The sequence below is a fragment of the Athene noctua genome, chromosome 16 (assembly GCF_965140245.1).
Source record: "Athene noctua chromosome 16, bAthNoc1.hap1.1, whole genome shotgun sequence".
NCBI classification, from domain to species: Eukaryota; Metazoa; Chordata; class Aves; order Strigiformes; family Strigidae; genus Athene; species Athene noctua.
The window spans coordinates 5678280-5818009 of record NC_134052.1 but is presented as its reverse complement, the minus strand read 5'-3'; the positions used below and the strand labels follow the sequence as shown (position 1 = coordinate 5818009).

The 139730-nt window shown below is 52.3% G+C and overlaps 4 protein-coding genes across 12 annotated transcripts; 2 read left to right on the top strand and 2 right to left on the bottom strand.

Annotated features, from left to right (window-relative positions):
• Positions 1 to 5694: 5694 nt before the first annotated feature.
• On the top strand, positions 5695 to 15984 carry EMILIN3 (elastin microfibril interfacer 3). The gene is made up of 4 exons (XM_074920279.1): positions 5695 to 5911; positions 9793 to 9915; positions 12889 to 13136; positions 13986 to 15984. Exons 1-4 carry the CDS (start codon positions 5715 to 5717, stop codon positions 15878 to 15880), a joined length of 2463 nt encoding a protein of 820 aa, XP_074776380.1. The 5' UTR covers positions 5695 to 5714; the 3' UTR covers positions 15881 to 15984.
• A 3351-nt stretch (positions 15985 to 19335) lies between these two features.
• LPIN3 (lipin 3) lies at positions 19336 to 28646 on the bottom strand. The gene is given in 19 exon segments (XM_074920050.1): positions 19336 to 19792; positions 19919 to 20022; positions 20122 to 20233; positions 20526 to 20678; positions 21756 to 21842; positions 22001 to 22149; positions 22396 to 22518; positions 22762 to 22816; positions 23198 to 23310; positions 23855 to 23924; positions 24114 to 24207; positions 24294 to 24463; positions 24584 to 24683; positions 25524 to 25950; positions 26120 to 26240; positions 26686 to 26793; positions 27003 to 27238; positions 28000 to 28095; positions 28437 to 28646. Coding segments are annotated over 19 exon segments (2655 nt in total). The 5' UTR covers positions 28629 to 28646; the 3' UTR covers positions 19336 to 19647.
• Positions 28647 to 38014: 9368 nt separating this feature from the next.
• ZHX3 (zinc fingers and homeoboxes 3) lies at positions 38015 to 85286 on the top strand. Of its 4 annotated transcripts, XR_012634653.1 has the most exons (5): positions 38015 to 38092; positions 56291 to 56397; positions 78133 to 81068; positions 82628 to 83286; positions 83511 to 85286. XR_012634653.1 is itself a non-coding variant. In XM_074920504.1 (4 exons), exons 3-4 carry the CDS (start codon positions 78293 to 78295, stop codon positions 83564 to 83566), a joined length of 2832 nt encoding a protein of 943 aa, XP_074776605.1. In that variant the 5' UTR covers positions 38015 to 38092; positions 56291 to 56397; positions 78133 to 78292; the 3' UTR covers positions 83567 to 85286. The 4 variants fall into 4 exon arrangements, 3 of the variants coding, with proteins under 3 accessions (XP_074776605.1, XP_074776607.1, XP_074776606.1); XM_074920504.1 differs by lacking the exon at positions 82628 to 83286; XM_074920506.1 differs by having other exon boundaries at positions 82628 to 85286.
• Positions 85287 to 87344: 2058 nt separating this feature from the next.
• On the bottom strand, positions 87345 to 138689 carry PLCG1 (phospholipase C gamma 1). 6 transcript variants are annotated; one of them, XM_074920502.1, is made up of 33 exons: positions 138424 to 138689; positions 115059 to 115211; positions 113839 to 113932; positions 113238 to 113285; positions 108261 to 108345; positions 107345 to 107428; positions 106970 to 106992; positions 106089 to 106109; positions 105775 to 105847; positions 104650 to 104751; positions 103768 to 103886; positions 102854 to 102939; positions 102403 to 102523; positions 101795 to 101963; positions 101246 to 101368; positions 100220 to 100321; positions 99799 to 99986; positions 99310 to 99510; positions 98740 to 98859; positions 98261 to 98441; positions 97837 to 97914; positions 97274 to 97377; positions 96930 to 97026; positions 96732 to 96801; positions 95616 to 95773; positions 94963 to 95059; positions 94291 to 94515; positions 93279 to 93427; positions 91301 to 91415; positions 90967 to 91128; positions 90564 to 90652; positions 89921 to 90108; positions 87345 to 89533 (listed from the first exon to the last, which is right to left on the bottom strand). In XM_074920502.1, the coding sequence occupies exons 1-33, from the start codon at positions 138623 to 138625 to the stop codon at positions 89491 to 89493; spliced, it is 3870 nt and encodes a 1289-aa protein (XP_074776603.1). In that variant the 5' UTR covers positions 138626 to 138689; the 3' UTR covers positions 87345 to 89490. The 6 variants fall into 6 exon arrangements, with proteins under 6 accessions (XP_074776603.1, XP_074776604.1, XP_074776599.1 ...); XM_074920503.1 differs by having other exon boundaries at positions 89921 to 90105; XM_074920498.1 differs by lacking the exon at positions 106089 to 106109 and having other exon boundaries at positions 96732 to 96804.
• Between the last annotated feature and the right edge of the window lie 1041 nt (positions 138690 to 139730).

The window sequence follows — 139730 nt, the reverse complement described above, 5'->3', positions numbered from 1 at the left end:
CCCCGGTTAGGGAAACACACATCCCCCTTCCCTAGACATCACCTGCTCCTCACCCCCAGCCTCTCTAGCCCCAGACTTTTATAGCCTTCCCAGGCTCCTGCTCAGCTGAGCCCGAGCTGACAGGGACCAACTGAGATCAGGGCTGCTCCTCCCTGGGTTTTACAGGGCCAGCCCAGCCCAGTTGCAAAGCCTGGGTCCAGCAAGATTCCCAGTGCCCCACCATCAACATGCTGGGGTTTACTGGGCTGGTGTCACCTCCTCCCTTGCTCGGTCTTCATGCTCTTCACCCTGCATCCATGTGCTGCTGAATCCAGCTGGGGCTGCCCCTGGAGACTGCTCCTGCTCCATCTCCATGCCTGTTGCCTGGTAAAGCTCTCTAGTTCCTGGGGTCCTGACATGTCTGGGAAAGGGTTTTTCTAAGCACATCACGTCCTGCCTGCTCCTTGCCCTTGCTAAATCTCCTCTGCCAGCCTCTCTGTGCATTTTCCTGGAGGAAGGACGCTAACGGATATATAAATAAAGCAACCTGTGTATTCTTCTTCCCCCTCAGAGCTTGTGTAACCTGCAGTTGACCCCTTCTAGTCCTTCCCAAACCACAGCCCCAGTATGTGCTGCCTGCCGCCGCCGTCACTGCTGCTCTGGCATTTTTATGAATGGCCTTGAGCCCAGGGAAGAGATGTGAGTGTGGATTTGGAACAGCTCCATCCCTTCTACCGCACGCGCTAATCTTGACAAATGATCAGCGTGTGGCTTTCGAAACCAGAGATAAGGCTGTCTGACCACTTCAAGTCACTACACTTTCCCACGAAGAAAGGGATTTTGTTCTCAGCCCCTGGTCACAGCTTCCTCCGGAGCCTGGGCAAACCCAGGTGCCCCCCACCCCATAGCTTGAGGGGGAGACACACTGCAATCACACCCCTTGGGAGTGGGGCCAGGGTCTGATTCAGGACAAAACCGTGGCAACCTCCAAACAAGGCAGATGTCGTGACATTACCTGAGTTTCTGATGCTACTGGCTGGACCAGGGCTGCCTCCTGCCTGCACGCCTGCATCTCTTTCCTGTTGAAGCCAAAGGCAGAAGTGGTCCATGCCCAGCACGGAGCTGGGATGGGGCAGAAGCATGTGCTGGGAGCCAGCAAGAGCTTCCAGTCCTGCAGCTGAGCTATGACCATTCTGGTCTTCCTTGAGCTCAGTTTTAGCCGAGAACTGGAGTACCTGAAGGACTCCTGGCTCTACTGGGGTCACTGATGTCCTTGGACTGGTTTCCCACTGCACTGCTATGGCATTTGGGACATGCATCTTGCCTGTCAGTTTGGACAGCATCCCCGTTCCTCCCTGGGGCTGGGGAAGCAGCCATGGGGTAGCTGCAGTGTCTTCACAGCGACTCTAAAACGGCTGAGTGAGCCCTGGGTGGATCCTGCTGGATGTGCACCTGGGAAAGCTGGGCTTTCCAGAAGGCTCCCTCTCTCTCAGACACAGACCTGCTGCCAAGGGAAAAGGCCTCTGTGAGTGCCAATTCAAGGAATGCCTTTGATCCAGTGGGAATCGTTAGGGAGAAACTCTGCCTCTAAATTGAGCTGCTCTCTTGTCTTGCCACTTTGGGAAATGAATTTGTACTCGGAAAAACTTGGGCTGGGAGAGATCTTGGGAAGACATCCAATCCATTTCCCTACCCCAAATTTGTCCTGACAGATTTTTTTTTATCTAACCTTTCCTTTAAAATCTCCAGATGGCTCAATACAGTCTCCTCCAGGGCTATATTCATTTTACTACCAGGTATTTTTTTATTATTAATATCCAACTTAAATTTCCCTTGGTGCAATCTGCTCCTATCCCATGGCAACACAGAGGGCAACTGTCCTCTTACCACTGTACGCCGTGCACCCCACCCTGCCCAGCATGGTGGGTGCCTTTCCAGCAGTGGTACCTATTTAAAGCTCAGGATTAGGGTGGACAAGGCTGGTCCTGGCCATGAGCAGGCAGAGCTGAATAGCCCCTGGACTTTTCTGTCCTATCACTTTTCCTATTGCTACGCTGGCCCGCAGGAGGGTTTGGTGTACGAGAGTGCACACCCACTGTGCCCTGTGCAGGCACCAAACATCTCACCCAGGTGGGAATGGGAGGTCAGAGGCTGCTGGCTTGTTGACCCATGAAGGGAGGCCATTATTCAGCTGATGAGGCCATGCAGATGTTAATTAAAAAGCATGCGAAGCAGAACAGGTCACTGTTTGGTGTCATCCGCTCATGAAATTAGCCCTGTGGTAGTTCACTGAGCCCTCCCCGGGAGACAGAGCAGGGGAAGAGCTGCCTGTAGTACCTCTGTTCTTACTCTCATCTCCTCCAGCTGAGCTCCTATTTCTGGGTGCATCCTGGGTCCTGTACAATGTCTCTGCTTTTCATCCAACTCTCTGCTGGATCCTTAGTAGAGAAAACCTTCTGCTTGTTCATTCCTGGACTGGCCTGGAACATAGCTGTGCAGAGGTGAGAGGTGTAACCTAAATAATCAACTCCTGGCAGTGCAGGTGGAGAAACATGCTGAGCTGCTGCAGGAGGTGCTCACACGAGGACACTGATGGACACAGCCTCCTAGGCCAGGCACACCTGTGGGTGTCCCTTGGTAGGGTCCCAGGTTTCCCCAGCATCCAGATTTGATCATCATCAGCAGCTTTGATCTGATCCCCTTCACTCTCCAGCCAAGGCCAGGAGGGAAGGCAGAGCTTTCCTCTGGGAAGCACCAAGGGCCGGTGCTCCCTCACCCAAAGGCCACCAGGGAGCAGGTCTGCAGAGCCCTTCGGCAGCAGTTCAGGGTGGTGAAGCCCTTCCATTCCACTGGAGAGCTTGGCGCTCACCACGCACTTCACATCTCCGGGAGACGGGGCTTGGCATCACCTGTTAACCCCTGGGACATGCCCAGGTCAGGAGAATGCTCTGGTAGGAAGGAGTCTCCTGTTTCTTCTCCACATGAGCACTTCTCCAAAGCCAGGATGCTGTGCTAGGCTCCACATGGGCACCCTCCTGTGCCCGGCCAGAGCTCGCGCTGCGGTGGGGACCAGCAGCAGCACAGCTGAGCATCAAAGAATCAAACCCGAGCTGCTCCCTGAGAAGTGCAACTTAACAAATCCCAGTTTCCTGCCGCTCTGTCTCATGGTTGGATTAGCTCATGGCTAATAAGGCACATGAGAGTTTTTCCCATGGTTTGGGGCACTCATATTGGCTCTCTCCCGTGTGGATTCTTTGATGTCTTATAATAGAGTTGATGATGAATCCATTTCCTCAGTGGGGACCCAAGTTTGGCGCTCTCTTGTCTACCCAGATGCCTTTTTTCATAAAACAGTTAGACAATAGAACAACAAAATGGAATTCAGTCTCTCTGAGGATCCTGTCTTGCTATGAAATCTGGCAGAAAGTGACCCAGAGCTTCAAAAGTGAGGTTGGACAGCGGGGACAGGCAAGCACATAGACACACGCACCCACACAAGCACGATGGCTCCCACCTCCTTCCCTTCCACAGCCAGGCTAGCGAGAACAAATGAGCATGCTCTTAACTCTGCCCTGCCATGCCCGTTCACCACAGCGCAGGCTTGAAGGCCAGGACCAAGAGCTTTTTCTAAAACCATGCAACACCAGATGTTTTTTTCCTGAGGCCTCAGACACACACGTGCAGCACACTGTTATTAAAACTGGCTCATATTCCCTGCGCACGGGGAAAAAAAATTAAGGCTGCGCACAAGGTTAGTTCTCAACTTTGGCATCCAGCATTAAACCATGCAGGCTCGGTCGACTTTTGTTTGTTTTTATAGAGTTGCTTATAGACCATCCCTCCTGCAGCATCCCAGCAGAGTGGAACAATTTGATGCACCAGCTGGACAAGAAGTGCTTCATGTGCTGCCAAATATACCATGTAAAAACCATAATGCAGCCACCTCTGGGGTGCAGCCTGACAAGCGCATGGCAATTGCAGCAACACCCTGCAGCAGATTGAACCGAGAGGAGGGAGCCGCTTGAGAGGATGCACTGGTTCATTACACAGACTTCCTCCTCTTGGTTTTCCGCCTGGTCTTTCCAGCCTGCCTCCCCCAGCACGGCTCTCCTGTGGATTTTTCTTCTCCTGCTAATGTTTCTGTATTCACCTCAGACCGAGCCAAAGGCTCATTTTAGCTGAAAAAGGCCGTTTGTCTCAGTATCTTACCATCTCTATCTCAGTGTCAGCCCAAGCCTTGATGCCTCCTTCCCCCAGCAGCAGGTTTCACTCCCACATTTGGGATTCCACCCAGCCACCCTTTCTCAGCCACTTCGTATTTTCCTCCAAGAGTTTTGGAAAAGGATTGCACACCTCACTGTGGTGCTTCCCTGCCTGGGCTGGTTGGGGCTGGCCTCTGCCAGCCAAGGTGGGAGCCTCATCAGATCCCCAGTGTGTTCTCAGTGGGATGCCCAAGGGTCCAAGTGTCCTGGGGACAGCAGGATGCTCAGCCCAGGCTCTGCTTATATGATAAAATCTCCCGCTCCCTGGCTTGGCCTCGCCTCTGCAGGGCTGTGAGCTGACTTCCACTGGGTAGCACCAGGGATGTCACCTCCCTCCCAAACTGCCCAGCGCCCCAGTGGGGGTCCTCTCCCACTCACCCAACAGCAAAGGTTTCCTTGGCTCACACAAAGGTTCTTACACCGCTGTGGTGAATGATGCAGTGCCTGGGGCTGCTGTCGGGACAGGGTAGGGTGCTCAGCACCCAGCCGTGTGTGGGGACAGTGGGGTGCAGGTTAACAGGGATCTCTGCAGCGCAGGAGGCGTAGGAGACCCGAACCTGCCTTCCAAAACCGCCCGGGAGGAAATGTCCCTGGCTGTGGGAGATCCACGGGTCTGCGGGGAAAGGCAAGGGGTTCTCCCTCTTGCCCTGGAGCCAGGAGCCGAAGCCCAGATCTACCACGGAGGGCTGCGGTCAGCTCCAAAACGGCCCTTCCCGCACAACCCCGGCCCTGGGTTCGCCGGGCCCTCGTGGTGCTGGATACATCAGGCTGGTGCCAGCCAAATGACTGACAGCTGCCAACCTCCAGCAGCAAAGATCGCCTCGAGCCGATGCCCAAGGGAGGGAGCGAAGGTCCCTGCAGCCCTTCCCTTGGCCGGCGCTCCGGGGTGAGGCCGAGCCGGCGGGCTGGGGGGCGCCCCCGGGGCCGTGCGGGTACCCCGCGGCTCCAGACCCCGCTGCACCTGCTACCCCCGCCCGGTGCCCGGGGAGGGGATGGCGGAGACGGGGCGGCTGTGGGCCCGAGGCCGGGGAGGGCGTCCCCGACCCTGCCCCCCCCCCCCCCGCCAGCGCTCCCCTCCCGGGCTCCGCTGGGGGCTGCGCGGGATGAGCTTCAGCACCGCGGGGGCTGCGCGGGGTGGGGGGGGCGTTGGATGGGGGGGAGGAGGGGGAGGTCGGGGGGAGGGGGGGGCGCTTTGTCTCCCCGCCCGCGGGGCCGGGGGTCGGCGGCTGTGGGAGGGCGGGAGGAGGAGCGCGGCCCGCCCCGCCGCCGCCGTACAAAAGGGGTCGGGCGGGCGGCGGAGCAGCGTGTGCCGCCGGGCAGGGCAGGGCAGGGCAGGGCAGGGCAGGGCAGGGCAGGGCGCAGCGGGCGGCGCTCCGGTCCCCTCCGCAGCGCCGTCCCGGCGGGGCCCGCGGCCGCCCCGTCCCGCCCCGTCCCGTCCCGTCCCGCTCCGCCGCCGCCGCCGGGCCCGGGACCATGCGGCGGGCGCGGGCGCTGCGCCGCCGCGGAGCTCTGCTCGCCTGCCTCTCCCTGGGGACGCTGCTGGCCCTCGCCGACGCCAAGGGTGCCTTCTACCCCCCCGCCGCCCCCCTGCCCTACGGCGGCAGGTACAGCCTCTACACGGCCGGCTCCAGCCCGCAGCTCGGCCCCGGCAAGCCCGTGGGCAAGCACAAGTAAGCGACCCTCTGCGCGCCCCCCGTCCGCGGCCGCGCAACCCATCCGGCGGGCACCGGGAGACGGCGCCGCCCCCGGGCGTCCACCCCTGGGTACCGGCAGCGCGCCGGGGCTTTCCGGGCACAGCCTCCCGTCGGACATCCCTTACCGGGCGCAGACCGCGGGCACCGGCTACCGGCCGCGCGTCTGGGTTCTGCAGGCAGCAGCCCCGGGAGACCGGCCGCCGCGGGCTCCCCTTGGGGGGTACCCAACCCTCGGTACCGGTCATGGGTGCCGTCCCCCAGGGCTCGGCCGCGGGCATCCCTTGGTGGAGAGTGGTCCCTGGGTACCAGCCACGGGCATCCCTTGATGGCCAGCGGTCCCTGGGTACTGGCCGTGGGCACTGACTGCGGGCTGGCGTGCAGGGCTGGGGGGCCCTGTGCAGGGCAGGGGTGTCCCTCTATTTCGGTGCACCCCCCCCGTGTCGAGCGAGGCTGGGGGGCCCCTCTGCGCAGGGGTTTTGTTTCCAGGAGGGAGCGGGCTGGGTGAGGGGGGACACGTGTGTGCTGCAGTCCCGTGTGGGACGGGGCTGCGTGGCGGGGACGGAGTGCACGCGTGTGTTTGTGAGGTAGGTGCGTGTACCTGTCCTGCAGGACACGGGCGCGGGGCTGTGGTGTGCGGGAGGGGAGGATGGCAGTGCACAGACCTACGCATGGAAATGCAGACTGGTTTGGAGGGAATTTGCTCGTGTGCTTGTAAAGCACAGACTTACTAGAGTTTAAATATGTTTTCAAGTAACCTGGAAAGCTCAAGCAGAGGAGGAATGTAGGCTTTACACATACTATAGACTTTTTCCGCTCAATTGCAAAAAGGCTGTTACATTGGTGGGGGGCTCCCTTCCCTCCCTGCTTGTTTGCTAAGAACCGTTTCAGTCGGGCTTCTTTGAAAAGAGGAGGATGTGGTGTTATGAACAAGCTGAAATGAATAAAGTAACATTCGAGACGAACAATACTGGCAGTGCCAGTGAGCGCTTTCCAAAACCCGTAACATTTTCCAGCTGCTCACTCTTAAAACATCAGGCTGGAGCTATAAAACTGCTAGCCACAGGTGGGTGTGAGGGAAAGGGGTTTCTGCGAGGGAGAGTGAGCCAAAACCACCCTAACCCAAGTAGTCACAGGTAGGTAGTGTTTATTAGTAGTGGCTAGTAGGTCTGCTCGCGTTGGCTACTACAATAGCTTACTTACAGAGGGGGTTTGCAGTGTGTTTGTAAGTGAATCCTGGATTTATGGATAGACAGTGATTCTAAATTTCCACATGCACACGCACACATGATCTCCCTTCCCTCCAGCTAAGAAAAGTGGCTGGCCTTCGCTCTCGCGTGGCCCTGTGCACAGATAAATGACTCACTTCTGGAGCACGGATCCCTGCACACTCTGCGCCTGGCAGCTTCTCGCCAGGGCAGAGCTGCTTGGGTCTGGGCAGGCTGGAAATGCTGGTCGCTGCTGGGGGTTGTGGTGCCCATCCCAGGGGAGCAAAGATTGCCCTCAGGGAGGGGCTGGGGTAGAGGTGCCGGTGCTGCCCCTGGGGAGAGCGAGGGGGATGCACATGGTCAGGGGGTCCCTGCTGGAGGGAGCAGGGAGAGCCAGGGAGCAAGGGGAGGATGAGCCTGCTTGCACCTTGCTGCTTGACTGAGGGAGCTCCTGCCCCACATGGGCTGTTGGAGGTGGCGGAGCCTGCTCGGGGCCTCTGAACAGGGGCACTGGGGGGTTTATGGTGGTCCCTGGCATGGGCAGGGGATGTATTTTGTCTTCATGTGTTTGCCATCAGTGCTTGTTCCTTCTTCATCTATCTTTCCCCACTCAGGGTGAGCCAGAGCCCCTCTGCTCTGTCCCCAGAGGGTGACAGTGGGGGGCCTGGGGTGGGCTGCGCACACCCACCCCCCTGTGCGTGCACACTCACGCTTGTGCATGGTCACTCCCTCAGACAGAAGACACCACAGTCCTTCTCCCCAAACCCTTCTGCTCCATTGTGATTGTCCCTTCCCTTGCCTCCACCTGCCAGAGATGTCTCAATGGCATCCAGCCCATCCTCATGCCAAGCCCGTGGAGCTGGGCTGAGGCCCTGCAGCTCAATTCTCTGGTCAGCCCTGAGGCTGCTCTCTGCAGGCCATGCAATGGTGACCAGGGAGCTGCGGCTGCTTCCCAGCCTGTGGCCAGGCAGCCAAGCCGCAGCAACGGCAGCTCATGGGGAGAGCCACGTTCTCCCGCCTCACTGAACACCTCCCTGCACCTGCAGCTCGCGCCGGCCCATCTGCTCCATCCTGCTGACCCTCCATCTCCACTTCAGCTCTGCACTGTCTGCCTGTGCCCTCCTCTGCTCCCGCTCTGCCGTCTGCTGCATCCCTGTGCTCTTAATCCCTGCCTCGCCGCACATCCCTGCTGTCTCTGCCCCTGTGGACCTAGTCCATCTGCTCCTGCCAGCAGCCCTGCCTTCAGCTGGAACAGCCTTGGCCTCCATCTGTCCCACCAGTGCTCCCACATCCTTCCCATGCAGCCTTCCTCCTGGCCACCTCATCCTTTGTGCCTGGGTTTGCTGCTCAGCTCAGGAGAGGTCCTGTGCCTGGAGCTGGCTGGTATCCTGTGGCATCAAGCCGCAGCACGATGGCAGGAGGGAAGAGGCTCTGCTCCTTGCACCACCCATCCAAGGGATCTGAAGAGGTTTCCAGCCTCCATCTGGCTTGGGACCTGGGATGTGTCCCGGCCTCCATGGTAGAGGGAGCTGTGATGCTGCAGCCCTGTAGAGCGGCCAGCCTGCATCTCTGTAGCATCACACTTGGTCCGAGTGTGACAGTACCCACAGCAAGGTCTGAAGGCTTTTGGGCTGGCTCTGGCACTGGCAGCACTCCAGGAATTGCAGGACAGACCACCCCTGTCAGACACTGCTGGGGCTATTTCTGGGATGCTCCTCCCAGCCTGTCTCGCCACCCAGACCATGCTGTGCCAAGCACGGCCCAGCTCTGGGGCTGAGGCTCCAAGTGACCACAGCCCTGGTGACGATGTGGCCGTGACAGCATCAGCTGCGCTCAGCACCCAGCCTCCTGCAGCACGGTGGCACTGCAGACCTGCCTGTGGGGGCTTTGGGTTTCTTGCAGACAATGAAATTGCCAGTGAAAAATCGGCAGGCGAAGGTGCTCAGCCTGTTCCCAGCACCAAGACTGATTTCTCAGGCAGGGCTCAACTGTGGAGTGACCACAGCTGGGGGAGGACGGGGCAGCCACCAACTCGGAGGGCCATTGTGGGCCAGGCAGTGCCCGAGGCTGAGCGGAGAGCCCAGCACAGCTGAGGTGAGCAGAGCTGTGTTGAGGGTGCAGGGGTTCAGCTGCACCCCCTTAATGCAGAGGATAGATGCCAGCACCCACCCGGACTGAGGAAAAGCCTCCTTGTTGCTGGGTGCACCCTGGCACCCAGAGGGCAGGTAGCTGGGCTGGGCAGCGCTGGCTCCCGTGGAGGCTCTCGGAGCCAGTTGGGCGAAGGCAGGTGAAAGCCAAGGTGCCCACCAAGAGCAGGAGCCAACTCGCCCAGCACAGACGGACCGGGAGCGCCTGCCTGCCCCTTGCCTGTGCACCTGGCAGCAGGCTGGGCACTGGGGGACTTTGCTCCCTCCCCACTCCCTGCACTCCCCTGGGCCCCATGGCTGTCTCTGTCCCCAGTGGGTGGGGTGGGCGATGCCCCCTCCCTAGCAGCTGCACAAGTTGGGGGGTCCCTCCAGCTCCTGCCCCTCCCCGAGACCTTGCTGGCAGTGCCAGGCAGGGCAGGCTGACCTGCCTGGGGACTGGTTGTATAGCTGGGCGCTGGTGTCTGCGGAGCAGGGGGTGATGGTGTCTCACTGTGCTTCCCCCTAGGAGCTACTGTGCCTACGTGGTGCAGCGCAATGTGACGTGCACACTGCAGGATGGGGCCGAGAGCTACGTCAAGGCCGAGTACCACAAGTGCAGCTGGGGACCCAAGTGCCCAGGGAAAGTGCTGTGAGTACGGGGCACGTCGGGGCATGGCTCCCTTCCCCTCCCAGCTTCAGGTCGCAGCTCGGGCTCCCAAGCCCCCGTGCTACCCTTCTGACCATGAACCCCTGCTTTCCAGAGGGCAGTGAAGGGGGCTGAAGGGCTTTTGCTGGACAAGGCAGTCAATGGCAAGGGATCTGTCAGGAGGGAGCAGGAGCTCTATCCCTCATCAGAAATAAAGTAATGAGAAGCTGGGCGGGTGCATGTGTGCAGGGAAGCATTTTGTTGCAAACCTGCAGTTTGGCAGAAAGATGCCAGTTAGGTGAGAGCCTGACTGAGAGGAGGAGAAAATAGTTCATGGCCGGGGATGGCTTAGGGTTTCCTTCCCCAGGAAAATATTTGCAAAACTCTCTGCCACCTTGTCAGTGGTGGAGGGAAAGCCCCCACCATGCTGCAGCCCGAGATGCAGCCGGGGCAGGGCGGCCAACTGGGGCTTTGTGCTTCACCACCCTCAACAGCCCGCAGCCAGGGATGCTGCTCTGTGCAGAAACGCTGCTCTCCTCCATCCTCCCCGGGCCCACTGAGAGCAACAGAGCTGAGCACCGAGGAGAACCGGGCTGAGAGGGGCTTTTGTCAGAGCCTGGCACCCCTCCTGCGGCACCGGCACACGGCGCTGCAGCCGGCTGGGACTCACCACGTGCTGGCGGTGCCACGGGCTCCACACGCAGCCTCTCCCAGCAGAGACGGGCCATCGGACCCACTTGCTGACTTGTTCTTTCCTTTCTCCCATCACAAGTGCTTTAGCAGCATTTGGGGACTTCAGGATATCCTGCAGCTGCTGGTACCCGTGGAGGAGATCCCCAAAGCCTCTCCCATCTCCGTGGTGTCCTCTGCTTGGCCCCTCCAGCCCTTCAAACTAAACCAGGGTGTTTTCTGAAAGCAGCTGGACCTGCACAGCCTCAGATGCTGCATCCACACATGAGAGGGAAACATGATTTTTCCACCTGCTGGGGCTATCATCTAATGTTTGTGCAACTGCAAAAAATACTTCCCCTCATCACCCTTTGGAGCAGGGGGAGAAGGGTTCAGAGGTGCCGAAGGGCTGCAGGCTCCTGTGCAGAGCCTGGCATGACACAGAGAAGGTGCCCTGCCTTCTAGATGCCATCCTCATCCTCACTTCACCCCTGACAGTGGCTGCATGCAGCAGTCTCCTGCTGCGGTATGTCCAGGCAGGTTTCTACACACTTAAGACAGAAGGAAAGACCATAGAAACTCAGCAGCATCTGTAAAGAGGAATAACAAAAAGAAGAGCTTGTTTTGAAACTGTCCCATGCCTTTGGGAAATTGATGTTGAGAAATTTTGAAGTGATTCAAAGAACAGAGGATGTGGGTTTGCTTTCTCCTGCCCTGCGGTATGTACGGAGGTGGCTCTATTGCACTGGGAGTTGTGTGGAAGTGGCATTGCCTGGGGGCTGCAGCCTGGGCTGGGGGCACTGAGGATTCGGGCAGGGACACGGAGGACAGGGGCTTGGCCCCATGTGCTGCCCTGAGCGATGGGATACGCAAGTGCCTTACGCAGCCCCGCCGTGCGGCACGGACGGTTGGCCGCCTCCTCGGAGACCTGCTAAATATTCTGGAGAAGAACAAGGGCCCGATTGTGCGTGTTGTTGCAAAACAGCAAACTTCAGGATTTTCATGCCGTGGTAAATTCAGATTGGAAATTTCCAAAAGGCGGGTTGAAAGCATTGGGGTTTCAGAGGTGGTGACAAATGTGCTGTCTTCAGCCCTGCGCAGCTCGGCTGGTGGGGGGAGCACGGGTGGTGGCAGGGTCCTGTCCGCCCCCTCCACCTCACGGGAAGGTGCCACAAAAGAACTGGGAGTTGCTGAGTCCTCCCCGCTGTGCTGGTGGGGACCCCAGGTAGGGCGAGAGCAGAGAGGGAGGGTGTTAGTGTCCCGCTGGGCAAGGCAGTGGATTCGCACCCTTATTTGCTGTGTATGGGGGGAATCAATGTTGTTGTGCCCAAATGGGTGATGGAGAAACTCCCAAGGCATCCCAGCTAGAGGCAGGAGGAAGGGTAAGGAGCCATCGCTCTGTGCACACCGCACAGCACCGCCCTGGTAAACCTCTCCAGGGCTCTGCTGCCCCACTGCCAAAGCTCTCGCTTGAAAGGCCAGCCCAAGCCACTTAGGCTTCCCATCAAACTGATGCCTTCCACACATAGAGAAATACCTTTCCAAAGGTATTTCAACCCTCCTGGAGGCCTCAGAACAGGATTACAGTTGAGAAGAGGGGTTTTTTACCCCACTAAGAAATTGTCTAGGTCAATTCAAAATGCAAAAACACCCACAAGCAGCCCAGACCCCTCTTGGAAATGATCCGAGTTTGCAGGGGTTTTGGAATCACTTCCATAAGTTCATCTTGTGCTCTCCTGGGCCAAAAGTTGCTAAACTTTGTGGCATCTGTCACAGTGGTCATCTATCAGGCCAGAGACCAAAGCAATACACTTATAGGTGCTCTTCTAAACTAGCACATAGGAGTCTCAGGTTAAAAAAATACCCAGCAAAAAACCTCTCCAGAAACCACAAATACATAAATAACAGCTCTGCTCAGATAGGCCATCGTCACCCCTGGGCTGTTTCTCAGGCTTGTCTAGTTGTGTTACCACCTTGCTGGGTTGAACTGTTCTGTCACCATGTGCTGTCCCGCCTGCACCTCATGGTCCCGTCCTGGTCAGGGTGGGCACGTGTTTTTGGAGTGCTGGTTAATGAGCTGTGCCCCTGGACAGGCACTGTAATGCTACACTGAGCTCTGGTGTAGCAAGAGCTCTTGGAGGAGGTGGGTCACGGTCTGTAGGTGAGGCATATGGGTCTCAGCCAGGCTTTCCCGTGAGCCCGGACTTCCCACACCCAACAGGACCCATGATCCCGCTCTTCTCTATTGCTTGACATTGAGGTTGCTTCTCTAAACTGTCTTCTCTCTTCCTCCTCTCTCCTGGAAAGGTACCGCACCTTCTTCAGACCCAGATACAAGATTGGATACAAGACAGTGACCGAGCTGGCCTGGAGGTGCTGCCCAGGCTTCATGGGAGAAGGGTGCCATGACAGCCCGACCGACCAACCCGGCCTTCTGCCCCAACATCCCAGCCCTAAAATGCCTCCTGGACAAAAGATGTTTCCAATCCCCAGACTTCCTCCCTATCCAAAAAGCCACCCTGACCTGTTTCCAGGACCAAAGAAGAATCAGTATGGTGAGATCTCGCTCCTGCTTCACATCCCCAGGTTACCACACTACCAGCATGCTCTCAAACTTTCCACTTCTTTTTGCTCCAGGACAGGGCATGAATTTGACAAACCAATATGGATTTTTGAATTTGGGTGGTGTGCTTTCTGACTGGAGACCTGACATTTGACTGCTTTGAGGATCGCTTGGTTTTTCAATCTGGTTTCTTTCAAAACACGCTGCTTCAAAATTGTCTTTCCTCATTGCTTTAAAGAGTTTTTCCATTAATTTTGGGGTGTTGTGGTAAGGCATTAGCTGTCTTTTTCTGTCTGCTAAGCCACAGATGTGCGGCGTTCAGATCACAGCTAACCCCTGCAGGAGGTTAAAACCTTTGCGGGAACAAAAGCACAAACGCCAATATGGTGGCTGCTATTTGTTCAGTTTATTAACTGCGCAATTGCTTTATATACGCCTTTCTGTACATCGCGAGATCTTTAGTTCCCTGTTCTTTCTGTGCATTGCAAGATCTTTCATGTGCCTCTATTCTTCCCGTACATCGCGAGATCTTCCGAGCACCTCTCCCTACACTGGGGTTGATAGATTGTGTCTCAAGACAAAGGGCTGTGCTCATCACCTGCTGTTGAACTTGGGAGCAGAGGGCATCATCCCAAGAAGAAAGAGGGTTTCCCGATCAGCTTAAGAAGAGATGTAGAGGAAGGTAGGAAGGGTGGGCTGATAATTCGCTGAAATGGCAATAAGAAGAAGGCAGGAGCTAATGTTAGTATGGAAAAGGACTCAAATCTAGAAGATAGCCAAGGAGGGAAATTCAAGGAGCACCAGCCCTGACTGTGCCCTTTCTATTTCTTTCCCTGTGCAGGAAGGAAGCTACCTGGCCTCTTTGGGGACCGCCTGGATCGGCTGGAGGAGGAGGTGAGGCGCCTTTCCCAGTCCTACGACAGCCTGCACACCATGGTGAGTGGCCTGGGGGACCGCCTGCGACTGGCCATCCAGGAGGACACCACCAAGATGATCGGCTCCCTGATGAACAGCCCAGGCACGCCTGACTCAACGGTGGGCTTCGGCATCATTCCCGACGGCCTGGTGGATGTAGCAGACAAAGCTGACATCGCCACGTACCCTCCTGTGGGGGAGATCCTGACCAAAGTGACAGAGGTGAGCGACGTGCTGAAAACCAAGGCAGATTTGCTGCACGAGGTTCGTGGTATGGTCCTGGACCATGATGGGCAGATTAAACACCTGCTGGAGTCAGCCCGGCCCTCTCCCCTCACCTCCATTGACCTGCTGGAGGAGTATGTGGACACGCGGCTGAGCAACCTGCGTGGAGAACTGCTCGATGGCTTCGAGAAGAAGCTGGGGAAGATCCAGACCACATGTGATTTCCGGATCCAAGAGGTGCGGCAGCAGTGCGAGGAGGAAAAAGCTGCCAACCTGAGGCTGCAGCAGACGCTGGATGGGAAGGAGCTAGAGATCAAGAAAGAGATCTCCCAGCTGGAGACCCAGATCCAAGGGCTGACGGTGGTGGAAAGCTGCTGCAGCAACCTGGACTACCTCACCGATCGCATGAATATCCTCGAGAAAGGTCTTCACAGCATCTCTGAGTCCCAGAAGAACTTGCACTCACGGCTGGATGGAGAAATCTCCACTGTCACCCTAGGGAACCTTTTTGAAGGGCGCTTTGAGGACCTAGAAGCCAGACTCAATGCTACAGAGAGAGAAATGGGGAGCTGCTGCTCTGGTATAGAGGACAGTATGAGAGGCACAGTGGTAGCAGAGGTGGACGGCATGAGGACTGCCTTTGAAGATAAAATGCAGACCCTGGAGGACAGGTTCATGACCATCGTGGGGGAGCTGAACAATGTCAGTTCTCCTGTGGGCATGGATGGAGCGGTGGTGCCCGTGCTGGAGGGGGAGCTCGCCAGCATGAGGAAACGGACGGATGAGACGCTGGACGTGTTGCAGAATCGCCTCATTACGCTGGAGAGCACTTGTTCCCTGGGCTGCACCTCTGCCTCCAAAGACGTGGAGACCTTCCGGACAGAGATTGAAGACTGTCAGAACAAGAACCAGGACCTGCTCCTCCGGATGGACAGCAACTATGACCTCCTGCGCAAGCTGAATGCCACCATCCTGGAGATCCAGCGGCGAATCGAGGAGGAAGCATCGGGGGCTTTGCAAGGGGAGATCACCTTGCTAAAGATCAACCTGAACACCGTGAGCAAGTCTCTGACAGGGCTGAAGGACTCCGTCTCCCAGTACTCGGACACCATGACACACATCAACTCCTCGCTGGATGAGCACGAGCGGAAGATCGAGGATGAGGTCCACTCCATCCAGGAGAAGGTCAATGACCAAGGCTCCCAGCTCTTCTTCAGCAACCGGCGTGTCCTGAACCTCAAGGGAGACTTGGAGCGACTCAAAGCCAGGATCGTTAGTGACCTGAGCTCCTGCAAGGGTGTGGCCCATGACCTGCAGCAGGAGATTGCTCACTTTGATGACCGGGTGGCCCGGGTGGAGAGTGTCTGTGGCAGGTTGGGTGCCGTCACAGGGAGCCTGGACGGCATCAGGGACGAACTGGAGAAACACACGGGCAGTCTCTGGGACTACATGGACCACATGAATGGGACCCTGGCTGCCCACTCTCAGGAAATAACAGGACTGAAGGACAACCTGCTTGACTGCCAAGCCAAGGTCTCCGAGCTGGCGGAGCAGGTCGGCCACTTGGAAGAGCAGGCGGAGGGGAAGCAGCATTAGCTGCAGCGCCACGTGCGTCTTCCTTCTCCTCCCCATGAAGGACAGGATTAACTTATATCACACAGACTTGCTCCAATGTGACAACAGTTCTTGGGATAATTTTTTTTTTTAATTAAAAGATAAATTAAAAGCTGCTACAACCCCTTTTTTTTTTTTTTTTTTTTTTTAATCTTTTTGGCCCCACTTTTCCATAACTCTGCCATTACAGTACTCGCTTCCTGATGCTCAGCAGCTGTCCCAACCCTGGTGAAGCAGGGTTGCTGCCTCCTGACTGGGGGCGTTGCTTTGGCTCCTGGGCTGATGACTCCAGAAGGACAATTCAGAAGGAAGCTGGAGGCGGGAACATTTTTTTAATTTTATTTTATTTTTGTGGATTTATCACTTCTTGAAGAATAAAACCCTGTAGTTGTCAGTTGAGGAATAGAGTTTCTCTGACCTAAAGACCACCTGCGTCTTAATCCAGGGACTGAGCAGAGCCAGGGCTCCTTACAGGGAAAAAATCTCACCACAGGAATTGCAGATTTCAAAGAACACACGTATTCACACATCCCCCTGGGAACTGCCTTCCCCTCTCCGAGATGGCAGCCCTCCTCATGTATGGTAAATCCATTTATACTGCGTACTCCTTCATGCAAATGCTCATGCCTTACAGAGCGTATGAGGATATGCATTAGGAAAACACACATACGCGTATATATATATATATATATATGGTATGTGTATGTATATTTTTGAACAGTCCCCTGTCACGGTGCTCATCTGATTGCAGGGTTTCCTCTTTGTGCCCCCCATGTCCCTTGCTATATTCCGAAGAACCACACTGAGCAGCTACAAACTGCCACGGCAGCATTAGAAAGGGGGGCCCTGTGGCCTCTCAGGGCTGTCGTGCTTTGCAGTCCCACTTTGCTGTGCTCTCTGGTTACACCTGGGACTGACATGAAGGGTTATGGAAAATTTGTGTCTTCCCTAAAGAGATGTGTGTCCATAGGTCTCTGCAGAGACCAAGCGCGGCATGGAGCAGTCCTGTCCTCCAGCTCTGGTTCTGTTTTATTGCTTAAACTGTGAACGTGGTTTCCCTCATCTCATTCTGGGGCAGGAGAGCTGCAGCTGCTCCAGGGTGTGAGCATGAGACTTTCCCTGTCCGTCAACACGGGAGCAGGAGTCTGCGTCCTCCTCACATTCCTCTGAGCCCGCTGAGATGCCAACAGCCCTGGGGACCCGCACCAACATGGAACACGAGGAAGGGGGAAGCAGAGCACCTTTGAGAAGACCTCTTGAGACCTCTCCTCAGCTCAGCCTGGGAATGAGAAAACAATTTACTGAACTCGACTCTAGTTTCTCACAAACAGGCAGGCTGGAAAATGTTGTACATGTTCCTCAGCAACTCCAACCTTGCCCTATGGAGCAGGTGCCTGGACCATGCAGCTGTTGCACACAAAACCCACCTGTTCCAGGGAGCCCAGCGTGGGTGTCCTTCACTGCTCAGCCAACAGGGATTTCATTACCAGAAGGGATGAAGAACACATTAAAGAGCCTCTGTCTGACCAGCTCTGGCACTTTATAGCAGAGGAACATATTTTTCTATCAGCTCAGCATTGCAGCTCTGCAGCCTTCCACACCGGCTAGCCTTCAGCTCCCACCCAGTGCCCATCACCCTCCCCAGGGCACCCCTGCTCTTCTGCACCACAATTCCCCTCCCTGCTCCCCTCCACCCCACAAAGAAGCAGCTCTGTGCTCTGACCAGCACAAAGCAGCAGCAACTCCCAGCAGAGATGCATCTGTGTGCCTTTTCTCCTCCATTCTCTTCCATAAAAACTGGACAAGCTCCCTGGAACAGATGCTTCCAGGCTGGGGAGGACCACAGGGATCACCAAGTCCAGTTGGCTGCATCGTGTTACCCTGATGCAGTAGAAGCTCTTTCCCCTGACAGAGGAGCACGGGCCATCAGCTGTACATGCAGGGAGAGGTGACCTGGCCTCTCCACCTTGCTTAGCCTCTGCTGCTGCTGAGATACTTCTCCAGCAGAGGAGCAACCTCCAGCTGCCTTTGGGCATCCTGCAAAACCTGCTCTTAGACAGCAAAACCTATTTTCTTTCTCCCAACCCCTAAGAAGAATCTTAAGCCAGCCCTTGGCACTTCGTGAGGGGCCAGGGGAGCCCTCGCCCCAGCCCACTCCACATCCTCCCACATGAGGGAGAAAAAGGGCTGCAGCAACCAAAGAGAAAATGAAGCCAAGGGCCAGGCTCACCCCTTCCCAGGCCAGGGCTGTGAGAGAGCAGCTGAACAGCAACAGCGTCTTGCAGCACAGAGGGACCTAGGACAAGGAAGAAGTCTGACCTTCCAGAAAATGGTGCTATGTTTGGACTATTCCTGACTCATCACTTGAAGCTACAGAGATGTTCTATTTCAGTTCTCAGCTATTCATGTTTAAAAAGTGAAAGGAACTTTGTACAAAAGAGGGCATTTTAGGGTTTGGGTTGTTTTGGGTTTTTTTTTGCTTGCAGAGAGGGAAGGAGATGGTGCCTGTGCAGTTGTCCTTGCACAGGCAGCTTTCCAAGGCAGTCGATAACTGATCTTGTTAAAAGGCTGTGTTTTATTGTTTTTAAAACCTTGTACATTTGTTCAGATTTTAAAAGCTGAAACAGTGTTTGTACTGGAAAGTAAAAAAATAAAGTATTTCTTGCTGAGGTTTCCGGGATCAGAATGTGTGTGACTTAGACAAGCAGAGCTAGAGCTAAAGCATGGAGGCAGGCAGACAAGAAATAGATGATTTACACTTGCACACAGCAGTTAGGGCAGAAGGTGGTGGATGCCAGACTGGAGGAAGGAGCCCAGCAGTGCTCCTGCCTGTTTTATTTTGTGTAAAGCTGAGAGCTCCCAGCACAGGGCAGCAGGCTGGCTGAGCACACAGCAGCGTTGGGACAGCTGAGCTTTACTTGAATGCTCCAACACAGGGGCACAGGAATAAGCTCCTGCCCTGACACAGGACTGTGGCAGGCTACTGGTACAGGAGTGATTCACCCCCATACACACACACATAAAACCAGGCTTTGCTTCCTGTGTTAAATCAATTTTGCAATATTACCTCAAGGTAGTAGGAAAAAAAAAAAAAGTCCTTTTTTAGTGCAGCTGCTCCACAGGCTGAGGAAGCTGTAGGTCCTGCCTCCATCTCCACCAAAACCAGAGCCCCTTGGCAGGGCACTGCAGCAGGATAAACCCAAACATGTTTGTAAAAGGACACGGCTCCCACTTCCATGCACACAGCTACAGCAGACAAGAGGCAGCCTTTTATTAATTATTAAGGCACTATTTATTAATTATTGCTATTAGTGAAGAACACTCAAAACCCCAACAGCTTCCATCTGCTTTAATGAGTTGTTAAGCCACAGGACAGCTTCACTCCATCAGCTATCAAACTGCAGGGAGCTGTACTGTCTGGGAACACTGGTCATACTGGAGGTAACAATAGCTATGCCGGAGGCTCATCAATACATACAGTCACCCATTGCCACCTTCAAAAAAGAGCCAGGCTTTCAAGGTGTTAAGAACATTAAGAGACCCAGCTTAGAGGAATTTTAGTTTAGTAAACTGAGTTTTTGTGGAACCACTTTGGCCCTCAGAGAAGTGTTTCTAGTGCAGAACATAACCCGTATTATAAGTGCAAAATACCCGAGCTGCAAACAGGGAGGAGGAGATGCATCTAGAGCATCCAGTGCTCACAGAGGATGCCAGGAGAGCTCTGGGTCAGGTCTCCACACGTAATGAGGTCAGGAGAAGGCATCCAAGTCAATGTCAGGCAGTGGAGGTCTCCAGTAGGCAAAGTGGCTGTACTCTGGACACACAAGAGCCATGCTCCCACTCTGTCCCAGAGGAGGGAAGATCAACTCCACCAGCTCTGACAGCCGCTCATACCTACGTGGGTAAGAAAGAAGCTGCATTGGGGTCACTGGGGTTTTGTTTGCTTTTCTATCCCATGAGACGCTTCTCAGTTAAATCTAGGTTAACCTGAAAGTGCTGAGGAACAAGCACATCACTTACGTTGACTTGTGGTTCTTCGTGAGCTCCTGGATCAGCTCTCCCTTGGGGTTGACTGTGAATATGCGGCTCTCTGGCAGGCCCACTTGCTTGTAAGCATAGACATCCTGCCCAAGGAAGGCCAGCAAGGCATGAGAGCTGCAGGAATGCACCACCACCACTCCAGCCTGAGCCCTTCCTCCCTCCTCCCCAGGACACCCACTCACGCTGGCTCTGTTCCCAAAGGCTGCATAGAAGGGCACCTTCATGGCAAACAGGTTTTGGATGTCCATCAAGCAGGTTATCTTGAACACCTCTGGCTTCTTCTCAATCACCTCCCTGCAGCACAAGACACAGAGCAGAGGTCAGAGTGGCATCAGCTGGCCAGGACTGTGGCAGCCCGGCTGTGCGGGGCTCAGAGAAGTGATTTGAAGGGCACTTGTACATCTAGAGCTTCATCATGAAGCTCCAGGGAGGGCAGGCAGGCAGTTCCCCTGCTGCCTCCCATGAAAGCAATCCTGTACCAAGGAGGCCAGAAGCAGTTTCAGGCTGTGACATCCCTCAGCATTGAGCTGGGAAAGGGGGGTCCTGTCCCCAGGGACACAGGGCTGGGGAGGAGAGGACACAGTACCTGTGGAAGGCAGAGAAGAGACTGCTGGGGGCGAGCAGGATGGGGCCCTTGGGGAGGGCACAGCCTTGCTCATTGACCCATTTGAGGTAGCCTTTGGTGATGTGTGCCATGCCGATTGCCCTGGCTGAGCAGTAGAGGAACCTGTAGCCATTCCTAGAGAGAGCACAGGGAAGCCCTCTGAGCTGTGCCCTGCACAAGGCATCCTCCCACTCCTGCTCTGAGGTGGAGAAGGAGGAAGAGGGAGCATGAGGCTGAACACCTGACTTAAGCCCAAACCCTGTTCACCCCTTCAGCAAGGAAGATGGCTTCACAAACAAACTCGCCCTGAGACTCAGGGTAGAATGTATCCCCATCTGCCCCACTGCTGGGAAGCAGCACTGGAGGGGGACCCTCTCTCACCTTCCAGGCCTGCCCAGTAGCTGCACGCCCATCCCGGTTGCAAAGCACTCTTCACTGCTTGGTACCCACCACCCAGACAAGACCCCCAGTCCAGCACATTTATGACACGGGACTGGCTGCCTGTGGCTTGTGGGGAGGTGGACACAGCCTCTGCAGAGCCCCTGGCAGCCAGCACAGCTGGATGGGCAGCTCAGGCATCGAAGGTGGCAGGAGGCAGCCGAGGTGTCACCGAGGGTAGCCCCAGCCCTGCACCCAAAGCCCCCCGGGGAGTGGGAGCCCCCCGGGGCTGGGACAAGCCATCCGTGTGCTCACAGTGCCTCTTAGTGGCCACAGGTGCCAGGGACGGAGCTGAAGGCTGGGCTCCGAGGGGACCCACTGCCAGCCTCCACCGGGTTGACAGCATCGCACCCCAGGGGTATGGGAAGCTGTAGCTGGGCACCCAGGGAGGCAACCAGCACCCAAATTCTGGGTAGTCCCCTGCGCCACTGCTGCACAGCAATCCGAAGGTGTTTGTCTGTGCCCGTGGCCTCTCAGGTGTGACCCTGTGTGATCTCATCCCTTTAGGTGCTCAGCTGCATCTCCCCAGCAAAGTCTCCCCTGACACACACTCCTCCCAGGGAAGGCAATGCCAGCGTCTGCTCCCAGTGCCCACGGGAAACCCCCTGTTTTCACGCCCCCAGTGTCATCCAGACAGCACAGCTAGCATCAGCCACCGACAGCAGAAAATCAGGCTGTTTTGGCCAGCACCAGCGAGTAAGGAGCACTGACTGACTTCCACTCAGTCTCCCCATCTTCCCACTTCCCCTTGGCCTCAGTTGATCCGGTACCTACAGGTGGATTTTGTGGAAGAGTTTAGCAATTCCATGATGAGTCCAGTCTTTTCCCAGATGTGGCAAGATATGCCCAAGTGCGTCTGACCTAGAAGGAAAGGACACCAGGTGAGACTGATCCAACGTGGTGGGTAACCTGCCGTGATGGGGTTTGTGGTCCCTCCTGGCTGCTTACACAAGCCTTGAAAGTACAGTTTCCCGTAAGGTTGGGGTGCAAGGATGTGGGGTGGGAGAAAGGCCCTTTACTTGGTGATGGTGCCATCGATGTCCGAGATGACCACCTTGTCATCCCAGTTCCACAGGTAGATGGTGGCCTCACAGCGACACGTGCCCTGGTACTGAGTTGTCACGCTGAATGCCACGTCATTGGGGCCATCCTGCAGATTCAGCTTTCCCTGTGGCAGAGGCGGAACAAAAGTGTCACACTAGCACTGATTCATACCAGTCCAAGGTTTGCCAGAGGTCAGACTGCCACCTGGCCAGACCAGAGACTCCAAGCATCTGTGGGGTGGCCACTCAGGGCAAAATACTTGGATGCCCTATAAAAACATGAGGTGAGGAGTAGAAAAATCCTTGTTTCAGAGTTGTCTCAGCCCTACACACATAAGCAGGCATTGAAGGAGGAGTAGTAAAATACATACGATTTGTTCGGAGGAGAGCCGCAGGGATTTCTTGTAGGTTGGCAGGGATTTCTGTGCAGGGGCATCCATTGCCAACGTGTCCCCAGGGTGCAGGGCCTCATCACCACTGGATGACCCCTCTTCCTCCTGCCTATACAGAGAAGAGCAGAGCATGTTTGCTTTACTCTGCAGATCACAGATTTCCCCATTAGCACCAGGGCAGATCTGAAGGGGACCCAGGACAGCCCACCCACCAAGAAACAGCCATGAAGCTTGGCTGGGTCAGCCAGAGCCTTAAGAGAGATTTCTGCCCTTATACATTAGGGGAGTATGAATGTACAGAGCATGTACAGACTCCTAAAGGAAACGTGGGGCGGGGGGAGGCACTCACCTCTGCTGAGCAGAGTCAGGCTGCAGCGTCCCCACATTGGCTTCCCCTGGCCTTGGCTGCTGCAGGCAGAGAGTGGTGTCATTAGCACCTCGGTGCCAAGGGCAGGAGCAAGGCTGCCACTTGGAGCAGCAGTACCAGAAAAGAGGTCGCAGCACATCCCCCTGCCTTCATGAGGACACTGCCCCATGGAAGAGGAACCACAAGCTGACGCTGTGGCAGGGCAGGGAGACCAGTAAGCACACGTGGTGCCTGGGCTGTGGCATGAGGGGCACGTAGCAAGAGGTCTCACCATTATAATGTCCATGTTATCAAGTGCCGTTCTGCTGCTCAGGTCCCTCTGGCTGTCCTCATCCTCAGGCCATCCCCAGGACCCTGCTGCTCTCCTACCCCCACCCCTGCCAGCCACCAGAAAGGCACCTGTCCCCTGGGGACAGCCACTGCTGCAAACACACCTCCTCTGCTGGGAATTCTCTCCTCCTCCAGGAGAACCACCACCTTCTGCCTTTCTTGGGCATCTTCTCCTTCACCAGTTGGTCGATGGCACTCTGTGAACGTGGCAGAATGTTGGATAGAGTCAGTTCTCAGCCCAGGGAGGCTCATCTGCCAAGAGGCTAAGGAGACCCTTGTCCAAATTGCCTTTGGAAAATTATTCACAGGATAAGATGTGTGACCCCTGCCACATTGTGAGCTGAGATGGTTTTGCAGTGAAGGGTACAAAAGAACTCACTCAGCTTGAGGGGGGGGTGTGGGGGTGCGTGGAAATCTGAATGCCTCACGCAGACCAAATCCTCCAGACTGGCAGGGCCCCTGGCTCTGGCCAGACTTGCACAGATACAACCATCAGAATAGGAAATTTTGACAAGGAAATCTCTACTCTCCAGGTATCAGTGGTACCCAGTTATCAAAAAGCCACCCTGAGGTCCCTGCTGGGAAGAGAACAGACCTCAGGGTTTTTGGGCTGGAGTGATGTTCAGCTCTGTCCCAGACTCCCTGCAAGGCCCCAGATGGACAGCCTGGCCTCTTGCAGCCCCACTGCCCTCTTCAAGCCCTGCTGAGAAGCATGGCTAGTAAGTGTGTTATGCCACTGACCTCAGGAATGTTCCTCTGGAAAGCCTGCAGGGACAGGATCATGGGAGCAGCCACTGCCCAGTTGTAATACCTGAAAAAAAAGCAAGAGGAATGGGAACATCACCATCCTGCAGCATGGCCAGAAGGTCCCCTCCCACAACTACTGTGGTATAATCATTGTCTGGGATGGAGTCACACTCCTACAGGAGTGTTTTTGTGGGGACAAAAGTGCCACAGTGGTCATCTTGGGATGAAGCAGCAGGAAGAGCAGGCCACTCACTTCTTGTTGATCAGTATCACCAGGTTCGGGTCATCAATAAGTCCTGGTTTCTCAGCAAACTGCTGGTAGGAGACCATGTGCTCCATGAACTTTTCTGGTGGGATAGAGACTGTGTCATGCCACTGGTATATATAATGGATTTTGGAAGAGCAGAATATCCCCCTCTCCCCTCCCACCTACCATGAGAGATCTCCCTGCTGCCCCCCAGGCCTCCACATAGTGACAGGGCAATTGTGGGCATCAAATCAGATTCTGAGTCCGTGAGGCTGTCAGCAGGCAAGTCAGATGGCAGCTGGACACACAGAGGGTTGCTGGGGTCTGCAACAGGCTTTGAACTCTGCTCTATGTCACTACCAGCAAGAGAAGAAACAATGGCAACATCAGCCAATAGCTTTACACATACCTCCATTCTTTGCTGCAAGAGAACTGCTCAAGAAGGTCTGAGCTTGGCCAGCTGGGGCAACCCATACCTCCTGGGGAAATAGAGAGCCACCTGCTCCTCATCCAGGTTGGAGAGATCTTCCAGGTAAACATCACTGGGACCCAAGTGAGAACTTCTTTTGATGGATCCTCAATGTACAGACAGAAGGGAGAGAGCTTAGCTGAATCACCCTTCCAACCATCTCAGCATCTATTGAGAAAGCTAACAGCATTTTCCTCTATCATATTTGCATACCATATAAAGAGGGCATCTATTTTCCTACTTTAGAAGCTGCCTTAAATCAACAGAAGTACCTCAAGATACCTGAACTGGCATGAGACCACTTGCCAAGAGGACACAAAGGACAGGCCAAAGTCCTGCCGTGACAATCTGAAGGTGCCATTTGAAGTCAGAACCACACAGGACAACGCTTTGTGATCTCCCTCTTTGTACAGTGGGGAATCCTAAGCATCTCTTCAGGGAGACAATTTTGTTCTGAATTTACGCTGACTGGAGGAGTAAGGTTGGTTAGGACAGGTAGCAATATAAAAGTCGATAAATACACTGTCAAGGGAAACATACGCATGCATACATCATTCTGTGATTTTTTTCCACCTGACTTGTCATGCTTGGGATGAAGACAGTCAGGCCAGGTGCTGCCAGGCACTTCAAGTTAAGGTATGGTCTAGTCTGCTGAGAAGTCTAAGCATGCAAAAGCAGGGACATCCAAGGATGGACTTCAGGAAACATAAGGCAAGAAAGCCTTCCTGGGGACCTGGGTGGTCACTGAAAGGAGGAAACCTGAGGAATGTCTCTTCAAAGCAAAGGAGCTGGTGGCACGTGGAGAGGGCAAAGCAAACATGTCATACCTTGAACACCCAGGGCAGACATCAAGAAGTTACACTGAATGAACAACCCAGTCCCCCACCCAAGTCAGTCACATCTGCAGGCTCAAAGGCCACTTCCAGCAGCACCAGTCACCCACTCACCTTGTCTCCTCTGGCTTTCCAGCTGGGGCTTGGGGCCCTCCAAGCCCACATGCCTTGGAGCAGCAGCTCCCTCAAAGGGCTCCACATCTGGCTGAACCTCTGGTACAACACTCCAACCTCCCTCCTGTTTCTCTTGCAGGGCTGAGGAGGCCTCCAACAAGCTCTCTGCCCCCAGAGCACTAGGGATGTCCTTCAGCTTGGGTAGGCTGTTCTCACCCTGGGGTGCGGGTGTTGGCTCAACAGGCACAGCGGAGGAACAAGATACACTCTGAGGTCCTGCTGGGCTTGGACCTTCTCCAAGACCTTTGGAGGTGGCAACAAGATGAGTTGCCTCATCCACTGGGACTGGTGCCACAGAGACAGTGGTTGCTGCAGTAGCAATGGCCGTTGTGGACTTGGCTAGTTCAACTCGTTCCAATTTATTCACCTCAAGAAAGCAGAACAACAGGTTTGAGGATGGGAAGTTGCCCAAAGCATCAGGCAGAAGAGAACAACTCCTCTGAAACTGCCTGGCCACAGCTGCCCCTACTTTCTGCAGACCTTTCAGACATCCCTCTTCCACCAGCTGCTAGAGGAGAGCAAGAGCAGGGACTCACCTGAGGGAGCCTTCCCCAGCTCCACTGCATGTGGGATTCGGCTCCTAGTGCAAAACTCTCCTGCGGTCTGATCTCCAGCTCAGAGTCACTTTTGGGAGAAGACAGATGGCCCAGGGTGGGGCTACAAGAAGAGAAAGGAATGCAGACCTCATCTACCCTACAGCCCTATGCTTTCCTATTACTGCAAGAACATTTAAGGCTAAGAACCCTGTAAGGTTGGTTTCCCATAGAGTTAGTTCTGGCCCATAAAACTATCACTTACAAATGAGCAAGTCCTATGGGAAGCTGAGATCCAAGGAAGCAAAGTTTTATGCCACCAGCTGTCCAGAAGCAGCTCAGCAGCTGATGCAGGAGAGCCCTGCACACTCAGGCTTCTTGCATCCGTGACCACGGCCAGAAGTGTCCCTCACAGGCTCCAAGAGTTCCTCCAGCAACAATACATCAGGCCAGGACAATCCTCCTCTCCTGACACCCGCAAATCCCTTTTCCTTACCACCTTCCCAGCCACAAGGCACATCCCCTGCTCTCAGCAAAGCTGAGGAGATCACCTTGGCTCTGCCTGTTACCTGTCCACAGAGGCCAGCTCCCCATCAGAGTAAGGGTGCATCTCTGGGGACTCCAACAACCCAGTTTCTTCTTCAGGGAGATCAGTGAAGGAGAAATACACTGAATCACTGCAAAGGAGGAAAGAGGTCAGTTATACCACTCAAGCACGTGGAAAGCTGCCGATACTCAACTTCACCATTTCCACTGGCTTTCCACTCTACAGGAGGCTGGGCCCCAACTCAAAACACTATCTCCATGTTTCAGTGGTGCTGGGTGTCTCCAAGCAGACCTACAGCCTTGACTCACTGCATCACCCTGCTCAGACCGAACAGCTCACCTGGGGGCTGGCAGCTTGCACAGCTCCTCCACAGACATCTCACTTTTGGTCTCTTTGCAGGCTTCTAACTCAGAGTCCGACACCTCCTTCCACTTGGGCTTCCTCCTGCGCCGCCTTCTCTTGCGCAGGGTTGCTTCAGCGTTGGAGGCCTCCTGCTCGTGAGAGGGTTCAGCAACAACCTGCAGGCTCTCCTTCCTGGGGATAGGGGATGTGCAGAGGCAGGAGGGGATGCTGCCCTATCAATGAAAAAAAGCTATGAGAAGCCCATCAGCTCCAGCACCTTCCTTTTCAGCCTGGCAGCTCACGGCTCTCATCCAGGCGACATACACCACCAGGCCCTCAACATGGGGGTGGTTTTGTGGCTAGGCCCAAAGGAAAGGTTTTGTTCATACAACATGTGAATAAGAAAAGAAGCAGGGTTATCCAGCCACAAGCTAAAGACGTCTTTAACACAGTCAAGGAAAGGCAGGCAGGAGATGGCACCATGAGACCAGAATTACAAAGGCTGCAGATGGGATTCGGATCTAGAGCCCTCTCCCTGCTCTCAAACCCAGCCCAAGCCAGCAGCGACCACAAGTCAGCCTGGGAGAGAGCTGCCAAGATTTCTGGAAGCCACAACTAGTCCCATCCTGCTTCCCAGTGGAGTGGGCAGCCTGCCACAGCATCTGGCTCACTCTCATCCCTGTCACAAGATTCCCCCAAGAGGCCAAGCTCTGAGATATCTGCCTAGCTGGCCAGCAGCCATGCCCATTGATGGAGGCCAGTCTGGGATGCAGATATTTGGTCTAATGCTTCCTCAGAGTGCTCCAATAGTCAGATCCTCCATGCTGGTTGTAAGATCCTTCAAGTGGGAACCTTTCTGGACACACACAACAGAAGGAATAATGGAGTCACCCTGGGGAAGATGACCAGTCCAAACCCGGTTCTTCCACCTCAAGCCTGCACTTCCAAGCAGTCACAGGAGGACCAAGACCAGCAGTACTACTTCATTACCAACCTCATTCTCCTCTGATTCCTGAACAAAGAAGGCCTCTCCATTGTCACCCAGCTTCATGTGCAGGTCCACAGGCTCCCCATTGATTTCAATGTCAACCTGGCAAGGAGCAGAAGCAGCCTGTCCATCTGAACCCACTCACCCATCAGCATACAGCAAGGCACTTCCCCAGGGACAGGACAGGTTAGGGTCGTTCAGAGGGCTGACAGCCACCCCACCTTTGAGGCAAGGGACCCCTCCCAATTTTCCTAGGAAGCTCAGTCTTCTTTGGAAGAGTATGTGTTTCATTCAGAGGCATCCCTCAAAAATTTGGCAAGCACCCCTTTCAGCAGGGCTCCCAGTCCCTCAAACAAAGTTTTTCCATAACCTGTACGTTATGGAAATTCCTAGGTCTGAAGACACCAGAGAGGAAGCATAGTCCCAGGGCAGGCACCACTTACCACCTTCTCCTTGGAGCGCAGCACACCCAGCTTACCAAAGCGCACATGAAACGGGGAGCACTGGAAGGAGTTATCGGGCTGCCTCACCACGACCACATCGATGCAGCCCGTCAGGGTGGCAGGGTTCAGACCCCGGTACAGCTCCTTCACCGTGACAAAGACTGTCTCAGCAAGCTGCCCCACGTAGTTCATTGTTTGAGACTGCAAGTGAGAGACGGGAATAAACTCAGGTAGGAGAAGAGGGCTCCAGCAGCTAAACACAATGTGAGTTTAGAAGAATCATTTCACAGCTGCAAACACAGCCCCATCATGGGGACAACTAAGCCTCTAGGGAAACCGAGGCAAACACATAAAGGGCCTTGATGAAGATGAGCCAGGGCCTCTGTAAGCACCAGAAAACAGGACAGAAGCCAGAGCACTAGTTACTGCATCCAGCTTGGAGGAGAGACCTTTGCCATCAGGATGCACCATCACTTTTGCCCCTTGGGAGGGCAAATACTACCTTGCAACAACACTGCAATCAAGCTGTCAAGATCCCATTCAAACAGGAATTTAGTTGGCAGGAGACCTCCTGCCCTGCACTGTCCTTAAAAAAAGTGGAAAGACCGAGGAGCTGCTCAATACACCATGTGCTGACTTTGAACAAAATCCAAGCCTAACATTTTCCACTTGGAGGGGAAGGCATCCCACCTAGGCATTGCCAAATCAGCCAGACATGGTCCTTGTTAAAGCCAGAACTCCCCGGTCTCCATGCCTTGGCCTCTGCTGCTGTCATCCATCTTCCCAGGGAATCCCAGCACAGGGGCTGTGCTGCCTGGAGGACACCCGAACAGCTCTGCAACGCAGTTTTCACAAGGCACTGCTGCACTCTGAGGTTGCAGAGCTCCTGGTTTTCATTAGCAAGAAGGAAAGCCTTGCTTGCTGCTTGCTTCCTGCTCATCCTCTCGCCCACTCACGTCCTCCAGCTGCTCGCTCCCCAGGTGGGGCCAACTCCCCTCCCCTGTGCTGGAGGAGAGGCATGGCTGCAAAGGCAGAGATTCCCGTGGTCCACGGTGGGGCTCGCAGCACAGCCGTTCCTCCAGCCCCACGAGGTGCCACACAGGCTCCAAACAGCTCTCAGGCAGCCCCCCTTCCTGCAGCCCACCGTGGGCACTGCCTCCTGGTCAACACATTGAAATCCCTGGAGTATTTTCTTGCAGATCTATGTTGGGTTGCTGTGTGGTGGTCCCAGCCCCTGGGCCAGAGGAGCCCCTTGCTCCACGTGCTCAGCACTCTGTGTCAGCAGCACAGCAGCATCAGCAGGACAACAGTCTTGGTGTCAGCACATCACACCAGAGGCTGAGCCCGGCTTCCCCAGCTGCGAGCTCTGCACCCCACCTTGCCCCAAGGAGAGGACAAGGGCACAGGATGACCGCTTCAGAAGGGCCATGGATGAACTAAAGGAAACCTCTGGTGCTGGCAGCACCATCAGCGGATGGCATGGTGTCCCCAGGGGTTCTCAGGACAGCCCCCAGCACACACTGAACCCAAGGGGGGGCTGGTGAGAGTTGGTTCCTTACCCAAAGGGACGAGGACAAGCAGGTGCCACCCGATGAGCCCTCTGCCCCAGCAGGCACCCAGCCTCTTCGATCCGTTTTGCTCAGCCCCATCCTGTTCCCAGACATCCCTTCTGGAAGGCGTCTGCACAGGGAGACACAGTCCCCGCTCCATGTCCCGTCCCCCCACCTCTCCCTGACAGTCGGGAACAAGCCCAAAGCCCAGAGCCTCCCGGGGAGGGGGGGGGGGGAGGGCATGGCAGGGAAGCGCTAGCCGACTCCCGAAGCTTCGGTGCCTCCATCAGCTCTGCTGAGAGCGGGGCCAGGGTCACGGGGCCACCCATCAACTTGCTGAGCCCAGCTTTCCTGGGCATCACTGCCATTGTGGGCAGCCCTCCAGCTGCCTTCCCCACTGCACTGCAGGGCCTGGCAGCAAACGGGAGAGAGCTCCTCGCTGCAGAGGAGGGGATTTTCAGAAAGGAGGAACAATCAGGCTGGCCCCGATGCTCCCAGGGCAGCGCTGATGGGCTCCTGACTGGGGTATTCAGACAGACCTGAAAAGGGCACAGGGAAAATCCTGGGCAGGTAAACCTGCACAGCCCATAGGGTTTGGAAAGAGACCTCAGGAACAGCTCCACACTGAGTGGCACCTCCACAGTAAACATGAGGTGGAAGGGCTTATCACAGCGCTGCAGCCACCCAGGGAAACAGGCTGCTGAGCATCTCGTGCCAGGGTTACATCCCCTCTGCAGAGCCAGCGCTCCTCCCACGGGACAGGGGGCCCCGCTGCCAAAACGGACATCTGCCTGCATGCTCCTGGGGACACACTCAGCCCCAGAGCTTGGGGCAGCGGGAGGAGGATGGCTCTGGGACAGTTTTCGGCTCAGGGAGTTTCTGGGGAAGACGCTTGATTCCCCATGAACCCCCTATGGGTTTCACCCAGGACAGCTGGAGACAGGGAGGGAACAGAGACAAGAGGGTTAGGCTCCTCGCAGCTCTCAGCCCCACCGTGGGTGGAACAAGTCCGTTAGGGAGATGAACAATAAGTTACACTCTGGAGAGAAGCGGACAGGGCAGGAGAAAGGGTTTTCAAGCCACATTCAACAAACAAGCCCTACATAGGAATAGGGCATGCCCAACCCCTCAACTCCAGAAACGGGACGATCACGGCCCTTCGCCGCGTGTCTCTAGCAGAGGGTAAAGAGGACAACCCTCCTCTGTGGAGGAAACACATCTCACACCCACCTCTCCAGCTAAAAAGCCTCACAAAATAAGCCAGATATTTTGCTAACACCAGCCTGCTCAGCTCGTAGGCAGCAGCAAGCTGGGCCACCCCCAGCAGCACACTCTTCCCATGCACATCCACCCTCCCCAGGACCTTCCCCTTTACCTGGGCAGCAGCCGAACCTCAGCGCCTCCTCAACTTTAGAGCGCCCAGCCCAGAAACCCCAGGAGCTGCTCTCCTCCAGCAGTAACACTCGCTCACCCTCAGCTCCTCCTCTCCCGACGGCTTCCTTCCTCTCACCTGAGCAAGGGGAGGGCCCGTGGCCAAGCAGCGCACAGTCCCCAGCCGTGCCTCCCGCTGGGCCTGGGTGGGCCCCTGGGGGGCCGGTGGGTCTGGGTGGATCTGAGGCGGCAGCTGACACCTGCACGGAGCAGCTGGGCCTCATTACAACCAGCTCACAGGTTCATTGCAGCCGGCTGGTTGGCTCGGGCCTTGCACCGACACAGACCCTTCCTCCCTCCTTCCTTCGATCCACCATCCCACAAGGCCACTGCAGCCTGACCCAGCAGGCAGGCATTTCCAAAACCAGTCCTTCATTTTCCAGATCAGACCTCCCCACGTTTAACCCTTCAGGGCACAAACTACACAAAGCCCCAACTCTCAGGACCCCAGAAGAGCCTGAACCCTCTGAAAAAGGAGCTCACAGAGGCCCAGTGTTCAGCTCTGGGAGAGATCTGCCCTTTGCAAAGGCTGGAGAACATCCTCACGCAGTCGTGGCTGGGCTGAGGACAGTCCAGAGTGGAAGTATCTTGCTAGGGAGCCTACACCAGATGCTAATTCCTCCCTCCTCCATACGGCTATGGGGATTGCTATAGGGTCATAGGGACTAGGGCCATGAAGACTGGGTAGGGTGATAATTGTTGTGTTGCTCACTTAATGCTTCTGGATGTAAGACTGTGCACCTTGGCCAGGTTTGGACTGGGAAGAACGTGGAAGGTGCTGGTGTGTGGTGTTTGTAGGGGGGAAAAGGGCTTCGCCAGAACCCAAGGTTTTGGGGGATTTTGAGGGATAATTTTAGCTGCCCCTCAATAAGTGCAAACTTTGAAGGATTAATTTGGGTGAGTTTATTTCATTATGCAACCTAGGACTGGGACTAGACTGGGACACCAGGACCTCTTGGGCAAGCAGAGGAAGGCAGCGTTTTCTACCAGAGCAGCACCGGCTGAGACACAACTAATGTCACCCACACTCCTGCAAAATCCCCCAAGGCTGCTGGGGTGCCCTGCCATGTGTCACAAGGAGCCTGGCCTGCCCGCTGCGGTCACCCTCAGCACCCCTGTGTGCAGGGCTGGGGGCTGCACAGACCTGTCCCCACAGGGTGGTGGCTTTCCCTCCCCTTCCTCCCAGCGCCCCCCCCCCCCTTCGCCTGCTCCACAAAGTCCCAGGGTATGGGTACACTGTACCCCCCACCTGTGACCTTGTTTTACCTCTCCACCTCCATCATTGTAGCTTTCTGCCTTTTTGTTATGTTTGTGTGCGGGGTTTTCTTGTTTTTCTTTTTCCCCTGGCCTTTGGAAAGCTTTGGGACACAAGCACTGAGCATCATTTTACAGAGGCACCACCAGAGCCCACAGTGAAATCTTAAGACATAAAGGAAGGGAGTGGGTGGCCAAGCCCCAGGGACTCCTCTGCCCTGCATCATCTCCAGTGGCATGAGAAAAGTAAGCACCAGTTGAAAGAAAAGCACAGGCTTCAAGAAAACTGAGGCTCTCCACATCTCAATGGGCCTGACAGCAGTGGGGAAGCAATGTAGAAATAGCCAGGTGGACTCTGAGGTGGTGGGGTTTTTTGTGCCCCCAAAGAAATGCACTGGCTCCCACCAGACTATGACCCCCCCAAGGGCAGGGATGTGGCTGGTGTGGGCTCTGCCCCACAACCACCCAACCCGCTGTGCAGGTGATTCCCCATCCCCCTCTGTGCTGAATTTTGGAGTGACATGGATTGAGTGGCTGCAGCTTCTGGTCCGCAGGAGAGCTGGTGGCACTTTGGGGATGAAGGCTCTTCTGCTGGTATGTGCACAGGGTTCTCCCACACATCACTTTGTGGAGCTGACATTGCTCCGTGAGAGCAGGGACATACCAAAGCTGGAGGATGGCTTCTTGGGCTGAGGGCTGCTTAGGCCCTCTGTAGGGCCTCTGTAGGCCCCCCTGAGAAGGATCCAAACCACTCAGGTTAGTCACAGTTGATGGGTTGATCTGAAGAAATGCCACAGCTCATTCTCAGGCAAGCCCTTTACCTCCCTGTGCCTTGATTTGCTCAGCTGTGCCGTACTGGTAAGGTTGATGGCAGCAAGAGGCACAGAGATCCCCCCTGTGCCTGTGCAGCGTTGAGCACAGCCTAGACATGAAGTCCCAGACCCAATACGGGACCTTTCCTAAGGGCTGTGACAAACCAGCTAAGGATGGAAGCCTGTTTTCCAGCAGTTTAGTATTTCTGAGAGATCTACCCCTCGGTGAAATTGGACTGAAAGCAACTATTGTGGGTGGCCAGGCATGGCTGCAGTCCCTAAGGAAGGCGGCTGGCACCGGGCAGCACCGGCTGCTGACCCAGCGGGGCTCACAGGGAGCCTGGGGTGGGTGGCTGCCACCAAACCCCGCAGTCCACAGCCGAGTCACCAGGCACTCACACCCAGCAGGGAAGGAGCCCACCGCAACCTCAGTCTAGACACCTCGGGATGTGACACCTCGAGTGCTTTGTCCTTGTCACGACATCTTAGACTAGTGCTCAGTGATGTCAGTGGAGTGGGTCTCACCCAGGGCAGTGGTTTACACCCTGCAAACCCTGGGGCTGGAACACAAGAGCAAGCATAAATCTGGGCTGCAGATGCCTGGTGTCTGGTCAAAAATGCTGCAGAGGACATTTTAGCAGAGGACGCTGTTTCTCCCTCAACCAGCTGAATGCATCCTCAGGTGAGCATGGAGAAGGTAGGCAAAGCCAGCATGAGGACCGGGCAGCTCAGCCTTACCGTGGCTCTTATCCCCCATCCCCAGGACACAGGGATGAGCACTTAGCACTCGAGCACCCTGCGGACGTAGCTTCCCTCATCACTTCTCTCCAAGGCTCCTTGCTCAGCTGGTTTTCCCTGCTGGCCCTTATGCCTGACTCCCAACACACCGGGCTTTGCTCATCCCCCAGCATCCCTGCAGCAGATCCCTGGCTGTGCCATGGCTGCACTTGGTGATGTCAATCCCTCCCTCCGTGCTACCCTGTAATCCAGCACCGGGGTGTTTTACTTCCCTCTTCTTTCCTTCTTTCTCCTCCAAAAAGCTTAAAGCACTTTTAATTGCCATGGTAATCTTTTGCAAAGCCATACAATTATTCCTGGTTCCTCACAGCTGCTTTTCATACCCCCTCTTGCTTCCCCATCCTTCTTTTTTTTGGAAGGTAAGCCCTGCAGATCCATCACTCCTAGGGCTTGCAATGCTGAACACCCCAATTTCTCTGTGCATCCTCCCCCCAGGAGCTGCTCCAACAGGGAGAGGTTTCTTCCCCCTTTTGGGAACTCCACAACCCGCATATGTTTGCAATGAGCCTTTGCAAAACAAGATGACTTTTTTATTAGTCAACTGAGAGGCAATATTTTCAGCTCCTCGCATTCCACAAAGTTCACACCCGCATCCATCTTGGTGGCTTTCATCCTGCATCCCTGTCGCTCCCCACCCATCTTAGATCGCAGCCTTCACCCTGCATGGGACAGTGGCATGGTCAGCTGCGCTCTGGCCCCTCGCCGCTGCCTTGCAGCCTGTGCCATGCCTCTGCCAGCCAGCGGTGCTGGAAACCACGATCCTGCCGTTTCCAGTGCCTCACGAGAAAAACTCCATCCATCCACTTGGCAGTTGGGAGCACCCCAGGCACTCGCTGCCTGGGAGACTCCTAAATTTTACACTGTCCCAGAACAACAAATCGTGTCTTCAGTCGCAGGGTGGGAGAGGGGACAAGCCCTGTCAAAGACAGGCTTGTTTTTCCCCCTTTGTATTTCAACAGCTGCTGCAGACGAGCCAGGCCACAGTCAATTCTTCGGCTGCCTCCAAGGTGGGGGTTGATGGGGGTTTTGCCTCCTCCCTTGGTCATCACGTTACTTCTCTGCAATTTTCCCAGCTGCTTAAGCTCATCTTTGAGCACCCCAGCAGTCCCTCAGGATGCTTCTCCTTGGATCCCCCCCTTTGCGCCTGCTTCTTTGTGGGCCTGGGGTGAAGCATCTGGAAGGAGGACAGATGATCCAGCTGCAAGAAAGTTGGGAAGCCAGCAGGCCTGCCTGCATCTGTGCTGGCTGAGACCTGACACAGCTCAGCTCACCAGAGATGCTGCAGGGAGCAAGAAACTCTCCTGGACAGGAGGGGAACCGAGCTGACAGGAAAAGTCTGGCTTTGCTGTACACACAAGCAAAGCTGGGGCTGGGACAGGAGCAATCCTTCCAGCTGCGGGGCTCACTGGATAGCTGGGGACACCAGTACTGACGGCTGGAAGCCCACCTTGCCAAGCCACTTCCTGCAGCACCCAAATCCTCTGCCCACCCCTGAGCCAAGGAGCTGGGTTCTCCTGTCCCCTTCCCACACTGGAAGGATGCTCTGGGACCTCGCTGCTCTGGGGCATGATTTCCTGATGGCCTGGCTCCTTTCTCCCTGGCTCTGCTCAGACCTTTAGTTTCACCAGCATCCCCCTTACACTGGGGTTTCCTAAGAGGCTGGCAAAATCCAGGCAGCGGCACAGCTGCAGAGATGCCTCTTCCCGACTGCTGTGCACTGAGCAGGATGCTGCAAGTACCAACTGTCAGGTGAGAGAAGGCCAGAGCTGTTGAGTTTACTGGGCTGGGCAACTCAGACATGGAGCTGACAGTTGTCAATCACCCAGGGCCTCTGTGCCAGGCAGGTCCCTGGAGCAGCTCCCTGCTGCTGGCGGGGCTGCCACCCCTAACTGCCATCCCTCCACCATCACCCTCCAGGGAATCCCCACACGAGGCTGGGATGTGAAAGGGCTTCCCCATTATCACGGCTCCTTCTCCCAGCAGAGAGAAGCAGTCTTTTAAGAGAAGGAGGAGCAAAGGGAAGGCTGGCAGAGCTCCCTGCCCCTCTCAGCTGGCCGGGCAAGGGCTCCCATTTCCTTCCCAGGATCAACAAAGAGCACCAGAAGCTTGTGAAAGGGGTGATTCAGCAAAAGAGGATGAGAGGAGAGGCAGAAACAGCAAGTCAGCACAGCTGGGTGGGGTGAAAGCCCCATCCTGTGAAAGCCACAGGGAGCAAGGCTCAGGTGTCCTGCTCCTTCGGGGATGGGGGCAATTCCTGGAGGTACAGCTGTTCCCAGGAACCCGGAATACAACAGGAAAATAGTGGTGGTTGTTGTTTTTTTTTCTTTCCCATTCCCAGAACCGTCAGGTCAGACTGGCCTGGCATGTGATGGAGTGGGTGGGAAAGCCGTTTTGCCTGGAGAGGAGGAAATGCCATCCTCAGTTGCCAATCACAAACATTGAAAAAGCTGAATTACAGCCACAGGACTGGTTGAAAACCATCCATTCTGGCTTATAAACATGCTCTGCTGATTTGGCTCCTAGTTTCTGACCTGTTAAAAGTTCACATTTCTTCCATAAACACAAAGGGTTTGAGATTACTTAAAAAGAAAAACCAGGAAGCTACAATTCCCACACAGTTGCATGGCTCCAAGAGAAGGCTTGCAGAGAAATCCAGCCACGCTCTGAAACCAGGAGAGCTGAGAGCCCTGAGCACTAAACAGTCCTGAAAAATGAAGTCTCTGAATGCACTGAGAGCCCTTAACTTTTTTGCCCCAACTGCCGATAATTCAGCCAGGACTCAGTCTTTAAAGCCAACAACTTTAGATAAGCGACATCGTATTTACATCAATGTAACTGAGCAGAATCTGACCACCAGCTCCGAATCCAGGAAAAGCGGGATGACGTGCACATTTAGGCAGCTGGAAAAATCTTTTATCTTTTGTCCAAAGCTGGTGTCTTGTTTCAAGACAATGTTTCCAAGCCACAGTTTTTTAAAAAAATAGTTGGTGCTCTGTTCGATCCCCAACCTGCTCACAGCATGCTATTATCGAATGCTGCCGAAGTCCTTGGGGTGCAGCTTTCTGGCCACCCCGACAGCACCTCTCCAGCCCGGGGAGCGCAGCGCTGCCCGCGGCCGCTGGCTCTGCAGCTGGACCCCGAGAGCCCCCGGCCCGCAGCAGCCTCCGTCCTGCACCGGATGGCACAAACTCACCGCCCGGGGGGCCACGGGCCGGGAGCGGGAAGGGACAGGGCGCTCCCAGCCACGCCACCGCCCGGCCCAGGCTCCAGCGGCACAAGGCGGAGAGCTGCCCGCGGCCGGGCGGGTTTTCCCCGGCAGCCCCGGCCGTGCTCACGGGCAGCCTGCACGGCCCTCCCCGTGGCCCCAGGGGCGAGCCCCGCGCGCCGGCGGCAGGACGCGGGAGCCACGGGCCCGGCTCGGGCCGGCCGGCCCTGCCCGGGGTCCCCGCCGCTCCTCGCCCCCTCCCGCCCTCGGCGCGTTCCCGCCGCCGCGCGCACCCGCCGGCAACCTGAGCCGCGCGCAAGCGCGCGCGCGCCGCCCCGGTCCGGCTCCGGTGACGTCACCCACCCCCCCCCACCCCCCCGCGTTCTCCCCGCCCGGCGATGGAGCCTGGCTAATGCCGGTGTGTGTCGCGCCCGCCCGCCCCGCGCTCCCCCCGCCCATGCCTGGGCTCGGCGGCGCCCGCCCGGCCGCCCCGCTGCGCCGCCCGCCCCTCCCGCCCCGTGCTCGCCGCCGGGGCCGGGGCCTCCGCCGGACCGCGCCGAGCCGCGCCGCACCGAGCCGCCACGGCGGCCCGGGGACCTGCCGCGGGTGAGTGCCGAGCGCCCGGCGCGGCGGGGAGGGTCCCTCGCCTCGCCGCCGCCGTCCCGCCCGCACCCGCGGGACCTGCCCCCGGGGACCGCAGACCGCGGGCAGGTGCGGGGGGGGGGACGGGCGGGCCCCAGCCGGGGGTCGCAACACGCGTGTCCTTCCTCCCCCCCCCAACTCTGCCACCGCCCCGGTGCGTCCAGCCCGGCCGCGGGCCGGGGAGCCGGCGGGCTGCGCTGCCCTTTGCTGCGATCGGCTCGCCAGAAATTAAAATTTAAATTAAAATTCAGTTAGAAATCTACCGTCCGGCCGCTGTGGGAGCTCTGCGTGAGCGCCCGGCTGCTTGGGGCTGCCCCGGACCCGGCTGCCTCTCCCCCGGCGCGGTCTATGTTTTTGTTTTTGTTTTTTTCGTTTTTCTTCCTTTAGTCTGGGTCTTTAGAGGAAGAAAAGTCTTTTTTTTCCAGCCCTCGGTAGCACCTCGCTTCGGGGACTGAGGGGCAGCAGACCGCACTCGTGTCGCAGTTGGGGGTTAGGAGGGTTTGGACACGGGTGTCGGGGTTTTTTTTGTGGCTCCTGTGTTGCGATGCAGCCGGGTTTAATGTGCCCGGCCTTGGGACAGACCGGGATGCGAGCAAACGGCATCTGCCGCCTCACGCAGGTAGGAAGACGGAGCTGCTGCTAAGTGATGTGCCCGAGGCTGCGTAGGAAATCTGTGGCAGAGCTGAGACTAAACCCCAGATCGCTCCGTCCTAATTTCCCGTTCGGTGCTTTCTTTGCCTGGCTGGGGACGGTGGTTTAACCTCACACCCTCGGGCTGCCGGGGTAAAGTCCTGCCTGGGCTACGCCAGCTCCTAATCAGGGCTCCTGCGGTGGCAGCCGGTGCGTGGCCAGGTGCCAGCGGACTGAGGCCTCTCTGCTACGAGCAGTGGATTTGGGGAGCGGAGGCGTTTTGGTCAGGGGGATGCGGGTCCAAGGTGGAGGGCGGGTGTCACGTTTGCTTGGATGGCTGGTGTGTCTGAGGAGTGGCTGCGCAGCTTGTGCTTGGGGCTTTAGACTCTGTCCCCTGGTTCAGGGCATGTTTAGTCTGTGCCCGCAAAACTCGACGGATAAGGTTTTTCCAAGGGGTCCTCTTCTGGTTATGAGATGGGAAACTTTTTGGGGAGAGGTAGGTGATGCGTTTTGTTAGGCCGACTGACGTATCTGGAGAAAACCCATACACAAGCCCTTTTTGAGCTGTGTTTTCCCATTCCTGTGGGTTCTGCCCAGACATGGGCTCTCTCCTCGCCCAGCACAGGAGGGTGGCTCTGGACACGCAGGGAGGGTTTCGCTGCTCTTCTCCATGACCACCTCCTCTGGCTGCCGTCCCCAACTCAGGATCACGGTGTCTTGAGGAACGATTCTCCATGGATAGGAAGCCAGAAGTTTACTTCATGATCTGCAACAGCTTATTCTAAACTAATTTCTCTTTAAGAGATGAGAAGTAGGAAAAAAAAAACCCAGAAGATCAAAAGCATTTTATTTACCTTAGAAGAAAACTGCCATTTAATGATAACTTCTATTAACTAGGTTGGGTCCATGACCTTGATGTGTTTTATAACTTGGGATGCGTAGCTGAGAAGAGGGAGCAGACTGTTCCAGTCTGTTTATTGTTTCCTCTTAGTTTATCCCAGTAACTTGCAGAACGCAAATACCCACACAGTTTTGGAGCCCCGACCCACCTTTGGGGGTGGGAAAGAGGAGGCTGTTGGATTATGTTTTGCTTCAGATACAGCCTAATCTGTAGCTTGTGTTAATTATATTATAGATGGGTTGGGGTTTAGCACAGGTTTTTCTGACAGGGCTCAGCCTCCGCAATTCTTGCTACCGTAAGAAAGCCGTAGTAACTTGAAGCCTCAAAGTCACTCGCGGGAGCACATCTCTATCAATAAAACCCTTGTTGCAAAGTCAAGCAAAACCAGCCCCGTGGGGGCTGCTGGCTTTGTCAGGGAGGTGCAGGGCCCCACGCAGGCAGAGCTGACAGCCCAGAGCGAGGGTGCCTGGAGGAGGTGAGCCGGGCTGGTAGCAGGACCCATCTGGGCTGTCAGTGGGGGCAGATTTAAACAGCAGTGTGGCTCCGGTTCGCCTTTATATAAAAGTGTCCCCTTGCTCCACGAGAAGGTTTTCCTTCTATTGAGACCTCCTGTTCCTCCCCTCCAAAAATGTGGTGCCCTTGTGTATGTAAGCTTTATCATCTGCCTCGGTTACTATGGTGTTACTATGTAAAAGCAGCTCATCTCGTAGCTCCTGGAATTATCTACAACTTGGGTTTACAGTCCAAGTTTATGTCCGTCCCTTGTCAAGCCTTTTCCCATTTGTGAGGTGGGATGGCTCCAGAGCATCATCCGCAGGGCCCGGTGGTGGCTCAGTCCCCCCGGGAGCCTTCTGAGGGTGACGGGGCGCGAGGAGCCAGCACCAACATGCGAGGCTGTCGCGAAGGTGTGTCGCTTGCCGCGTCCAACTGTGGGGCCGTGTCAGTGATGAGCCTTGGAAGACCCACTCGTGTTCATCCCCTCCAGGCACTGGGCTGCCTTCTCCCTGCCAAATGCAGGTGGGGTGCTAGTTCCCCAGAAAACTTGGGAATGGAAACAAATAACTGAGGGTCTGTGGAAATCTGTGTAAGCAAAAGATGGGAGCAGACGCCCCCCCCCCCCCCCCCCCCCCATGCTACCATCCTGCTCAGCTGCCCCAGCTTGTGCAAGAGCACCCACTTTGCTGCAGCCAGTCCCTTGCTTCCCATCTCTTAATATTATTTTTTTTTCCTTTCTCTCTTTTCCACCTGATTTGCATGTAAAAAAAGCATGAGGGAGATTCATCCCCTGGAGAGGTCCTTGGTTTGCTCACACTCAGTGTAAGTTATTGTCACTCTTGTTCTTGCAGGGAGTTGGCATGGCCCTGAAATAGAGGGATTTGCTTGGGAGAGCAGGAGCCTCAAGCCACATCCATGTTCCCCTGACCCTGCTTGTCCTAAGGATAATTCTCCCTGTGCAGACTCCGAGGTGCCTCTCTCTGCATTAACTAAGTAGGAGCCCAGGATGATCATGTTTGCAACTTAGGCAGCTGTTCCAGGTGGAATGAGTCTAGTCCTGCTACCGAGGCTAATCTGGAGAAGGTCCTGCTTGTTGGTGCTTGAAGGTTTTTGTGGTGAAGGTCTGTAGCGTCTCTCCCTCTTGCAGCTGTGATGGCTTTTCTGCTTTGTTGAGTAGGAGAGGGGTGATGTTTCTAATTAAAAAGAAAAAAAGTCTTGTATTTCTCCCCTTCTTTGTTTTTTTTCTTTTTTTCTGGACAAATGTTCTAAATAACAATGCTTAAAATGCAAATGCAGTGAGTTTTCGTGAAGTCACTCGAGAAGCTCTGGTTGGATGAGGATTGCGGTGGAGTTAGAGGAGCTGGTGATGACACATGGCACAAGAGCAGAGCCGAAGTGGTTGGGTTGTCACCAGATGCAGTCACAGCCATTGCAGCCATGGCTCATCTCTGCATGGAGGATGTTCTCATGTGTTTTAAATACTGTGGTTTCTCTTTCCTCTCCTCTTTCAGAGGGACACTGTGTGAGGGTACCTTCTCTTTTTTTCTACGTGCATGATAGGGTGACGTTTAACTGAACTCCCCTTTTATCTACGTTCACTCCTTATTCCTACTTTATTTTTAGAAGCAGAAAAAATGGAGAATGAGCCTTCTAAACTATTGCAGTGATGACTTTTGTAATGTTCCTCGTACTTGAAGGCAAGCACTGCCCTTGCTGCTCCAGACAGGCCCCCCGTGTGTTCTAGCACTTGCTTGGGGAAAAAAATGAAATAAAATAGCATGGTGTTAGGGTTGCAGAAGTTTCCAGTACAGCTCCACCCAAACGCTCCTGCCCAGTAATGCTCAGAAAATTCAGTCTGGGTGATGGGGCTTCCCTGCCTGCTGGTGCTGCTGGGTTGCTCAAAGGGAAGGGGAAGAGATTTTTAGGTTTTTTCTTTTAATACAGAGATGCTTGAGAGGGCCATGTCTGAAATAGGGTGGGGAATAAGCCCTGGAATTTGGCTGGCAGAGTGTCCTTAATAAAGAGCCTGGATAGGACAGGTTTAAGTAACGAGCACTTAAAAATTCACTGAGACAAGAGGCAGATAAATGAGTTGAATGGGGCTTCCAAGAGGTGAGGTGACTCTGCTATTTGTGTCGGTGTCTTTTAACTCTTCTTCTTCTGAATAGTTGTCCTGAGGTTGTTTTCAGGTTGACTTTTTTGTCCCACAGGTAGAAAGGGGATCAGTTTGCTCCTGTGAGGATGAGGTGGGATCTAGTCACTCCTGGAGCCTGACTTGGCATGAAGGACGCTTGTGCATGCTCTGCTCTTGTGCTTCGATTAATAGGTTTTCATAAAACTTGTAAAACCTTCTCTTTTAGAAATAGCACAAGGAAATATTTATCTCCCCAAAGTGTCATGCCAGTATTGCACAAATACTTGAATGGGTAGTCATTTTATTTTTCTCTGCTTTCTTTATTTTTAAGCATATTGAGGACTTTTTCCAGTGCTACAGAGACACACACATTAATAACTGTATGTAATCGGTTCAGTCCGTCTCTCTTTCCATCTGGAAGTCTGTGCATCCCCTATGGACTCAGGCTCTAAAACTGCAGTGCTGTAAATCGGAAGCTGTGACACTTTTTTTTCTTTATATCCAGGTGCTTATCAGAAAACTGGGGAGGTCTATTTTGTTCTCCAGAGGAGTTCAGGTCAGCAGTGTGGTCAACTGCCTAAATCAATTTAAAAGCAAAACTCCTAGAATACAGCAAATCTTAACAAAATGGTCATACTGGTGGTTCACTTTCCTGTCCTGTAACCCCAGCTGTGATGTTGCTGGTGTCCCTCTGGAAAGTAAGTTGGTTGTCCCACAGAGTACAGTTACTGCTGAAGGCTTGTGCCCTGCTGTCTGATAGAGCTTGTTCTTCTGTCTTCCCAAATAATTAGGTATCGGTGTGTCTTCAAAGAGGGATTGAAAGTTCTCGTCTGCTCTTAAAATGGTAAGAGTTTAGTTTAAGAGGACAAAAATTAGGCCTGAGGTCTTGGGTAATTGATCCTGTAGCTCTTGAGATCTCCTCAGTGTAGGACTAGCAAGGGTCTGCAGTAGCACAACAGAGTGCTTGGAGTACACTTTGTGCAAGAGGATGCTCAAGGTGAGGTTGTCCTGGATGCTTTTTGATGTGTAGCATATTTAATGAGCTGAAGTCTTGGGTCTTTGCATTAAGGATCCAACCATATTGCTGACTCCTTGTGCCTGTGCTCAGGGCAGGCTTCAGTGACTGGAGACCTTCCTGGTGGCTCCAGGTCCTGCCTGGACAAGGACCATTTATCCTTCGATGCTAGCTGATGTGCCAGGCTTTCTCTTGCAGCCTGCATTGTGTCTTTTGGCTTTGATCAACATTGTAGAGGTGGTTGCCTCTAAACCAGCACCTTGAGCATAGCGCTCAGTGGCCTTAGAGACCATGATGTGGCACCAGTGGGGCTTCTTGACATGTTTTTCGGCAGCCTTGGCAAGACAGGTGCGTTTATTCTTTGCATTGAGGTTAATTGGCTCTTATATGTGTTCCTAGCTGTAGGGTGGTCGTTAGAGACAAGCCATCCTGAAACACATGCAGGAGATTATTTGAGCCTGTTGTGTTGTGCTTTGGTTTGTTAAGCACAATGTAAATGCAGACTCCACTTCTGAAATGTATCCTGCTCTTTCTTTGCTAGGAATTATTTCCATGTCGGAAAATATTTAAGACAAGGGGAGTGTCTCTGTTTTATAGAGGCAGAACTAATTTAAAAACAAAAATCCAGGCAAAAACCCGCTCAGCTGTGCTAGCAGAGGGGAAGCAGACTTGTGGTCTGGACTCAGAACAAGCAGATGAATGTGAATATTTCATTCAGACTATAATCCACCTGTTAGACTCCACTCCTCCAGTTGTGTGTGTACCGTGAAGTGCAGTGGATGTTTTAAATAGCAGCCTGCACTCCCTGCTCCTGTGTCTGTGGCATTTTCATGTTGCTTTACAGGCAGGAAGCATGGAGACCAAGGGTGATGTAGCAACCAGTGCAGGTTTGCAGGTTCTTTACTTTTAGCTTTTTTTCCCTCCACAGTCCATGTCTGTCTCGGTGGTGTGGTGTTGTCCTGCTCACCCAGCCCGGGTTGGTGGTGCTGAGATGCGTTTGCTCTGTCATGTGCTGACACCATTTCTGGAGACTGGAGATTTGGCCCTGGCATTGCTTATAAAAGCACTAGAAATTAAGATGCTTTGGACGAGACACCTTTGGAGCCAGTGTACTGGGGGTTAGTTGTGCAGAACTCTTCTCCAGTGAATAGACATTGCCATGTCCACCTGGACCTAACCCTTTCCCAAGCTTCTTTTACTACTCCATGCTCTCCAAATTTTGCCAGCATCTTCTTCTTGCTGATCTGCATGTCTGGATCACAGCAAGCCCCAGTCCCGCTCTGCCTTAATTTAGGAGTGCTGGCTCCACCGCCCCCCAGCCCTTCAGAGGTCGGGGGTTTCACCAGGCAGATGCCCACACCTCTGCATGTCACCCACGGGGACTCTGCGTCTTGGTTGATGCCCTCTCCAGCATCCCCCCTGGAGCTGGTCTCCTCCAGCCTCCCTGCCCAAGGGGGTCCTGGCCACCAGCCACAGCAGCAGCCATGTCCCCCCAGGGCTGGGTCTGCTTTCACCCTGTTCTGCCTGCCTGAGCTGAAAGTCCTGCCTGTGCCAGGGGAAGCTGAAGGCAGGGGCTGTTCTGCCCACCCACTGAGGTCACTGGGCTGAGCTGGGGGCTTTGGGAGTGTCCTCAATGCCAGGGTGTACCTCTGACTGCAAAATAAGCCTCCAACATGAGAGACCCTGGTAACCTGCCTGGCCTTGCTGCCAGTCCATGCCACTGCTTCATCATGGCTATTCTTTAGATGTGAAATTTTTTTTTTTTTTATTGTAGTTTTTAACAGGATGGTTGGAGTTGAGAGGGTGGGGGTGGGAAGGAGCCCTTGATTTCAGGGGTAACCACCAAATAACCAGTGCTGCAAAGCAGACATGAAGTCCCTTGTGTACTGAAAGACCTGGTGTTGACAATACTGGCAGGCATGCTTGCCCAGATGAAATGAAGTGGTAAATAATATTTGAGGTTCACGTAGCAAAATCAGGGATCTCTCTGCCAAGTACCTTCAAAAGAGGATCTCAATCAGGAACCTGCGCTTAGGTGGTAGACCTGATAGCTGGAGAACCCAGTCCTTGCTGGTAGCTGTCGTGGACAGGTGTTGTTCTGTCCCTCTCACTCTTCTGAGATGAGGACGAAGCCATCCAAGTCCATCAGAGCTGCTGATGGGGCAGGGGCCACGATGGGAAGCATCTGCTCCCCGCTCAGGCAAGCCCCAGTTCCTACCTCAGCACAGGCCTTTTGGCATTGTGGGAGTCCAGGGCTTGGAAATGGGGTCTTATTTCCCACCCGTGGGGAGGTTTTCCTTCTTAATTACAGATGTCGGCCAAGTGGAAAAGGGTATGGTTGGTGTGAGGCTGTGGAGGATGGGATGAACAACAGGGATTGATGAACATGGCAGGGTTGCGTTGCCTTCCCAAAATGTCTGCTCTGGAGATGTCATTGCTGCTCTGCCCTAAACGCTGCCTTGAGCATCTGTTCTGCTGGGCTTGAGTTTGTCAGGCCCTTGTAGGCATGAGACTTGGAAGAAAATTTTTTAAAAAATATGTTGAATTTAAAATGTCATTGATTTCTTTCTTTATTTTTTGGTATTTTTCTTCTAATTTAATCAATTCCCTACTGTGCTATAAATTCCAAATGTGAATGGAAAATAATCCCACCAGTACAATAATTAGCGTGTAACCAGCAGATGAAGAAAACCCAAACTGCTGAGCTGATTGGTGAATGCTGACTATTTTCCAAATTAATTTCAATAATCACATCTCCCATTAAAAAGAAGACAGGGCGGGGAGGAAGTCTTAAATTTTCCTCAAGCTCAGTGTAGCAAAAAATGGTATGTGCATTGTAGCTGTTCTCCATGTGATTATAAAAAAAAAAATGAGGGAGATTCTTGAAACAGAATTGCAAACACTAAGTATTGCTAGTTTTGCAACCAAGAAGCTCAATTTCAGTTGCTTTGGAGGGAAGGGGGGAACAGAAATTCTAAGTCAAATGTCCATAATTTTGTGTACGTGTGTGTCAGTAAATAGTCTACTGGAAGAATTATTCCCTTGCAGTGGTGCTTTGCTGCAGGATCCAAAAATAAGTCCGCTGGAGGCCATTGATAGTGAAATTTGTTTCTGTATTTACTGTGCATCCATCCAACTCCTGAATATTTTGTTGTGCTCTGAAGTGATGATGGAAGTCAGCATTTGGGAAGGGGGAATTTCAGAGCATCCAGGAACTGGGCACCCTCTTACCACAGGGATCTGCAGCTGTTTTCTGCCTTGCCTTTCTCCATTGCTTTTTTGGTCCAGTTCTGCCCCAAAGGTGGGTGGTCAGAGAAATCCTTTCTCTGCCTTGATACCTCCATGGTGTCATGTCCAGACAGCACCAGGAAAAGGCACCTCTGCAGAGCTGTACCTGGTAGTTCTGCGCCTGAATTCACATTCAGTATTAGCAGAGATGATTTTATCTCCTGATGGTTTTTCCCCTCCTAGAGCAGCCCCGGTCATCTCCTGGCTGTGTCCACCTTACCCTCAGGACTTTCCAACAGCAAAGCACGGGCGATGCTACCAGGTGTTGAACCAGAGCATCACTTTAGAGATGCTGTTTATTCCAGTTTAAATTTAATTTTAGCAACATTTACTAGGTTGTGATATAGCTTGGTGCTTGTAGGCCTAAAAATACTTTATTTAGAAGTGCAGAGGATGGTCTGTTGAAACCCTGGCCTTACAAGTGCTGCAATGAGCATACCACACTGTGCTGCAAAGGCAAGGAATCCCAGTGCGTTTGATTGAGCAACCTTTTTATAAAGGTGTTTGCAGGATTAGGGCAATTGGAGGCACCTGTGATGCGAAATGCTCACTCTGGCATCAAGCCAGTGGTCCGATGTGTCGCCCATTTCTGGTGTGGGGAATGAAAACTGCCCAGGATGACCCTGTGGTGTGACAACCAGGAGGGAGACCAGGTCCCAGCAGGCATCCCTGGTGTGTGGCTCTCGGGTCCTCTCTCTCCCAAAGGCTCAGGATATGGTGACATTGTCAGATGTTATTTTTTAAAAAAAATAAAATTAAAAAGTCAAGCCAGTCCAAATGCTTTGAAACAGTATTTATTATTTTATAAATTCAAGCCTGGCGCTCTGTGGGAAGGTATGCAAGCGGATCACTACGGTATTCTCCTTGCATATTTTCCTAATGTTAGAGACGATCTCAAAGAAGTATTGCATTGTTTCATTTCCCCTCCACACTTCATGTTTTTCTAAAAATAAAATCTAATGTCAACAATCCTACAATAACGAATGAGTGAACGTGCACGTCCTGCACCCGATTAATTTTTTTTTTTTTCTGGTGAAAAGCAAGATTTAGCTGGTAATCACATTACCAGCTATGGATAAAAATGTATCTTTTAAATCACCTCACTGATGGCTTTTTCTTTTTGCCTTTTTAAAACGCCATTAATCAAGTTAGAGGCTGAAAATACTCTCGCAAACCAGAGACCAAGAAAAGTCACTTGAGGTGAGTAAACAAGTTGGCTTTTTTTTATGAAAGCCAAAAAAATGGCCTGCTGCTGCTGTGTGTGTTAGGGGTACCTTAAATAGGAGTCTTCTTCAGTGCTGACAGGCATCCCAAACACCTTTTATAATAAACCCCTAATTATAGCTTAGTGACTCCATAGGTTCGCCAGATCAACTTGGGAATATTGCACCAAAAAACAGGGAGAATATTTATATTTTCTGTGACTGATGAGTGAACCAGATTTAGAGCTGGACCTGGTGAGTGTGGTACATAGTGATGTATTTATAGAGTATTATAGAGTTGTGCTTGCTGCTGCATGATACAGTTTTGGGGTTAAACTCTGCATTTTGGGAGCCACTTCCCAAGTGCATCAGTGTGGATTCCTGAATCCAGACCCCAGCTGAGCTGGTTGGAAAAGGGTTCGGCTGGTGGCCATCTCCTGCAGCCCATCACTATCTCCTGCTGTCTGACACTTGAATTAAAGCCCAGCACTCGGAACCAGGGACTACAGTGAAAATCTTGGATTTTTAAAGAGAAAAAGACCTCCAGAGCTTTGTGGTTATGAAGAAAAGCTGGAAAACAGGAATTCTTGGGCAGAGACGGTAGGGACATGCCCTCCTCTCACCACCCTGCGTTAGCCTGGTTATTTCCCAGTATCCCAGACTGCGAGCTGCTGCCATGGCATTTGGGGCTTGACTTAGGTTTTAGAAGTTGGCATGGCTGATAGTGGCAAGTTGATTCTTTTCTCCTCCGTTTATTTATTTCTTCCCCCCCTTCATTTTAATACTGTCTCCTGGGAGATTCCAGCTGAAATCTATTCATTGCTGAGATGTTTCTTTTCCCTTGCGCTGTGGATGCCGGGTCCTGTTTGACTGTGGTTTGTTTCTGGCACAGAAGGGAAGAGCAGCAGGGCAGAAGAGCTGTGCTTGCCGTTGGGTGTGCGTGTGTGTGTCCCTGCAAAGATACTCTATAGGTGTTTCACACTTGTGGGCTCAGCCTCTCTTCTACAGAAACAGCAAAGATCTCCATCCATGCTGCCAGGGCTTGTCCTCCTCCGTCAGGCCTGCACAACCCTTGGGCTTAGATGGACCTGCCTTGCTGTGCTACTCAGTCAGCGTGGGGTCTTATTTCCATTTATATTTCTCTTGCAAGCTGAAGTTAGAGGTTTGTGAGACAGCTGGTCTGGTCTGATGGTTAGGGATAAGAGCACACAGCTTTCTGCTGGTGCAGAAGCTCCTGGAGAGGTCTGGCACGTGCTAAGGGATAGGGAGAGACCACAGGGACAAGGATAGGGAGATGTGGGGTGTAAGGGAGAGCAGAGCAAGACCTCCTGCTTCTTTTTGGCAGGGTTAAGTGACTTGATCATGGACTCATACCCTGTCTAGGCAAGCAAAGCGCCCCTGTTCAGCTGAGCTCCAAAGCCTGTGCTTCCAGCCACATGGGACCTCTGTGGCTGCACTCTCACGTGTGTAACTGAGCACTGGCTGAAGAGCCCAGCCGCACTGGGGCGGCCGCTCACCCCTGTGTTTGCAAAGCGTTTGTTCTGGTGGTGCTTCCAGGGCCGAAGTTCACGGTGTGGTTCCCCCTAAAATATTCAGAAATCACCAGTGAGACACTGCAGAATCCTGAAGCTGGATCCAGTGATAATCCATCAAAGGTTCCTTCTGCTTGGCCATCAGTCCTTGAAATTCTGCATCATGTTACACTCCTGCTTGAGAGTTTTTCTCCAGAATTGTATCTAGACACTTATCTTCTTTTTCCTTTTTCCCTCTGATGAAATCTGAGGTTTTCATGACCCCAGGAGCTGAAGTTTCTCCTAGCTGATGCTCCCAGCAAGAGCATCTTTTCTTTCTCCAAATATTTTGAAGCTCATGATAAAATAGCATGGCTTTGGCAATGCCAGTTTGGGTGCTATTTATGTGCCAAACCCTGCTGAATACAGCTTTTATCGCAGATTTGTAACAGTAGCTGTTGGAGGGGGAGCTTCATGGTAGAAGTGCTTTCAGAAGAATGCTTTTATAAAGGAACACTGTCCTGCAAAAAAAAAAAAAGAAAAAGTGCCTTGCAGAGGGAAAAAAATCCCAAGCCCAACATTTTTCTTGTGTTCATGTTGTAAAATTTGCCCATTAATTTGGGTGAATAAGGTCTTGCTTCCATTTCTAGACAATTTTGTTTGTCTTCTTTGTACAAACAAGCCCTGTTGTGCTCCAGGCATTTTTTTTGGGGGAAAAAAAAAGACATTTGGATTCTGACTAAGAAAGCCAAAATCCTTGTTTTGTGTAACTCTCCCCAGGCTGAGCCCCAGCCAGGTCCCTGCAAGAGCTGGGACTGGGACTCAGCTGGCAGTTTGCTCAGACAGAGCTCATTCGTAGTGGGAAGAGCAGACCAGGAGGACCCATCTTTGGTCCACCTCAAGTAGAAGGAGAGTTTAAGGAGAAGCCAAGGCAATAGCGTTTCTGAGCAGCAAATAGTAGTAAGGGAGGATATATAGTCTCTGGAAGGGGGCTGAGGCATGCTCCGCTCTTACCTGCTCTGGGTCCCACTGACCTTCCCTTTGTGTCCACTGTTGTGTTGAGCTGTTTCTGGTCTCTACAAGAGCCAGTTATTTATCAATGGCAGAAACATAAGCTTGTTCTCCCACTTGCCTCACAATTAAAAATGCTTTTTCCTTTAATTTTTTTTATTTTTTTTTTTCCCTGGGAAAACCTGCTTTAAATTTTGGCTGCTGCATTACAGCCAGTTCCTAAGGATGCTCTTGCTGAGCATCCACCCCGAGGAGGAGTAGCACAGCACTTTGCTCCATTTTCATTTTCGGTTTGGATCATCATACCCTGTTCTTAAGTAGCCATTTATTCTCTTTCCTGTCTCTGGCAAAGGAGCAAGAGAATAAAACATTAAAAGAGGAATGTGATTATAATCCTGTAAAAATTGACAGAGGAATTTGGCAGTGGTTGCAGCCTATGAATGTAATACATAATATTTTATTAATTTTAAAAAATTATAGATTTCAGGATGACAGTTTAAATGACAAATCACCTTAAAAAGATATTGTGGACAGTGTAGAAACTCAGTGCAGTTTTTCTTTGCTAACTGTGGAGTTTGCAAAAAAACCTATAGCCAAGCTGTGTGCAGAAACTGAGAGCGATGAGGTCTCTCGTATTAATAATTTGTATTATAATAGTATTGTCACTGCTGGCTCCCAGGTTTTTTTATACCTGAGTTAATGACAGTGCTGCCCGTCCCAGCGTGCTCAGGGGAACTTATTTTGCTTTTGTTGTCCCTTTACTCCCACAAACTGTGAATGGGGCCAGTAATTGCATCTGGAAGAGGCTGGAGCTAAGGGCAGAGGAACTGTTCATGTGTTATTGAACGTATTGACTGTTTAGATATGTTATTCAGCATGGAAAGCAGATTCCAGGGGACTGACAAGAGTTCCCTATCCCAGAATATCCCAGCTCACAGCAGGAGCTGGAGCTAACGATGCAAAACTCTCCAGGCAGTGCAGGGACAGAGCCGCAGCTTCCCACGTCCTGCGGGATGCTGTAGGCTTGAGATTTTTGGATGAAAGTGAAACCGGTGCTCTTCTGTTTCAGCCAAACTGGATAATCACAGATGATCAGAGCCCTTTTAGGCCTTGTATAAAACATGTAGCAAAGTGATAATTTCTGCTCTCAAGTATTAGATAGTAAAATTTAGGTATTTGTGGTCCTCAAGGCATCCTTGTGGGCAGTGAAATGAAAATAAGAGGAGTGGGAGTCTGCTCTGTGGTTTCTTTTTCTTTGAGTGAGAAGCTGACTATCATTTGCTGAGCTTTAATGCTTGATGCTGTGTATACCTCTTCTAAATTCTTGGAGATTGGGCATAAAACTCATCTCTCCTTAGCTGAAAATAAACATCATGGAGTCGATAGGTGTGTAATGCAGAAGTCTGGGGAAGGTGTCCTCTTCTGCCTCTGGCAGGAGAGAAGGGAGGAGGTCCAGAGAGTTTTAACAAGATTGACTGGAGGTCTAGAAACTGCTGGTCTGAACAAACCTGTGTTGTTTGGCTCTAGATAAGAGGGAGGAAAGAAATACATCTTTAAGTGCCTAAAGGGAAAGTAGTGTTTGCTTTCTGCATTCACAGTGGATAGGACAAGACGTCACAGTCCTAAAATTGTAGAGAAAAAAATTCAGATTAAATATTGGGCAATGCTTTCCTTAAAAATAAGATTTGATGGGCTGAAGAGCTTGTGGAGCATCAGTTGTTGGAAGATAAAAATGGCTTGGAAATACCTTTCTAATATTTCTGGATGGTAATTCTTGCATGATGAAGGTGCAGTTTATTCTCCTGCAAGTGGGAGTTGTCTCGATGCTTTCCTGTGCTCCCTTCCTACAGTGCTGGAGTGGTGAGGCCACAAAGGGTTGTTTTCAGTCTAAAATAAGCAAGAGATGACAAATGATGTTCTGGGGCTTACATTTTCAGGCACTTAAAAAGATTGAAGTGACTAAAGATAATGCAAGTTTGTGTGCCTCTCTACAAAAGCAGATGTTAGCTAGAAATATTTTATGCTTTTTGATTCTAAAATGGAATGTTATGGATGTTAAATTGTATGACTTGACTCTCTCGATGATACAGCCTTTTCAGGACACTGGTTCACTTGAGTTGGTAGAGACAGAGGGCGCATGAGTGATGTTGCCTTTAGTATAGCTATTTCTCTGTAAAGAAATATCACTAAAGGCAAGTTCCTAGCTCTGTGTAAATACTGGAGAAATACAAACAGCCACTTTAGAGATCCTAAATGATAACTTGTCAGTCCTTTAATTGTACCTTGGGAATAGGAACCTTTTTAAAACAGCGTCCCACACGCCGTGGAGCCTGTGGGACTGGATGGTCTCTGCTGGGCTGACTCAGGAAGTCCCACGTGGTTGAGAAGTGCCTCCTCCATGCACATCCTTTGCAGGTCAGGACTGTGCTCTGCAGCATCCCCTGCACGCTTTTTCCTCCAAGAGTCTTATCAAAGATGCCAGTCTGACACCGTTTTTTTTCTGTAGGGAACAACTGTTTTATAGTCAAGAGCAGGGAGCAGATCTGTGCTATTGATTCACAAACAAGGTGCAAAATCTTAGGCCGGGTAAGAGAGTTCTTCCTTGGCCACAACTGTGCATCACTGCACATCACCTTTTTTGTTAGATCCACGCAAATCATCTCAGGTCTCTAGGTATAAATGAGCTTTTTACTCCTTTGCTAGATAGGAGTATTTTTAATCAACTTCAAGAAAATCTATGAGAACTGCTAAATCATAACTGTTGTAAACTGGACTGTAACACTCATTGAAGGGAACCAAAAGACTTGTTTTGTTGTGGCTGTTGGGCCATGGAGTGGCACAGTGATGAAACCTTGCTGTGTTCTTGGCTTTTGGGGCAGAAGGTCCCACGGACCACAGGAAGGTCCAGGGGGCACCACAGGAAAGGGCCCATCTCTGCCAGAGCTGGGGTCTTGCAGAGTGCCTGCACAGCTAAGCTATTTCCCAATCCTGGGAACAGCAAGAAAAGGTGAAGCATACCCTTGGGGGACTGACAGGCAGGGAAATTGTTTTTGTCTCTTTCTGTATCATTTTGCTCTTCCTCAGCCTGACTTCCGACGGGGCAGAGTGCCAAGAGCCGGGCTTGGGGCTGCCTTGTCTCCTTGTGTGAGTATCAGGTTGAACCAGGCTTTGCTCTGCAAGGAGGCTTTGTTCTGGGACAGTCTTGGTCCCTTTCCAGCCCCCCAAAAAAAACCACAGAAGGAGAGCTAACAGCTGTTAAATAAATAAATAAATCTGCGATGGGCTTGCCAGGTAAAAGGAAAACAGAATAAACTCTATTTTTGAGGCTTTGTAGCAGCTTTGGCTTTTAAATATGCAGACCCTCAGTGGCTCCCTGCACAGGGATGCTGTTGGGAAGCTGGCATTTCCCCCTCCCTTTTCACAAATCCACTGTCCCAGCTGTTTCAGGCGTTACGATTTTAAAGCCCCAAGTATATGAGCATGATTTATTCTCTGTGTCAAGTCTGATATTTGGGGAATATATTCTCCATTCTTGAACTGTTGCAGCTTTTGAGCCTCTCAGTCAAGCCTGAGGAAACCGTAGGACTTGGAAAGGATGGCGGTGGAATGGCAAATATGATCAGTGGCTCTGGCAGCCAGTGAAAATCCCCAAGACTGAAGGACCCTAGTGTATCGTGGCTGTCAGATGCTGGGATTTTAGTATCTGAAAAAAGTTAGGAGAAAAAGTGTGCCTTGGTCGTCCTTGTTGCTGTTTCAGTGATAAGCAGCTGAACTGTTTCCAAGTGCTGCTTGGAGGAAACCCCAACCCCTGCCCCCTCGCCCAAGCGCTCTCCTATATCATTTTACTTGAAACAGCAACTTCAGGCAATTCAAGGAGGAGCTGCCAGGGTAATAGTGGCTCACGGTGCCAAATTTGGAGGGTTTTTGCTCCGTATTTTAGAACTAGGTTTTGGGAAACTCAGCTTTTTCTCTGCCTCCAGCTCAAGTTTCTATTTAAACCACCTTTAATTTCAGGAAGCACGAAGTCGCTCTGACTGCTGTGATCAAGGTCACTCTTCTTAATTTAGGTACTCCAAGGATCACGAAATCTTGTCTGTTAAAGTCTTAGGCATATGTTGAATCCCTAAAGGAGTGTGTGAATGATATTAAACCTGCTGTAGCAGAGAGAGCTTGTATAATAAAGCAACAGGAGCAGTAATGTTACTGAAGGAGGAATGACAGATAAGCAGTCAGGGCTGTGCAGTTATCACTTCATTTGAGAGACTGCAGTGTTGTGCAAGTTGTTACAGGACATTTACACAAATTACTGGAATAAAAATTCACTCCATCAGCAGTCTAATATTTGTTTCTTATTATATGTTAAACTTTTTCTGGCATAGGAAAGATTGTCACCTGCTATGTCAAGGTCTCAGCATTCAACACTGGAATCATTCCAAGTGTGTTGAAACCTAATTGGTTCAGAATAAGCCTTCCCTTCATTTTAGGGAGGAAAAAAAAAAAGAAAAGGAAAAAAGCTGTGGCATCTAGCAGGCATTTAAAGCTTTTTTTTTTTTTTTTGTCCCTTGAACTCTTCTGATTTGCCAGACTTTGCTGAATTTTCCCCCAGTTTTGTGTTTCCTGTGAATTAAATTGGGAAAATAATATACATCAAATAACATATAGCTAATAACATACAGCAGCCAGCATTGCAGGTCTGGGGGGAGCCTTGTCCAAGCGTGGCTTTGCAGCAGGGAGCGCTGGAACACCTGAGTGCTTAGCAAGGGAAAAATCTTTGTACATCCTTCAACACTTGTCCAACTCCTTTGCCTGTTTGTTTGTTGGGTTTTTGTTTTTTGTTTTTTTTTTTTTCTTTTTTAACTCCTGCTAGTTCGGTCTGTGCCATTATAGCCCAAGTGGATGCTTCTTGTCTGTAGGATTTTGGATCAGGTCGGGGAGCACCTTCCCAAGTTGTTATGCATCTGTGCTAGTTATTTGTCTCTCCGTGCTGCTTATTTACTTATTTATTTTAATCAAAGAAACCCACTGGTTGTGTGCAAAGGGTATGGTCAGCAGGATCCAACCTGAGAAGCAGATCAGCAGGGCTTTGGCAGAGGACTTTATCCTGAGCACACACGCTGGCTGAGGCACAGGGACACTTGGGACATGTTACTGGGGAGGAGAACCTGTCACTGGCCATGCTCAGGCAGGAGCAGCAAACAAGTGTAAATTTTCCTTTACTCTGAAATCACAACATAATTTTATTTTTCATCGTTATTACAAGCTCTGGCTCACCTTTTTCCAGGGTGACTCTTTGTTTTTCAGTGTGCTGTTTTCTCCCCTGGTCTGAACTTAATCCCAGAAATCCACTTGGCTGGTTATCCCTTTAGATGGTTAAGTTTAGAAATTATGAAATACATCAGGCTGGCTCTGCTGCTTCTCCGGGGATGAGGGAACAGGGACTGGACGGCAGCAGAGGAAAATGGAGGGGAGAGAGGAAGCCCACAGCTACAAGCAAAGCTGGAGGTTATATATAGCTGCAGGCTGCGGCAGTGTCGGTCAGGGTGCTGTGATTGCTTCTTTAAATATGTTCTCAGCCATTGAAGTTTCCAGTCCTGGTAACAAACCAAGCCCCTGAGCAGTGGCTGAGAGCTGGGGAGCAGCGTCCCTGGTCTCCAGTATGCCGCAGCTGGGAGGTTTTTACTTTTACTGGGTCGAGAGCAGCGCAGTTGAGTGCTTGGTGATTAATTCAGCAAACTTGGTTAACTTCTGGTAAATGATGTCTTTGTTCATTGAGTGGAAAAAAAAATCAAGGATCTGTATTTCAGGATACTTCAGTGAGGATGTACTGTGCGAGCACAGCGGGGTGGATGGAATGAGCTAGGAGACACCTTAGACTGATCAGTGTTTTATTTTTACTTTTAGCCTTTACTAACCAAGGGTTGCCTTCTCCTTCAGAGGTGCAGCAGTAATTTTTGGTGTAACATCTTCTCTTCCAGCCCCGAATCCCGGCGCAGCTGAAGTGACTGCAGGCACTTTAAAGATGCGTGCGAGCGCGGAGGAGGAACTGGAGAAGGACAGGCCAAGGTCATGGTCCCTCGCACGGGTACGTTTCTGCTGCCCCCTCGGGCTCCATGTGCAATGGGCAGCACGCACCTCTCTGTCTTATGTCACTTGGGTGCAGAAATTTGGCGTATTTCAGGGTATTGCAGGATTCTCCTGTGAAGTCTGTTCTAGCCCAAGGGTTGAAGTAAGTGGTTGTGCAACAGTTTGTTCCGGTAACCTTTGAGCCCTGCTGTGTTCTATGGTCAGGACAGGTCTCGGGTTGTGCTCCCAGGACTCTCTGAAAAGGGGGGCAACTTTTTTTTTTTTCTTCTGAACATCATGCCTTGGACAAGACAGAGTTCAGATGTCCTGTGCATTTGTACTCTTCTCCTGGCTGGTTCTCCTCTATCTCTGTGCTAGACCACTAATTTATTTTTTTCCCCACCTCTAAAAAGCCATATAACTTAATTATATTCATCTGTCCCATCTTGTGGATGAGCGGTCAGGAGAGTGATGCATTTTCCCTTTGGCTTCTACGGATGGAAGAAGTGTGCTTGGAAATAAGACGACAGTTTTCCATTATGCCGTTCCAGGTTTTTGAAGAAGAAATTGGGTCTCATATCAGAGCAAAGCCATTTTATTTGTGAGAGGCGAAGCTCTATGGTTAAGCATTAGTGAGCAGACTGGTGGGGAATTCATTCACCCAGCTCTTGGCTGTGTGCTAAATGACAGTGTCCCCATGGAAGTGTGGATTTTCAAATCCTAGAGTGATTTCTACCCAGCTTGTGACATGCCTGGAGACTGCTTGTTTCTAGGCTTTATTAAATAATCAGCATTGGGAGTACAACTGGACTGATGCTGTTTGCTGTAGCTTTCCTGACACTCTTTGAGTTCTTCAGGCTAAATCCAGTCTGTTAAACTGGTAGGAATAAACTAATGGACCCTGCTGTAGCACGTGATGTTCTGGGATCCACATGCACCCTCAGCCTCCTGAGAGCTGTTCTCCTTGAAGCTGCTACAATTCAGTGCACATTAGGTGGGTTCTCAAAGAATTTATGGCAGTAATCTTGCAAATGCAGTGAATGTTGTTGCTCTCTGGGTTGTCTTACCGTTATAGATGGAGAATTTGGCAGGAGGAAGAGGGTAAAGCTTTTGTAGCTTCACTCTGACTTAGTAAACAGAGTTAGGGCCTCTTGGGAGGGAGAGTAGGGAGAAGGGAATTAAATTTTATATCCCTTGGTATTTGCCACTGAAAGATAGTAATAATGTATTTGGATGCTTGGTGTGGAAGGTCACTGGGTAAGTGGGAAGGATTCCTTTGTGTTACATCTGCAGAAAATAATGTCGTTTATTACTCAAGGGCTTGCACCCAGAGACAGATCATGGCATTGTAGCAACATGTGTCATCCTCCCTGCGTGCTCGCGGTCCTGCGCTGGCACACGGAGGCTTTCCAATATTTTCTTAGGGAGCTTTAAGAACCAAACTCAGGATCTCTGCTCTAGGACTTGGCCCCTTTCCCTCCACTCCTCCTTTCCCCCAACCCTCCTCTGGTGTCCTCTCCCTCCCAGTTCATTTGTTTAAATGATTGTGCTATTGTGTGCATCAATATGCACATAGCCTGTCTTGTTTTTCTTTTGGACTGAAAGTGCAAAGCAAATCTGTTTATGGTTTTGGTGAGCTAATTCTTCCCCACCCTAGATTTTTAAATAGACTCTTTCTTTACCAAGCTTGCAGAGTTTGCAGGATGTATTGAAGTAATGGGAAAAATATGTTGTGTGTTAACCTTCCTTTTTTGTAAAACTTTGTTTACAACACCCTATTCCTAGCAGTGCATTTGGGAAGTGCATGTCTGGATGCTGAAGCAAGCAGAAGACTTTGAAATAAGAAAATGGGAATTTAATGCATTCAAGGAGGAAATGTTTTGAGTTTTCAACTTCCAGTGCTTGGATTGTGGAGCAAAATCTAGTGAGCTGTGTTTAGCTGTCCCTTCAATTATTCAATTTCCCCTCCTGAAAATCCCAGTTCTCGGGCCTGGCTGTTCCCTGGGCTGCCTGTTGCCTTCAAACAGGCTCCTCCAAAGCCATTGTTGACTCAGACCTTACAGATGAAGGTAAGAGCAGCGAGGAATGCTCTTGGCCTGTAAATAGTCTGTTGGAGTAAGGGCTTGTTCTGTCACTGGTGTGTTGGAAATGTTATTTTTATGTCCTGATTTCATCCTTCCTATGAATCCATCTTAGACCTGTCTGTTTAGGTTAACAACATTTTCTACATCGTTGTGAGGGTTTGCAGAGCGCAGTCCTGCTCCATGCACAGCATTTTCACCAGGGTCTTTTGGCTGCTGAGGAGCAGAGCTGATCTCCCCTGTGGGAGCACTAGAAAAGCCCCAGGGACACCAGTGACCATGACGTCCTGCTGGTAGTTTTGCTGCCTGCACTTGTGCCTGCCCACGCTGCTGCTGCATCTCCTCTCCTCGAAACCTGGCTATTATTTATTTCTACTGTAAAACTATGAGCTGCTTGTGACTGGCCATGAGGTGGGAGCTCTACGTGGAGGTGGCCATTACATGTGCAAATGCTTCTCCAGCCCAGGCTTTCTAGGGCAAATGTTGGCTTGGCTGAGGCTTCTGGGTTCTCCCGTAACATAAATAAGCAGGAGTAGGATTTCAAAGCAAGCAAATTTTTGACATAGTTGATGTCACGCCTCTTCAGCCCTGTATTTGGGGCCCATGGATCTGGAGGCCCACGGCTGCTAGTTTGGTCTTGTTGCTAATAACCTACTGGAGGTGCTTCTGCTGAGCTGGCTCTTGCAGAACTGAGGGGTTTGTCCTGGTCAGACAGCGTAGTTGTACTGAAGATGGGACCCACGGTGTGAAAAGCGTCTGGTGCTTGCACAAAACCAGGTACTCTGCATGAAATCTCTGGTCCCAGCATACAGCATTGGATGTGCTCCTCACTGGTGTTTATGGTCAGGCGTTATGGACTGACAGGAAGGTCTTCTGGTGAGTAGCTTTAAAGCAAAGAAGGGCTGGGGCAGGGTTATCATACTCCTATGACTGTGATTAGCTATTCCACTGAACAGCTGCCTTTGCTCTGCCAGTAGAGGAGAGATGGGGAAAAGATACACTTAATTTCCCCACCTGGAGAGAGAAATTCTTCCTGAGAGCAAGTGTTCACCTGCAAATCTGCAGCAGAGTGCAAAGTAAAGAATTCCCTACTCAAAGGCTTTGCAAAGCAGAATTGTCCTTTATCCTTTTAATTTGTTTTTTGTTTTTCTTTTCTGTAACAGTCTTTAATGAATGCAGAGTTCTCCCTCTTCTCTCTTCCTGTTGAGCTGAAGGAGTTTGGTGCTCCCTAGGAAGGTGGTGGTTGGGGGTTATCACCGAATAACACTCATCATTCCCCAAGCAGGTGGCTCTAGCCCTGAGCATGGAGTTGTGAAGCTGTTCTGGGATTTGACCACAGTGGTCTACCTCTGCTTTCATTTTCATATCTCCCCAGTCAATATGTGTAACTGTAAAGTTTTCCCAACTTGCAGCTCAGACACCGTTTTACTGATGCCCTTGCATCCCCTTCCCTCATCCTTCCTTTCCTACTCTTATTTCTTATTGACCCATCTGCTTGGGACATGTATACAATACCAGTGTGACAAATTAATTTACTTGTATACAGAAAGATGAGGACACTGGATGCTTAAACACTGCATAAACTTATTGGCTAGACCTGTACTAACTGTTTTGACTGCCTTCCCTGCATCCTTGTATTGTGTGAAAGATTAATTCCATCCTGCATGACCCTCTCCAGGCCTTTTGCCCAACACTTTCACTATTTGTCATTGGCTGAGAATTATCTGAGCACTGTAGATACCCATGGATGGAGTTTGATTGTCTGTTGTATTAAAAATTGCATCTCTTTATCAGAAGGATTTGGGCTTTGCTGTTTGCATGTCCATGGGCTTCTCCCCATGCTGGGAGGTCAGAGGGGTTTGGGATGTGGAGCAGTGCTGCTGCCTGGGCTCTGCTGTTCCTCTGGCTCTGTGAGTGAGGCCAGCTGCACCCCAGGAAGGCATTGGGGTACATGGGGAGGTGGTACTGCTGGGGCTGCCACAGCATCTGTCCCCACCCTGCAGACTCACGGGAGCCACCGGCCTGGATGCCACTGAGATGCCTTCAACCAGCCCTACCTGGTGAGAGTACCCCGAGGGTATGGAAGGCTCCAGCAAAGGTCATTTCTAGTTTCTGTGAATGGACTGGGTTATGCTGAGAGATGCTGTAGGCAGATTTCCTTTAGGAAGGCAAAGAACTGTGCCATGGCCCATGAAAGCAGGGGTGAGGTGCCTTTGGTTGTTTTTGTAGCAACACAAACTGATGACACACCAGGTTCAAGGAGAGGCCTCGTGCGAAGCAAAAGGCTTTTTGATGTTTGGCTCAGTGCTAAGTCTGCAATATTCTGTTTCATCCAGAGGTATTTATGAATGAAGATGCAAATCCAAGGTGAAACTTGGGAACCGGTAAGCTCTTACTCACTGGAGGCCACCCTTCAAAACAAGCGATTAACTGTGGAGGAAAAACACCTCCTTATCTCCCAGCTTGATCTGGAGCCTTACAAGCGCTTTGGTGGTTCAGCTGTCTGCAGCGCTCGGGGAGTTGTCTGTTCCAGCACACCAAACATGCTGCAAGTTTTATTTTATTTCCAAAACAATCCTCTGAGCATGTTGAGCTGGAAGGGAAACTCATAATAGTTCTCTGTGCCGATATAATTCAGTATAATCTCTTGGCAGTGCTTTCGTATGCAAACTGAGAGGGTTTTTGACTAAAGGTGACACATTAAAAGAATGACCTCTGATAAATAACTAGAGTGGGGACTTGCAAGTCCTGGGTTCAATTACTTGCTTTGCTATAAGCTTCCTGTGACCTTGGGCAAGTTATTTAAAATTGCTCTATACCTCATTTCCCTTTCTGTAACGTGCCGGTGACAGCATTTCCCTTCCAGCCAGGAACTGTGGCAGGGGGAAAGGTGGTCTGTACTCTTTTCTATAGCCAGTGTGTGAAGAGCCTTGATGGATTAGAAAGCATGACCATCTCATGGGCCTGTCTTCTGTTCTCCTGGGGAAAACAGAACAGGATGATCTGTTTAAATGGCTTTACTCCCAGAGAATATGCTCTGTGAGATCCTGGGGCTCCCTGCATGACTGCAGACATGCACTAGCAAGGTGGTTTCTCCTTGAGCTGAGAAGCCTTCCTTAGCATTGCTTTCAGTACTTCCTTCAGTGTTAAATCAGTGGCCAGCTTGGGTAGAGCAGGTTTCTGGTGCTCCTTTGTCCTCGGCATGAAGTTTTCCTTTAGCATATTCTTCTGTGTTTGCTCCTGTGCTGCCTTTCTGCTTTAAACCCGGGTGGATGCCATGGAGAGGTGACGGCTTTGTGAATAAAGATGCTGGCACTTGGTGCTGCTCCCCACTGCAGCGTGCGGACGTACCTCAGACAGGTTGTTTCATCTCCTCCTGTTTTGATGTTCTCCTTCCCCGTGGGGGGTAACAGTGCTGACCACACCTTTTACCACTTCCTAAATGTCAAGAGAGGCTTTCCAGCGTCCCTGAAACATGCTAAAACCTCCCGGTTGGAAAGACAGACAAACTTCAAAGGGCAGGGGGCTTGCTGGCTCCCGTGTTGTGCTGTGAAGACTCCTTGACATTCCCGTGGGATAAATGCATGGGAAGCCTCCACATGACAGCCTCATCCAGGCACGGGCAGGAGCTGCCTCCAGCTGCCTGCGTTTCAGATGCAGCAGAGCTGCAGGTGTGATGCTGAACCCTCTTTGTCCTGATGGCATGCAGCTGCCGTTCCCTCTGCCAGAGCCTGATGGTCCAGGGGTGGATCTGGGAGAGCTGCTGGCCTGAGACCCCCTGCCCTGTGTCAGTGGTTGAGCTCCAGCCAGTGTGGGATGCTGTAGTTGAGTAGATGGAAATGAGCATCTTTGAGACATGGCAGAAAATCAGACCTTGTGATGTTTGTGGGTGGGTAAAAATGCTCCTGGGGAATATCTGACTCTCCAGAAATAATGAAAATAGAGATATCTGTATTTCCCTCTGGTCATATCGTTGGGTTCGATGGCTTGTGCAGGCTGTTGAGAAGCACACCAAAGCAGCTTAGCAGCAGAGTGTAAATTGGGGCCGCTCTTTCATCTTTGGTGTGAATATCTGTCATATGAAATTTTTATCACCTGTGCAAGAGGCATGGCCCAGCAGTTGGGAAAATCTGTCTCTTTTGGACAGAAGCTTTGCTTTCATCTCTGTTCTGTCCTTCCCTAAACCCCAAACGCTTTCCTCTTCAAGGTATCTTGAGTTATTTAATGGTGTGCTGGATGGGACGCTGCAAGGCTGGGCAGCTGGCAGCGTGTGCCATCCGGGGCAGGATAACAGCTTGGGGCTGCTTCTAGACTGGCGGTTGTAGACCTCAGATTTCAGGTAGGTCTGCCAGCTATTCCTTTAGACTCTGCCTCTAGACTTGGTAGCTGGAAACCCTCCCACAGTAAAACTGAGTCCTGAACAACAAGCCTAGCACTGGTAAAAGGGAAGAAATTGAATTGTCAGTATAGGGGATATGGTATCTTCAGTCACTTATCCTGTATCACCTCCTTCTTTACCCCTTGTGTGGTTTGTGTGATACTCATGCTGGGACAATGCACATTTAAGGCTGTAGGCTTTTCCCTAAGTTGTGGGTCTTTGAATCATTCAAGCCACTTTGTGCATTGAGGAGGGTGAGCTCCAGACTGGTGTGCATGTGTATGGAAGTTCACATGGACTTGTGGCTTCTGAGAGCCTTCAGAGTTGGCTCTTGGAGGCTCCTTAAAGGAGATGCTCTGGGGAGAGGCTCAGCAAGCATCCCTTGGGGAGAATCTAAAATGCCACGGAAATAACTGCTGACAGAGGAAGGGAGGGATGAGAAGATGCCAGGTGATGAGGAGGCTAGCAGCAGTTTCCTAATGTAGATGATCCCTGGTGAATGATTTCAGAACACCTTGTATGCTCTGGGGGACTTAAATCTCCTCCTGCAAGCAAAGCTTGTCTGGTGGGGAGCTGCAGTCCCGTGGGACCTTTCCCAAGGTGTAAACTAAAAGGTGACGGTATCTTCTTCTCTAGCAGTTTTTCACCACTCACCAGCACTTGCCAGGTGATGAGATTTGTGCCTGATTTTAGAAGGGGAGAGGATGAAGGGTACAGTTAGGAGCAGCTGGCCCTGAATTTTGGGTGCTGACCCTATCAGTTACTCAGTCCTTTTGATGTGAAAGCAGATGGTCTAGAAGAACCTCAAAAAGAGTGGCAGTATAGCTCTTTGGTGCTTTGGAGAGTGCTGCAAACCGCTTTCCCGCCTGTCACTTGAAGGTATGTACAGTTTTACAGCACTAATCCAGGGAGAGTTCACTTAACGAACCCTCTTGCTTGGTTGTTCTGCCTGATCCTGGCCACTTGGGTAAGCAGCTTGGCACAAGGATTCGTGTGATTGATCTTAAGAGCATTACCCTTGCAGGGTTTCACTACCTTCTTTTCAGCTACCCTGTCTGCTTCTGACTTGACTAGGGCCACATCCTGCAGACTGTGAACACTTCTTCCTCTTGCTCCTCTGACACTGTAGACATCTATTTACCTAATCTTTTGTCAGCAGGTGATTATGGGCTTGTGTATGGGGGGAGTTCCTGCTGTCCTGAGCTTTATCCAGCGTGACACGCTGTCATTTTAGTGCAATACCATTGAGGTGCTTCCAAGTCCAAGGAAGAAAGCAGGTGTCTGGAGGATAACGTTCTGCTAACGTGGCTATAATTTGGACTGCTGCCCTGGAAGTAAAAGGCTCCATCATGCCATTTCCAAGCCCCCAAGCCAGCCAGTCATCCCCATTCTTGTATTTGCAGGCTGCCTGCTGACACAGCATAAATGTTATTTTTACATTATCGTCCCCTGCGCTGATTCCTCCTGCAGTTTAGTTTAGCCTGCTGTTTTCTTAGTTATGTCAAACAGAGCTAATAATGTATACTGTGCCATTTACCCTGATGATGATGATGATGATGAATGTTTTAGACTGGTGTAATGAGACCACCCTTCATTTCTTTATGAAAAAGGAGGAGGAAGTCTTGATTTCTCTTTCTCTGAGATTATAATATAGGTAATGACACTTTTGGTGGTGTAAATCAGGAGTATTTCTGTTAGCCATGGTGCAGTTTGCAATGAGAACTTTTTCATGTTCAGTTGAAGGGCTGGGAAATTCTAGATTCCTGAAAGACAGTTTTTCTCCAGAGGTTTCAAGTTAAATCAGCTCTAATGAAATGAGAGCCTTCAAATAGGCAAACTGATTATTTTTTTTTCATTGACTCTTATTTCATTTCATTCCTTGGTTATTCCCTTATTCTCACAGAGGGATGTTGTTCCCATCCTGCTAGTCCTGCACCCAGTCTTGTCTAACTCACACAATTGCTTATGAAGGATGAAATGATTTCAAGAGGGCAAAATGCATCAGTTGGCTCTCCTTTAAGCGGTGTAATGATAGAAAACAGGCACATATCCTCTCCCCGTTTTCTCCCATTGCTCCCCTTTATGTCACCTATCTGCGTGTCTGATTTGGGCAAATAAACCAGCTATTAGTAAACTCTATTTGCTGTTAGCTCAAGAAGGGCCAGAAATCCTGGGACATGTCTACATTTATTTTGTAGTTTTTTTCCCCCTTTTTTTTTTTAGCAATTCATCTGGATTTTTGAAAGAAATATTACTCAACAGTCAATGTAAATTACACAAGTGGCCAGAAAGCTGTTCTGTACCCATGCAGCAGAAGGTTATAGGAAACAGGAGCTCCATACTGATAGGCAGCTTCACCCACCTGGTGAAGAATTGATGGAAGCTCTTTGCTGGAAGTGGGGGATTGGCCCAATGTCCTCCATCATTCCCTCCCAGCTTGGGTTGTTATGTGTTTCTGCGGCACCCACAAAGACCTAAATAGGCCGCAGAGGAGTCAAGCCAGCAATGCAGCTCAGCAGCGGCCTTAATTCTGCAGAGGGGGCTGCAAAGAGCTCTTTGGAAAAGCAAGTGGTGTCATTCTTTCAAGCTGAGCCAGCACCCACCCATGGCGACAGAACTGAGGTTTCTACCACGTGGGCTGAGAACTTGGGAGCAAGACCTAAGCACACGTGGCAGGAGCCCTTGGGGTTGGCACATCGCTTTCAAAACCCAGAGCTGCTGTTCTCCTCCTCAGGTCTGTCCTAAGCAGTCAGTGAGCTGGGATGGTGAGGTGGTACCAAGCCCCTTTGCGCTTGTATAAACATACAAAATATTTTAAAACTCATCTAATACAGCTGTTGGAGATGTACCAGTAACTTCACACCTGGCTGCACACACAGAAAGCAGGGATTTCCTTGGGTTGTAATTTCTAGGGGTGTATTTTTGAAGCCTATGGCCAAGACCTGAAGATAGGTTCGGTGTGGCTTGGCAGTTAATTGGGCAGTATGTGCATAATGATAGTAATTTCCTTGTTCTTATTTCCTAAATTTGGTTTACAAGACCATGCTGCAATGTGACTTAAAGCTGTAAGTATTTGTCTCTGTTGGCAGTTGGAAATGTAGTATTAGCTGTGACTCTTTGCTGAAGTAATTGTTCAGTATTGGAGCTAAATTGAATAATATGGTGGTGTTCGTATCTTAATCTTCCAAATGGCTCTCTTAAGTTTGCTACATTGATGTCTGAAAGGCTTAAAAATAATAAACTCCATTGTATAGAGCTTTGAATACAGAGTGGAGGCTTAGTAATTGCTGGCAGTTCATGGGTAGACTCGATAACACATGGCAAGGAAGCAATTCTCCCAGCATGCCTGAATTTTTAAAAAATAATCTCCTTGTATCAAGGCCTTGTGATCCACAAATTAATGAGTACAACAATATTGTGAATAAAGGCTTGCAGGAGACCTCAGTCCAAACCCCAAAACCTTGGGCTGTCATACTGTTTTAAGACACCTCTTGTCTTCCTTATGCATCTGCCAAAAGCTCTTTGCATCTCTCGGCTATTGAGCCGGGTAGGTGGAGTGGGCTGGTGAGCTCATCTTCCAGCCACCAAGAGACTCTACAGGCTGGGTGTTGTCAGAGAGCTGAAGTCCTGAGCCCTGTCCCCTGTAGGAAGGTAACAACCCAAGTCCCAACCTTCCACTCTTCACAGGAAGGGGAAAAAAAGCCAAATAACTTGTTTTGGTTTGGTTTTTTTTTAACGGTGTTAAAAAAAAAATGTCAGAGGGAGAGCTTTGCTGATTTTTCTCGGAAGATGTCTGTAGTTCCCCTGCATCCTTGTGAATGAATTTTTAATGAGAAATTGCAGAGGGCAGCTAAGGAAAAGGCTGGTTAGACCATCAGGCATGATTTAAAAAACAAATGAACAAAAAAACAGGAGAGGGAAAGGAGGAGAACATGATTTGTTTATCACAACTGTACTTGAAACTAATTTTAAATGTCTGTCTTCTGAGAGTAAGGAAATTCATTTAGCTTCCAGCAGTAAATAACTTGGATGCTTTCAGCTCACAGCTGACCTACAGAGTGAGTTTTCAACTAAAAAAATAATTGACTCTCCAGTAAGGACAATCCATTCCAAGTGTCACTGGAGGAAGTGAACAGCTGGAGGAAGAGTCCTGACAAGCATGGTTCATATCACAAATAACCCTTGAACTTTGTTCTGTATCTCTGCACACTGTCCAGAGTGGCCTGACAAATGGCTTTGAACAAATGCAGTTTTCAAACCAGAGAGCAGATGACAAGGGTTGCATTTGGCTGGGCAGGTGCACAATTTGGATGCCCGGACCTTGCCCATGGAAATCTCAAATGAAATCCCAGATCAGTTTTCATCTTACTGTCAATTCTAAAAGAAGTATTTTAGAGAAAGGGTGAAGGTTGTCTGTCCCCTGTGAGCTCTGGGTGGTTAGTGGATAAGTGTTTGGTGGTAGGGGTGATGTAGTTCTGCATACCTGCTCTTCTTGGCAGCTGAGTGTGGAGCACTTCATATTAACTGTGGTGAGGAGGACTTCTGAAGCTGGCCTTCTCATCAGGTGTACCTCAGCAAAAGGTTTGGTCATTAGGATGCTGAACCCTCTTAATGGTCTGCCTTGCTCTATGCCAGCAGGACCTATTGGGAAGTGGGGACTTCTGGAAGTCTGTCACTTACGTAGGTACTGAAAATGAGCTGGACTTCTTTGGAAAACAATGTTACAGCTGAAGGAGCTGAACACTTGCTGGTCTGACCATATGCTTCTGAAGTTCTTGTGGTTCAGTGCTTCAGGCCAGGGTGTTGTCCGTTTAAGGCAATGGAAGAAAACCCTGTGCCACTCTTACAGAGTAGGTATGCTCAACTGTAAGCATCAGGACCAAATGGTAGTTCTAGAATTAGATGGTGTCCCTAATTCCCCTGTTCAGTTTTAAGTGGATGCAGCATTCTTCACTTACAGTCTGAACTGTTGTGTTGCATTGTTGTATGGGGTTGAACATCTGCCCCTTCTAGCCACAAAAGTGGCTGTGTTCCAGTGGTGGGTGGTTTCTTTCTATTCGGGGATCCTCTGAGGCCTACTAAAGCTTCAATATTAGGCATGACATACGGTCAACTGTTGCAGATCCCCTTGGCTCCCCTCGTTTCAACATCTGCAAAGCCAGAGTTGGCCATCTTGGTTTGCCCATGCACCATGCGTAGCACAGAAAGACCCTGACCCTTCCAGCTGCTGCTGAACAGGGAGTGGGGCCTCACCAGGAGAACCTGTGATGCAACGCCAAAAACTTCTGGTCCCAGCCTCTGGAAACGGGGAAAGAAGATCCATCATCAGCTCCCTAGGGAGGGCTGTGTTGTTGGGACCACAGTGCTGGGGTCCTTCCTCACCCACAGCACCCTTGCTGGTGGCTGCGCATCCTCTCTGCAGCTCCACTCCAGTGGTGGTGTTCTGTGGCACGGCAGGGAAAGGAGCAGGTGGAGCAGCCGTGGCACCCAGCACACCCTGCACCGCATTAAAAATGGTTGGGATGCTAGAGCAGGGACAGAAACAAGGTGCCAGTCTCACGCAGGGTTCTCAGCCCAGTATTTCTTTCCCCCAGCATTGTTCTGGTGACTGACTGGTGTTCGCCTGGCAAAAGCTTTTTGAATATTCATTTGGCTGATGGGAGACGAGAGTACCGTAGCTCCTGGAAATCAGCTTAGATAGGGCAAGAAAATAAGTCTGCCTTTTTCTTGCTACTAGTGCTACTTGAACTCTCTCAAATGCATACTTCACATGGATAAATGATTGTGGAGACCTCAGCCTACCTAACAAGCCTGCTCTTGTAAAGCAAAAATTACAGTGCCTGCATACTTGCCATCCTCATTCAAAAGCCCATTCCTTATTAATATCACTTTATACATATTATTGCAGTTCAAAATGCCATTCCTCTTCTCCCCACCCATTTCCTTGACTGGCTGTGACATACAGGAACTACACCCAGTGCTTGACTCGCCTCTCCTGACCTTTTGTAACTTGGCTCAAACTCCTTTTTTTGGGTCTTTTGCAAAACACTGTCAGAAGGGAAAAATCCTTTGTTAAAACACAGCCAACTCCTGCCTCAACGTGGAACAGTTTGTTCTGCTGAAAGAATGAGCCAGTTCAGTGAGCAGAAAAACATTGCCATAAACCAGCGGACTCAATAAGCTGCAAAAGCCATCGGCTGCACACAAGGTCTGAAAGGACGACCTGAAGCAGGATCCACGGGGGAGAAAAAAAATCCATGATCCCAACCTGCCAAACCCTGTTCCCTCGCTTTCAGCTGAAGTATTTTGCAGTTGTCTTTTTGGTTATAGCAACTGTAAGTGGGGGAATGGGAGCTGATGCTGAGCCAGAACGTAACACAGCTCTTGAAGCTAGCATATTGCAAAAGGGCACAGTGGATGAAGTAATCCAACAATGCTCAGCTGGGAAGGGGCTGCAGCACTCTAACAGTCTTCAGTCTGTGCTGCAGATGATCAGCTCCAGCGCCCTACGCTTGCTGTCTGGTACTACTTAGTAGCTTGGTTTAATCCTTCCTACCCACATCTTGGTTTAAAGTTCTGGACACTATTTTTCCCTGGAATTGCTGCGGGTCTGTCCCTTACGTGGCCGCTCGGTAACTGGTGATAAGCCTGTCTTCAGCAAGCATTTCTTCGTTGCACAAGGGACTTGGATGCTCGGTGAGAAAACCATGTGAGCCTCTAGCAGGGTTTTGGGTTTGTGGCTCTGCAGTGGGATCGTTTTGGTGCTGATATAAAAGCTGATGCTGGTTTTCTTCTAACAGTGAATGTTGTGCTAGCATATAGAGCTGTGGTTCCCTAATTTGGGGTGATGACCCCCAAATAGGGTCACCCATATGGAGGTGGATGTCCAAACCTGGAATTGGGGTGAGCAGGAGTGCTTCAGACGGGCTAGGAGGCTTCCCCCAGAATGACTCCCTGGGACTGGGCAGGCTGCAGCAGCACTGAGAGCACAGTGGGCTTCTGTGCTTCATGTGCTCTGTTGTCATTAGGTGCTTGTGCCTGTGAACTTCTCACCAGCTTGGCCAGGTGTTTCCTACTGATTTTAAAGACTCAAGTGCCCTTATCAGAAATTTAACATGCACCAAGATCTACCTCTAGTTCTCATGTTGCTTTGGGAACTGGGAGTCTTTACTCCAGGCTCCCTGATAGTTTTTTGGCTTGGAGCCAGTTTAGGAATTTCAGAGAATAAAAATACAAAGAATTATGTTTTAGGTGTAACCTACCCTTTTTCAAATGCGTTCCAAAGGTCTGCACCTGCCAAAGCTGGCCTTGCCCTGTCTATATGGTGGTGCTTGGTAATAAACTCTAACAGTGGGATTGCAAGGCAGGTAGCAAGTCTGAATGTGGTGTGGCAGAATACTACTGACCTATGTGGGGCTGTTTGAGGTGTCTGTGATGAAGCTGCAATCACAAACAGATCCCTGACAATATAAATAAAAAGAAAACCTCCTAGAGAAAGCACAAAGGAGTGAAATCAGAGCTCCTGTGCATTTATAAACATGACCGATGTTCTCGTACTGTCTTGTTCAGGCACAAACCAACCCACTGGTATTCACCAGCTGAGCATGAGGTGATGGGAGACCCAGATATTGATGAGCTGAGAGACTTCTTGAAGCTCCACTAATGCTATCTGGTGTCCTCTGCTGGTAGTGTTAACCTCGGAGCTGGCTGTGTCAAGAGATGATTATCTGTCTGCTGGACCTTTTCCTTTGGGGAAGTGCCTGGAATATTTTGCAACATGGACAAAATGTGAGGATTGAAGCTATGGAGGTGGGTCCCTGGGATGCTGGGACTGTGAACCCTGCTAAGGTACTGTAACTCGGAGCAAATCTGTAATGAAGCCTCTGTGCCAAAAGAGATTATTATTTTTTTGGAAGATGTTAATGGTATGATTGCATAACATTTATTTTATGCTTGATCAAATGGATGAGGGCAGAGGAAAAGGAGTGAATTAATGTTAGTGATGTTCAAACAGAAGCATGCAAAGCTCCGAGGGATGATCAGTGGTTTTGTTTTGATGTGTGTTGTGTTTTTTTTTTTTTATTCTTGACATTCTCCTGAAATATAGCAGGCAGGCTTGTCTCTAAGGGGGGCACATTGCCAATAGTCTAAAGGTTATATTATCCTAGTGACCTATTTTTATACTCTAATCGCGTTCTGTTTCAGCTGCCTCTTTCTAGCCCTCCATCTTACTCAGTTTTGTGCTCATCTGAAAAAAAGCAGAGATAATTGCCATTAGTCCCCGAGTGCTAAGGCAGCAAGCCAGCCTCTACCCAGGTAACAACGACAAAGGAGAGTTACTGCTGTTATGGAAGCACGAGAGCAATCCGAAAACACAGCTCGTAAACGGGTGACGGCTTGAAACAGGATGATGAGGAGTGTTGTGGGGCAGAGGAGAGAGGTCTTCTCTTGAAGGCAAATTTAAAATGGAGAAGTACAGCAGTTTGTAGAAGGGTGAAATTTTAATGAATAGCTCTGTTTAACTAGCCTAAATGGAAAAGACGCTTTTCTACTCCAGGCCTGCCAAGTAATGGAGAATGAATACGATTGTTCGGTCAACCGGCTTCCACTGCCTTTAGACTGTACCCGTGTTTTCAAAGCCAGTCTTAAGCTACAAAGCACCCTGACCAGTTGACATAAAGACAAATTGTTCCTTAGTACAAACGTTGACTATGTGATGCTGCTTGAAGCTCAAAACTGCTGAAATTTGTGCGTGTGTTTGTACATTTGTGCGGTGCAAAATAATAAGATGCGAAGAGGCTTTTCTTGCCTGTGTGGCTTCTCTCGGGTTGCAGTTATTTTATTGCTGGTTGCTTTCCCTGTTCTTGTGGAGAGCACCTGAATTTTGAGTGCCTGCAGTGTTACTGCAGTAGCAATCTGCTCTGGAGGGAAAAATCTCATTAACTGTTTGCTCATGGGAACTTACAGTCCTGCATGGGGTTAAACCCCAAAGGAATTGTGTCATGACCTTGGTCTGGTTTATGGACCAGGGTCTAGGTGGCAGATGCTACCTATAGGTGCCAGTGCTAGGCAAGGGCATGGCGTGGGGATGTGCACCACTTGCTCTGCTGCTGGCGATGGTCCCATCCTGTGACTTCCCTTCCAGCTCCAGGCTTTGCAGAGTTACTCAGGGAGGATGCTGGGCCCCAGCTAGTCGGGATGCACAGCCACAGACCAGGAACAGAGGAGCTCAGCCCTGCCAAATCTTGCATTTTCTTTGCTGTTAGAGAGCTGTGCTGGCACAGCTAAAAGAGAGGTCCCGTCCACACCCAGGAAGTTGGGATTTGCTCTGAAGAGTTGGGCTGCTCACTCTGTTTGTATTGAACCACAGGGATGTAGCCTGGAGAGGTCTTTGCCGAGATGCCGGAGCGTGTCCATCCACACAGTGTGTCCCTGGGATGGATTAGCAATAGCTGCCCTGTTCCTGGCAGCAGGCTGTGTCCTTGAAGCCGGTTGGTGATGCTGCTGCATGGCCTCTCCCTGTGCTTTGTTATGCTTTTGTTGTAACCAAAGCTTGTGATTCCAAGTCCATGGTGGTGTCTGGCCCCCAAAGGTCTGGCCAGAGAAACAAGCCTTTGCTGCTTCTACCTTATTGTGAAAGTGCAGGAGTCCCCAGCCTTCCTCTCTCCTGCCAGCCCACACTGAGCACGTTTTGGCAAGAAGTTAATAAAACTAGTGAAACTCCTACATGACTTCTCATGAATGGACTCCAAATGCAGAATAAATGTTAATGCCCAACCAAAGAGAAAGAGTCCCAGGATTGCCGTGGCTGGTGACAGGGGCAGCCTGTGCTCATTGCTGCATGGGCCTGTCTTTGTTCCCCTCCCCAGCACCAGGTAAATGTACCCAGTCCCAGGCCACTAAGTTGACACCCAGCACTGCCCAGAGCAAACGGGGTGTCTGCTGTGCTGGGGGGGACCCACTGCAAAACATGATGGGTTTTCCCTCTCGGGTGTATGGTGGTGGGAAGGGGAGGGTGGGTCAGCTCTTGGATCTAGGTGCTGCAGAGAACACCTGCTTGTTGGTGCTGGCCACAAGGATCTTTTATTTACTGGTCTTTACTTGCTCATTACCAGTGGGGAGTTGGGAAGTCATCTGTGGTCTTCCCACAGACAGATGTGCATCTGTGCATCGAATGGGCCTGGCTGGAGGTAGAGCCTAAAGGGGAAATACAAAAACTCTCAAACATCAACTTTTTTTTTCTTTGATTTCTCCCCCCCCCCCCCCCCCCCCATTATGCTATCAGCCAGGGCCTGCAGAGTTTCAGCTTAACAACAAACCAGTGTTATTTAAAGTGCCAATATTGTGCTTGGCTTCATATGAGACAGAAACATCAACTTTGTCCCTGACCTGGGGAGTGTGTCTGCCTGCCTAGCAGGCACCGGAAGTGTTGAGAAAACTGTTATTTTACTTCTATTTTGGTGTTGATTTTTTTAAAAAAATTTTCTTTTAATTTTATTTTTTTTTAACCGAGCATTCACTCTTCAGCAGAGCTGCATCAAACACCAGAGCCTCCAGTAGAGTACGCAGCCATCCTGCATGTCTGCGTGGACCCTTGTCCCCAGTGAGTGCTGGACACCCAGGAGTTGGCTGGGCTGGGGCAGAGAAGGGCGACTGTCCCGTCATCCCCGTACCCGGGTCGTGAGACCGGAGCTGCTGTGCCCGGCTGCGCCCTGGCTGGCCAGTGATGCTGCCTGGTGGGTTTTCTGGTTGTTGTTTCTAGGCGAGGTTTGCAAAAGGTCACAAAAATTAATCTTCTAACTGGGGACCTTGGCACTGCACGGAATGAATGTTTTGCATTAACAACCTAACTCATTAATTCACTGAAACATTTAAAACCAAACCAGTTATATCCAGCCAAGCTGGAAAAAGCTGAAAGTTCATACTCAGCAGTGCAGATTTCGAAACCTCCCTTTGTTAATCTCTGCAGAAGTAAATTTTCTGAAATTTCTAAGCTTACTTTGACCAGTCTCGGCATTGTTTTCCTCAGTGGAAGCAAAGCTGCTCCGCAGAGGGTAGGCAGTGTGTACCTGGACCCGCTGATGGGGACGGGAAAGCTTCTGTGCTGGGGGGGACAGAGGGTTGGTACAGGAGGTGTTGCAGGAGGGGAATGTTCAAAGCACCATTGTAGGTTTTGTTCTGTCTCTATCAGAAATGCTGCATTGTTTCCATAGACGGGGATCCCGGATTTCACAGCTTCCATCCTCCTCCTCTGTTATTATTTTCTGAATTGCTAGGGGTAGCACGTCTCTTGGTGCTCCTTGTTTATGAGCTGGAGATGGGTTGCTTGTGTGTGGCCTTTGTGGGCCTCTTACACAGAGGAGAAATGGGCAGACCTGGGCAGTGCAGGAGCGAGCTCAGCCTGCGGCTCCCCTTGCCCTCGCTGCTGGCTCAGAGTACGGGGCTTGCCTCCTCTAGGTCACAGCCCTTGAGAAGTTGATGAGTGGCCACCAACCTGGCTGTCCCTATAGCCACAGCATGGTGACAACAGCGTAAAACTGCATCTACCAGTGGAGCAGAGCTTTCCCGTGATGATTTTTTAAACTGTTTTAAGCTGGGAGCTGTGCAGACAAGCAATCACGGACATACATCAAGGATGGGGAACCACAACCCAACCTAAGCCATTCACCTGGGTTCGTGCCTGCCTTGTGCAAAGGCCGGGCTGCTTGTCCCTGTCACAGGAGCGGAGTGTGCATGGTTGTCTTGCTGCTCTGTGAGCCCCAGAATCAGTTCCTGGTGCTTTAGATATGAGAAAGGTACCCCCAGCCCCGTGCTGAGCTGGGATCTGATCTGGCCAAAGGAGCCTTTGGGCTGCCTTTCCTTCCAGCACCAGTAGTATCAGGAGTATCACTGGGACTGAATGGGTTTAATGCTGCTTTAAGTCAGTTTTCCCTCAAATTTCCAATAGCAATGGCAGGTTAGGCGCACGGGTCAATTTGACCTGCTTACTCTGCTACCTCACTATTAAATTAGAAGTATAAATTAAATAGGAACCGTGAATTCAAGTACAACCTCTTTGTCTTTCTGGCTGCCAGGTAGCCATTTCATTCAGCTAATGTCTCTTTCCTCCAGTTAATCATAAAATAATACATAGGAAATAAAGTTCTTCTCACATGACTGTACAGATTGGTCTGAAAGGTTTGTGGTGGTGCTATACTGAGCTGTTGTAAGGCTGTTTTTTAATTGATTAATTTTTCTGCCATTAATTTACCCTGTCCATTAAAACAGCCTCACTTTAATGACAGAGAAATCAGTGAATTATCCGTTCTGTTATATATTAGTGGTATATTAAAGTATTAGTGCATTCCAGAAGGTGAGCAGTGAATAAAACATGCTCCGAACATGTGGTTATGCAACTGTTCCATGGAAATGAAACGGACAAACAGTACACTTGATTAATTTTTTTTCCCAGTAAATTGGCACTGTGATTCATTTCCAGCTAAATTTGCAATATGTGTTCTCAGGTGGCCTTAATATTGGAGCCCCAGCAGGAGAGCTGTGGTGGCTGGGGCCGCTTTGATTGCATTTTTAACAGAAGTTGTTGGAGAGAGCACGGAGCTTGATGCAAATGTGCTGGTAAATGAAATGCAGAGCTTTTAGGTTCTCTGTAGGTGGGGTCAGGCCATTCACATTTACCCAAAATAATAGTGACAGCATGCTCAGGAGAGGCACTCTGTCACCATGGCACAATGGGGGTCTTTGTGTATCTCTATTGCTCTGTATCAAATTTACTCTGTTGACAGATAAAAATCATCTTTTTGATATCTGTCGGCTCCATAAACACTAGGTAACATATGCCTGGGACTCGAGCTGTCTCAGTAATGGAGGCTCTGGAACTGGATCTCTAGCAGGAGTTTTCTGGAAACTAAAAAGCTTGCAAAGGACCCAGCAGTTTCTCCCTGGCCTGTGCGAGAGCTGCAGAATAAAATTAAATAAGAATTCCCTTTTACCGTTGCTTCCCTGACACGAAACTCCTTTCAGCCTTTAAAGCTCTATTTTGTAGGCTTCAGGCTGGTCGTATTGTTTTTTTCCTAATTGACTCGACTTGGAAAGGTCATCGTACCCTGCTAGATTGTGTAATATTTAACTTAGCATCAAAAATGAGGATCTTGGGATTGGTGTCAAATGGATGCTGTTCCCCTCTGAATAGCAAAGCCCATTCATAGTCATCCAAGTATTCGACTTGCTAATACTAATGAATAACTTTCTGGCCCTCTGCAGAGGGAAGGACTAACCATAAAAAGGTGGGATGAGAGTGACATAAAGCAGGTATTGAGAACATGCAATTCGCACTGACTAAATCCAGATCACAGCTTCAATACTTTTATTTATATATTTTTTTTTTTTAAGTTGTATTTTCTAGCTTTTCATGAAGCTTTAGCATAGCAAACAGTCTTTTCTGATGCCAAGTTCAGTGATGACTAACACTATTTACAGGACTGTTTTGTAATCTCAGATCAGCCCACATTAACGGGAAGTTACGTTTTCCCATCAGTCTTTTAAACGGTGCCTGAGAGTTGCTGAGGCCAGAGTTGGCCATCCAGGCTCTCCTGTTTGGAAAAAATGATGTCAGCTTTCAGAAATTTTTTTTTTTTAATTTCTAATAAAGTTAGGGAGGTCAAATGGTACTTCCTCCGTTTGATTTTTTGCATTAGGACCTTTCATTCCTCTGTTCTAAAAGCTACCGACAAAAATAAGCAGAGGAGGTATTGCATAAGCACCACCAAGTCATTTGCCCGATCTGCATTTCTCAGTGCATGAGATCAGCTCAGAATATCTGATATGAGAAAGCTACTGGTGCACAACTGCTGTAACTGATAGGAGTTACCTCTGTGAGTCATCTGGTAGGATGGTAAGTTGGTCTCTTTTTTTTTTTTTTTTTTTCAGTTCAAGTTTTATGAGTGTTTTTATAAAGCTCTTTTGCTGTTACTGTAAATCCCAGGAAAATCTGGCACAGAGTGTTTGTAATATGAATCAGTGCATCCATATGCTTCCAAGTGACCTTGCAATCTGGAAAAAAAAATGTTTTATCCCTGTGTTTAAAGGAAAAAGAAAAGCAGAGTTGCTGTAAAAAAGGTTGGCAGAGGGGTTAAGGCAGAGGTGTTCCTCCCTCATGTGTGCTCTTTCCTGTTATGGGAACTGTCACCAGGCAAGTGACACCTGGTGCCAGCTACAGCGGACAGCTTTACTGCCCTCAGGTCGTGATCTCAGGCACGGACCAGCCGCTGTGCAGATGGCAAAGCTACATCAGGCCAGGAATAAGGTTGTGGCTAATGCTCAGGGCAGCCCTGGTCTTCCACAGGCTGGAGCAGACTGGGAACTGCTTTAGCTTCAGAAAAAGAAAAAAAGATTCCTTTTTTTTTCTCTTTTTTTAAGTGATGGATTTCTGGTCACCCCACACCCAGAAAAATGGGCTTGTGTTGCAGAGAAATAGCATTTTCTTAGGAAATACCTGCAGTGCACTGAGTTGTGTGAATGCCAAAAGCTGCAAAGGTGGTGGGAGGGAAGGCTGGAAGCCAGGAGCCAGGAACATGTGTGTGATGCTGCCTTTGAGTTCTGAGGCTTTACCTTCTCTTGTAGCTCCAGACAAAGACTCAACAGGTGATATTGAAATGGCAACGAAGCGTGCACGGTGTGGGGAGAGAATCTCACAAATGCTTTGTGGTCTTGCTGAGCGAGAAGGGTTAAAATACGTCGCCCTGGCTACAGCCTTCCTGCTCCCTGCAGCGGAGCTCCAGGCGTCTCTGCAGGCAGAGGCCCTTGGCACCACACGGTGCTTTGAGCTGGCGAGAAACTTCCTGACAGGATGGCTGGAAAATGCCGATTTTGAAGAAATCAAAATGTTCTGTGGGGGATGTGTTGATTTTTCATCAGGTTTTTCTGATGGAAAACAGGCAGGTTTTCCAGGGTGACCCTGCCTGGTACAGGAGCTGGGAGCCTCGGCACACAGGGAGCCCAAGCACTGCTCTCCCCACCAAAACACTGGTGACGGCTCTTGGCAGAGCAGGGTGAGGGGAAATTTCAGTGGTTTTCCTCCTCAAATGAGAATTTGATGCAGGCTGTAAAAGAGGCATGTTTGTGTGTTTGTTTTTAAACAGGTTGTATGTGTGAAAATACAGTAAATCCAAGGTCAAGTTAAATTTTTCCAGTGAAAGAGTCTGAAATAATTTATCTAGTGAAAAAGTTAAATACCAGGATAGTTGTGCTTTGTCTAATGCCAAGGGAACTAACCCCTCCTCCGTCTCCTTGTCCTCAGGTTCAGTGGCAAATATGAACATTTGTCAACATCTGACAACAACTCCTTGGGACATCATGAATTTGCTGGAATCTAGACCACTGAGCACTTACAATAGTGTTTTTTAAATCTGAATTTAATTTAAATGAAAGAAAAATAATAATCTGGATCAATTGTAGTGATGGCTAGCAAAAGAAAATCCACAACTCCCTGCATGATACCAGTAAAAACACTGGTGCTTCAGGAGACTGAATTGGATGCTGTAGAAGATGATCGTGAAGGAACGCAGCAAGATGCTCCTGCGGAAGGGCCAGCAGCTAGTGATGCCGGTGCCAATAACAGTAATAATGGAGCTTTGTCTAATGGGCACCGCGGTATTGCTGATGGTGACACTTATATCTGCAAGTCTTGTGACTTTGGATCTCAAGACATTCATCACTTCTTTGGGCACTTGGACTCTGAGCACTTAGACTTTAGCAAAGACCCTGCCTTTGCATGTGTTGCTTGCAACTTTCTGGCAAATAGCCACGAAGGGCTCTCGCACCACAATGCAGAGTTGCATGCTGGTGAAACAAACTTCATCTGGAGAGTGGCTAAGCAGGACAATCGTACAACTGTGGAGCAAAGTCTCTGTGAGGCTGCCAGCAGCCACGACCTTCCAGGAGAGGTCCCTGAAGAAGGGGTGGATGGCCAGTCTGAAATTATCATTACCAAAACCCCCATCATGAAGATAATGAAAGGTAAACCAGAGGCCAAAAAAATCCACACGCTGAAGGAGAATGTGTCAAGTCAGTTGGGCAGTGAGCCAGAGGTGAAAGATGGAGAGCATTCATTCCCAAACGGGTCCGTGCCAGTCAGCCAGCCCACTGCGAGTTCGACAAAATCATCTCATATAGTGAATGGCTCCATCATAGGAAACGTGCCTGTTCTACAGGCGGGTGTTGCACAACTTGTGTCACTGCAGCAGCAACCCCCATTGCATCAACAGCTACCTACGTCCAAGTCCCTTCCCAAGGTGATGATCCCCCTGAGCAGCATTCCAACATACAACGCGGCCATGGACTCCAACAGCTTCCTCAAAAACTCTTTCCACAAGTTCCCCTACCCCACCAAAGCTGAGCTCTGCTACTTGACCGTGGTGACAAAGTACCCAGAAGAGCAGCTGAAGATCTGGTTCACTGCCCAGAGGTTGAAGCAGGGCATCAGCTGGTCACCGGAGGAGATCGAAGATGCCAGGAAGAAGATGTTCAACACTGTTATTCAGTCCGTGCCACAACCCACCATTACAGTTTTGAACACACCGCTGGTTGCGAATCCCGGGACCGTCCCCCATCTTATTCAGGCGACTTTACCGGGCCATGTGGTGGGGCAGCCGGAGGGGACGGGGGGTCTGCTGGTCACGCAGCCCATCATGGCAAATGGGTTGAAGGGCACCAGCTCCTCCTTCACCTTGGCGGTGACTTCTGTCCCCAAGCCGCAGCCAGCAGCACAGCATGGCACAGTGAGCTCCAGCAACACGTCGGGGGTGAAGGTGGTCAACAGTGGCCAGTCGCTGCTCACCGCCTGCCCAGCAATCTCCTCGCAGACCTTCCTGGATCCCAACGTGTACAAAAACAAGAAGTCCCATGAGCAGCTCTTGGCCTTGAAAGGCAGCTTCTGCAGAAACCAGTTCCCTGGCCAGGCCGAAGTTGAGCGGCTGACAAAAATCACGGGACTTTCCACCAAGGAGATTCGAAAATGGTTCAGTGATAGGAGGTACCACTACAGGAACGTGAGAGGCGGCCGGGCCGTCTTCCCTGGAGACAGCGCTCTTGATTCCCTGCCCGAAATAACCTTCGACGTCTCGGCCAGGGGAGCTGAGCTGAGCCCCGCGGCAGCAGCGCCCACACCAGCCCCTCACCACCCACCGCGGCGGCAGTCTTGGCATCAGGCGCCCGACTTCACACCGACCAAGTACAAAGAGCGGGCACCAGAGCAGCTGAAGGCCCTGGAGAGCAGTTTTGCCCAAAATCCCCTTCCTGCAGAGGAAGAGGTGAACCGCCTGAGAGGGGAAACAAAGATGACGCGGAGGGAGATTGATAGCTGGTTCTCAGAGAGAAGGAAGAAGAAGGTGGCAGAGGAAAATAAGAAAGTGGAGGAGGCGGCTCGGCAGGAGGAGGAGGAGGCGGAAAATGGCGGTGGGGAAGGGGAGGACTCCTCGGATGAGCTGAGGGCCGCGAGTGAAAACGGCTCGGTCGATGCCTCTGGCAACAACCCAAACTCAATGGAGCGGAAAGTGAGTCCCATCAAAATCAACCTGAAGAATCTGCGAGTGACTGAGTCCAATGGCAAAAGTGAGTTACCAGGGGCTGGTGCAAACGAGAAAGGGGACGTCAGCTCCAGCCGGCCACCCACCCCTCCGAAAACCAAACTGAACTTTAAAAAAACAGCCCAGCAGCGGCATCTGCTGAAGCAAATGTTCGTGCAGACCCAGCGGCCCACGAACCAGGAGTACGACGCCATCGTTTCCCAGACGGGTCTGCCACGGGCCGAGGTCATTCGCTGGTTTGGGGACAGCCGGTATGGCTACAAGAACGGGCAGCTGAAGTGGTATGAGAACTACAGGCGGGGGGTTTTCCCCCCGGGGCTGGTGGAGGTCAGCCCCACCGGCCGGGAGGTGCTGGAGGACTACTATGAGAAGCACAAGGGGCTGCGGGAGGAGGATGTGCCCAGCCTCTGCGAGCGCTCCCACCTCAGCGCCCAGCAGCTCAAGGTGTGGTTTGCGGTCAAGGTGGAGGAGGAGAGCCGGGGCGCCGTGCCTGAGGAGGCCAGCGCTGGTGAGACGGCGGGAAGCCGGAAAGGGCCATGTGAAGCTGGCTCAGAGGTGTCGGAGAGCAGCGAGTCGTGGGAGCCAGGTGGCCAGGAAGGCAGCGCCGGGACCCCCGACACCCCCGGCCCGCCGCCCGCCGCCCGGCTCGGTAAGGCCCCCGCCTCGGACAGGGCTGGCTCTGTGGGAGGGTTTGGCTGAGCACGAGTCACTGAGCATTTCCCATTTGGGAAGCTGAGGCTTTAGGGAAGGGTTTAGTGTCCAGTCCTGCTGTTTGGGATTTAACTGAGGAAGCAGTGAGGAAACCCCTGGGAAAGAGTGGGGCCAGGGAAAGAGGATGAGGAGGGTCTGGCAGGATGCTCTGAGTGCTCCTGCCTGCCCACACCTGCCTGCCTTGGTCACTGGATACTAGCTCCATTCTGAAGCTAAATCCTGGCTTTACTTTTAGCTTAAGTAAAACCAGTGGGAGTGTCTGGTCCCTTTACCTACACCAGGGAAAGTTGGCCCTTGGGTTTATTTATGAAGAAGATAGGTTTTGGAAAAAAAGGGACCTGACTGCTGTCCCCCATGCCACTGGCTGCTTCCATGCCTCCCCCTGGCCTCAGGCAGCAGACATAACCTGTGCCTGCCCGTGCAGGCAAGAGCCTCCTCCCCTCTCTTGCCGCCAGCTCTCCAGATGCGAACATCCTTCTTTGGCACAGGGCAAGGCTTGGGTGTTAAAGATGGAGGCTGCAAGGAGGGAGAGAACATGGAGGGTTGATGTTTACAGCTGCTGGCCCTACCCCTCCTCTAGGACTCACTTCTGAGAGGCATGTGTGTGTGTGTGTGTGTGTGTGTGAAGACGTGTGGAGGAGAGCAGAGGAGAGGTGGTTTCCAAGCCCTCTGTGGGCTCTTCAGAAATGCAGCTGGGGGCTGTTTCCTCCCTGGCGGGGTTCCCACCAGATGGGGATGGCCGAGCGCTTGCCCTGTCCCGCCACAGGCTGCAGAGCCCCTTGCCTGCTCCATGCATACAGCCCCTTGCTGGCGTGCTGGGCAGCTGGGATCTTCTCCAGCCCCACTGCCTTGCTTCGGAGCCTCCCACACACTTCTGCCATGGCTGCAGGCCTTATAAAAAAAAAAAAGAAAAAAAAATCCACTGAAATTCATTGCTTCCTTCCCCTGTGTAACGCAGAGGAGACAGAGTGTGGGTTTGAGTGGGCTCTTCTTGCAGCTGAGAGGTCTGGATGGGCGCTGCCTCCTGTGCTCTGCTGGGGAGCGGCCGCAGGAGCGGGCTGGGGAGGTGTTGCAGCAGCAGCAGTTTGAAAAAGGGTGGTGGATCAGCTTGTGTGCCTATGCCAGGGCGATGGCTGTGCCCCTGCTAGCACCTTCTGAGTGTCATTTTATGCCACCCAGAGAGAGACGGTCCTGTCACCCCTCATGGCACAGAGGCGGGAGGTGCTCAGTGAAGGTGCGAGGCTTTAGACCACTGTGGGCTGCGTCCTGCCTTAGCCTTGCTGCTGGCCAAAGCCCAGCTCTGCTCCCATGAGGATTTTGGGTTTCCTGGCCCCTCTAAATGGGGCTGGCCTTCCTCTGCAGCTGACTGCATCAGTGCTCCCAATTTTGCCCATCCCAAGGCACTCCTGCACCCCTTTCTCCCCATCCAGCACCCTGCCTGGGTTGCAGGCCCCTGCGGTGAGCTGGAGCATCCCTGACACCTCTGTTCTTTTTCAGAAACAGACTGAACTCAAACCACCAGCCCTGGAGGATCTGCTCTTACCCTTGAGAAGAAATTTTTGGTCTTTAAGAAACCCATGGGCCAGCCTGATCCAAACCTCAGGAGCAGAACGTGGTGATAAAGCACTGCCATAAATAAGACCTTTGAGCACAGCACACAAGAGAGCGCGCATGCAAAAACTGGGCACTTAGTGCAGATTTCTCAGTGTCCCAGCCAAGGAGATGGCTGAGAGCTGGCAGAGGCGGGGTCTTAGCTCGCACCCAGGAAATAGGATGCTCTTGTTTGCTTTCCAGTGGACAGACTTTCAGATTTCATATTCATATACCAATGCCTACAGCTGCCTATACAAGCATAACAAATCTCAGACATTGTGTAAACAAGGTCATTGCTTAGTTATGGACTATCATGGCACACTACTTTTTTCTTTTTTTTTTTTTTTTTTATCTGCTGTCCGTTAAGGTGTTTGTTCTCTAAAGGTTGGCATGGCTGCATATATCCTCTCCGACCTTTCTGGTCCTTGAGCCCTGGCAATGAAGGGCTTTGCGGGCCCACAAGTGTGTATGTGTGTGTTAGGAGAAGTATCCAAGAAGAAAACTGCCAGTCTTGCATTAAAGTCCAGTGGGAGCTGAGTGAGATTTTCATCCCTACGGTTGAGGTTAGATATTTAGCATTGCATGCTCTCCAATAAGTAGCAGATTCCCAGACCCATACAACCCAGGAGTTTGGTGTCATTTGTCCCTTGCTGGCTAGAATATTTTCCCTGGTGCTCCTGGAGACTGACTGTAGCAGGCTATTAAATCTCCGAGTCTCCCTTTAATCACTGATAACTAGCACATAATAATTTTTCCATCCTGACCTGGAATCCTTTTCATTGTTCAGAGAGAACAAGCTGTTCTTCAGAGAACAAACGCAGAGAATACACAGTATTGCTGTGAGTGGTTCAAGTCATTGTTGTCTCCAAGGGATCGGCGAGGCAGCAGCTCTTCTGCAATCAGGAAGTTTCCCTCTCGCAGCCCTACATGACAGATCCTCCTTCAGCAGCGCTGGTAACTTCAAGTGTTTGCTCCAGTCTTTTTTTTTTTCCCTGGCCTTCCCCCCCCCCCCCCCCAGTCTATCTGCAATAATTCTGGCAAAATAGCAAAATAAATTTCCCAGTTGACCTTCCTGTTTCCCAGTACCTGTACATTTTGAATGTGCCCATGTTGTCTTGGGTGTTTGCTGTATGATACAGCTACTTAAAAGATTTTTTTACTGTTCTTTTCTAATAGAAAACAAGATCTAGAAGGGAAACTCTTGAGCTGAATAGCCCAGCCAAATGCTGTGTCAGACCATTCTGTCACAAACTAAACAAATTCCAGCTCAAAATTGGTTCCATGTCTTGCCTTCACTTTTGCTCTTGGAAGGCTATTCCAGAACTTTACTGCCTTTGAATGGTTAGAAACTTTATTTAAATTTCTAGTTTGAATTAATTCATGGCTGGTTCATTCCTGGTTTGTTTTGGAGCCAACATTGTCCTTTAACTTAAATAGTTTTTGGTGTTTATCCGCTGATGTATTTATGGAGAGTAGTCATAGCTCCTTATTTTTGCCAAGCTAACTCAGCCAAGCTTTTTCAGTTGAAGGTTTTTATTTAGTGAGAGCTTTTTAATGTGGGAGACTTTATTGTTGGTGGTAAATGATATTTATTAGAAGGGTGGGTAGCAAGCCCCAAAGGATTGGATCCAGAGATTTACAAAAAAAATCTGGTTTAAAAACAAAAAAGCTCTTTCAGAACTTCTTCCAAAGATGGTGTCTGATTTCTACCTTCAATTGCTCTTGCTTTTCCATTTCTTTCTTCGTTCCCTCTAAGAGGCCACCTTGCTCAACTACTAGGAGGGGCTTTCTCTGCTCAGTGCTTTGCAAAAGAGAGGGCTTCCTCTCACCTGGCGGTAGGTGCCTAGGTGGTAGGTGCCTGTGCCTGAGCTCACATAGCTCCCCTGGCACACGGTCTAGCCCCCGTGGCTAAGTGTGAGCATCTGCTCCGGGAGGAGATGACCTGCACCCTAAAGAGAGCTGGGGTGACGTGCTCAGATGCAGACACCCACGCTGCAACATCCCTTAGCAGTCAGACAAACCCTCCCCCAAATGCTGCGAGCAGGGGTGGTGGCAGCCTGGAGCACGCCGCAGTGACACCAGGCTCCCTAAATTTCTTTCTCTTTAGAAGCACTATTTCTGGTCATGCCGTGCTTGGAGGCATAACCAGCAGCCGTCCCGCCTCGGCCTGGTGTCGGCTCAGCTGGGCAGGTCCCCGTGGCTCCCCTCCGGGACAGAACAGGCAGCTGCACGGCGAGGACAGCCCCAGGGGTTCACCCTTGTGGGTGCAGTCCTGCACCCCCCGAAATGTCACAGGTGACAAGAGAATCTGGGTGGGCCTAGAGCTGGAGGTAGCCGATCTAGGAGGTGTGTGGCCCGAGAGTATGAGTGTATGTATGGTGTTACCTTCAGAGAACAAATACAGGTAGGTCAATTTACTCTCTAGTGTCTATGTACATGCAGGTTTATTTAAGTACGCATATATACAGTTCAGATATGCCATTGATTCTTTATTGCATTAAGATGTACATTAAAAATGTACAATTTTACTAACTACTTGCTATATAAATATGTTGGAAGTGTGGTTTGCCCATTCAAGGTGATTTTCTGTGGGATTTTTGGTGTACACTTAAAGGCCTATGGCTAATTGGAAGAGTGATCCCCGCTCCATCTGCCGAATGCTTAAGGGCTATGGTATGAACTGGTCCCTTCAAACCATTTTTCCATGCACTCACTGAAATTTTTTGCACTTGGATTGTACTCGGCCAGTTTTCCAGAAAAATTGAAAAGAGAAGTCTTGTGAGCTAGAGGGAGAATTTCCCGGTGTACACAGAAAAAACAGCCTTGAGGGTTGGAAGCTGCTGAGTTTTTTGAGCTTTGTCTCCGTGCATTCATACAAGCACAGCAGGAGTTTTCTTTCTTTTGGGTTGGAGGAATTGTAAAAAGTGGTTCCATGCAGACTCCCCTCGGACACGGCGACGAGGCTGGCAAGCCCTGTTGTGTGGGGAGGGTAAGATTTAGAGAGAAAAAATCAAAAAGCAATCGAGTTCTCTTTCTAACTCCTACATTCCTTGTTATCTGCATTTTTTTAGTTGACTTGAAATCTCCATGAAAGTATAAGCTGAAAATTTTTGAATGTTTAGCTCTGTGGTCCTCTGTTTCCCTATTGCATCATTTTTGAAGCTGAGGAGAAGCAGGTGTCATCTCCAAATAGGCTCAGGTTTTGATGCAGAACGTTAGAAATGTGTTTGCATCTGAAACTGAAAGGAAAACTTGAGAGGTGACTCCACAGTCCCAGCAGCTCTTCTGGTGTTAAGAGAAAGTGTCACCATGTTTCTACACAGTGTGTGATATTTATCATCATCTAATCAAAGATGACTATCTTGACTTGAAAGGAGGGGTGTAAGATAGAGGTCGTGTAGCCAGCATCAGTAAGGAAGGGAAGTCCCCATCCGCTGTGTGTGAGCCTTGGCTTGACAGGAACAGCAGTAACCATCATTTTTAATCCATGTGAATCTTGTTACTTATGTCTCTGAGGCTGCTTAGATTAAGGGCACAATCCAATTGCTTAACAACCCAAAACCCTGATTTGTGCCACACCTGGATCGCTCATGTAAAGGGCTGCTGGTTCTCCTGATGCAGGGAACAGTTACTTTATTCATTATCAGTAGGCCCTGCTGTGATATTTCTAGACATGGCTCTGTGTTTCATTTGGGGAGTTTATTTTTCAGCTCCTTAATTAGTATCCTGGAAATCGTTCTTTTTTTTTTTTTTTTTTTTTCTTTTTTAGCAGAACACTAAACAAACAATGATTTACAGGCTCCAATTTCCACTTGCCTGAGAGCTGAGTGCTGCTGCACATCAGGCCCGCAGCCATGGCGAGAGGGTGGGCACAGGGGCTTGCTTCGATGCATGGCATGCAGCGGTCAGCGTGTGCCCACAGAGCTCCAGCCGCAGGGATTTAGTGCAGCCACATGTCCCCTCCCTGCCAGGGGCTTGTTTTGGTCACCACGAGAAACCACCAGCAAAAGCAGTAACTGCTGGCAGCTGTGATGAGAAACCCTGTAGCCAGCCCACAGCTGACTGCAGAACCTGGTGATGCTTGCACAGAACCTGGAGCTGCAAGATACCTGCTTGGTTAATTTTTGCTACATGTCCTGTCTGTTCAGGAGGTGAAGGAGGATGTGGAAGGCTGGTTTTCCATTTAGGGTTTTGGGTATATATATATATATATTCAATTTTTTTTAAATGAAAAGCAACAATTTTTGGTCACAGGTAGAATTGTTTGTATTTTGTCTTCCCTGCAGCCCCTCTCTCAGAGACATTACAGAGGCAACCTGATCAGGAGGTGATGTTTGGAAGCTGTGTCACTGGGAATTAGAAAGATGATTTTTAGCACTTAGGCACAAATTAGAAAGTGAATATGATGCTGCACCTTCCTGTCAAGTTGATAGTATTTAAAATGCTTGTAAACTTCTCTCTCCCGTTGCCCAGTTAATTTTGGATGTGCTCTTTTCAAATCAGTCGGTGGCCTGATGTGATTCAGCTCACTGCAGTAACCTCTGTTGTAATTTCTCAGTTGATCATAAAACCAGCAGGGTAAGATTAGGCAACACTACAGATGGAGGGAGGGATGAGACACTTGCAAGCTGTACCTTTTTTTTTTTTTTCCAAGTTTAGTTTCTGCTGTATATTTTACTGGCAGTGGTCACTGCCAGGAATGCTGGATTGGCATCACAAAACTGCAGAGCAAGGGAGCTCTGTTACCTAAGCAGTGGTTTATTTTTTTTTTTTCTTGTTATTGCCTGTTCCAGTAAAGAGTGCTGTTGGCTGACATTGGCCATGTTTTGATGGCACAGTTAAAGCCACTTTTTCCCTGTACTGATGGAGGGTGGCGTTAGGAGGCCTCTTGCTTACTGGTGCTAGTGAAGGTTGGGCTAGGAATCCATGGCATAGAAAAATTCTTGCTAAGATTGCACTTTCTCTCTGCCCCATCTGGCTCCTGGTGGTGTTATGGGTACGTGGCTGTGATTCCCCTTGCACATACTAACATTGCACTAAAAGAGAGACTTTGGAAACAGCGTGTTGATCACTTTGTTTCTCAGCAGACCACAAAGTCAGCCTAATGGGGTCTCTTTTTTTTTTTTTTTTTTTTTTAATTATTGTTATTTAGAAATCATGCTGGTGCTGAATGACCTGGAATTTTTGCTTGGATTTATCCAAAGGAAAATGTAATTGTAGCTGCAACGGGACCTTTCATAAGGGTGGCCGTGCAGCTAGGGAGCAGAGCAAGGGCTCTGCTCTGTAAACCGTCTTTGTACCGGGGAGGTGTGGGGTGTTCCAGTGGGGTTATTATTGTGTTTTTTTTAAGACCACAATTTTAGATGGTCACCTTGGCAATCGTGTGAGACAGGAAATAGTTTTTACTTTTGGTAAAGGTTTTAAAGAGAAAAAAAGTGAAGCTGCCTGTGATTGTGGGCTGTGGCTATTACTAGGGCTAGGGTAGCTTGTACCTGCTATGGACTTTACCTGCTCTTATTCTGAGGGCAAGAACTCCCTGTAGCAACAATGCCACTTCTGAGAAGTGAATGGCAAGTTTCCCTTCCTTTTGTATATGTGGATGTGAGGGTGGGCGAGGGGAAGAGCTTGCTTGTACAGTTTGTTGAAATGAAACCAGACATTTTTGGTTGTTCCTAAATAAAGAGCGTAAAAGACGAACATGAGTCGACTGGTGATTGCGCTCGGGACTGGGCAAGCCTGTGGGGTGCTGAAGTGCCCAGGGCTGCCCTATGCCCTGTGCCAATGCTGGGTGATGGCAAAAGCTGCCCCATGCAGGGGGATGATTGCTTGTCCAGGAGCAGGGAACGCTCAGTCACAGCCCTTGCGTTCATTTTAAAAGCCCAGCAGCAGTAATGCCGGGATACCTCTGTCCTAGGAGCCCTCCTGCAGCCTGGAGTCACTGCTCATCCTCAGACCGGTTCAGAAAAGCATGTAATACCCTTGTTTTACCCTTCTGAGTGAACATTAAAGCTCCAACTGTGTTGTGGTTTTTTTTGCTCCCCCGGTATCTGCAACCTCCCTAAAGCCAGGAGGAAGGAGAGAGCAGCGCAGCCCCCCGCGGCAGGGCTACACCCCAGCTCCCCCCGCAGCACCTGGCTCTGCAGGGGGGCACACCGCCAGACACCCGAGCCACCACGCGTGTAATACTGACGCTTTTATTGTCATTTAAAGCTAGAGCGGCCTTGTAAATGTCGAGTTTCACTACTGGACCCATAGGCAGTGGCTATACAGGTAGGTAGATGCGACGCCGCCAGGACAGAGATAGGTGCTGCCTTGGCTGCTGAAGTCCCCCCTTGCCCGGCGCGCTGGGAGCGGGTACAGCAAAGGATGGCTGCAACGGGCCTCCGGCAGCTGCGCAGAGCAGGATCTCCGGGAACACAGGCAGAGCAGCGACAGCAGAGGGCTGGTTGGGGGCTTTTTTTGGGTCTCTTTTCTTGCAATTATAGACAGTTTTGTCTCTCACCTCGGCGGCTGGCAGGCTGTACGCACCGATGCACTTCGTTAAGGGCTTGGTGGTGAAGGGTGGTGGGTGTTTGGGGTTGGTTAGGGTTTTTTTTTTTTTCCAATTTTTTTTTTTTTTTTTAGTTCTCCACTGGAACACACTTCAGCAGAGAAACTGGAAAAGCTGCCTGAAAGTAGGCCATAGCAGTGCCGTTTCCATAGAAACCAGTTCACAGCGTGCCGTGAGATTCACAAGCACTGGAGGTGCTTTCGCCCGCCGAGATGGGCTACAGCCGGTTGTCCCCGTTGACCCGGGTCCTCCGCAGTACCCTGCAGGGGAGCACAGAGGGGACACAGCTCAGGCTGACCAAGGGATGATCACGGGGAAATGCTCCCGTCTCAAAAGCCACACCCCAGGAGGAAAGCAGGGCCCAGCAAGTCCCCCATGCCAGGGCAAAGTGCCACCAGCTGCAGGGTGACAGCTCCTTGTCCCACCCTACTCCCACGGATCCCAGAGCAGCAACTCCCCCAAGGACTGGCACAACTTTCATAATGAAATTTAGGATTTTCATGCAGCAAACAAGGCTGCGGCTCTGCTCTGGGTTACTGGGAGGCTGCGTTTATCTGCCTCCACTGAGGAAGCTAAATGCTGGGGAGAGGCCAGGGGCGAGGGGGGCATGTCTCACACTGGGAAGAGCTCTACAAGCACTGGTGTACCTTCGCTCCCGGCTCTCGAAGTGGTCAGCTAGCTGCTCCTGTGATACACGGAAGTCTTCAAAGGGCTGCTGGTACCGTGACTCAAAGGACCCTTCTCTGCCTCTGCTCGCCAGCAGCTGATTAGAAGCATCCCCTGCTCGTTCCCGTAGGGCTGAAGCACTGAAGAGATTTATTTCGCCATTCTCCTGCTTGGATCAGAAAAAACATACAGTAGTAAAGGGCTTGGGCTTTCAGTCTTGTACTAAAGGCAGTCCTGGTGCAGGGCTCTGCTGCCCCATGAGCTGCCACTCAGGGTGTCCGGGGCTCACGGGGGTTTGCAACATGCAGCTGCTCGGTCTTTAACACCATCACTGGCTCCCGCCACCATCACTTTAAATGAAGAAATAAACATCTGTTTCTGAAGGAGCCCTGCCCTCGGTTTATGCCAACACAGAGCTGCATGCTTCCCATCCTCCCAGTTGTCTGTGGGCTACAGCGCAGTGCTGGAAACGCATCCGTCCTGCCCGCAGCACGGCCAGGCACCACGGAGCTCCGCTGCACCGACCCGCCAGCAGCACAGAGCCCTGCTGCAGGGGCAGGCACAGCAGCCTTTGCTCCTCAGCCCCGCGGCGCAGCCACCTTCTCAGGTGTGACCCAGCCTCACCTTGCTAGGGAAAATGTCGATCTTGACAAGTAGGGAAGCCAGCTCCAGGTTCTCACTGTAGTTGTTCTTCAGGGGTACAGCTCGGAAACCTACAGCAGAGACAGCTCCAGCATCACTGGCAGCATAGGCAGGGATGTGTCAGTCTCCCAGCACAGACCTCAAGGGGGTCTTCTCCAACCCCCCCAGCTCTGCCCAAGTGGCAGTCGGCCCTGATGGATATCAGCAAATGGCTCCTTGCTTCCTCCACCTGGCATGGGGACAGGAGGGACAAAGCCAGCCCAGGGCCTGACAGCATCCTCCCATGAAACTCAGCGTCTCCTTGGCTAATGATGCAATTAGCAAACTGTTGAGGACACCATGATATTGACCCCCCCCCCCGCCCCTGCTTCCCCGACCGCTTTACCTGTCTTCAAGCCTTTCACCAGGAAGGTGGCCTGAGCCAGGAAGTTCTCATCGCTGAACATGTCCTCCTCATACACCACGAAGCGGAGGAAGGCAAAATCAGGGTTGCTGACCTGAAAGTGGAACTGCTTCGGCGTCCAGAGTGGGTTCAGGCCGTTGTCCGCTAGTCAGAAGACACTGCTGTCAGTCGGGAGCCCTGTGCCCCCCACTGCCCCCCACAGCTGATGCTGAGCTCGGGGGCAGCCCCCACCCCAGGGCCAGGCTTTGCTGCAGTGCCCACGGCTCACACCACGGTCAGGAACAGTGGTGTGCCCCTCTCCCTTCCCTTCACTAACCCACGATCTCGGTTTTCTGCTTGGCGTTGTCGTACTCAGCCCCAGACACCTCCACCTCCACAAAAGGACAAACAATTCCCCTTCCGTTTTTGGGAAGGTGCCGGGCCCCCAGGACCTGGGCAGAGAGCAGGAGAGACTTGGTAAGAGATGGGAGCAAAGGAAAAATAATGTGTTTGCATACCAAGACATTTTCTTTCCAAATAAATCACCCTGGCTCTGCTAATTGGACAGAGAAGAGACACTGACAGCCAGCCCAGCCCAGCCTGCCTCTTGGAGAAAAACAGCTCCCACCCCTGGAAGCTGCTATGGTGTTACCAATCACCAATTTGCCTTGTAAGCCATAAAAAAAGACAGCTGAACTGCCCCAGGTTCCTGTCTGCCGCCTGCACAGCCAGGCTTGGGCCCACAGCATCCCTCCTCCAGCCTGCCAAGCTGGAGCTCGGCTGCTGAGCTGAGCAGCCTTCCCCTGCTTGGAGAGGGACTGGACACCCCCTTCTTTGCCGAAACTTCTCAGCTCTCCTGCTTGAGGATGAAAAGGAGCTGCTCTCCACTGCTGCTCTGCCTCCTGTTTGTAGCACAGTCTGTGCTCGATTCAAATGACAACCTGCTTCCTTGCAGGAGAAAGAAATCCCAGCTCCCTCTTCCCAGTGGCCATATGTCACTCCAGCGTGCTGTCGGCACGCTGCTGTTGCAGGGGAAGGACGTGCTGCCAACGCTGGATCATGTGCTTTGAGTCATGCTGGGCTCGAGACGGCTTCTCCATCCGTGAAAGCTGGCTTATGGTGGGGACATCGGGCAGTTTTGCCAGAGGACAAAAAGCTGAGCCCATCTCTTAAAGGAGACGGTGACAGGCTATGGCACAGTGATTCTTGACACCTGCTGGTTGCAGCTGTATCCCAGGACGTGGGAAGTTTGGAAAACAGACAGGGATTTTTAGGGAGACAGTGGCTATGGGGTGGATGGTGCAGATGGGACATGAGGTGTCCTCCTTGAGCAGGGCAGTGGCTCTCTGAGGCAGGATCACTCTGGTGAGAGGTGGCCTCAGCCGAGCTGCAGTTTGTGTGTGCTGTCAGACATCTGTGAGCACCTAAAGGCTGGATCTCTGCTGCCTCCTCCCCAAGGTCTGCTTGAGATTAAGGGACTTGCAGAGGACACTGCCAACCCATAGATAAATGCTGAGCTCGGCTCTAAGACCACTAGGGATGCCTGTACAGGCTAGTGGGACAGCCACTGGTCCAAACATGAGAGCAATCTGGTTTGGCACAGCCATGGCCTCCCCATCCCTCCAGCTTTGTCTGGTGAACTAACTATCCCTTACCCCTTCTGCTGTGCAGCTCCCTGAGCTGACACGGGAAGGGTCCAGCCATCTTCCCACCATCCGGGAAGAAAAAGATTCAACGAGCACCTGCAGTCCATCCTCCAGTACCGCCCACCAGCAGTCTCCCCACCCCCTGTCCTCTTATCACCAGCAGCATAACACAGAAATGGGCTGAATAGTCTGCTCCAAGCTCGAGCATCTTCCCGAGCAGGAAGGGGACACAGCAAGGTCGGTAATGTTGAGCCCAGAGCAACTCAGTGGCAAGGAAGGGACAAGACACAGCTCGGTACCCGGTTGGGGGCCATCCTGCGCTCGGGCAGTCCCGGCCAAGCTCCGGGGATAGGGATGCCACCTCTGCGGCTCGTGGATGCCACCTGCCGGCACTGGGCCCTGGGAGGGAGGGGTCCGGGGGGGAACACCCAGGGATGCTCCTGCTACTCCTCTCCCAGCACCCAGGAAGGTCGCTGGCACTTCCCTCAGCAGCACCCATGGGTCTCCCCCTTCAGTGAGGGCTCTCCAAGGACAGCTCTTAAGCAGGGGCTGAGGGGTTTGCTGAGGAGCTGTTGCAGACAGAAGCCAGGAACCCAGAAAAATCATAATATCACCCCGAGCTCAGTGGAACCGCCTGAATCTGACCCCACGCTGGGATGAGGTACTGACCTCAATGGAGATGGAGAGCGGCTCAACCCCCCGCAGCGTGCTCTTGTCGAAGGGGTCGAAGATGTCATCCCGCATGTTGGTTGGCTGCAAGACGTACCCACACTGGCCGCTGGACATGAACAAGGCCTGGTTCATCTGCATGGGCTTGTCTGGAGAGCACAGGCAGGAGATGGAGGGAGGAGACCCTGTGGCCTTTCCACAAGCCAGATCACCCACGTTATTGGTGCCTTGTGCGAACCCTTTGCAAGGGGACATGGCCCATCCCAATAACTCGTGCACCATGGCCTCACTGCAGCCTCTGCACATGCTGGGGCCATGGGGGGACTTTCTCATGCACGATCTGCTCAACTACCCAGTGCTCCATGGGTCACCCCCTTCTTTTCTTCCCTCTCCTTTCAGCTTTCTTTGTGCTGGCTCTGACATTTGCCAAACCACCCTGTGAGATGCTTGAATTCACAAAAGGAATGAAAAAAACAGCAGGAAAAAAGAGGCAGGTAGTTTTCTGGTAGATTGGTGAGCTGAACAGGCTCACAGCAGAGTTTGGCAAGGGCCAGGGAAGGGGGGAGACTGGACTGGAAGCTAGAAGCAGGAGTGGAAGCTGGAGAAAGGTGAGCAAAGCAGTGAGCTTGACTCAGGCCCTGCAACCAGCCCATGTCCCAGGGCTGGTGTTGCACCATCTCCTTTGGCACATCCCCTGCCCACCCTGCCTGCTGCCAGGGACCTTGTAGGAACTCCTGTTTCCTCTCCATTTCAACTTGTTCTCATGGCACCCCAACCTTCTGGCTCAGCCCAGGTCAATCCAGCCCTCCAGAGCACATCCCCCCTGCGGCAACAACCTGCCTGGACCTGCTGGGTGCTGAGTCCTGCTCCTTGCACCCAGCACAGAGACTCTGGACCCTCTCCTGGACCTCCTGGTTGCCAGGATGGAGTTAACAGGGGTGCAGGCAGGTGACTGGGAGAAGGTGCAGGATACCCCAGGAGCCTGCCCACCTTCCCTGCCTGCTGCCCTCACCTGGGGTCTGGAAGTTGAGTGCTACCAGCTGGCTGCCGCAGATCCACATGGGCAAGGGGTCATAGTTGGAGGAATCGAGGCGCTGGCCCTTGGGGTAGATGCGGGAAAGTTGCAGGCGGTTGTACTGCAGGAACTTCTTGCCTTTGATCTTGTTGACATACTTTTCCGCCTTGGTCTCGGGGAAGGAGGACATATCTCGGTAGCAGGCCCTCTCTGTGCCAATCTCTGGGAGGAGACAGCACAGTGTAAGCCAGGAGCACACTCCCTTTCCAGACGCTTCAACTGCCCTGGGCCCCTTCCTAACATCACCCTCTCCTCCCTTGGCTCAGCCACCATCAGGTAGTGCAGACCCTTGCAGGTGTTTGCTGGGTGCCCAGCACCAACGGCTGAAAGCATCAAAACTGCTCTCAGTGATCGGGCATGATGCTCCCCATCTCCACTCCCTCAGCAGCTGCTCCGGATGGTGACAGATCCCAGCCACAGAGGGATGGGGAAGGGAACTTCCACCCTCTGAACAAGGACAGTTCCAGAGCTCCAAGGTAAACTGGTTCAAACTTGCTTTGGACACCTGCCCTCTGCTGAGATCTAGCCAAAGCAGCACCTCGGGGCACACCACAGGGTTTGTAACGCCACAGTGACTGCCTGCGGAGGCCACAACTGGCAGATGCTCACTCTCTTCATCAAAGGGCACAGGTCGGCAATAGACCACCAGCTCTGAGAGCTCCAGGGCAATCTTCTTCCTCCTCTCCATCATCTTCCCTTCGGAGAGCTGCCAAGAGAGGAAGAGAGAGGTGTCAGGGCCAGGAGGGAGCAGTGGCATTGGATAACCCAGCTCACCACCCGTGGTCAGTGAGGGCAGCGCTGGCCTGGTGTGGCCGCTCCTGCCCACACCGTGGGAACCACTAGCAGGTCCGCTGGGTCTGCATGGGGGGGACACCACAAAAGCACCCGTGGGAAGGGTCCTTGGTGGGTCCTACCTCCTGCCTGGAGCACTGGTACCAGTGCAGGGCAGCTGTGGCCTTGTAGCTGAGCCTTGCCACCCTCCATGGATGGAAATCTCCCACCTCCCCGGGCTGCAACACCCTCCTGAGAGACCTATCTGCCCAAATGTCCAGTCTGAACCTCTCAAGCCACAATGCACGGCCACCACCCCTTGCTATAGTGTCCAAGATGACTCTGGCTCTATCATCTGAGTAACTGCTCTGCCAGTTGTCACAGGCTGCCATCTCACCACCCCCACCCAGGCTGCACCCGCTCCTTGGCATCTGGACAATCCAGGCCTTGGCAAGGAGATGAGTCTCCTGCCAAGGGCTCTCCAGACTCACCCGTGCGTCAGCCGTCTGGGCTGCCTCCCGGATCTTCTTCACCCAGTCCTGCAAGTCCTCGTGTGTATCGGCTGCCACATCAAGGGACAAGCGCGACACCGAGGCCATGCTAATGGAGAAGACGAAGAGGCGGTTGTTCTTCCCTTCAGGGCGGATGGCTGCATGGGGAGAGGGAGCAGAGGGCAAGGTCACAGCAGATGCTGAGCCCGGTCCTTCACACCACAGAGAAGGAAGGGAGAGGACAGATACTGAGGGACTCTCGTGGCTGCCCCAGGACTCCTCAGCTGAGAGGAGAAGCTCCCATTTCAGGTCACTGGGAGGCGACAGATGGAGTAGGCTGCCCAGGGAGGTGGTGGGAGTCCCCCTCCCTGGATGTGTTTAAGGTCGTTTGGATGAGATGTTGGGGGATACGGTGTAGGGGAGAACTTTGTAGAGTAGGGCTGATGGTTGGACTCGATGATCCCAAGGGTCTTTTCCAACCTGAATGACTCTGTGATTCTGAGCCTAGGAAGCGACAGGTGAGGATGCAGAGTGTATCCTATGGGGGCTGAGAATCCCTCTTCTGTTCCTGCATCTTCCTCCCATTCCTGCATCTTCTTTACTCTATGCCCTGAAGTGCCTAGGTGAGAGCAGCCACCTGGAGCACAAAGTCCTCTGGGCAGAGCGCTGCAGGCTGGACCCAGCTTGGCCAGGGCCCAGGAGCCCCAGAGCCTGTGGCAGCCTGGCAGGGAGGCTGGACCACATGTATGCGAGGGAGGACAAATCCTTGCAGAAAAGAAGGAGCCTACAAAATCAGTCTGAACTCCCTTGCCCATGGGGCAGCTGCTCCCTGAGATCAGGTTCAAGGCGTGCTGGAGTGGCTCCTGGGCACGACCCCGGGTACTCCTCGGCTGTACTCAGGCTGCAGGGACACACCTGAGCCCCAAACCCCAAGCCACCCTCTGTGCTCGGAGCAGCAGAGCGTGTCGCTGCACGGCAAGCACACACTGTAGACATGCATTCACTTGCAGCAGGCACAGGGGTGCCTAGAGACGGACAGAGACCAAAGCCCTTCGGCAAGAAGAGCTGCACATGGCTGTAACACCCCCCACTCCTCCATCCCTCCCTGGCACTCACCGATCTGGCAGGAGGGCACGTCCAGGACGCCCCCGAGCAGGTCTCCCAGGGGGCTGTTCTCATCCAGCTGCTGCTGGGAACGAAGCACAGGCAGGATGGCGTTGGGCACGGTGCTGGGCAGCGTGGCTGGGCACTGGGGGCTGCGCACACGCGCCCCTCCCCACCACCCCTCCTTGTTCTGCTCAGGCACAGGCTCACCTCCCGCTCTGGCTCCAGGCTGCTGGGACCAGTAATCTCCTCTACGTAGTTGGAAGGGAACCACAGCTGCTTCTTGCCGCCATAGTCTCCTCTCCACCTGGAAGAGGGGGAAGGGGCAGCGTCACCACCCACTGCAAGATCCCAGAGCATCCTGACTGGGGGTCATGGGTGACAGGCAGCTCCTCCATCATCTGCTTTTAGGGTCTGTGAGGCTTTGGGGCTGTGGAGCTTGTGGGCAATCCCCAAATGGACCTGACCCTAGAAGGGACACACCTTTGTATGGGTGGTGACACCAAGGCTTGACTGTGTCCCTAAGAGAAAAAGGAGGCTCAGGACCAACTCACCAGCCTCCTTCCTGTTTCTCCACATTCTGGATGATGGCATTTTTGGTGAAGGTGAGCTCGTCCTCCCGCTGTGCCTTGTAGTCGAACAGGGCTTTGACTGCACACTGCAACAAGGAGGGGTCCCGTGAGGCCAGCAGCAGATGGTCACACAGACAACAAGGCCACAGGATGAGAGGTCACCTCCCACTGCAGACATGTTTGCTGGGGGCTTTGTGAGGCACGTGGTGTGTAGGCAGCATCCAACCCTGCTGCCAGAGGCTGCCAGACCCTACCGACCCTTTCAGAAGAAATCAAGGCTCTCACTTATGCCAAACTAGAGGTCACAAGTCTGGCATGGCCCCACACAAGCACATTCCTTTGGGCTGGAGCCACTGATGGGTTTAGTTTGGACAGTTCAGAACAAAAGCCAGCCCAGCCTGGGAACCTACAGGCTCAGCCTAGAGCATGTCTTCCTACATAGTCTAGAAATGATCCTGCAAAATAATACAACTCTTGAAAAACAGAGACACTTGCTAAACACCCAGGTCCTGTGGGTTGTTTCATGCTGAGGATTGAGAGTGTACCTTGAAGGTGGGCATGGGGTTGGCTTCCACATAGAACCCGGGGTGGCGTCCCTCGTAAAGGGCTCCGTAGTCCGGCTCCTGTTGAAGCAAAGGGCCAGTGGTGACAACTGTGGCTCTGCAGAAGAACAGGTCCCCTACCATGGCAGAAGTAGGGAGAATGCCCCAGGGAAGGCACAAGACCAAAGATGATGCTGCACACAGCAAACAGATGCCCAAGCCCACACTCCCTGCTGACCTGGGTCACAGGGGCAGCAATAAATCTCACTCAAGCCAGTAAGTGCCTTCCAACAGGGCATGAAACCCCAAGAGGTGTGCACTGTGAGGCACAGAGGTGGCTCACACACCACCACTTCACGGCACCAGTTCAAAACGGACCTGTCCATCACCCTGTGGCTTAGCTCCTCCAGCAGCTGCCTACACTCACCGCTGTCCCTATCTTCTCCAGCGTCTCCTCATTGATGGGGTACCTCAGCTTCATCTTGCGGTACAGTGGGTGCTTTTCATAGTAGCTGATCAAGTCCACCAGGCTCTCGAACTCGGAGTTGCCGAGCAGCACGGTCTGGCCCTCCTGCTGCACTCGGCAGTGTTTGATCTTCCCTTCCGCCCTGGCAGGTGGAAAGACAGAGAGAAGCCACTTGGCACCTGGCAAGAGAGGGTCTCTGCCAAAATAAAGACACCCAAGCAAAAGGTACCCCCAGGCTGGCTGCTGAGCACAGCCATCTCCCATCAGGAGATGGAGGAGGAGCAGGGTCCTAAAGGCTCTCAGGGGGGTGGTAAAGTTTATCCAGGGCCATCCAGGAGTGAGGTGAGCTCTGGGAGGGCTCACATCAGGCCCATGGCCCCTCTCCTGCTCTCTCACACACTGCAGCATCCCAGCCCACCACCCTGCTCCTGGGGACGCACCGGAAGGAGATGGCGTAGGAGCTGGGCTCACTCCTCTTGCGCACCAGGAAGGCTCCATCACGTGGCACCCGCATCAGCATGTGCTCAGCTTGGGCCCGGGTGAGGTTGGCGTGGTACCACCTTTCAGGAAAGACACGTCACTGTGCACAGGTCTCTGTACATCCAGCTCATCCCACACCTCTACCATGCTGCACGGATTCCCCGCCAGCCCACAAAAGGCTGCCTGAATCCTCAAAAGGAGGACAGGGAGAAGAGATCATCATATATGTAACACTGCAACAGGGCTGTCTTCTTTCTGTGGGACAGGCAGGAACAGAGCCATCTGGTGACATGCGGCAGGGGCGAGGGCATCTCAACCAAGCCCAGTACCTCCTTTCTTTGCACTGAGCTTCCAAGACAACTAGCTCCATCAATAACAAAGCTGGCCAGTATGGCTGCTGTGACAGAGAGCCCCATGGGGAGCAAGTGGGGACTAGAGAGTCCCAGCAGGGCAGGAATGACTGCAGAGACCTGGGAGGTTTTCCCATGGGATCTCAGCTGCCCAGCAGACATGACCAAACACGCACTCACTCTTTGCTCTCATGGGCATTGGTCTGTGGCACCGGCTCCGTCAGCCTCATCTCAAACTCGTTGCACCTCAGCGGCACCTCCTGGTAGTGGGTGATGAGGTCGTAGAGGCTGTCGAACACCAGGTTGTCCGTCAGGAAGAACTTGGGGCTGCCAGCGTCCTGCCGCGAGTGGATCCGGCAGTGCTGCACCTTCCCATTGCGCCTGTGGAAGAGGGAGGGGGTAAATCAGGGTCATCTGGGGAGATTTTGCACTTGCCTCAGGCAGAGCTCCAGCCTGGACACAACACTCCTGCCCCACTGGAGACCCATCACACAAGGGTCCCAAGGGACTCGACCCTTCTGCACTGGGACAGTTTGTTGACACGATGCTGGGGCACAGAAAAAGAGGAGAAACCACTGGGGAAGGTGACCCCCCCACTGAAGACGGTGTCAAGATGAAGACCACCCCAGGAGCAACAGCGAGCAGTGGGCTGGTGCCTGTGGCCCTCACCAGAAGGAGAGGGTGTAGTCTCCAACAAAGGTCTCGCTCTCTCTGACGAGGAAGGAGCCGTCGGGGGCCCCCGTCTCGATGCAGTACTCCGTCAGCAGCCGCTCCGCGATGTGCCGCCCATCGCGGCCCGCTCCCAGCTTGCCGTGAAACCACTTCTCCGTGGAGTGAAGCTCAGTGCTGTTGCTCACCTGGCAGGGGGAAAATCCACCGTCTTGGGTTACTGAGGGCAGGCTTGAGATGCTGAAGTCTGCTCTGCTCAGGGATCTTCCAACCAGGACCAGGGATTTTCTGAAGCAGCTCCCACCCTTCCCACGGCAGGGTCTCCCCCTGAAGCCTGCTGGCAGTGGAGATGCTCAGCCCCTTGGACAGTCAAGTCCTTTCTCCAGGGGAAGATCTCCCTGTCATGCAAGGAAGCCCTCACCTCCTTTTGCTCTTCCTCATCCTCATTTCCTTGGTCACTGGTTGTCTCCCCAGAGTAATAGATCTTGCTGCTGGTCAGGACAAAATAATGTGGGTTCCACTCCTGCAAGGAAACAAACTCTGGGCAAAGAGACCCCCTGAGGAAGCACCAAGCTGGCCCACCACCCATCCGTGGCATCTTCCCTTCTTGATCAGCACAAGCAGTGAGGGGTGATCAGGTTTGTGAAGGACAGTCACTGACAACACTGACTTCAGTGGAGTCACAGGAGCTTCCAAGACATCTCCCAGATCCGAAGCATGGGTCTATCAGTAGCAAAAAACCAGCATGTGATAGGTCTTTACATACAAAGTGACTGCAGATCACACTGCAAACACCCCAGCACGTACTAAAAGAAAATGACCAAATGAAAAGCAAATCAATGCAAAAAGAAAACACTCTGCATGGATTCAGCATGGGGTCTAGCAGAGATGAGGACATGGGAAATGGTTATGAAGCTTTACCATTGCACTTTTCTATTTTCCAAAAACCTGTTTCATTCGCATGTGACTGCCTGACAGATCCTCAGCAAAGCAAAGCAGCTGAAGTAGTGAACTGTGTGTAAGTAAACGCACACAGTAACATGAATGCTCAGCACTTTACAAAGCAGAATGCTCATTTAGGTGTGTTAAGTGTGTAGGCACTTGGTAGGAGGCAGGCAGGTCTAGAAATGCAGGCCATCACTAGAACTTACTGCAGCAACAGATAACAGGCTATACGGATTACACAAGAGCAGCTGCAGTGCATCAGCCCAGAGCTCCCTCTAGCTCAGCCTTCTGCCTCTAACAAGGGCCAACAGGAGACGCCTAGGGAAGAGCACAGGAGAGAGCCAGCATAAAAACTCCTCCAGCCTTCAGAGACTCCTGAGGAACAGGATAGACCAACAGCCTCTTAGATCATTTGCACCACAGCCCTTCCTTCCAGCACCACACTGCCTCACGGAGTTACCATGTCGTTTATGGAGCCCAGAGAGGGGCCAGAGAGACATACGTGATTGATGGGGTCTTCCAGGTAGAGGATCCCGTTCTTGATGGAGTTGCTGATGTCATTCTCTGAATACATTACAGACGTGGGTAGCTCCTCGTAAGCACTGCCCTCTGCCAGCTTCTTGTGCTGTGGGATGAGAGAGTGGGTCAGGCACCTCGAGGGGAGCAGGCACCCAAAAACCAGCACTGATTACTTGGTGAACAACCCCAAAACTCCAGGTCTGCTGCACTGGGTTCCTCTGAACTAAAAGGATTCAGGCAAGACCCATGCCACAGAGATCACCAAATGGCACTAAAGACCCACCCTTTCTTCCCAGAAGTTATTTCTGCAGCAGAAACACCACCATTGCCCAGGCTCCCAAGGCAGCACACAGCTGCTAAGCTCATTTCCCAGCAGCTCCTCTCAAGCAAGAGAGCTCTTTGTCTCCACTTACACCTCATGCACTGTCAACCAACCCCTTCCAGAAGTAAGGGGCTCTCTTTGGTCCCATGCCCTCACCCCATCTGCCCCCATTCTCTCTGCTTAGAAGCTTCACTGGGGAAGAGAGTTCACCTTGATGAGAATCTTCCTCTTGAGCTGGTTTGGAGAGGGAAGACCATCAGCAGAAATATCTACTGGTTTGGTCAAGAGCATGTCCCCAAAGACCTTCTTGAAATTCTGAGCCATGTTCCTCTGCTGAGCAATGCTGCAGTGGTCCTCAATGGACAGAATGACAGGGAAACTGGGAGAAGGAGAAGAGCCGTCAGAACCAGCACGGTGTCTGGATGGAACCAGCACCTTCTGAGCTCTGTTTCAAAACCTGGCCTCTGTGCCCTCAAAGAGCAGTTTGCATGAACAGTGATCTGTTCTGTCTTGAGCATTCAATGTACCCCCCTACAGTGAGATGTCCCCACTGCTGGTGGCAATGCAGTCTGGAGAAGGACTGGCTTTAAACTTTGGGTTTACCCAAAGCCTTCCCTTCAGCAACTTCTGTTGGGGAGAAATCTCCTTTTGGCTGGGAGACACAACGACATGCTTTCTTCTCACTGAATCCCAGCTGTGTGGTCTTATGCGCATCTCTGGATAAAGGTGGGCTACACTCTACTACAGCCTTGGCTCTACTCACTCTCTGCCTTCCTGGCAGCTCTGCTAGCTGAAGTCCAGGTCCCTGCTGTACTCACTCGGAGGTGACAAAGGCATGTTCCTTGATAGTGACCAAGACGTCAGAGAACTTGATCTTTGTGGTTAAGGTATGTCCATGGTAGATGACCGGCATGCCATCGGGACCGTCCCAGCAATCCACTGAAAGAGACCCACAGGGGAAACTTAGCCCAAAGGCTGGAATACAGACAGGACAGGAAAATAGGATGGACTGAACTAAGCACTGCTGGGAACCACACTGGATGGCCATGAAGGAGCAAGGTGAAAGTCAAGATCTTTCTGGAGGACCAAAAGCTCAGGCACATACCACCCAAATCTACAAAGCAAATGACCCCAGCCCTTTCAGCACATCACGGTGACAATGCTGCCACTGGCATGTCAACCTTCAGCCTCCCTTCCACGCAAAGCCTTCCCCAACCCCTGCAAGCTATCATGACAACAGAGACAGAAGTGATGGCTCCAGGTACTCACACTCGATACAGCGGCATCCCATGCGCAAGCAGCGGGCGTACGCCTCCAGCGAGGACTCACTTGAGAACTGATCCCCCGTCAGGTACCTTTCATGTGAGAGAAGATATCAGCAAAGCAACATGTTCACCACGGGCACAGATGTCAGCTGGGACATCACCTGCCTCTGGGATATGAGGAATGGTGAGAGTGACTTTTCCCCAGACCTGCCATCTTCCCCAGACGAGGGGCTCAACTCTGCCCCTATGGCAGGGGGCTGCAGGCACTACTTTGAGGTCCAGTCTTGCTGCTGGCTCTTAAGATAAGCCTCAAAGAGTGGTATCAGCATTGGTGCCACAAAGAGTCCCCTATACCAGGCAGAAGCTGCCCAAGAGCAGCATCAGACCAGCTCTTGCAGGCAGACAGGAGCTTGCTGCCTGCCCTGCAGGCTGCTCAGCTGGCTTAGGCTCTCAGACCTTTAAATTTGGGCTAAGGTGTTGCCACTGCATCCCATGAATGGGGAGCAGAGACAGAACCTATCTGTCTGCAAAGAAAGCAGTTCCTGCAAGATTCTTCTAGCAGCAGAGAAGACAAATGGCCAATTTCAGTCTGACAGATTTTTATCACATCTGTCCTTAGAGGCTGTGGAAGATGATGTTGCTAATGGTAAGAAATCACCAAAGTGCCAGCCTGGGACCTGAAGGCACACTCTGTACAGATGTGTGCTGCTGACAACGTCTGAGCAAAACACGGATGGTTCAACGACGGAGGAAGGACTGGGGCACCAAGAGGAAGGTCTCTGATGTATTCACCCCAGTTTGGAAAAGCCTAACTGACCCACCACTGGGACCGGGCAAAATCAGGAGAATGCCACCCTGGCACAGGGGAAGAGTATGCTGGGAGTGGCTGGGTGGAGGGAGCCACCCCTCAGTCCTTACGTGTTGTGTGAGGAGGAGATCCAGTAATGGGAGAGGGGGTTGTTCATGTTCTCCAGACACACCATGTCCAGTTGTGAATTCCAGATGCTGTTCTCTTTGGAAAACAGGAAGGTGAGAAACTGCTCAGGAAGAAACAGAAGCGTGTTAATGATGCAGAGGAGCCAGGTGCTGTGGTTTAGCTTCACACACATCTTGTCCTCCATGTCAGCAGCTACCAAGCAGATAGCTATTTTCTAAGCTCAGCACAGGCTGACCAGAGGCAACCAATACAGCACACAAGCTACCTGACCCAGCATGCTTGAGTGACCACAGCTTAGACATTGCCACCTATCCTCTGAGCTGTGCCAGATATCTGTGTACAAATCCTTTGACCCAGCTGGAGACAAATTAATTGCTCTGTATTTTATTTTGCAGCTCACACAGCAGGCAGTAGCTCACTAAGGTCATGTGGATCGAGGGACCTCTGCATGGGAGTCAGTCCAGAGTGCCAGTGACATGGTCATGTCCAGTTGTTTTTATTCCTTTGTTTTCAGCTCTTGCTTTGAAAAGATCCTTACATGCCCCAAAGGGGCATTAAGCCAAATGCAGCCCTTTCCTCCTCCAAATGAACTGCCTGATGAGCACTCCCAGCTGCACACATTCAGCACAAGATGACAGCCCAAAAGTCATCCCCTTCACCATCCAGCTCTTGTGCAAGACGGTGACCCACCACACGTTCATCTCGTATCGCAATGCAGCTACAGGAGCTGTGATCCTTCAAGCACCGCCACCCCGCAGTGAAGACACAGACGGAAGAGCTGTCACACACAGCACACATCGCACTGGGGATGTCACACCCTATTCCACCCCGCTCCATACATGCTGGCATTCAAGGTGTCTTACTTCATCCAGGGAGAAATAAGGCTCATCGATCTCCCTCAAAGGGTCTCTCAGAAAGTTGAACATGAATTCCTGTACCTGAAGGGTATCTGCAGCCCAGAGCTCCTGCAAACCCCAAGACAGACATAAAAGAAAGAATCCATTTCAGAAAGTATTATCCAAAAGCACGTGCAGCTCATCCAGCTAGAAGCTTTAACCATTAAGGAGGCAGTTTTCAATGCGAGACCATCTCTGCCAGGAATTCAACTGTCAGCACAAACGCTGGATAGCATGCAACTGCAGAAATCTGTCCTGTTTCTAAGTGGTCTTAATTTTTCCAGCGCCATGCATTTTTCTCTCTGATAGCTCCTTTGCACACATCTGCCATCCCTCCTCCTTCAGCAGCAGAAGCCAACTCAGCTTCCTTTTGCTTCTCTCCCTGGGTGTCTTTCATTAGGCCATCAAAACGTCTGCGTCTCTTCACCGATTAACTCCCAACTCGCTGCAGACCATGGGAGATGGGAAGGACAGTGCAAAGCAGGAGGCCCCAGGCTCCTGTGCAAGACATGGCAGTGCTTTCGTAAGTCACCCCGGTCCTCTTGGAGAAAGAGCCCAGCAATGAGACAGGAGCCCAACAAGAGTCTATAAAATAAAGTGTCTGCACAGCCCACAAACACGCTGCTTGAGCCTGTGTGCATGTCCGAGTGTGCATGCTGTGCTTGCTGAACAACCTAAGATTGCTTTTAAATGGAAAGGTCAGCAATCAAATTCATCAGCTGCTCCTCAGAACCTGCTGAGCCCTCCTGAGGCCCCTCCTGCCAACCTTCAGTACTAGCTGAGGTCACAGGGACTGGGTAAATCTCCACGGACCAGTTCCTCCCTCCTGGGAGCTCCACTCCTCTCAGATCTTCCCCTCTTGGCCCCTTTTCTGACCAGGTGCCTGGCTGAGGCCAGCTTTACCCTCACCAGCACTTCCCCTGCATCATCTCCTGCTCCGGGAAGGATGTGCTCAGGCTGTGGCTGTGGCAGGCAGAGCATCCCAAGACAAATCATCCCACCTCCACGGCAAGGCTCCCCTTGGAGTACCAGATCCCTACTGACACTGGTGCCTTCCCCCTTGTCCCTCCCCTGTGCCTGTGTTGAGCTCACCCTCTGGTACTCCAGCAAGAACTTCTGCAACTCTAGCAGTGACACCCTGAAGTGCTCAGACCTTTCTCCACCCCTGAAAAGCAGAGAGAGAGAAGCTTCAGTCGCTCATGCAGCACATCACAACCAACTGTTACAGCATCATGGGAGATACCATCTGCAACCACCACAGCACATGCAAGTAAGATGTGCCCTGAGCAAACAGCACTGCAAGAACAGAGACCCAAGGAGGGCACAACAGTAAACACACAGTAGCTGAGATTGTAAGTCCACATCTCGGAGCCAGGGATTGCTCCGGGAGCAGTCAGGATGCACACCGCCAAGGGTACAATGTGGAACTCTGACATAGGGCAGCAAAAATCATCAGAAGGAGTGATTTGTAAAAAAATAGAGAGGCTGGCTTGTACAAGAGTGAAGAGAACTAAATAGGTGCAAGGCAGTCAAGGGGTGATTGTAGACAGGACAGAGCTACAGGTGTCCAGAGGACATGGACTGAAGGAGGCAGAGCAAGAAATGAAGGAGGGAATCATTTGTAGGTGATTATCTCAAAATGAACACACCACAATGGACAGCCAAGGGCCCTGCTGGGGACTAACACCAAAAAAACCAGAAATGGACTGGGCAGTGCTGGCTGCCCTGGGCAGAGGGATGAACCAGATGGTCTGCTGAGGTCCCTGCCAACTCTCTTTTCTATGGTTATAAGAAAAAAGAGAGGAAACCATGGGGAATTACCTGGATGAGTTAACAAGTCTTCCACTCTTTAGCTTCCCTGTCTAAATTCAAGCTCTTTTACCATGGCCGAGGTGCACACAGGGCAGGGAAGGGCATGGTTGGCAATAGCACCACAGGCACTGCCTGCACAGTCCCTGGCATTGTGGCCAACCAGCACCAACCATGAGGACAAGCTCTGGGAGATGGCTCAAGGTCTGATTACTTCACATAAACCAACGGACCATTTTTGGAGGTGGCTGACCTGAGGTAGATCTCAGTGGGATGACTGGGAGGACGAGAGCCCTTACTGAACTGAGCTGAAGCATCTAACAGCAAAGATGCTTATTCAGAGTGCAAAACCATAAGCAGTGTGGTGGCAAGAGGTACACAGCATGCTTCACCCCCAACATGCTGCTGCAGGCACCAAAGCGTGTTATGGAACAAAACAAAACAGCCCCTTCCCCAGAAAATACAGAGAATTATCCACCTTTCTAGGAACGGGACATCCATCTGCAAAAGAAGAAGCAGAAGCATTAGGTTTCCACTCGATCCCACCAATGTATGTGAAAGCACAAACTGATGAAGAAGGTAATGGGGACAGCAAACCAGCACTGTGCAGCTCGGCTTTCCTTTACAGCCATTGCTCTGCCACCGCCTCCCCCGTCCCCAGCAGCCCAAGCAGCTCTGTGCTAACCAGCCTAAAGCAGTAACTTCTTTACTCCCTGTCTTCCCTGGCCCAGAGGTAGGAGATAAGAGCTATTAGCTGAAGGCAGCAGGGTTACAAAGGCAATTAAGAGGAAATGGCCAGTAACAAATATGGTGTCTCCCATCCCTTCCCAGCCCTGGAGAATTCAGCTCTTACCATTTTCTGGGCACTGAACATCAGGCTGCGGTAGAGCTGTGCAAACTGCCCATACGTGATATCTCCATTCCTCTGCTCCACGTCCTGTGGCAAAAAAAATCCCAGAGATTTTAGAGGGGCCACAGGCAACTCTGCACGGCCTGAGGAGTGTCTCCTCCCACCAGGATTCTTGGGGGAAAAGGAGGGAAAAGCCAAAACTTGGCCAGACTTTGTCTCCTACCTTTGCCCACCTCTGCTAGTGCCAGTGGGGCCTAGTAATGCCCAGGACACAGGCACATCCTCAACCAAGTCACACGATTCCCCAAGCTCACTCACATAAAGGCATCACAGCCCCAGTAAAAGCGTTACTGCTTACTTGAATAGTTACAAAAGGATCATTTTGATTTTTTGTTTGCAGAGAGCACCTCAAGTGTCTGGGAACTGTAAGACCCAAAGCATATGCTCTCCTCTGGCCTTGGAGTTCAGTGCTGGTGGAAGTGGCTGCTCATGCCGAGACGACCCTTCGTCCCTGGGTCTGCAGCGATGCCGGCAGAGCCAGCCGCCTCTCACTCGGTGGCAGTGGGTTGCAGGACCCGGGATGCGGGAGCCACTGACCTCGCTGCCTGCCCTCCTGCACTCCACCCCACCAGGGCAAAGCCCATGATGGAGCCAGGAGCAATGTGGGGAGCGGGGGAGGCAGGGTGGGGCGAAGAGAGGGTGCTGGCCACAAATGGGCCAGGGTGCGGCACCCAGTGGGAGCTGGCACCTCTTCAGTCGCCACCGTGGGTGGGGGCCCTCCTGGGAAAGGCTGGGAGCCTCTGCAATATGCAAACGCGCTGTGCGAGTTTAACCACCACCGGGTTTTGCTCAAAGGCAGGAAACAGGCTGCTGAGGGTCCCCGGCACGAACAAGGAGAGCAGAGGGGCCACACACTCACCGTGAGTCTCTCCCGCAAGAACCTCATGTTGGGGACTCGGTAGTTGACCTGAGAGAGCATGTTCTTGAGATCCTTGGCAGAGATCCTGGCTCGGCAGGGGAAAGAGGTAAAACAAGTTCAGGAGGTCTGGGATGGAGGGGTCTCATTCTGGGACCGGGACACCACATGCACGGAGTGGCTGTGCCTGAAGAGGATCAGCTGTGACACGCAAGGATGGATGCACAGCCCCTGGGGCTGGGACCAAAAGCAGAACAGAAGAACATTTTCCACCCTAAATGAACTCTGCATCTATGCTGCACGTGGGGAGCAGAGAGAGGTACTTGCATCCCAGTGGGAACTGCAAGCACCCCTCCTGCAAGCTCCTAACAGGGCAAGGGCAAGGTCCAGCACCCTCAGCCCACTCGAGCTGATGCACACTGGGCACACAGCACCTACTGCTTTATGGGAATGACCAGGGAGAAGCATTTTTCAAGTATCTGTGCCCTAACATGAATGCTGGGTGACCAAGTCCCTTCCAAACCCATTCCCTGACCTGGGGAGGGAGCTGGAGGAGGGCAGGCTTTGCAAGTGGTTTGGACCTGGCTGATTTTATCCTAAAGAGAGGAAAAAAAGCCATTTTCAGTGTCTAGCCACAGGCACAGCGCTGCTCTGTCGTGCCCAGCTGTGCTCCCCCAGCCACTGCCACACACACTGCTGGCACGGGGCAGCCAGCACGGCTGCCCTCCCCCCAAGGCCCTTCACACCAAACATGCTGGTTCCAGGAGGGCTCTGGTGCCAACCCCGAGTGGGATCCCGCACCCAGACGGGCAGAGACAGGCAGCAAAGAGCCCTGGTCTGCCCCTGCCTGCTCCCGCGTTGTTCCCCCATGGGGCGGCAGCAGCCTTGCAGTGAGAAAAAACGTGGATGTCTCCCATCTGCAGGATTTAAGAAGCCGAGAGATCCATATGCAATCATTTCCTGGCAGCTCCTGCCTCAAAAGCAAGTCCTCTGAGTCCACCCCAGCAATCGCAAATGCTGCTTTTGTCTCCCACTGAGCAAGTGGGAGCTCAGGACCCTACAGGATGCTCCCCCGCCCCACAAAGCATAGGGTAGGTCTGACCCTGGGAACGCCCATGGCTTTGGGGAGCAAATATGAATATGCCAGGGAAGATGTCCTGTGCAGGGGTCATGCTGTCATCTGCAGCAATGTGGAGAAGCAGTGTGAACCATGTCTCTTTTATACTTTGCCCTGGAAACGGGGTGATCTCAAATGACACAGAAAAGAGGAGAGATGGAGGGAGCCCCAAAGAGAGGGAGAAACTGGCTTGTGTCAGACACTGCAGAGATGAGGGCTGCTGCAGCCGGTGGGACACAGAGAGCCCTTGTTTCTGGGCTCAGAGCCACGGGGGACTGGGATGCACGCACAGCCAGAGCAGGACCTGGCCCGGCTCCCGTGCTGTGCCCAAAGCCAGCACCCGGCCAGCCTAGGACTGTGCAGGCAGCATCCTGCCACTTGCTGGCAGGACAGGAAAAAAAAAAAAAGCTGACAAATGGCACCAGCCCCTCCCAGCTGTATGAGCTACAGAGCCAGCACCACGCTCTCGGCAGGAGCAACAGCTTTGGTATCTCCCCCCTGCACCTCCACCTTCTCTAGCCACAGAATTTACCCCTGGAGCTCAGGAGGAGTGTTTTGGGGAGGGGAGCCTGCTCTTCCCCTCTGCAATGCACCCAGCATCCGTGGCCACATGCAGGGTGCTGTGCAACCCCCAGGGCAGGAGTGTCCCAGTACGGGGTCCTTGGGTGACAGGGAAATGAGGTGATGTGGAGGGGGAGCAAGCCAAGAGCACAGTGGTGACCCTGAGAGATGTCCTCATGCATCAAGGGCCAGAGCAGGCAGCAGCTCTTGTGGGACCCCCGACAGGACACCCAGAGTCCCCAGGGCAACCCAGCAGCAACACCGCCTTGGTGAGAGGCTGGGACTGCAAAGAAGCTCTTGGAAAAAGAGCAGAAGGGGCTGAGCAGCAGGACCAGCAGTAGGCATCGGGCTGGAGACCTGCTGGAACCAGCGCCTGGCTCTGGTGGTGCTGGACTGTGGACCACAGCACCGCTCCTCAATGCGGCAGCACCAGGAGAGGTGAGAGCAAACGCTGTAAAAGCTGTGACTAGCACTTCCCTCTCTGCTTCGGTAGGAGGATGGGGTAATGAAAGGCTTTTATTTACTGTGTGTTATTAAAGTGTTGGAGAGCTTGGATAAACAGCTTGGTACTATTTTGAGACTAGAAAGTAAAAACCAAATAAACAAACTAATTTCTTATACGGAAGTTTTTTAAGGGCTTATGACAAACAGGCCAAAGGAGAGATCCGGCCCTCTCACAGGGGATCAAAACGTTCCCCAGTGCTGTAACTCTGCTCCCAGCCACAGGCAGCTCTCCTAGCCAGAGGTGAAACAGTCTCCTCTGCAGCAGTCAGGAAAAAAACCCCAGCATCCTGTTATCCTCCTCTTTCCACCTAACCTCCCTTGGAAAAACAAATACCCAAAGGCCCGGCAGCCAGTGAAAACAGCCAACATCTGCCGGCGTGCTGGAAGGTTTGCACAGGCACCCAGCCGGGAGACGGCGGAAAGGAAAGGGCTCCGGCACAGGAGGCTGGGGTGCAGAGCGAGCACAGGGTACACGGACAGGGAATGATTTCTTCAGCTGCCAAAAAACTGCTCGTTCTGGAAAGAACCAAAGATGGTTTGCAAAAGAAGTGGTTTTAAAAAAACCACAATGCACTGTTCCCTTTTCAAACCCTTTTCCAGGCTGAAAAGCAAACGCAAAGAGCCCAGCGACACCAAAGTTAGTGCTAACAACACCTCATAAGGGCAAAGATTTCATCCAAGAGACGTATATGCCCCATAACTGTTGTCTCTACTTTGAGGAAAACAAATGCTTGTAAAATGGGGCAACCCAAAATCTTTTCACATTCCCCCTCTACTTCCATTTTGCTCCTTTTGCTACCTGGGCTGGACCAGCAGCTCTTCCAGTGAAGCAGTTTGCATTGAACTCCCTTCCCTGGATTGACAGGGAAGGAACATACTGCATTTTGCTGGCTTAATTCTAAATGCTATCAGGAAAGATGATGAAATGACAAACAACAGGAGAGATGTAACAGGCTGGCTTTCAGCTCTGCTGAACATACCTTGGGCAGACAAATCTATATATTCAATCTCTTTTGTCCTGTTGGGATGTCATTTCATCAGTTTTACTGTACAAGCAGATGAGAAAAAGGACCACCTTTTTCCATTTCTGCTGTATTCATGCTCCAAACCCCCCCCACAGCCACCCCTGCACCTGCCTCAGTGCTCTCCACTGCCCAGTGAGGAAATACTACTCCCAGACACCGCTGAAAACCAGTACACTGTGTATAAACCCCAAGCTTGGATTTGAAAGGTGTGTGGCATACGCAGAGCAGCTGCAACAGATTAAAGGCACCTCTCCTTCCCTTTCTGCCTCTGTGAGGGTTTATCCTTCCTCTGCAAAAATCCCTGTGCACCCAACGGCGCTCTCACCATGCCACAATATAAATCATTGCAAAGGCAAAAATGTCCAATGCACGGGATTTCCCCCAAGCAACACACTCCTGTTCCCCTCTGAGATGCAGACAGGTTGAATTTAACCCCTGGCTGCCTGACAGCGGGTCGTCTGCCTGTCCTGGCTGGCACGGGCCACACGCTGCGGCTGGGGGGGAGGGACACAGCAGTGGGGACCAAAGCGGGATGAGAGGACCCACTCGCTTCTCCTGATGAGTACGGAGTCATGGTTTTCACCTGCCGATCCACAGGCCTGACCTGTCTGACTGTGGTCACCCACGGCTCCCCAGCAACACGCTTCTGGCACAGCCAGCTTTATTATGGGGTGAATTTCTTGGCAGGAGCTTGCTGCAGGGATGAGGACTCCAGGGCTCAGCATGAAGCATGGAAATCGGTAGCAGTGTGAGATCAATGGTGCTGGCAGGGACCAAGTGGAGGGTGCTCTGGAGCCCACAGGTCTGCCCGGTGCTCTGCAGTGAGCCCTGCCAGGACACCCGGGCACACAAAGGGGGCAGGTGGGGTCTGGGTGCTCCACTGCAGCCAGGAGGCACGAGCCGATGTGTGAGCGATGTCCCAGCACTGCCCTCTCCAGAACAGGACTGGAGGAATCCCCCTACCCAGGGGAGCACAGTAACGCGGAAATCAGTGCAGAAAGATTAAGGGATTCAGTTAACATCACAGGGGAAAAAGTGTCCCAGGGACAAAAGGAAGCGAGTAACAGCCCCTCGGGAGGAGGAGCCTGGCAGCCAGCATGCGGCCAGGGAAAGAAGGCGACAGCAGCAAACAGAACGTGGTGGAACTTGCCTCCTCGACAGGGAAACATCCCTCCCCTTATCTCCTCGTGATGGGTCATGACTCAGGTCCCTTCCCCTGTTTTCTCATGACAGGTTCAAGCGTGACATTTCACCTGCTAGGACATCACTAAGCATTCACCCAAGAACCCCACAAGTAGTGGCCCTGCTGCAGCCCATCAGCCTAGAGGCCAAGCAGTGGGATGATCCATGGCCCCACGGACCTCAGAGGAGAACAATAAAGCAAATAGGGTGGAGAGTGACAAACACAACCAAGTTCAGCCCTGATGGGGTGGCCACAGCCATTTATTGGCTCTTTGGTGTCTGCCTCCTCGGGTGATGCCAGCTGGGGATGAAGGTGTTTCACAGTTACGGGCTCTCAAGTCTCTAAACAGCTGGAAAATCGGTCAAGGAAACAAGACAATTTTTTGAAGCTTCTTTAATTCGGTGAAGATCAGTCAGGGAAGTATTGGGACTTGAATTAAGGTTCATTGTAAATGAAAATGAAAAACCTAAAGAACCCAACAAAAAATCTAAAGCAAAGGCTGGGGTTTCAAGTCAAAGGTAAACATTCCCATCTCAAAGCCTTCTATGAGTGTGCACGCCTGCGCAAGTGAGGGTTTTCTCTCATCCTACCTGTCTTCCCGGTTGCGATCCAGTGAGTAGAACTGCTTCCGGAGCCACCTAAATGCAAAGGCACAAAAACACATACACTTAGGCCCAGCTCCTCAAGAACAAGCCCCTTTGGTTTGCTGCTGTCTCTGGAAGATGCTCAATGTCATGCCGTCCACTCCCACAGCCCTCCTGCCCACCAGAGAACTTGGCTCTGCTCTCCTTCCAGAGGCAACCTACCCTATTTTCATGCAGGCAACCTGCCCCCCCTTTAAAACTGTCTCTGCCTGAAAGTGAGTCCACAGATAAGACAAAAAACAAAGGTATGCTCTTCTACATGCCCCTACACTGAATTGCTACAGATAATACAGGCCGGGCACACATAAAAACATCTGTTTCGTGGTAAAGCTCCTTTTCCCTGCAAGCATGTAAGATCAAACTCTGACCATAGACGATGTAGCACAGTGGGTCAAGGGGATGAAGCCTCTCAAGTGCAGAGGCAGGAGTGCCAGGTCAGCACAGCTCAGAGGGAATGAGATGTTGTCACTGTGCTCACCTTTTTCTGTCAAAAAAGGACAGGGGGGGGGGGAAGAAAACAAGTGCAGGACAACGACAAGTTCCTCACCTTTCAATCTGCAGGGGGGTGGCAGCCCTTAGAGTGTCTGCCACCAGCCAGTTCAGCCCCTTGATCCACATATTGACCTCGTCCTCGGAAGTGGCTGTGGAAAGTGCACAGGAGAAATAGGAGGAAGGGATGTAGAGGCTGATCACCACCCCAAACCTCTTGGGACTATCCCCAGCATCTTACATCCCCTGTTCCTTCCTTCACCCCCTTTCTGATAACAGCCCTCTCCTGTGCAGATGCTCTGGCCAGCTCCTCTCCCTGCCAGGCTCCTGCTCCCCTCCCGTGGAATGTCCTCGGCTGGCTGGACCCCTTTCCCCTGCATTTCACTCCCCTTTCAGTTCCCAAGAGCTGGGGGCTATCTTTGTCCCCAAGCAGTAATGCTCTGGCTGGCCTGGGTGACAGGGAACGTGTGCCACTCCTCCATAACCTCCCTGCCAGCAGCTCCATCCTTCCCGAGGGCAGAAGTGCTGTCCCTGTCCCCGTGTCCCGCAGCACTAGCCAGAAGGCAGGTTTGCCATGGACATTAAGGAGACAGCATGACTGCCTGCCTCCATCCGTGCTCATCTACGTGGGTTTAACGAGACACAAGATTGAGTACTGTTTCCAGAAAAAGATATCATCCATCAGCTGAACTGCAGCCAGTGATTCTGGCCCTGTCCTCTGTCTGAACAGGAGGAGACTCAACAGCATAACACCCCCCCCCCCTCTTTCAATAGCAAAACATAAGGTTAGGTGCTTCAAGTCCAGCTTAAGTCAACAGACAATGAGTTGAGGAAAGCTGAGACCACACCTCAGAGTCACTGAGGCTTTGTGAATTACCGTTTGCCACTGGCAGCGTTTTCTCAGAATTGCAAAATAGGAGTGAGTGAGATTTTACCACTTCGTGCATGGGGCCAGTTACCACAATGCAGCTGATGAACGCCAACATGCCAAGCTGAGATAAAACACTTGATTTCGAGCACACATTTGAACTACGGACTTCAGTTCACCCAACTTTTGGGTTTACTGGGCAAATTAACTGACTTAACTAGGGGTAGAATGTCTACCCTTCAGGGAACTGGTGTCACCTTCTTCCAAACACACTTCCTCAGTGTGGTGAAAAAAGCACCTGCCCAGGGACATGTTCCAGCTCACTCATGGAAGGTTGCATCAGAAGTTTGGGTCCTGCACAGTCCTGCACTGCCCTGCCCTGGCCAGCCCTGGGGCCACGAGTGCTTTACCTTGCAAGCTGAGGGTCTTCAGCCGGAATTCTGTGCCATACAGGACAACGAAACAGTGAGAGTGGTCCGGTCGGAAACATGGATCCTCCTGGTACCGGTCAAAATCACGTGAGTTTTTTCCTGGACGAATCTCTTTGATTTCACGAATATCCACTAAGAGAAAGGGAAAACAAAAGGGGAGTTCAGTAAATAGCTTGAAATTCCCATGAAGATGGAGAAGGGCGGGCATGGATAAAGCCGTTTCAGTCATTTGAAGAGCTGGATGGCCACCCATTACATGTTGGCAGACCCAGGCGGCCTACGGCACTGCGGTATGAGGCTCTGAAGAGTAAACTGTGTTTCCCTGGATATGCTGGCAAGACAGGATGAGACGACTGCCCTGGCCTAGGCAGAGAGCTGCCAGACATCCAAGGAGAGTGGACCAGTGCTGGGGATGGTGCCTTGTAGAGGGACTCACTGCATTCAAGCAGCAAGTGACCACAGCAGCCTCCCAGTCCCCTCCTGCCACCACTAAAGGCACGGGCTGAAGAGGCACCATAGCTCTAGTACAGCACCGCCAGTCTGGTCCTCAGCACAGCCACAGGGGCCCAGGTCCTCCCAGAGAAGTTGCCCACATTTCTCACCTTTGACAAGCCCCTCAAGAGCCCCAGCTTGCTCCTCAACCTTTCAAAGCAGCACAGAGGTCTTACTACTTATCTCGCACATCTCTTGCCGTGCACACGTGGTTGTGCACACACACCAGCCTGTAAGCACAGCCCCTTCTTCCCGGTTCCCTAGGAAGCCTCCCCAGCCACCACCACCCTATTCACCTCTGTGTCCCCCAAGAAGGGTTGGGTGTCCCACCCGCAGCAATCCCCAGGCACAATGAACAGAGGGCAGTGCCACCGCTACTGCAAGCTCCTTCACCCTTTAGCTTCACACCTCATGCTTTCCTCTTCCTCTACCCAACACACATCTGCAAACTTCACTATTTTTGTCTTTCAAGATAGCAACTTTTTTTTTTTTTTAGAGAAAGCTTTTCTACATAGGTGAACCCTCTGAGAGCGCAACCTCCTGCCCAGCTGGATGAAATCCTGTTTGCAGATACTGCATCCTACAAACACCATAGATTTAAGATTCACTCCTCTCCAAATTCAAGTTAGTTATGGAAACCTGAGTTGATTCTTGCTTTAAACAACCTGATGATGCCCCTGCCCCCCACCTCCCCACTTTCACCCTATGTCTGCATTTTCTGGCATCTCCACCCTGCCCCATTAGCATCCTCCCAGCTCCTCTGAGCACTACCAGGTGCCAAGGGCAGTCCCTTTCTTCATACACACACTATCTTCAGTAAGAAAACTCTGTCCTTCCCTAGCTGAAGAGGGATGAAATGTTTATCACCCCTGCGTGATGTTCAGAAGGCCACAGATGAAAGCACAGTGCAAGGATCAAGCAAGCCCAATCTCTGGAGATCCAGTTATGGTGGATCTGTAACAGCTCTGGAGCAGAATTGACTGCAGCAACCCCCCTGTGCTTTCAGGCAGAATACCCCTCCCCATCTCACAGCCAAACACCTTCCAGAGAGAAAACATTAGAAAAATTATGAAAACTGCCAAATCTCTGCAGATCATTTGAATAACAGATACCACCAGGGAGCTGTGCTATCAACAGCCAAAACATATGCAAGGTGCTGGTCAGAACTAGAACTGAGGGAGGTGGGATAACAGCTCAGGGCTCCCACCTCTCACAGTTTTGTACAGAACATGTAAAACAGGTTCCACAGACTTTATTTTAAAAAACTCAACCAGTTTATTTTTGAACCTGTGGCAGTGGCAGATGGGCGGTATTGTCAGGAAGCAAGTCCACGTTGCAGAGGAAAGCTCAGAAAGTTGTACTTCTTGCCAGATGGGAGATGGCAGGGTCCTGGGTCATGAAGCTGGTAATTCAGTTGGACAGCATGATACCCTGGCCACGGCTGGGGCTGGTGACTCCAAGGAGCTGTGCTTACGTTTATTATCCTCATGCACATCCCAATGTTAACATGCTTCCTCCAGGGAATGGCTGAAGAGGGCAAGACGAACAGCAACCAAGCCATGGTCAAATGAAGCCCCCAGACAGTGACCACCAAATGGTGTCTAGGGCAGGGCAGGCAGCAGCACCATCACATCAGGCTTCTGAGACACAGGGACAGCATCGTTCTGAGGATATTCCTTAGGTTATAGGGCTGGAGGCACACCTCAGCAGCTGTCCCTGGTGGCCCAGAGGCCAAGCATAAGGCAGCAGTGTGACCATAAGGGACAGCCCAGGGTGCCAAGGGCTGAGCCAGGCGGGTCCTGGCAGCGAATGGCAGGAGAAATCCAGGCGTGGGGCAGGCGAGGAGGCAGATCTGCCTGGCTACATGTGTGGGTGGTGAGTCCAATGGTGCAGCTACAACATCATCCTGGCAGCTTCAGCTGTGGCTCATGGAGAAGAGGAGCAGATAACTCTAACCAGCTACCCTGGGGCTGTGCTCCTCTGCGAAGGGCAGCTGTGAGTGTGCCGGAGCACTGAACACCAAGTGAGGAGAAGGAGCTGAAGAGATGCTGGTAAAGGAGCATCTCACAGCCTCCCTCCCCAGAGGAAATTCTGGGAAAGGACTCTCATTGCCATAAAACAAAGAGAAAACAACAACAGCAACAAGAAAAAAAAAACCCAAACCCAAGAATCTTTGCTTCCTGGAAAAATAGTTTCTTAAATGCTCAGGGGAATCAAATAACATTTCTGAGTCACATTTCCAAAGCAGATGATGCTTCTGAGCAATGCGGGACGGAGATTACTGCAAACCTGGCATGTAATTCATCCCAATTAAACTCCACTTACTGCACTCACTGTGGATCGACTTGCCTTTCATTTCAATTTACTGCAGTTTAAAACTAGACAGAAATGCGATCCGTTCATCACCCGCAGCAGCAGCCGACAGCACTGAACTGCATCGCAAGAGATGATGATCGCTCCAAACGAACACCACGGCAAGCCAGGCACAGGGCTTGGCTTTGGGGAGACTTGCGAACTTTACACGAGGAACGTGGGATCCTCTCTTGGCAGGATACGCTGTGCAGCACCGTGGGCGCGCATCTGGAGATGATGGCAGCCTGCTCGTTGCCTGACACAGGACATACCCACTGACCACTGCAATAACCCTCCAAAGCTCATCAACTCAGGATAAGAGCACAGAAGGGCTCAGTTCCTTGGGGCTGCAAAGGAAGGACAGACAAGCTCCCTAAAATAAGCAAGGGTGTGACTTTTTAAGGCATCACCTACCCTTTGGAAACGAGCTGGCTCGAAGTTCAAATGTTAGCGTGCCCTGCCATAACCTGCCTATATGCTCACATCCTTAGTGACACAGCATGTTATTTCAGTCCTTAAAAAAACCATATCACAGTTAATTTCTTTGCATCCAGGACATGCCCAGCAGGGCTGAAGACTAATCCTGTCTTTGAAAGATGCAGGGCTTGACCAACGCAGTGGGAAAGAACTGGCAGATGGGTTTTCATGGTAATTTACCAAGCAAGAACTACTTAAGGGAGGTGCCAAAATATTAATGGCCCTCCTTTGCATCACACTGCCAGTGTCTCTGCGCTTTGGGAGGCTGCAGTGTGCTGTGCCCTGCACTCACCTCTCATTGCGTGGAGCGCTGGCAGGGGTTAGTGAGTAAGTAGTAAGGCAGAGCTATTGTAACAAACTGCATACCTAAAATCCACGCAATGGAGAGAGCCCCGGAGCAGGTGAGGCGCTCATCAAAGACAGAAGCAGGCAGGGAATTCCTAGGGCGAAGGGCAGCCTCTGCGAGGACTGAGCACCCGGAGGCAGCGGGGTAAAAACCTCCAGCCCACGCATGCTTGCAGCTGCTTGCTCGGCTCTCTCATTCTCCCAGGCATGCCTGCATGTGCCGGGGAGAAGGCGGTTTAGGGTTTGGTTTGCACAGCCCTCTTCTTGCTGCACAGCAGCAGATCAGCCTCTTGAACCCTGCTGTCTCTACTGACTCAAACACCTTCCCGACCCCCTTGCAGCATGGAAGGAAATGACTCTTAGCAGGAAGCACAGCAAGCACAAATGCCACCATCCCGACCAAGCAAACGCCGAAACACTGCTTCCCTGCACCGGCCCCTGTCTCCATCCCACCCCAGGCACCCTCCAGCAGCCCTCTGCCAGCGCAGAGCCAGGAGCCACCGTGCATGGGGGAAAGAGAGAAAAAGACATCCGCCACAGGCCAGGCCTCGCTGGGGTTTTCTCTTGCTGATTTGGCTTGTGTCAGCTCCGTGACTTGCTGCAGCTCGTGGGGGTAACCCCAGCTTCGCACAGCTCCAGCCAGGGCCCGCTATTGCAGGAGAACACAGCTGAGCGGTGCAAAACCTGCCCCGGGTGGGTTCTGCCGCCTGGGCTGAGCACTGCTCAGCCTCAGCTTTGCTACCAGCAGAAAGGCTGCAGGCAAGCTTGGGACCGGCCTGCGGGCCTGCAGGCAGAGCCTACAAGCCCCATCTTCCCCTGCCCTCCCCCGGCCCACACTAACTCCTCTCTCCCACACCGGGTGACACTCTCTCATCTTTCCACCTGCCCCCACCACCAGGCACATTATTCCAGACAATAAACCAAACTCCAGCCTGTAACTATTTCCACTGCAGCATGCAAGAGCCCCAAGTCAAACACCGCCATCTCCGCACACCCCAGCCACCCTCCTGCTGGTAAACAGGAAACCCAGTGCCCGTGGCAGCCTCCCTGCCCTCCCAGGCTTGGCCACCTGCTGATCCCGCGTACTTGGATCTGCTCTCCAGCGCCTGTGTTTACTCAGGCAGAGCCCTGAGGCTTTGCAAACCTGCAGGGAGGGTTGTGGGGGGAGCCCAAACCCCCAGGTCAGGCAGCCAGCCTTGAGCAGGGAGTGAAAGTTGAAAAGGAGAAGGCAGATGAGTGGAGGTGAGCTAGAAGCACAGCAGAGGTTCCTCACGAGTGTAATGAACGGAGAATGGCAGAGCACACGGTGGAAATGACATCTAACCACTGCTCCACCGCCCTCAGCGCCAGCAAGCGCCCCAGGTGGGTGGTGGCGTGGGCTCAGTGACAATGGCCCATGTGTCCCACCATGGGTCTGCACCTTGGGTCCTTGCTGGGAAAGACCTACCAGAGATGTGGCCAAAGACTAGGGGATGGGTGTCTGGTATGGCCCCAGCACCGTGGGTCATGCGCATGCCTGCACAGAGGAACAAGCGGCAGGTAATCCAGGATGAGCCCTTCAAAGGCAAGTACCCTGTCACCAAGGTGAGCCATATCTCCTCCTCCCCAAGCCACCCTCTCCCAGAGCATGCTGTGGAAGGCAGCAGTCACTGCAGAAGGTAGAAACTGGTCTTCATCCCATGTGGACAGAGGCAAAAGGAGGAAGAACTTGATGCCACAGCAATGGCAGAGGTAGAGGGAAAGCTCTCTGCTGGAATATAAACTCCAGTGCAGTCTGGCAGGGCTGAGATGTCTCAGAGCAAGGACCAGCAGCAAGCAGGGACAGATGAGCAGTGGATGAGATGGGAGGTCTGGAGCATGCCGGCGCCTGGAGGACGCTCCAGCCCTCCCAGGCAGGCGTGCAGGCAGCAGCCAGGAGAGGCTCTGGGAAGGAGGCAGCGAAGCCCATCCAGCCCAGAGATGCTCTAAGCCCCTCACAGGGTTCCATGCTGCACATTGAGCTGTGCCACAGCCCTGCAGACAAGTTGTGCCCTTCACACCCTCCCAAACTTCCCCCCAGGCTACCATCAGCAGAAAGGCCTGGACATTCCACTTATAAAAAGGAACATGGTCATATTTCTGGGCGAAGAACCTTCCCTTCAGCAGGAGTGGGTTGCATCAGAAAGAAAAAGCTGACCCCAGAGCCAACCCCCACACCATTTAAGAAAAAAAAAAACACAAAACCCAAACAACCAAATTACCCTCTGGTTACACGAAAACCAGATCCACCCTTAAAGTCATTTAAAACTGAAACTTCATCCAAGCCTCATTTAACCACTGATGGATAGGGTGTTGTAACATGTAAGGATAAGGACACCCTTGAACGGGCTCCAAGGGTTGCAAAACCTCCACCTTCAGTGGATTTTTTGGAAAGATCTAAACCTGATTAAATAATAATAAAAAATAGAAGCTGACAGAAAGAGTGTTTAGCTCAGATTACCTTCCAGGATGGATTTATCAGGGACAGCCTCCAAGAGAACTCCCACCCCTTCAACAAGCATTGCTCAGTGTAGTGTCTCCTCAGGGACAAACGGTGCAGTGACAGGCACATGGTCACTCCCAGCCCTGCCTGACCTCAACTGGCTGACACAGACTGATCTTGCTCTGGGGCAGCAGAAAAGTCTCCACACTACTCACTCTGGCAAAGAAAAAGAGTTTTAAAAAGAAAGTCTTCCTGCTATTTAACACTGTGGATCCCACTGAGCACAATCCTGTGGTCATCCCTAGGCTTCCCATCACTGGAAGGGGTACTGGGCAGTCAGGCCTGCAGGGAGAAGCTGCCAAGGGAGAAAGAGGAATAAAAGAAGTGACTTGTGTGTGCATGTGGGTAAAAATAAGAGAAATCTATTATGCAACAGCATGGAGAATAAACTAGCGCCATCTCCCTCTTTATATTTCAGTGGAAGCCCCCTGAAATGGGTATTCAGGCCAGTGCTAGGTATCAGAAGCTTCAGGAGCCCAGAGGACTGCAGCCCACCTTCTCGTGCCGGCATTATCACCCCATGAGCAACCCTGCCCAGCCTGGGGCTGCTCTTCACCCACTCAGCGCTTCAGATTTGCTGACTGCAACCCAACACCGCTCAGCAAAATAAAAAACCCGACCAAAAATCCCCCATGACTTCAGGGGAACCGACGAGTGTGTGTTAAGTGCTTTGCTGGACAGGGGCCAGAGCCTTCAGCACCTTGCAGTCTGGAGCTCCATCACCCGCCCTTGCTATTTATCAGGCCCCTTCCACCTGCAAAGCTCTGGGTGAGCCCCGTTTTTTTCCCTGCACGGACACATCCCCACATGCACCAGGGCTGTTGGAGGAATTGGGCAGACAGTAACTATGCGAGCTTGAATTTGGTTGGACTGCAAAAATTAAGGTAGATCTTACAAAACACACGTTGCACCAAGAACGAATGCAAAAAGCAGGATCTTGCACTGTACATCCCCTCCACAAGAAGCAAAGCAGCGACCCCAACCAATCAGAACCACGTTTCAGTGAGAAGAGTTGTGCGTCTCTCAATAGTACAGGTTTTCAGAGTGACAATAGCTCAGCCTCTCAACCCCCACAAGCTTCCCTTAATCGATGAGACTAAAGCAGACAGTGTAACGGTGAAGTAAATGTCTCTGCACAGAAAAGCAGCGAAGAGGTTACTGCATCCTCCTCCCCGCTGTGCTCGCTGCCGTGCCTGCCATCAGCGCTGCTGTGCATCAGCTATCAGGTTTCTGAAGGACAACCTCATGCCATTAACAGATGGCTTATCCAGATAGGACAAGAAACCAGCTGAGGCCTCTAATTTGACCTTACTAATTTTTCTGAGGGCAGGAGGCTGAGGCATCTGTGGAGGCCAACGTAAACACCAAAGCAGCAGTACCCTGTGCCCCAGCAAATCCCTCATCCCCTATGAATGAAGAACAGCCATGCTGCCCTTTTACTGAGGCTCCAAAACCCCTGTAAAAAGCTCTCTCACCCCCACTACTATCTGAGGGATGCAGCCACCCTGGTGCTCAGAGACCCTTTGGGTCCCACTGCCCTTGTTGCTGCAATGTGTAGGTACTTCTCCTGACTCAGGAGAAGATGCAGGCAAAGCTGTTTTCCCCTCCAGACTCAGCTCAGTTGTGTCTACAGTTGCTCCAGCAAGTTGCTTCATCTCACCTGCTACCTGCACCAGCAAACAGCAATTTTTGCTCCAAGACACTGCATTTTGCTATGAAGCAACTGTTGCATTAGCTCTACCCCAGAAGCAGCAACATTCATGCAGAGAGCACTTCGGGGGAGAAGATGCTGGGAAAAAAAATAGCCCAGTGGGCTGGAGGTGGGACAGGGAGCTCCCAATTAGCCAGGATGACTGGGACTAGCCTGGATCCCGAGTCGGATCCTGGCTCCCCTCTCAGCGATCTCCATCAATCAGCGTGGAGCAGGAGGACTTGGCAGAAAGCTTAAATGCCGCCCTGGGAACCGGCACCTCTGCCCAGGCGCCAGCAGCGCACACCAGCAGCCCACACGGGGCACGCAGGGACGCGCCGGCTGCTCTGTGGGCACCGGCGTTTCCTGCCCAGGCCTCCGACTGCCGCTGCCTTTGCTGCGCTCCTGGGCCACGTGTCCTGTGGCTTCTGAGCTCCAGTTCCTCCCTCCCCTGTGCCCCCCTCAAAATCCTTATCAACTGCAGAGGAAACTAGAGGAGATGCACAGGGAGATTAGGAGATGCTGAACAGCTGCATTGCTCTGCAGGTCAGAGGAGAGGATGCGAGGAACCGCCCTTCACTCCTCCATCCCACAAACACACATTATGGGCTGGAGCAGGGAGGCAAAGGTCCTGCCCAGACATCCTCTGCTCCTACAGGGCACTGCGGACCGCTCCCCAGGCTGACCCAGACCTTGCTGCTCCGCCAGCTTTAGCCTCACGCAGCTTCCGAGAGCTCACAAACATCCTCCCGATGCTAGAAGCAGAGGTAGCTGTGGGCTGGCAGCACCTATCCTGTATTGCCAGCACATCGCTCCGGCTTACTCTCAGTTACAAGAAAAAATGAGTTAAAAAACCAAAGCTGATCCGCCACGTGAGCAAAGCAGCCTCTGCCCACAGCCCAGCACAGACTGGAGATGTAAAGACTGGCAGTTGCCACTCTGCTGGTTTCAGCCTCCCAGGGTAAACCTCACGCTCACCCAGCCTGAGCCACCCCCCTAGCAGCGCTGCCAGTGTGTCCATCACCACCACGTGGCCTCAGCACCACTGAGAAGGTGGCACCAGACCCATCTCTACCTCTGGTGGGCTGTACAGCCACGGGCAAAGCACTTCAGCTCCTTCCCCAGCCTCTGCTGCACAGCCCCTGGTTGTAGCCCTGGGGCCGTGGAGAGTGTGTCACCAGGGGAGCGCATCAGCCCAGACCACCTGCTACAATCACCACACAGGTATGTCCATCCCAGAGCCAGACAAGAAACCACAACAGCAAATAAAGCAAAGGAGCAGAGGTGGGACACTGATCCCGAGATACGGTCACTTGCAGTCATAGCCCAAGCCCCTGAAGAAGCACCAGGAGCTCCCCCCAGTCCTGAAATCCTTCCATGGCCCAGGAGCAGCCCTGCCTCTGGGCACCTGCAGTCAACACCTTCCCAATGGGGAGAGGGAGGAAGGGAGGCTTGGGAGAAATGGGGCAGGATGCATTGGTCTCTTACCCAATGTCAGCTAATGGCCAGCAGTTAATTAGCAGGGTTATTGCAGGGAACACCTCCACACACCCCCGGAAGGACCGGCTCTCCAGGTTGGTCTCTGCCCTCAGGCTGTTCTGCTGCTGTCACAGCCTTTGGCAGGGGTGTTTGCAGGGCACATGGCGGGGCTTGCTGATGTGAAAAGCAAGCATTGGCCCAGGCCCACAGCCAGGCTTCCCTCTCTGAGAGGATGAACAACTTGTACAGGATGCTACGCTGGCTCTCCCAGTCTCCTCCAAGCCCTCTCCCATGTCACTGGATACGGAACATCCCATGCAAGCTGGTCACTGTGGCTACCTTTGCAGTCCAAGGAGCGACAGGCACTTCAGCCCAACCCTACACAGGCGTACAAGGTAGAGACTTCTCAGGAGACACATCTCCTGTCCATGACTACTGGAGAGAGCACATCTGGCCCACACCCCACCTCTGGGGCGGCCAGCAGGGAACAAAGAACAGGGCGAGCTCATTTGACGTCTCCCTCCAGATACCCTCCCACTAGCCAACACTCTGCAGCTTGGGAGCTCTCTTAGAGATTATCTTATCTGCCTACAGCAGGGTGCAGGTGCCCAACTTTAGGACAGACACTATGCTGAGACGTGAACCCCAAGCAACACGAATAGTCTGCAAAGTATGAAAGCGGAGTCACACTTCATGGTGCAGAATTCACCCAGCTCAGTGCTGGGTCTGGGAAGCACAAACTTCCTCCTTGCTGGCCACTAGAACCCTGTCCCACCAGCACGGCCCTGCGAGGGCAGGGGTGGGGAGCTGAAGGAGACAGGCAGATACATGGCAAACACCAGGCGAGGGCTGCAGCAATCACCCTCCTGGGATGCTTCGGGGCTCCCTCTTGTCCTCCACAGATATTTTGTCTGCATGAAATTACGGAGTTTTGTACCAGGATTTTGTGCTGGGCATCCAGGGCTGCCGGCTGTATTCACTCCCATGTACAAAGCTGGCACTTGTTGCACCTTCACCAAGCAGGACACAGAAGAACATTTTCACCCCAAATAGAAGCAGAGCTGATGCAGGTAGGGTAAGCCCCAGTTTTCCCTTGCACAGACACTGCTCTGAAGAAGTCCATGTCCCTTCCCCAGATGAAATAAGGCCGGTGGCAGCCTGAGAGCCACCCTTCAGTCATCAGCCTGGTCTGTTTGAGAGGCACAAGCTTCCACTGACTCAAACGGAAAGGGGAAGCTCGGCACCGGTGCTTCTGGACAGTCTGTCTAGGCACGGCTCTGAAAGCCACCCCCAAGGTGACCTTTTTCCTTCGTGGCATTGAGGGTTCCATCCCCCTCAGCCCTGCCTAGGCAAGAAACGTTATGACCTTACAGGAGCATAATAAAATGGTGGGAGGATGGGGGAAGCTGAAGACCTCGAGTACAGCTCCTCCGCCTGCCTTGCCCGCTCGCCCTCCCTCCAGGCAGACGCGCAGCAGTAAGGAGATCTGAGAGGTATCGCAGAGGGCAGGGATGGATCGATGGGGCACCCACACTGTGCTGTGTCTCGGCACGGAAAGAGGTGAGATGCTCAAGAAAGCTGCTCCCTGTGCAAGTGTCTCCTACCAAAGGGCCAAATGGGGAACATTTCTGTGCAACATCTCTTCCCTCTCCTTGAGCTTACAGGGTCACTGATGTCCCCATACTCACAGCCAGCTGGAGGACTCCTACCCACTGCCAGCGCTGCCTGGGAGGCAAAGGGACCAAGCAGACTGGCAAAAACCAAGCAGGAAAGGAGGGCAGACAAGGCAATCCAGCTCACAACGTGACAGCCAGGAGCTTCACAGGGCCAGCAAAGAAGCCATGGCAGAGGTGGATCTGGGGACCTGGGTGTTCAACAGCAGCAAGCTTACCTTGGAACTCTTTGGGGATTTTTGCACCTATGTTGGGTGCCCCCACCACAAAGCAAATGGAGACAAGAGTGACCACATACTGTCCCCAGGACAGGACACAAAAGCAAGGAGTGAAAACTGAGGGACAGATAATATTTGTCACACTGGCAGAAAATGCCAGTGATGTTCAGATGCCATGACTCAGTTTTCATCCATCCCACCAGACAATGCAATCAAGTTTCCGTGACAGTGATTTAACAGCAAAGATGACTGCTGGCCAGGACATTCAATGTTAGCAGGGAGATGGCTCGTTCCCGTCCCTACCACGGCTTGAGCTCTTCAGTGTCAGGGTAATGTTGGGAAGAGAAGGTTCCCATCTGCTTCTGAGCTGTTCGAGGTCACCACAACAGCCTGACCTCTTCCCCCACCATGCTTAACTCAGAAGCTGTCAAGGACTGAGTTTTCACTAAAGCACAGATGTGATTTCCAGATGTATACCCTCCCCTGCATCTCCCTGTGTGCCATTATCTGCAGGAGAGGCCCCAGAGGGCTGTACCGTCTCCACTGACAGCACAGGGAGCAGCTGAGGCACCTCCTCAGGCTCTCCATGCGAGTCCCTTCCATGCCATGAACCAGAGAATGAGGCAGAGTTACCAGAGCAGCTGCTGGTGAAATCAAACCTGCTCTGTCCCAAAGCGGTTAAAAACGGAAACAATTTATCTCCTCTTCTCTATTCACCAGTTTTGTTCTATCTGCACTAACCATGATGGGAGCACTGATGGTGGGGGCTTCACCTTCCATTGCCAAGGCAGGAGTACGGTTGATAACCAGTCCATGGCTTCTTGTTACAGCACCATCCAACTGAAGATCTCCAGGCACTGAGCAGATACTACCTAAGCCACACACCGCCCTAGCAGGAGACGTTATCTTCAGTTTATGTGGGAGAAGCACGTAATGGTCTTCACACCAGGGTCCACTTGGGCTTGTTTTTTTTCTTCATGACCTCACTTGGGATTTACAGAATCATCTAGGTTGGAAGAGACCTCAAAGATCATCTAGTCCAACCATTAACCTTACACTGAACTCAACTACACCATAACCCTAAGTGCTATGTCAGCCCGACTCTTAAACCCCTCCAGGGATGGGGACTCCACCACTGCCCTGGCAGCCCATTCCAAGGCCCAACAACCCGTTCTGGAAAGAAATACTTCCCAATAGCCAGTGTAAACCTTCCCTGTCGCAACTTGAGGCCATTCCCTCTTGTCCCATCACTTGTTACTTGGTTCAAGACACTCATCCCCAGCTCTCTGCACCCTCCTTTCAGGTAGCTGTAGAGGGCCCCGAGGTCTCCCCTCAGCCTCCTCTTCTCCAGACTAAACAACCCCAGTTGCCTCAGCTGCTCCTTGTAAGACATGTTCTCCAGACTCAGGATTTATTTGGTCCCCAGAACTGGAGACCTCCTCCTGCTTGCACACTGACTTGTCCCATGGGATGTGCCAATGCTCCAAAATTTCATGCCCTCATCTCTACGTCTTTTCATAGTATGCCCCAGAGCCTGAGCTGTATTAAGTGACATATGAGACACTGCAGAGAGAGGAAAAAAGAGGGAAAAAACCTCCAACCCCTGTTGCTTTTCTGGGATGTAGAGCCAAGTTGTGTCCCAGCAGAGCCAACGCCCCACTGCCCAGCAAGCCTGGGGAGCCTGGCACTGCTCGGGCTCTGCTCTGGGACCTGGGACAGCTTTTTGGTCCTCTGAAGTTGAGGAGGGCTGCAAGATGGCAAGGATTACCAGGACAAGAACTGCAGGATAAAAGGAGAACGGCACTATCCAAAATACCTGGGGATCCTGACCAGAGGAACCAGAGGTGGATGAGTGACGCCTGGCAGAGGTACTGAGCACAGCAGCTCAGAGAGAGGAGGCAGAAGGTGCTCGCTTCTGCTCTCATGCAGCCCAGGAGCACGAGAGCCTTGCTCTCTGCTCACGCCAAAAAGGGCCACACCAGGGAGCACCCAAATGCTCAGTAAACCAAGCCACCCCCCATCCCGCCTCTCTGTCAGCTGGAAAGCAGATTTATGGGGTGCAGATTTACAGGGCAGGGTACCAAGGGGGTTAAAGTCCTCTTGGACTGCCAAGCCCCCACCTGCAGCCACCCCTGTTCTCTGACCTGGCTTATGGGCTGGGAACTGACGTGCAGAGACACCCCCCAGGGAGGGTGAGGAGGAGGGATGAAGGATGCACAGGCACACACAGGAGGGATGTCCTTTAATCACCACACCACCCAGCACTTCTGGGAGCAAGTAAACAGGAAAAAGACTCTCAAGCAGCTGCTCTATTCAGTGTCCCTGTGGCGCACAGCCTGCTGCAACAGCCTTCCCTGACATCCCCTCTCAGTGACGATTTCCAACCCTGTCCAGCCCGGCCCTAGTGCAGATAGATGCTCACATGGAGCAGGATGGGGCCCTGCATGGCGCAAGCCCAGGACGAGAGAAGCGAGGTGCAAGCTGGGGAAGCTCCTTCAGTGACAGAGCAGCTCACGGTGTCACAGAGCAGCCACAGCATCACTGTGTGCCACAGGCGTGCTGCGGCCCTCCTGCACCCATCCTGCCAGGATCACGGAGCCTGGAGGTGATCGCACACCCAGCTTCTGGGTGATGGGCTTTGAACTTACATGGCAAAGGCAACTGGAGGCAACCTCAGTCCCTGAGGACGAGTCACCCACGGGTCGCTCCCCCAAGGGCCACTGGTGGGAAGGCAGCAGCAACCACATCTGTGGGAAGGCAGCAGTCCTGCACACACCCCTCTATGGGTAAAGGCTGGGGGTGAGCGGAGAGTCAGAGCTGCAAACACGAGGCAGCACAGCTCTGGGTGTGATAATTTCATGTGTCAAGGCAGAAACAAAACGGTCATATTCCAAGAAAAAAGAAAATAAATAAATGCATCTGTAATGGCCTGGGGAGAAAAAACAACCCATAAGGCACAGCCCTGCCCCTTCTGCCATGGCTGTTAGCCATTTCAACCTCAAGGCCAGCAGGCTAAGTCAGCTCAGCAAAGCATCCCGTCCGTGGAATCTCGTGTGCTGGACCACAACCTTCATCGGGACAATTTTTAAACAACGATGTGGGTTTGCCTGTCTGCAGGCAGCCAGGCACGCACTGGGGCACTGTATTAACAGCACAAGATGACACAATTGACCAAACCCTCAGAACCACAAGTGTTTGCAAACAGAAGGTAGGAGCTGCAGAGGAAAGCAAAGGAGAGGTCTGTTCCGACTCTGGAAGACTTTCCACAACTCAGCAAGAGAGCTGAAGAGCCACCAGACCACACAGGCAGCAGAGACGGAGCTGAAAAGCAGTCTGAAAATTACAGAATCATAGAATGGTTTGAGTTGGAGGGGACCTTAGAGATCATCTAGTTCCAACCCCCCTGCCGTGGGCAGGGACACCTTCCACTAGCCCAGGTTGCTCACAGCCCCGTCCAACCCAGCCTTGAACCCTTCCAGGGAGGGGGCAGCCACAGCTTCTCTGGGCAACCTGTGCCAGTGTCTCACCACCCTCATGGTAAAGAATTTCTTTCATGTATCTAATCTAAATCTACCCTCTTTCAGTTTAAAGCCATTGCCCCTTGTCCTGTTGCAACAGGCCCTATAAAAAGTCTGTCCCCATCTTTCTTAAAAGCCCCCTCTAAGTATTGAAAGGCCACAACATCTCCCCGAGCCTTCTCTTTTCTAGGCTGAACCACCCCAACTCTCAGCCCATCCTCCCAGGGGAGGTGCTCCAGCAGAGACTTTCAGAGCATGGGCTGTCAGTGCTGTAAAGCTCTGCTGACTTCTATAGATTTAGAGTTGCCAGCTTCTGCTAGAGATGCCAGCCCTTGGCCTTTTGGGTGCTCAGGGTGCTCCACAATTATGTGTCCTCCCGCCATCTGTTGTATCAAGGTGTTTTCGATGTGACAGGGATATATCAAGAGACAGCCCAGAGATAAGGAGAGCTGGGACATGAGGGATGAGCCTGGCACAGCCGTCAGGCAGAAACAGACAGCCCTGCCTGCAGCTCCAAGTGCTGGGGGATCTCCAGAAAGGCAGAAAATTCTCAGAAACAAGGAAGTTTCTCATTTGAATCAATGTCAAAAAACTTTTTCCATGTAAAACAGCTCTTTGCGCAGCATAAAAGTCCTAAAAACTGAAAGATTAAAACCATTTCGAAGGAAAGCCTTCTCCAGCACTGCAGAGTCCCTCTGGGAATGGCTGCTGTCACCTGAGGGCTCTCCCAGGTCTGGGAGACACCCTCCTGCTGCTGCCTGATGTAACACCTCTGGTAGAGAAACCACACTCAGCGGAACAGATGAGCAGGGACGTCGGAGCTGAGGAAAAGCCATGAGATCACCCACCCACCCCTGTGCATGGCAGGATATAGTCACCGCACAGGGGACGTGCTAGATATTGAAGTGATCTCACAGGCAATGCTGGCAGGAGAGCCAGCAGTAGCAAACGCCACGACCAAGTGAGTCCACAAGCCGCATGGGTACGTGTTTGCTGGGACAGGCACAGCGCTCTGAGAGCATCCCTGGCTGTCAGATACCAAATCGTGTTCTCCATACAGCTGCAGGTATATGCTGAACATGCAAACCTCTCTTCTTTTGTCTTCCTCTAGACAGGTATTCTTCCAGTTGTTCTATTTCAGCATCATCTTCCACCACCCACTCTCCAAGATGTTTGGCCAAGGGGAAGGAGGGAGGATGTGGGGTGTAACTTTTCAAAAGCATTCTAAGGACTTTAAAATTTACTGATTTCCCATTTCTACTGCCCTTAAGCCTCAGAGCAACAAGAAAAGAAAAAAAAAATCTTCTCCACTGACTTCAGACATTTCCTTTTATTGTATAACAAGGTTGAGCTGATGGTTTAAACTCAGAGCTGCATGGGGTTTGTGTGATGGAAGCCCCACACCTCCTCACTGCAAGCTCTTCCTGGACTCCCCGCACCCCTCCTCCATCATGTGCTTTACACCAGGTCCTACCAACCCGGCCGCAGCCAGGCCACCCAGCTCCGAGAAGCAGTCACACACTTCCAAACCCAAACCACCAGCCCCACTTTTGGTTGGCCTGCCATTAAGCAGAGACTATCGCTGTTGGCCCCTTCACCTAATGAACTATGGCCCACCAACAGCGTGGTCCTGCTGTATTTCTACAGTCTCACAGGAGTGACAATCACCATGCTCGAGAGCAGGCTGATCTGAAGAAGTGTCGCAGCTCCTGCCAGCCAGTTTCATGGCCTGGATGAGATGCTCAGCACAAACCGTTTGCAACAACCAGCCCAGCAGGCACAGAGGAGATGGACACAAAACCAAATGTGCTGCACTTCCAGCAGCTTCAGGAGTTACCATCCACGGGCTGAGCTGCTGCAGCTGGTCAGAGCAGGACAGAGGCAGAAGCTTGTGTGATGTAGCCAAAACCATAAGGCAGTCTCAACTGAGCACTTGTACTCACAGAGCTCCTGCTCCATCCCACGTGTTGGTAAGTTTTACATCCCAGCTAGACTGCCCATCACAGTGCAGCAGTGTCACTTGGGCCACTTCATAAGGGACACAAGAGTCCCAGTGCTCTCTGGAAGCTGGAAGTGGTCTCAGCCAAAGAGCAGTGCCCAAGTTCCCAGGATCACAAAAACTAAAACAAAGGCTGCACCCCCAGGGCAACTCGGTGGTCAAGCCTGCTCTACCACACACCACACTTGGGGATGGGGACCTTTGCCCTGCTCAGGGATGGGGACTTTAGCATGGACTCACCCCCCCAGACTCCTGCTGACACTGCAGGCAAGCCTCCTCCATCTGCAATCTCCAAGATATGCAGAAGGTCACAGGCCTGCTGGCACAGGGACAGGCAATGGGCATCGCTAACAGCCCGCACGTCTTCAGGATGTTCACAGTGCACACCACTGCGATTAGATAACAGAGCTGAGCAAACGCTTTGCTGATAAGGACGACCACCCCCGCTGTGCAGTCAAGGGAGCTAAAACAAAGAGCAGTAAAAAGATCACAGATTGGGCTCAGCAACTGCTGGCTCAGCTCGGAGATGGGGCACGTTAAAACTCCTGTACGAAATCCCATGACAGAACTGCCCCCAGAGATGGGAGGTGACAGCACTGAGCACACGAGGTGCCCCTCTACAAAGCCAGATGTTCAGATCCAGCTTACTCAGATGCTCTCACCACAGACGGTGCCCAGCCAACACAGCTGCCTGCAGGCAGGAAGAAAGCCAGTCGGCATTGCTTCTGCCCTGAAAAACCTGGAGTGCTCAGGCCCTCGGTGTAGGTGAGAAGTAATCGGTCCGACACTGTGCAAAACCTCTCCAGCACGTTTTAATTAGTGGGCTTAAAACCCGTAAGCCAATACCTTCCACGTGGCTGACTGGCAAATGAAGGAAGCCGACGGGTGGACGACGTGGGTGCAGGTCTCGCAGCTGGCTAACCTCCAGCAGCTCTCTAGGGTGCAGAGAAGCATTTGAGATGCTGAGGGAGGAGGTAAGTTGTGACTCCTGCCCGAGTAGGGGCTTTCTAACCCCTTCCTCCCAGAAGATGGTACCAAGAAGAGAAAGGAGATGACAAAGGGATGTAAAGCGAGGGGAAGAGGCTGTTTCAGTATGGAGGTGAAGGCAGAGCAGAGCTCGTTCGCTTTACCCAGTTTAACACAAATATCCTGGTAAGCAGGAAGGGGACTGGTAATGACACAAAAAACCCCTTCACTCAAGAAACTCCCACAGCAGAGCTTCAGCAGGGGAAGCTTTAACCATTACAATGGTCACAAGCCATGCTCTCAGCTTCCCACACCAGCAATTTCGGCACCCCCCTACTCAAGGTACCTCGGGAGCGAGCTCCCCTCCTCCCAGCCCCTGCCCACCGGAGGGGCCCCGTCCGGCAGCCGTGAGGTGGAGGAGCAGGAGGGGGACCTGCCAGTGCAGGAGCCATCCTGCACCCCAAGAGCATCCAACTCTGAAGTCTGTTTATGCTTGAAAGCCATTCCGGTGTGCTCACTTCTCCAGAGCTCCAAACACCTTGGCTTACTCAGCCTCAAAAAAATAAGTTTAGAAAAAGCTGTGCCTCAGTGGACTAACAAAAGAGGCAGGTAGTTGGAAAGACTGAGGTGAGTACAAGCCACTCTTCAGAGTCACTTTGTATTAATATTTGCCAGTTCCTGCCTTTTCTTTTACACAGGCAACAGCTTTTCTCCACCTCCACGGGACTGAGCTCATTTCACTGAAAGCAAGAACGTAACCAGGGTTTTTTTGAGGTGTTTTTTTCCCCCCTCTCTCTCCCCTATAAAACAAACATCTGCTCCAGATTTTCAGCTCACTCTCTGAGCAAACTCTAAATTTCCTGACGTGTTTCAAGGCAAACAGATCAATTAGAAGCTGGCCTATAACCCCCCAGCGTGTGAAGTTATGAATGCAAGACCCTTTTATATTAAAAAAAGAATTACGTAACACAGGAAGTTTAAAAAAAAATGCATAAAAGACAACTGACTGGAGGGATTAGCTCTACTTTGCTTTGGGTGATTAACAAAAAGAATAGAAAATTATTAGAGCTCTTCCCATCGCAACAGCCAGGCCCTCTGCAGAGATGATTAGCAATAAAGCAATCCATTGGTAATTAGAGCTGGCTGAAACTCTTCTGGATGAAAACAAATATTAATTGAAAAACATTACTTTTTCTTGCACAAACCAGGATTGCGTTTTGCACAGTTTCAGCTTTGAAAAAGTACAAGAGAAGGAGGTGACTTCTTTTCAAAGCAAAAGGCTTCCCGCACAAGACAAGTTTGCCCCCTCCTCCCCGTTCCCAGCTCATTGAGGTCCTGAGCTCCTTCTGCTCATTGAGAGCCTCAGCACTCTGGAGCGAGCTGAAGAGTTTAACAAGGAGCAGGAGATGGGTCCTTTCCAACAGAAGAAGTTCTTCAGCTGGGAGCCCAGCTGGCCGGAGCCCCTGCTCTGCCCGCTGCTGAGTCAGAGCGGCTCACAGAGGGGAGGAGCAGGGGACACACACGCTGACAATTAACACACAAGGTCACTCTTTATGCGACGCTCACAAAGCGCTACACAAGGGTCACAAAGCAAGGGGACGAAGAAGAGGGCTGTCACACCACCAAGGGCTCCCCCCTCCTCTCAGCACCAACGTGCCATGACCCCAACACCTCCCTGGGCAGTTTAATGGTGGTCAACGAGGCCTGAACAGCACCAGCGTGTGCAGTGATGCCACCCAACCCATCACACACAGGCTGCTCCCCAGTCAGCACCCCCCTGGTCCAGTCTCACCGCTGGGAAGAGATGTTGCTCAACACTAGGGGCTTGTCCTTATGTGCCAAAAGCTCCTTCCAGAGGCCAGCTCAGATCCCGCTCGCTTCAGTAAGTAACTTGAGATAAAAGATGTCCCATCGCCTCCAAGTGCAAACAGGGTGGCCAGTGGAGCTGGCAGCCACACACCCTTTCGGTCAGGGAGAAGCTGTCATGCCGACAGCACACCGCTGCTGAGGCATCGAAGGCACGAGGGATGGACCCTTCCCTGGCCCTTCCCGCAGGCGTGCTCCTCCCCAGCATCGGGGTGACCCGGGGCCTGCTCAGGCTCTGCTCCCCTGTAAGCCCCAGGGCAGCAAGCACCAGCAAGCCAAGCACCACCAAAACGTACTCTTCATGAAGGTGAAGGCGAACAATTGGTTGACTGCTGCAACCACCCAGAGTTCAGAGGAGATCAGAAGTACTGACAGACAAGCACCCACAGATCCTGGGAAGGCAGCAGCTCCACAACACCACCCACAGTGATGTCAAAGCTCTGAAACAAGTGGCACCACGCCAAGTAATGATGACTGTGACTGTGCCCAGAAGCCCTCTCCTCCCAGCACACGGCAGCTTTAGCCTATGTGCCTGAGGCCATCTGGAGATGAGCCATCTGCCCCTCTGTCCCCTCAAGCACTGCCCACCACAGCACAGGAGGCTTCCCGGGGCTGTGCTCTTCTCGAGAGGGTCAGTAATAAGGCCAGGTTCTCTAGCCCTGCCCATCCCTCTCTGGGACAAATATACTTCTCGATTTCTGCAAAACTCACCAGGTCCAGAGAAAGGAGCACAGGTCCTCCATGCTGGGGTGTTCAGGGAGACAGCTACCTCTCCAAAACACAGACATCTACACAGACGTGCTCTGAGTCCAAGACCTCAGTATGTGATATATTGTGGATACTCACCTGTTATAAAATAGTTAAAAACCCAGGATTGTTCCTACTTAGACAACTAACTTGTGTCCAGGAAGGTCTGAAGTTCCTTTCTGGTCTCCGTAACTCAAGAAACACAAGAATATTCATTACCAACCCATGAACATATCAGTCTTTGACCTGTACACCCCCAGGCATTGTCTGATGGAGATGCTGTTCCATGTGAAGAACATCTCACCTCCCGACAGCTGGCTACTCTCCTCTGCTCATGGCTTCACTCATATTGCAAGTTAGGGCCAAACCAGTCCCACCACAAAAAGCAAACCCTAACCTTCCTGCCAGCCCCAATCCTCTGCTCCCCACGCCCGTATGGCTTGTCTTCACGGGGAGAACTGGGCCAGTCACTGCTCATGGTTAAAACCACCCTGCACTGAAAGTGATTAGCCTGACTCCAGATCACTTCTCCCTCTGGTTCCCATGTGAAGGCTGTGCCAGTAAAGGTTGGTCTTCAAGGAGGGGAACACATCAGTGTATTTGCCACATGAGGTGGAGCTGTCATACACCTGGGTTTTCCTAGGCACGCTTTTTCCTCCCAGAAAGCACATCCAGATAAAAATAGGGAAGTTGGCCAACAACCTAGTATTGCTGGCCATTGATCGCGTGGCTTTGCCTCGCCTCCCTAGATACACAGTCACTATTTGTGTACACAAGCCGATACTTCCACCTGGAGCTCCCACGCTTCTGTCCAGGAAGCATTAAAGCAAAGCTCTACTTCTCATCCCTGCGAAGGAAGAGGGGTGAGAAGATGGGTGCTGCTCAGGATGCTGGGTGACACCAGAGGAGGGGACTGAGGATGGGGTGAGATGTGCAGGTGCAGCGAGGAGGCCACGGGGAAAGTATCTAGCATCAGAGAGATGAGGCTGAAGATACGGCAACTCTTCAGGCTAATGTTCTCTCTCTCCAGCACGGCCCATCTTGCCTCTCGGGAGGGCTGCACGCACTGCGGGAACACCATGTGCGTTGGTAGCACACGTCAGGGAGCCCAGAGCTTGTGGCCACCAAGGCCCACGGCATAGCACAGGAGCCCCAAGTGATTTTCCACTGTGACGTTTAAAGGAACACGAGGGAACTGGCTGTCCTGTGTTCCCCAACTCTTGCTTTTCTTTCACTAAAAACCTGTGTATTTTATTATTTTTTAAATTTGATCATCTTGGTCCCTGGGACACACTCTCTGCTTTTACTAATTAGCTCTTGGCTGCCTGCACAGCACAAGAAGTCCTCACAGCCACAGCATTATCATCGTTACCACCACAGTTTTGGTACAGAAGTTGAAGTTCTCTTACACTTCCCTGAAGCTGAGGTCCCAGCCTCACAAGGACTGCAGCACATGCTTAGGTCTCCCCACAGGAACAATCACCCCTGTAGACATCATCGGGGACCTCTGTCCCACCACGGGCCACGACATGGGCTGTAGGCACCTGCCAGAAACCAGCACCTCACCAGCAAAACAAACGGGTGCTTTGGTTTGAGAACAACCGAAACCCAGGGCCAACAGCACACTGTGCTCTCCTCCCTCTCCCACTGCCTCAAAGCTCCTAGAGGCCACTCTGGGAGAGGTATGAGGGAGCTTCACATCCTGACAGAGCCCGAGGCTCCTTCCAGACCTGCCTGGAGACGCCACTGGGCAGAAGTTAGAGTACTCCAAGGGTCTAGGGTCTTACGGCAAAGCAAAGACCCAGATTGGAAGCACAAGCATTTCGTGGTCCTGCCACAGAGACGTGACCATCATTCTCCACCTCCTTTCTTCACCTGAGCCCTCTGGCAACACTAACAGCATCCAACCTTTCCATCCTGGCCCAGCAGCACTTGCCAGGAGGCGACCACCCCTGCACGGCCTCGCCGCGTCCCAGTCGCATCCCTTAAGGCGGGGAAGGCCAGTGCTAATGCCAAGGCCAGCGCCAGGACTTACGTCACGTCGCCTTCGCGCGTCCCCTCTTCCTCGCCTCCAGCATCGAACAGAGACACTGTCCTCGCTGGTGCGTGTGGGGGTGGGAAAGGTAATTTAAGAGAAACAGCAGTAACCTAGGAAACCAACGCCGAGGTTAAAAGTTTCCCAGTGCGGGGCCTCCCTACCCTCTCCCCCTTCCCACTCATCTTTGTGGTTTTACACTCACATTTCCTACGTGTCTTTTCCCCTGCCCCCCCTCACGCCAGGGGAAGCCGAAGCCAGCTCTGCCCGTGCCCGCGGCTGCGAACGGTGGGACCCGGCCCTACCCTGACCCTGCTCCACCTGACCCTGTGCCACCGCCCCTGGGCAGATGCGCAAAGGGGAGAGGAGGGAATTACATTACAACATTTTGGGTTGTTTTTCCTACTTTTGGCCTCTTCCCTTTCATCTCATCTGTTGCTCCGACATGCAACCCCAAGAAGGCTCGAACTAACCCTGCCTCCTTTTGAGGCTCCTTGCGGCTTTTAGGTGCTGTTACCCAAGGTACCACCCGCGAAAAGGCTCCCAGAGTACCCGGGGGGGGGCTGATGCCGAAGGGGGATGCAGAAAGTTGGGAGGCGGCGCCGGGGGCGGCCATGGCGGTACCGGCCCGCGCATCCCCCGCGGCCGCCGCTCACCGTGCGGCCCCGGGCAGGGAAACCGGACACCTCCCGCGCCACCCCGAGCTGCTGCCCGGGGAGATGCCGGGCACAGAGAGGCTGGCCTTCATTATTTATTCAGTTATTTATTTATTTTCCCTTCCTCCTCCCCGCCGAGCCCCACGCCGCTTTCCGAGCCGGCGAACGGCGGCTCCCGGGACGGCTCCGGCCGGGCCCGCCCCGCACCCATCGCCCCGAGGGATCCGGAGCCCTTTTCCTCCCCTTCCCGCTCGGGTTTCCCGGCCGGCCGTGTGTGCGTGTGTGTGTGTGTGTGTGTCCCCGCACTCACCGGCTCCCTCGATCTTCTCGGACCCGCGGCTCCAGGTGACCTGCCGCGTCTCCAGCTTCACCTGGAAAGTTTTCCGTTCGGGTCGCTGCGACTTTTTAGAGTAGAAGAGGGTCATGACGGTGCCCACCTCCAGGCTGCGGCAGAGGTGCGCTGCCTCCGCCTCGCTGGGCGCCCCGGGGCCGCTGCCCGGCCCGGCCGCCATCAGCGCCGCGAACAAAGGGGAGCGGGAGCGCCCGGAGCGCCCCCGCCGCCACCGCCGCGCTCCGCGCCCGCCCGCGGGGGGAGGAGGAGGAGGAGGAGGAGCGAGGAAGGAGGAGGGAAGGCAGGCAGGCAGGGAGGGAAGGGAAGGGGCGGGGCGCGGCCCCTCGCCGTGGGGCGGACACGGGACACGCCGCCGCCCCACGCTTGGGGTCCACGGGGGTGCGCACCCCCGGCACGGCGCACCCCGGGGGTGACCGGGAGGGCCGCGCACTGCCCCTCTGTGGGGTCCCGGGGTGCCAGCGCGCACCCCCGCGGCGTGACACGCGTGGGGGGGGTGTGGAGTGCGCCCGGGGGCCCAGCGCTCCGCACCCCACAGCGCGCCCGGGGTACCGGGGGTACCCCGCACCCCACGCGCATGGCACACGTCGGGCCCCTCTGTGCCACGCACCCCACAGCGCAGTCTGCGTGGGGCCCTGGCACCCCACAGCACAGTGCGTGGGTCCCGGGTGCGCAGCACACCCCATGGTGTGACACGTGTGGGGTGCCAGGGGTGCTGCATCCCCCAGCACCGTGTCTTCATGCGCCATCACCCCAGTGCGTGGCCGTGGTGCCGAGGGGCTCAGCCCCCCCCGAGCCTCCCATCACTGCCACCCCTTCCTCTCGTGGCCACCGTGGGGGGTGAGCGGGCACATGCAGGGACGTGGAGGTGAGCGGGGCATTGGGCCAGGCCGCAGCTGCCCCCGGGAGCTGCTCTCCTCTCCCTGCCCTCCCGCGGACACCCCAGCCCCGCTGTGCTGGCACAGGCCAAGCGGGGTGGCTTTTCCTGGGGACAGTCCCCTCCATCTGGCTGCCCCGGCACTGTGGCTCCTTGCCAGAGCCAGGCCTGCGGCTGCCGCAGCTTCCTCCCCGTAAATCACAGCCAGACCCGCGCCGGCAGGGACAGCGGGACGGGGTTTGTGGGGCGGCTGGTAGCATCAGGTCCCCGGGGGCTGTGTCGGGAGCCGGGGGTCGTGGGAGGCCCCAACGGGAGACCACACAAAAGCGGGGTTAGCGAGGGGATAAGCGGTTGAATTAGGAAGCGATTCAGGGCGGTTTGCTCCATTCAT

Bases quoted from the DNA above. Each gene is read 5' to 3' on its own strand.
- EMILIN3 (XM_074920279.1), top strand. From the start codon at position 5,715: ATGCGGCGGGCGCGGGCGCTGCGCCGCCGCGGAGCTCTGCTCGCCTGC. The intron at 5,912-9,792 runs GTAAGCGACCCT...GCTTCCCCCTAG, and splicing joins AAGCCCGTGGGCAAGCACAA to GAGCTACTGTGCCTACGTGG. The intron at 9,916-12,888 runs GTGAGTACGGGG...TCTCCTGGAAAG, and splicing joins AAGTGCCCAGGGAAAGTGCT to GTACCGCACCTTCTTCAGAC.
- ZHX3 (XM_074920504.1), top strand. From the start codon at position 78,293: ATGGCTAGCAAAAGAAAATCCACAACTCCCTGCATGATACCAGTAAAA. The intron at 81,069-83,510 runs GTAAGGCCCCCG...TTCATTGTTCAG, and splicing joins GCCGCCCGCCGCCCGGCTCG to AGAGAACAAGCTGTTCTTCA.
- PLCG1 (XM_074920502.1), bottom strand. From the start codon at position 138,625: ATGGCGGCCGGGCCGGGCAGCGGCCCCGGGGCGCCCAGCGAGGCGGAG. The intron at 97,378-97,836 runs GTACACTCTCAA...TCCTTGTTGCAG, and splicing joins ACCCCATGCCCACCTTCAAG to TGTGCAGTCAAAGCCCTGTT. The intron at 89,534-89,920 runs GTACACCAGTGC...GCTCCCCTGCAG, and splicing joins TTCGAGAGCCGGGAGCGAAG to GGTACTGCGGAGGACCCGGG.